General features: G+C 37.1%; 3 protein-coding genes across 4 annotated transcripts; 1 reads left to right on the top strand and 2 right to left on the bottom strand.

Annotated features, from left to right (window-relative positions):
- Positions 1–1,557: 1,557 nt before the first annotated feature.
- LOC115928827 lies at positions 1,558–7,413 on the bottom strand. The gene is made up of 6 exons (XM_030996797.1): positions 7,243–7,413; positions 5,338–6,326; positions 4,700–4,823; positions 3,509–3,624; positions 2,556–2,676; positions 1,558–1,963 (listed from the first exon to the last, which is right to left on the bottom strand). The coding sequence occupies exons 1-6, from the start codon at positions 7,329–7,331 to the stop codon at positions 1,876–1,878; spliced, it is 1,527 nt and encodes a 508-aa protein (XP_030852657.1). The 5' UTR covers positions 7,332–7,413; the 3' UTR covers positions 1,558–1,875.
- Positions 7,414–7,931: 518 nt separating this feature from the next.
- On the top strand, positions 7,932–67,033 carry LOC591734 (proteasome adapter and scaffold protein ECM29). The gene is given in 48 exon segments (XM_030995928.1): positions 7,932–7,953; positions 9,563–9,637; positions 9,640–9,692; positions 10,247–10,363; positions 11,314–11,432; positions 12,071–12,226; positions 13,484–13,664; positions 14,901–14,998; positions 15,846–15,887; positions 16,557–16,635; positions 17,593–17,709; positions 18,424–18,588; positions 19,233–19,282; positions 19,802–19,868; positions 20,855–20,977; positions 22,009–22,112; positions 22,422–22,563; positions 23,093–23,173; positions 24,548–24,877; positions 25,535–25,666; positions 26,339–26,510; positions 27,717–27,970; positions 28,519–28,620; positions 30,009–30,233; positions 30,736–30,850; positions 31,346–31,460; positions 38,498–38,569; positions 40,191–40,308; positions 40,804–40,974; positions 41,459–41,538; positions 42,541–42,646; positions 43,561–43,608; positions 44,247–44,365; positions 45,155–45,317; positions 51,774–51,833; positions 52,539–52,628; positions 53,519–53,585; positions 54,796–54,887; positions 55,464–55,530; positions 56,550–56,726; positions 57,304–57,515; positions 59,949–59,992; positions 60,593–60,785; positions 61,742–61,871; positions 64,103–64,208; positions 64,892–64,989; positions 65,339–65,410; positions 66,702–67,033. Coding segments are annotated over 48 exon segments (5,763 nt in total). The 3' UTR covers positions 66,944–67,033.
- Positions 67,034–72,969: 5,936 nt separating this feature from the next.
- Positions 72,970–96,810, bottom strand: LOC100888232 (CD209 antigen-like protein 2). Of its 2 annotated transcripts, XM_003724899.3 has the most exons (4): positions 96,632–96,810; positions 86,354–86,635; positions 78,575–78,688; positions 72,970–73,296 (listed from the first exon to the last, which is right to left on the bottom strand). In XM_003724899.3, the coding sequence occupies exons 1-4, from the start codon at positions 96,711–96,713 to the stop codon at positions 73,025–73,027; spliced, it is 750 nt and encodes a 249-aa protein (XP_003724947.2). In that variant the 5' UTR covers positions 96,714–96,810; the 3' UTR covers positions 72,970–73,024. The 2 variants fall into 2 exon arrangements, with proteins under 2 accessions (XP_003724947.2, XP_030852642.1); XM_030996782.1 differs by lacking the exon at positions 72,970–73,296 and having other exon boundaries at positions 78,480–78,688.
- Positions 96,811–115,332: the final 18,522 nt, after the last annotated feature.

Genomic DNA, 115,332 nt, shown 5'->3' with positions numbered 1-115,332 from the left:
GAAAAAAATTGTGCGTATGCCACTGTGTCCCTGTACTAGTATGGAAACAATGAAAGCAAAGAATCTGTCTGTTTCAGTTTATGTAACTTTAATACAAATTGAACTTTACTTTGTATGATGACAATCTAAACAGGAAAGGAGAATAATTACATGATAAATAGGTACCCTGTTCAACCGTAATACACATTTTCTTCGCTGGCACTTATTTAATAAGTGTATTTGAGATTATTTCAATACATGTATACACAATACAATAAATAGATGAACTGTATTGGGTTCATAACGAGTTCAGAATTCATAACAATGTTCCAAAATTATCATTTGAATAGGCACGATGGTGCCTTGGAATACATTGTTATGCACTTTTGGTCAAAAGGTTATAACAGGTTTTTAAATGATAGCACTTCAAATAACTGTCATACCCATATAAAAATGTAATGGTTGATTGCCCTTTTATCCAATGCCCTGTGAGTTAGCCTGCTAATCAGTTCATCTTTTTACAGTTTTCCAGCCCTGTCCATTAGACCAAATGGTGTGAATTAGACCAAGTGAATAATAGAACTCAAAGGTTTGAGACACCTGGGACCTGTTTCACAAAGCCTTTTTTCAACGACAATTTTGCTGATGACCAATCAGAAGCAAGGATTTCACTAGCTTATAACAAAAACTGTCATTTGTCACTGATGTCAAGTTTTGTGAAAGAGGCCCTGGAAATAAGTCAATGGATTGATTCTGGACAAGTGAAATAAAACCCAACATGGATGATGGAAAGGAGATGAAATGTAATCAGAAGAGATGACATACGGTAATGGCAGGGCACCAAATGGCTAATTTACCCATGTAACTACAGTGAAACCTGTCTATACAGACCACCCAAGGGAGACAAGAAAAGTGGTCTTTATAGGCAGGTGGTCTTTGTAGACAGGTGCCTATAGTACATGTTTCAATGAAAAACAATTTTCAAGGGAAACAAAAAATGTGGTCTTTGTCGACAGGTGGTCACTAAAGCAGGTTTAAATATACATGTACATGTATACACAAGTCATACACAAGCATGGCCAGTCTAAAATTTAGGAGTTTTTGTGTCTTTAAAATGTAACTTACTGTAGTGCACTCATAATTAGTATGACATCTAAAATTCCTTATAGTGACGATGATGCATCATCCACTACTGCTGGAATTCATGGATTAATATCATATCCCGCTACTTTGAAACATCAAGAACCAAGGAAAATGTTTTCCTTTCAAATTATACTGAACTAAATGCTTTGTTTGAAGAGGAGGGGCTAAAATGGATTTATGCACCTCTATCTATTATAGAATGCATTATTTTTTCAGAACTAATATTTTGTGAACATTTTGTATGTACATGTATGTATACTGGTCATATGACAATAAATAACATTGCAAATGTATAAAGTTGTTCTTTTCTTTTGTAATATTTTATATATATATATATATATATATATATATTGAAATATTGTATGTTTCTCAATTCATAAAGTAGTGCTTCTGGGATGTTCAAACACATGATAATAATAATAATAATAATAATAATAATCTTTTAAAGTCTACTCCAAATTTTATTAAGTTAAACCGAAAATGGAAACTCTTTTTGCCCAAATGATCGTGAGCCCTGCAGCCACTGAGCAGCGCCAGATCGACGTTGCTCTATCCCTTATTGTTGAACGCCAAACAAGGTAGCAGCAACTCCCGTCTTTTAACGTCTTTTGGTATGACGCGACCGGGGTTCGAACCCAGGACCTCCCGGTTGTGAGGCGGACGCTCTACTGACTGAGCCGACACAACGTTAATCTGGTATACTGGTATTTGTTGGATCAAATTGTCTGCAGAGTGTTATTACTCAATTTTTGTCTAATAGATGAGTGTAAAGTAGGAAGAAAGTAACTCCTCTCCACATTGAATCTCCCTTACGGACACCAGGGCAACAGTTCGCATGTTCCTGTCATGATAAAGACAAAACAAAACAGGAGGAGTTAACAAAACTTTCTCTAGATTTTTCACATTGCCATGTAAAATTACTACTTGTTTTTTATCTTTTTTTTTTGTAATGAGGAGGAAGTGGTTCTATGCTAATACATGTACCGTATTTTATATTTTTTTTAGACAGATTGGCAATTAGGGGGAGCACCCTTGGGTACACAAATGAAAAATATGGCCCACAGAAATTGTGTTTATTTGCCAAACCACCTTGAAAATATTAGACCCAAAGGCATCTGTCATCCACCCCCTCCCCCCTCCCCCTCCCCCCTCCCCCTCCCCCCTCCCCCTCCCCCTCCCCCTTCCAGAATCGTGGATCTCCCCCTGGTAGACGAACAAATGCTAAGAGGACACTTCCATTTTTACCTTCTTTTTCTTCTTGTGCAATTGTATTTGTCCATTAGAGGCTCCATACAAACTGAAAGCTGTACTGATAATATAATGTACTCCCTATTGTATGCAAGGGGAGACTTAAGAACCAGATGTAAACAGAGGTATTGAAAGAAAAAATTAGATGACGGGTTCAAAAGATCATAAAACATTTGCATACAGACCTGCCAGCATTGCCTACATCTGGAAGGGTACCGAAGAAAGCATTGGGGATATATTTCCTCAGTTTTATTGGAAAATCCAAAGGCACATCAAACTCTTGGTAGCACACATTTGCAGGAGCTCCTAAAAACATAATTATATGAGCAAATTAAATGTGTACAAAGAGTCATCATTCATATTTTATTCTTATACTCAGCATTTGAAATAATAGACAATCATTGCATAAAGATCCAAACATACCAGTAAGAATAATGGTATTTAAAATAATTTCAAGCTATATAAAGAGTAGACTATACTAAAACAAAAGTGATAATACTCTTCAGTCTTATGCTAGAATATATAACTGTACCACTCACTTTTTTAACAATCATGACTATTATATCAGGGGTACTGATTCTCATTGGAGGTGGGGGCATTGGTGCAGGGAGGAATACTGGCTGTTATACTTCAAACATCTTGCATATTAACTTTTAAAGGTAAAGACCAGTTTTGGAAATGCCCCCCTCTCAAAAAAATGAAATGGAAGCTCTTATTACCAATCATGTGAAAGAATATGTTTTGACTAATACGTGATGATACAAATTTGCCGGGAAACCACCTACTAATTGATATATTTGGTAAATTATTATATCTATGTGGACCCGATAGATATCGCGCACGTGTCGCGTAGCCCCATATACATCTTTCTGTGTACAGTGCTTGTAACTTTACCCAGACTGGGCCAAATTTCTTATCATTTTGATGATTCCAGAACCTTGCAGTACACACCAATACTTATATGCTAGATGATCAACCCTTTCTGATCTATTCCACGTTTCTTTCACAATGCAATCACATGACCAGAACTGGTCTTTAACTTTAACAACTGGAAGAAAAAAGAGCGTGTTTTTACCATCAAATTACACACACAGTAATACCAAATTGGTGAAATGGATCAAGAGCTATATAGACATACCTTTGTGTTGATTGTTGACATATTGCCCCACAGCCATTGGGTTCAAAGGGCAAGAGGTCAGCCATGAAAGGTCACTAAACATGTACGGCCCAAGTCTGTCTCTCCGAGCACATGATCTGGGAATAGAATTTTATTTGAAGTTTAGTTTGTTAGTTTGTTTAGGAAGAATAATCATGTGTGTACATATGCACATGTATTAGCATAGTCTCTCATAGTTCTCAGACATGCTAATAAGTTCTGGAAGTGTAAAGGTGCATAAGCGTAGTTTTAAAATCATTGTTAGTTATTTAATTTCAATAGTATTTTGTTTCACTGAGCTACATGAAAACTAAGGCTGTGCACAACATTGTAATGAGGTACCCGAGTACACTCCCAGGCTTACAAACGAATACTCAAATATTCGGACGCCATGTTTTTTTATAATTTTTTTCTTTTTTTGCCACCACCATACCACTAGTGCACTATCCCAGCCAAAAACGCATGCAATTTTACTTCGAGTTGCAGTTGAAGGCGCCAATTTAATAATAATAATAACAGTAAATAATGCTGTTTTAAAAACCAAAGATGGCAGAATAATCCATTGTCCTCCGAGTCCAAACAGAAATCCGGACATTTTGTCCCAGTTTCTGAGTGGTGAGTTTGACAGTGCTTGAGTTGGGAAACATTTTTACTGACAGTACCATGCCAGCAGCCGCCGCTCTCCCTGGCACGGGTAAGCGTCGGACAGTTTTTTTTTTGCTGCCGAATATTCAGGTACGAGAAATCATACCCGAGTAGTTGTCAACCGTGCGAGTACTCGAGCATTCGACTACCCGTCGCAGCCTTAATGAAAACCTACCGGTATGTGTACAAAAAAGGCCAAGACACCAACCTGTGATTCCCCCCCCCCCCTCACACCTCTTCACCAAGATGAGAAACATCTTAAAAAATTTTTTTAAACATATGTATTTGCATGTATATGCATGAGGCAATATATAAAGTAGTTATCAAAAGGAGAAGGCCTGGGGTATTGTTGGCGAGTGGTACTTGTCTCTGTGAATTTTTTTTTTTTTTTTTAAGGGGGGGGGGGGGGGGGGGACTTTTTCAGTATCTAATCGTTGGGAGTGTGTATGATTAAATGTATTGTCTCCGACTGTTCAAAATCATCAAACATGGATTTACCAGGCGATATACTAGGTTAACCATACGCACCTGTAGATCATCTTGGACAGTCTCTTGTCATTGCCATCAATGTGTATACCATCAAGGCAACGGAAGATGAAAGGATTGGCGATGGACTGAAGGAGAATGGGCTCACCTGGGTAGTAGACGGTACCTGGAAAGTATCATGGAAAGCAGTATGCAAATGACATAATGGATATTCAGTGGTCATCACTTTAAACTAAAGAAGTCACTGACACAGATCTTTAATTCAAAAACTGAGATGTCACAGAGATACATTTCTACCTCTAGAAAATTGGATTGTATTATTCCACAATTAAAATGAAACCGGTATATAGAAAGAGTATATCTTTAATTGGATAAATGTTACGGGTAGGCATATGTATATAGATTATAAATGGAAGTGGTTCTATCAATATCATCCCCTCAAGTATTTTTTATTTTTGTATAACCTTTGAGGTTGCTTAATAGGAAGCCTAGTATCTAAGTACCATGAGAGTCATTTTGTGCAATGTTCCCAAGAACCATATTTCATATAAATGATGATCACTTGCTGTTAATTGACGTGTAAACAGGGCAAATCACACAATGTGGTTAATAAATGAGTTAAGGCGCAATGTGTGAAATAATTAAGTTCAAACAATTTTCATTTTGAAAGGAACAATCACCTGGGTACATTGCTACAACCACTCCTTTTGGAACCACTCCTTTCTTGACGAAGACACCGTCTCCACCACCCTCGATCCGGCTTGGGCGACGCCCAATGGCATATCCAAGAGTCTGGTGCATTATGGTTGCCCCAGGGTCTAAATCTTCACTCATTTGTCCGTCCAATGTGTTTTCCTTGTTCTGTTCAAAATTGGTACTTATACTTAGTTGATGGCTGAGTTGAGCAGATTGTGCGTTAGTTTTCTGTTTCAGTAACTTCTTGGTGCTCTGATAACTATGGTGGCATAAAGAATGATGATGATGATGATGATGATGATGATGATGATGATGATGGTGAGGAGGAGAAGGAGGAGGAAGATGAGGAGAAAATGAGGAAGGTGGAGCAGAATGACAGTAGTGCTGGTGGCCACAACCGTCATTCACTATGCTGTTGCTTGTCCGTGCACTTCCATCCACCTGATTTCTCAGTAATAATGCATTCATTGCCGAAATTTCTCTGCAATCTCCTTCCATATAGGCAGCTTCAAACAGTTCATTTGTGCCAATGTTCCAATATTGTAACAGTCTTTTTGCTAAGTGTTGTTGATGCTTGTCCAGGTAGTCATTAAGATTGCAAAGTTCTCCACTTTCTCTACAAGTCAATCTTGATGTTCTTTTCTCCTCACAGAACAGCTTAAAGATGTTTTGAAAGAGTGACCTCACAGCTGAACTTTGTTTATCATGGGATTCAGAAGTCGCAGTGTCATCATGGTGATAGCATCTAATGCTCCCATTTTCATCTTGGAGATCTGATCTTCTGCCTACTACGCTGACCTTTGACCTTTCCAGTCTATTGCTCTCTGTCTCTAATTCATGCATTTTGTTGCCTCTTCCCTCTTGATTGGGGAGGTTGTCATCCAAAGCAGAGAATAATTTCCTGTAGGTTTCCTCCACCAGATGGTCTTCAATGATCCTGTCTTGGCTTGCATCGTCAACTGATCGCACTGTCCTGGAAAGGAGATCAAGAAAGATTATCTACAAGGAAATTAAAAGATGCAATGGTAGGGATAACTTAAATACTGAAGATCGAGAAGGTATGATGATCAGTAACTGATCTTCACAGCAAATGAAACCCATTTATGGTAAAGATCTCATGCAATTCAAGGCTGCTTCAAAGATCATTAAAAACACAGAATAAATACAATTATTAAGGCTTAATTTTAAGGACAATCTTTTAGGTTCCAAACCAAGTTCTACCCAGACACTATCCGACTGCACGGAACTCCTTACAATCTGCTCTCGTCAATTGCACCTCTTCGGAACTTTTCAAGCAGAAGGTGCAACACATTAAGCTCTGTTGAGCTTCAGACTGTTTTTAGCTCCACATAAAATTCTTATAGATCAAGACTAGGCCTAGAGCCTTATTACTTGCACACTTCGCACTTGACAAGCACAAGGTACAAAAAGCCCCCTTCTCTCTCCTTCTCCGGCTAACACACGCACACAATCTCTCTCTCTTTATCTCACTCTCTCACCTACCTTACTCTCTCTGAGACCCAAAGACTTGAGATCTTACACTTATGACTTAGATCTTCATGCAGTTGTTTCCATCATAACAAAAATACAAGCGCATTGAGTGATTCTTGTTGAAAATCATAATTACATGTTCAACTCTTATAAGGTACATTATTTATACATAGACCTCTATCCACCAATTATCATTATAATATGTATTTGCACTTATTTTTCCCTTCAATTTTTCATTTGCTGACTTTACTTGACTTGAAGAAAAAAAATGGGAAAAAACTAATCTTTGTTCATACAAACATCGCACAGATCTCTATATACGGGACTTTACTCACATTTCTGTACAAATATGTTTTCACACTATGCGTTTCTAAATGAGAAATAATCTGTACACATACCTCTCTCTTAGATTCAGTGCAACCCAAGGCACAAACCTGTACCGATAACTCTGCCACTTTGATGAAATTTTCTTCACAATATTCGACATATTCTACAGACCCTTTTCCCGTATATTTTACCAAGTACTCCAAGTGAAAAAGGTAGCAGACGATATTTTGTAAGTAGTCTCTGTACCAGCAGTTCTCAGAACCCATTAAAGACAATGTCATGCCTCAAATGAATATTTTCTCAATTTCAAGGTACATATCAAGTCCCTAAGGATTTTTTATATTCGATTTCCGGTTTTAAAAGAAGAAACACCCTCCAATGGAAAATATAAACCACTGATTTCTCATTTCATTGACATTTCATAATTAGAAACTTACTAAATACGTTGCTGAAAACATCCCCTTACCAATTTGACAAATTACTAGATTAACGCTTAGAAATCATATAATGACTATTTTTATCTTTTTGATATTATCAATTCATAATATAATAATTATTATTAACTCAATATAGGGTTTTAAAAAATATAAAAAATCTTTTATTTCCAATATCAAGACAAAACAGTATTGTTAGACATTAAAATCAGTGCATAAATATGAAGTTTTTAGAACGGCTATGCGATTAATGCTCGAGCACGACGTTAGTATTTCTTGTCTACTAGTTTCTCTCGCCTCAACGCAAATCACGTTTGTGTATAATGATGGCTGCGCAAGACGAACTGGGTAAGTTAATCGACAATAAAATATCAATAAATGTATAATTCCTATATGCTATAATACAATTAGATAGGACAGCGGAGATTAATTTCGATAACGATGTATCACTCCATCTAAACCGATTATTAGATTTGGGGGTTTGGAGAAAATAATGAGATGAGTGAGTCGGTGAGAATTCGCGTTTGCGACAAACCGAAATGAATGGGTGTCGTATGCATTGAGGGAGGGCCCTGGCCCTGTCGTGATCGTGCGGTGAAATGAGCTGATTCACGGTGCACGGCACATTGTTGACAGTCGCTGTGTTTATCATGCCTTTGCATTGTGTAACGAATTACGAAATGGGTGGAAAGATATGTAACCATTGACTATTCATTGTGCTCTGTATCGTCATCATGATCATGAGGTCAAATGATTGAAAGTCTTATGGACAAGGAAGCCTGTGGCCGTCATCAAGAAGAGGAAATTAATTAAAAAGTTGAATTATTGATGTGAAAAATAGGAGGAAACATCTGACTTTATCTTTGAGTTTGATCATGTTGATGACTGATTTTGAGATTGAGATGGACAAAAATGAAAACAAAAATCAAGGCAGCTGAAAAAGGCAAAATCAAAAACATTCAAAATAACAGTCTGATTTGAAAAATGTAAGAATCAAGTCATATTCAGCAGTAGGGGGGCTGGTCTGAAAATATATAAAGATCGTCCGCGTAAACGAGAATATCTTCGTAAACGAGGACAAATCACGTCCCTCAAAAATAAGGATAGTCCGTCTTTTTATCTTTGGCGCTCTGCGGATGTAGGGTTACTGATCCGCACGCTTGCAATTAAAATGAAAAAAAACGAATTTCACCTAATAAAATACCCCCAGTTCATACCGTCAACCAGGTTTATGAGTTGATTGTTTTTTTAGGACGCAATTTTTTCGCTTTTACAAAGATATCCTCGTTTATGTGGACGATCCTTATTCTCGGACCAGCGCACCTACTGTTCAGCAGAGGTGCATATCATGTTTGGGAGACTCCCATTTGAGATACCATCTCCCATCCATAGGAGACTTAGCTCACAAAAGAAACAACTTCAGCAACAAAGCAATTTTTTGTCTCTTTGAGGTCAGAAGCCCAATGGCATTGGTTCCGTTTGTGGATCGTAACAAAAGTAGAAGGTGAAGTTTTAAAGTTGATGGTCAAAATGGGCATGATGAATCTGTTCATCATATTTTTATTTTGAGCTGAGGTAATACCTTAGCAGCAAATGTAGATAAAGGAAATTGGTTTCCCAAATGGGAGACTGTCTCCCAAATACATGTAGGCTACCAAAAATCTTGACAAAATTCTCCAAAATTATAGATGATATCCAAAATAGGAGATATGCCCTGTTCACATGCTTTGCCCCCCATCAAACACCCAAATTGGATAAGCTTAGCCACCAACAAAGAAGATCTCCAAAATTGGTGACCATATGGGGGAAATAAAATTAATTGCAGTACACTTTTGCATCAGCAACTTACCAGGAATAAAATGACAGTTTAGAAAACTCACAGCATCCAGGATGTGCCCTTCATGTTCTCTAAATGATTGTAATTGCAAAAATCATTTCTTCCTTTACTACTTTTCAGAATTACTCGACAGAGTATTCCTGCGGATTGGTTCAGCTGAGAGCGATGACCAGCTTGAGAATGTTGTCTGCCGTTTCCTCCCCCTGTGCTTCTTAAGCTCTCCAGTAGTCAAGAAGGAGTCAGGAAGAAGGTAATAGCAAAAAACTATTGCATCTGGGATAACTTGGCTCTTGGGCCAACTTGGACTCCACAGATAAATCAAAGCAAAGTTGGCCAAAAGAGCTTGAATTTATCTTTGATACAAAAGACCATCTAATCAATTAACAATAATCTTTTGTGTATTAGAGATTTAGCTATTTGGGGTAGGCGTCCATCGAATGATTAAATTTAGACTCCTGTGCATCCCTCCCATAGTTCAAAAGTCCCCATTTTGGGGACGACAATTTTGATTTGCCAGCACTGTTTGGAGGTTCAAATACTGTTTTGGAACTAGTTGGTAGTTGTAACTTCCTTGTACATGAGGATTTTTTTTAAAGAACCGTTATTAGAAGAAGAAAAATTCTAGAAGTAAACTTTTTAGAATTTTTTTAAAAGCTTTTTTAGAGCTTCCCAAAGCTACTTTGCTGCCTGCTTGAAACATTTTGCTACTACTAAAATATGTGGTTATTTTTGTTGTGTGTTAAACGAGCAAGCTTTTATTGTTCTTTTTGTTGGTTTTCTGCTTTTTCTCCTGTTTTGATTTAGGTCCTGGAACTGCTGGTTCATGTCAATAAACGGCTGAAGAGTAGACCCCAGGTTCAAATCCCTGTGGAATCTTTACTGTTACAATACCAGGACCCATCTAGTATTACGTTTGTCACCGTAAGTATTGAAATGATTTTGAGATTTGATCGCAGCCTACTGGATGCATGGAACTTGGAAGCATTATTAGTAGACATTTATGCTACTTTTACAACTGTCTTAAACTCTTTATACATGTAGCTACTGAGATCATGTAGCTACCAATGGAGACTATCACCATCAAAAATATTTTGGTCATTTCCGTGATGCATACATTGTCAAAGTGTTGCCCACTATCAGTTATGGTGGACTAAGTCTTGATATGTATTGTAACATGTGTAATATCCAAGTACCAAAACTACTGAGCTACATCTAGTGGTACTTTTTAAGTGACACTTTGTTTCTCCCATCTGTTCATAAGAATCATATCCATGACAATGAACTTTCAATGGTGTGAGATCTTTAGTTATTAATGTCTGTCAGAATTAAAATATCATGTACCTGAAAATGAACTTTCCTAGGTTTACAACTCGTTGTTAACCCAATACTTGATGAATAATAATAATCTGGATTTATACAGTGAAATATCATCTCTAAGCACTTTACATATATTATTACCCCCCGTCACCAGATTCGTTTATGCACAATGTGTACCGTCTCCATTCCCTGGGGAGTATCCCTACCATATGGTCACCGTAAGGGCATATGTCAATTTCTATCCCAAAGGCTTTGGTCATCCTACCAGGTCCCCATTTCTCTCATGGTTAAGGAGTGGTAGAAATAGATTAATGCCTTGCCAAAAAACTTGAATGACATGCTCTCCCTTTTTCTAGTCCTTCAGAATTTCACCATCTTGTACCTGAAAATGGGCTTTCCTGGACTTTAAATCCATTGTAAATATAGTTTCATTTTTATCCCCTCCTGACAAAGTCGGAGGGGATACAGTAACGCTGCAGTCCGTCCTTCTGTCCGTAACAAATTTGGTTTCCAATCGATAACTTTTGAGTTTTAATCTTTTTTCCTGTCGGCAGAATTTCACGATCTTGTACCTGAAAATGGGTTTCCCGAGGCTTGAGATCGATAAGCAGGCTGAGCTGGCTCACTCACTCATCAAGTGTTTAGAAGGGAAACCCCCTCTACAGCAAGATAGGTATGTCATGCTACAGTACATGTGCCTCCCTAGCAAGATCCTCGAAAAAATGTGTATACTTGATTTAACTTTAAATTTCCCTTTAAGTATTTTTAAGGAAAGACTAGATATTGCAAAAAATAATCAAACAACAATATGTAAATAGAAATTTTATTTCATTATGGCTTACTGTGTTCTGTTCTCTACCTGATTTTTTTTTAACATCATTGTATAGTAGTATGTAAAAACAATTTTCCACTGTTGTCACATGATAATCAAATCTTTTACTGAAGGCTTTTCACTTAAAAAAAAGATATTGATGGTTTTGTTATTCCATATTTTTATTGAGCAAATTTTAGTGCTAAGAAATATTATTTTGTCCTTTCATATTGCTTCCTTCACAGCCTCAGGGTAAACTGCATCAGTAAATATAAAAATAATTTTACATGTATGTATATAAAAGTGGGTGGGGGGCGGGGGAACTGAACACTACAAACACTGATATGCACTTGCATAGATGTCATTTTATTTTGCTTTAGCAGTTCTTTATAGAAGGTTCAATGTGTGTGAACATTGTGGCATTGCATGATTTATGTCCTATCTCTTGAAACTATATATCAACATATCCTTTAAATATCTCTCTGTCTTTTCCCCTTCAGTATACTTCAGATGTTAGTACCTACCCTGCCTCATCTCAAGCTTCCAGACGACCATACCAAGAGGAGAGCTATCTTTGGTCTGAGTGAGAAAGTAGAAACCATTCACCTTCTCACCACTTTCCTAATGGACTATCTCCTCTTACCCTACACCTTCAGGTGAGAATTGTTATCCTTTTGGTAGTAGTAATAATATAAATGATGATGATGATAGTGATATTACATAATCATGCTGATTTATGATGATGTAATAAACATAACGTCCACAAAAGGTCTGGGTGAGAAAGTGGAAACCATTCATCTTCTCACTACTTTACTCATGCACTATCTCCTCTTACCCTACACTTTCAGGTGACAAGTTATTTTTACACATTACAAATATGATGTAAATTGATATTAGTTTTTTGCCGTCAGCAAAATATCCCTCATGTAATGGAGACAACTGTATGTAGATTAACTTGTCTAAGTTCATACACAACGTTGATTGTTACAATACAGGGCTTGATATTGACATGTCTATTGCACAAGGACCTTAACAATTTTATTACAGACTCAATTGAAAAAGGGTTCTAAAGATGGGAGACCTGTGTTAAAGATTCTAGCTTGAAGTATAATGTGGGCTCTTTGAGTAAGGGGTATATATCAACTGTTGCTCCCCCCAGCTCCCCCCCCCCCCAACACCCGAACCAGGTGTAGCTCATGAATACTTGGTTAGAAGAATTCCCTTGAATGCCTTGAGCACTAGATACTGCATAGACTACAGCTACATGTACCCGGGTTCGAAACCAAGAGGATGCGCTATAGTGCCCTTTGGTAAGGCATTAATTCTCATTACCAAGTCTCTCGAAGAGGACCTAAAGCCGTCAGTCCTCTGGTTGCTTACTAACAAGCATTTATGCTTTCTTAGCAGTCGGATAAAATAACCACCACTACTATAAAAAATAATGATGCAAATACATTAAATCCCTGACCTGTTAACAGAGCTGCCAACTAGTACGGATTTCCCATAATTGGTAGGGAAATTAACGACCGTTACGGAATGTTGTCTCAAATTTTGTTTGAAAATATGATTTATCGTAGCGAGTGCTGTGAAGTATGACCGCCATCCGACACTCGCTGAGAAAGACAGAAAAGTATCAAGTATTCTCTTAAAAGAAGCCATTTTACATGATGACCTGAAAATCAATATTTAACAACTTTGTGTGAGTAAAATCACCCAAAATTTCAGATAATCATTATCATGGTGTTGGTGTGCCGTTTTTTTTAGATTCATAGCGCTGCATAGGAAATTACTGATTTATACCCAAAATTACTGATTTTGAGCCTTGTGATTACTGATTTTCTGTTCTGGAGGTTGGCAGCTCTGTGTTAATGTGTTATGATTGATATCATCTTTGTACTCTGTCACCCTATCAGTGAAGAGAGACCCAACACAGCACCAGCTGGGGGTCAGACTGGTACAGCCAGCTCTAGTACAACCCGACCTAGCTCCGCCTCTCAGCAGCCCACCTACCAGACCCCGCCCGGTCTCAGTCCAAACGCCCTCAAGAGGTTGATAGGGGAACATGGACTACCTGATGCAAATACTATTGAGGAGGTAAAATTAATAATAATAATAATAATGAACGTTACTTGTATAGCGCATATCACTAACACAAAGAAAGTCCTTATGCGCTTAGAAAAGAAGGAAATAGAGATACATGTAGGGCGGAACAGAAATGAACATTTATGCCTGATACATGAAAATAATTAATGACAAACAACAATGATAGGTAATTCCTATATAGCTTACATGTAATAGATTGTACATTCAGGTACTACAAATTAAAAAATTGAAATTAAATGAAAGTTAAATTAAATATTAAATTAAAATTGTTTTGTCTGATTGCTTTAAACAAAATTGTTGACCTCTTCTGTGTTTCCATGTTCTTGATCAGCTGTCATAGTTGAAGTCTGAAGAATTGAATTTTAGTAGTAGTAGTAGTAGTAGTAGAAGTACTAGAAGTAGACTTAGTGGCCCGAATTCACAAAGGAGGTTTAAATTTAACCCATGGTTTAAACCTTCATTTACATAACCCATGGTTTAAAATGAGCACAAAATAAGCGCAACACAGTCCAGAGGTCCAATATTAGACGGGCGCAAGGCAAGGTACGCTTATTTTGCACTTATTTTTAAACCATGGGTTATGTAAATGAAGGTTTAAACCATGGGTTAAATTTAAACCTCCTTTGTGAATTTGGGCCAATTGGTATAACCTGTGTAGCACAAGGCTAATCTGTTGTTTTGTTTTATTGATAAATTGGGCAGGACATATCTTCCTTAGGAATAAACTACACAATGAACCTGTAAAGGGTTCTGCATCAAAGAAGAATAAAAGCCTTATTTAACCACATGATGCGGAAAAAAATTAAATACAAAAGAAAGCTGCTCTTTTTCTGATTTTCAGTTAGTTATTATTAGCTTACAACAAGTTTTCTTTAGTTATATTTTCATCTGGGTAGCCCAGCTTGTGTGTTCATTTAGCTGCATTTGTCAGTATGTCAACAGGGTTCGTTCTAATAATGTTATTTTATATTTTTAAAGCGGTAGATCTATACACATACGTAGGTAATAAATAAACTGTGTAAAGAGAAAAGTGAATTGACCAGTAATCCGAAGTATTACCAAATATGACCCAGAAGAAACACAGAGAAAAATCTGTAAATCTAAATATAAGGCTCTTTCAATAGTTCTAAAGATATGCTTCTGGAAAAATATATTTTCTTTATAACGCCGAAGTATCCAAAGTACATTCTTTAAGATATCTTTTCATTTTGCCTTTATTTGATGTAGTGTAAAGTTGGTATTGTGCGTTTCCTGAGTGCCGACGTGTTGAGCGAAACAGACGTGGTTTGTCATCTCATCGTTGCAAGTTCTGATACCAGATATACGTGAGTTCCGCACCTCTTTCAATCATGAGGCATCCAAAAACTGCCCCCAAACACCCCTCAGACTCGCTTTAAAAAGCTACCTTACCTGTTGTCCCTATCCATTTACACAGCCGTAACTATATACCTGCCAAAAAAAGAGTTTAGAGGGTAGCTTTTAATACAGTTTCAGGATATTTTAGTGTTGTGATGATGTCGAGTTGTGCTCTTTTAGCCCTCTGCGGGCAGAGAGTAGGAAGTACTTAACAATTATTGCGAATCCTGAATGGCTTGAAATCACTATGAAAATAGCTCTTAGTTCCTCACCTAAAGTTAAGTTGCTCAAGTTTCTCAAAGAAAAAAAAAACTGTTCACATCATTGACTGGGACCTAAAACTAGTTCAGGGGGGTGTTTCACAAAGACTAAGATCAACTTGAGTTTGACTTGAACTATGGCAGGCGATTTATGCCCTTACAAAGTCTTGAACTTGATGTTAAATAAGAGGGGGAAAACCTTAGAAATTATGATCTTTAGATAACGTTTTTTCCTTCAATAATAAAGTATCAAAAATGTGGATTCTGTAGGTTTGAGACGTCCCTTGAGAGACCAATGGTTCGAGCAACCAATGACATGAATAGCCGGCCATAGTTTAAGCCCAACTTAAGTCGATCTTAGTCTTGGTGAAACATCCCCCTTTGCATATCTAATATATTGCACTGCCTAATCTTTCAGTATTCCAATGGTTTAAAAAGCTAAATTCATGGAGGCTTTGAATTGACATGAATATGTACACGTAATAAATGAAATTGAAACTGTCTTTAAATGGTTACTTCTTGTTTCCTTTGTTTCTATTTCCTTTACCATGACCAGTGTGGCAACTGCAGCGGATGTCTTTCTGAAGAAAATTCATAGGTGAGTAAATTCAGGATATATCATTTGTCGTCATTTTGAAAAGTAAACAGATAATGAGAAGAAAAAATATTAGAGTGGTATTGTGAAAAATTGAGAAAACAACAAAAAGATAAAAGCGTAGCCCTTGAAAATCACTAGTTCATTTTACCATTGATAGAATGTCAGGAGTGCAAATAAGTTCACCCCTTCCCTCCCCTCCCCCACACTTTGAGAAAACAGTGGAATAAAAGGAGGGATTGAAGTTGTATAATAGCAAACTGATATTTGTGAGATTATAAGTATATGGTTAATTTAATTACACAGTTTTACGAATTCATCTTTGATATATGGGCTTATTTTCATGTAAGTGTCCAAATGAATCATTTTCTTACTTGTGCATTACAGGATTGGATTGGAAAGATCATGACATAAAACCATTTTTCAAACTAATGTTTCCCTAAATTAAATGGAGAAACAAGAATATTTGTCCTTGTTTTCCTGTACATTTGTCTAGCTAGATTTCTTTAAAAAAAGAGAAATGCATATCTGTTTTAAACAGATTGTATGAGATTTAAGAAGAAAAGAAACAGACAGAGTCCTAAGAAAATATTATTGTGAAGTCATGAGAGAGCTATACTTTGTTTCATGTAAATTTTCTTCATGTGTATTTTCCTCTTTCTCTGATCGCAGTGTCGTTGACTGGAATGACATGACCGTTGTGAGAAGACTCTACACCCTCTTCCAAGGCAGTGTAGCGGTTAAAGGACAGGTAAATATTGTATTGTTTTATTGTATTATTTATTTCGACACTTTCAAGAAATATAACAATAAAACAATATAATCATGGTGATTACAAAATTAGAATGACTAAAATTATACAAATACAAATTTTGTAGCAATATTCTGAGTGCAAAAGATGGCGGCCAGGGAAGAAGAGAGCAAACTGTCATAATCACTGTAACCGTAAGGTCTCTCCGCCCAACCAACTGATACACTCAAAAGACAGGTAAAAATATAGCATAAGGACAAATAAAGAGAGTAACAAATCAAGGATAAACAACAAGAAAATAAAGAAAGGAGAGGCACAAGCAAATATAACGCCAAAATTGAAATTAAGTGCACATTATATATATATACATATTAGAAAATTCACAATTTCAATAACATAGGAAAATGGGGGTTTTCACTCAGTCATGGGACTTTCAATGAATGTTTCAACAATCAAGAGTGAACCTTTATTCCTTCTGGCAGCATGAGGGTCAGGAGGTTGGGGGAGGTGTCCCCCGTGTGATTTAAAACGTGTGAAAATGAATTAGTTTCTTGTGTGTGGTGTGGGAGAAACGCAACAGATGTGAAGTTAACATGAACTGTACCATTGTGTAAAAGAGATGGGAGGGGGGACGGGGGAGGGGGAGGGTCTCAGGTTGGATGGTCAGATACAGGTTTAATTAACTGGATATTGAGATAATATGATTGCTCTTAGACACAGCGACTTATATTTGTAGTATAGTTCATCATTGTCATGATTTAATAGCTTATTGGTAAATTGTACCCATATTTTGACCTTGTTTATGACCTTGTACGTGACATAGCTTTGTATTCACTGTGAAATACAGTTGTTATTCATGATAGATAAACTCATGTGAAGATGCACACAGACATGATTAAAGGATGATAAAGCAAGGGAACTTGATTAATTAAACTATGCTCTTGTGATTTGTTTCAGCCCACACCAAAGCAAGAGGACAAGCGATCTCCGGTCGGCACAAGAACTCGACTAAAACTCTTCCCATACCTTCTAAGATCAAGACTAGCCGCAGATCAGTTTCCAGCATGTGTTCAGGTAAAAGTGAGGGATAATGCAGAAGCACAGATAGTTGTCAATATTACCCATGAATTCTTTTGAAGAATTCCTTGAAGCTTGCTAATATTCGTTTTTAACATTACTGAAAGGATACCTGTGTTAACATTCAGATGAGTGTAAGATTTTATTTAATAATTTTTTTTTTTACAGACATAGCTGGGATTTCCATTAGGTTAAGACCCAAGATTTATCTGAAGTGTAGAATATAACTAGGTGCTCTTTTGTTTTGTTTGCAAACGTCCTACTCTCATAGCACAGCAGCATCATAATTTTATGTGTAAACACATAGAGATTTCCATTTGTTATTTTTGAAGAAGGCATACCGGTAAAGCTTTGGCAGATACGTGAAGTAAAATATAATCATAGTCTTTTACAAAATTTTATTTGAAAGAAAATGTGCACTTTGCATTTTTTTTTCCTTGGATAACTAGCAACAATTTAGATTAGCTTTGGATCATAGAAAAGGAGGTATTTTATCATCAGGGACCCGTTTCACAAAGCCTTTTTTCAATGTCAAATGACAAAAATCAGTGACAAATCTGCAGATAACCAATCAGAAGCAAGGATTTCAGTGGCTTATAACAAAAACTATCATTTGTCACTGATGACAAGTTTGGTGAAACGGCCCCCAGATGGCAGTTTCTTCTTGCCTCTGTAAAAACCCATTTTGTTTTCCTTGCATCTCTAATCCAGGTCATCTTTGACTGCCTATACGGCGCAAACTCCAACAACAAGCTCAAGTCTATGGCCGTTCAGTTTGTGCACCATCTCTGCGCGGCCTGTAGCGATGCCCGCATGCAACCCATGGGACCAATCCTCCTCTCGGGCATGGTCAAACTTATCGCTGAAGCCAAAGATGTAAGCTCATGTAGATTGATTTTTATCTTTAAAGGGACTTGTTAACATTGTTCAGATGAGAAAAAATGGTGCTAAGGTAGTTCAATGCAAGATGTACAATCAAAGATAATTTGAAAGTTTGAGTGAAAACAGACCATTAGTAATGATAGAAATTGGGAAAAACTGATCTGATCGATTCTTTAATTCTCCTAACCATATCATTACGACTTAATTACATTTACGGTGAATGCCAATCATCACAAAGCAATGAATTGGCTCAACATACCATTCCAGAAATTTAAGTGTTGAAAGATTTTTTAAAGCCTGTCTAATGTATTATTTTCATGCAAAAACAGTTGGGAGAATTTACTGTTAGAGGGTGTTGCACAGTGATGCCTTCAAAGAAAAGCATATTATATCTTTGTGGTTTGAGAATTTGTTCAGGATTTTTGCATGTTAGAGGGTTAGTACAGTAGAAGGAATATAATAAGTAACATTTCATACAAAAATTATATTTTTTTCATCAACCTTCAACAATGTTACAGAGTCACTTTAAACTAATCTTTTTATGAGTCGGACATTTATTGACATTTTGGTAGAGTCCGGGCACTGACCAATTGATGATTGATGATGGATTTTTATATACCAATGTTAATTTTTTTCAGAATGTGAAACTAAGGAGCCTTGCTTATGTTGCTGTAGGAAGATTATCCAAGTGAGTATGATGTCTCGTCATTAGAACTTAAGTAATTTGGGGGGGGGGGAGGATAGGCCAAGTAAAGTCGTATTGCTCTGCCCTTTCTGCTTGAATATTGAAACCCCCTCTGCTTTATTAGTAACCTGTTACAGACTGTCTCGTGTTTTTCCATACTTATTTTGGGGTCAGGGACTTAGTTTTTAACCAGTATTTTTGTGTGCTCTTGAAATGTTCTTGTATTTGATGTACTTGTTAACAAGAAAAGGGAGGAAGAAGATGTATGTTAGACCTTGAAGTCTAATTTTTCTCTCTCTGTCTCTTCATTGAAATACTTTGTATGCCAAGTAATGATTGAAAACTGGTGAAGTTAAATCCATGCCTTCCATGATCTGAGGGATACTAAAAAAATACTTAAATGCCCTAAGATAGAAAATAACTATTGTCAGATGAGCTGCAAATAGAATTTCACTTTTTGTTTGTCTCATTCTTTTGCCATTACAATTATTGCCCTTTATTTCTCCATGATTACTCACCCAGGAGACTACCACAGCTATTCACCAAAGATATGGGTCTTCTACAACAGTTCTTTGATGCCGTCTGCAAGGTAAATCCATCCCCTCATGCTTTAAAGCCCCTCTAAAGTGTTGGGAGCCTAGAAATCGCTGAAAATTTGATTGCAAAATTTCACTTTAATTGTATCATAATTTGATTTTATTTAATTTTATTTATTTTTCTACTCAAATATCAAAAGTTTAAATGACATATATAAACAATACAGTATTACAATATATAATAGAACAAATGAATTATACAATGTGAAAGAGGATGTCATTTAACACTTCTGCAAAGATTCTCTCCCCCCTCCCAATAAAAAAAAAGAAATGCGTCTGAAGACAATTATTGATAAAGGAATACATAATTTGGGTTTTTTATTGTACGCAGAAAATCTAAAGTTTGTATTCTTTCATCAATATTCGACTTTAAACACATTTGTTTTGAAATTCCTTGCAGAAATGTGTCTTAAATGACATCCTCTTGCCCTTAATGATATAATTTTTAGTAACATTTTGCGATCAAATCTTTTGAGCTCCCAACACTTTGGGGCTTTGACTACCGTCTTTCCAATGTCAAATTTTCTTGAGATATTTTATAGTTGTGAAGAATTAAGTCAATCAATGAACAAGTAGTGAATCATCCTAACGTCTTGATTTCCTTCATACGGATCAGACTTTCACATCTTTTTGAATACATTCCTTTCAAATTATACATTAATGAAAGAATAATACAGTGTCTGCTTTTCCTATTGGGTTTATACACCCTTACCAAAAATATAATTTAAACTGTATTCCGACATGACTCTAGTTAGGTCCTGTGGAGACTGCATCATTGCAGCTTTAAGCAAGGTTTCGACATTTTTGTTTACAATTTCTTGGTTTCAACAAATTCACACTTCACAATCAGTTGTTCGATATACAGTAAAAGGAGTTTCTATATCTAAAAATCGTCCAGAAGTCCATTAAAAAAAAAGAAGAGTATAATCACAAGATTACCAAAGGTTTTTAAGTGCGATTTTTGCCCTTTACTTCCCAGGAAGAGGACGACACCCGATTGCATGTCCAGGAGGCGTTGACTCTGATGGCTGTAGCCTACAAAGGGATCCAGGAACCCCTTATACAGATCATGGAGGTCCTCATCATGGCTAATATTGAAAAGGTATAGTCCTTATAATAATACTAAATTACATTTATAAAGCGCTTAATGCAATGTTTCTAAGGGCTTAACATACAAGTAAGATACAAAGTAAAATAAACATAGAGCAATAATAATACATAATTCTAATAATAACATTACAGATAATTGAAACTGCCCTATAAATTACTATTAATAAAAAAATACTTCAAACTTGCCTTAAAAGACTGTACAGATGGGGATTGACAAATAATAATTGGTAAACTGTTCCATAATTATCTGTTCTCTTAGATAGCGTTTGGTCTACATTATGAATGCGATGCTGACAGAGCTGACATGTGAAAAGTGAAATTACTGTGGTGAAACCTTCTTTTGCAACCAACTGTATAGAAAGACCACCTGTCTATTAAAGACCAGATTTTCTGTTTTCCTTGAATAGTGTTTATTCATTGAATTGTGTGCTAAAGGAACCTGTAAATTAGGACCACCTGCCTATAAAGACCGCTTTTCTGGTCTCTCTTGAGTGGTCTTTATATACAGGTTTAGCATTTGTGTAGTGCACCTATCAGTGGTGCAGTGGCAGGCATTGTTTTCAAATATCACCCTGGCTTTAGCTTGGCTTCCAGAGTATAAAGCAAGCACAAGAATTTTAAACATAAGGAAATTATTTCAAAAAGGTATCCATTTATTCACCTGGGTCAAGATAGACAACTGTAGATGCATTGTCTATTAAAGCACACCGATTAAAAGTACAGTGTAAGAATCATCATACTACAGTACCCTCACGTTACATAGACTCTAACAGTGAATATGGGAGCCATCATTGAGTGAAGAAGAAAGTAATGAACTGGCAGATATTTGGAATAGAGATGGTATTGAACATTGTGGGATTATCAAGTTCAAATAGCTCAAAGTTGTCTTCAAGGAGGATGAGAGCAACCATGTTAAAGAGTAGAACAAGATTGCCAATAACCAGTCAGAGGATTAGAAGTTGCTTGTTTTATGTATTGCATCTATCATCCTCTTTTCTCAACTTCCGTCATTCGTCTCCACAGTCTGAGTCTCAAGCCAGGAAGACAGCGGTCCACTACGCAGCGACGGTGTTTCCCAGCTATCACGTAGCATCCAGATACGCCTTACTCTTAGCTACAGGAGACAGGTAAGCTATAGCTTGTCCGAGGTAGTTCTCCTTTTAAACAGCTATCATCGAGACTGGTTAATGATCTGGGCAGATATTCTATTCAATATTTATGTTAAAAATATGAGTTTTTTAAAAATTAGATTAGCCAACTTTGGTATTCAGTTGAAGCTTTTGGCAAAGTATTTTACCCAAATTTAAGACAGCTCACAATCACTGAGACTTAAATCACATGTTATGATTAGCCCAACTGAAAACATTGTTTTGTACCACCTAAGATTAGCTTGAATCATTTAAACCACAATACTTGTCCTGTTTTGATGCTGATAGCAAAGAGGATATTCACCAAGAGGCTGTGCGATCCCTGAAGCTTAGGAGGCAGTATGACGACTATGAGAGGGTAGAAGGTGAAGCTTCGGACGTCAGACCGGTACCGACCTTTGCAGAGATGGTGCCTTTCATCAGCGAGAAGGTAGGAGAATGACCCTTCAACCCTGTGCCTTTGGTCAGCAGGGAGCAATTGTTGTCAGGCTCCCAATTTTACTAAGGACCCCTGTCCTACAAAAACCCTAAAAAATAGAAGATGGCAAGAAATTTGTGCTAACATTATATATTTTTTTTAAAGTATTAATCAAAGAAAAGTTTAGCCATGAGAAGGAAATAATTGAAACCTTGTTGTCATGCTCTTGGATAGGGGGATTTTTCTCATTTATATATGTGTTTAAAGAAGAAACAAAAACAACAGGCAAATCTTATTGGTGAGAAAAAAAGTTTCTTTTGCACAATAAGTATTTTACCCCTTTGCTTGAGAAAGTAACAGTTTACTTATAGTGAAAAAAAGTGTTTATGTTTACATATTCTGTTAGATGAAGCTGTTAAATGAATAGGCAAATCTGCTTTTTCTTTTTTTTTTACTTGCCATAATTGTGATTCACAATTTGGCACAAGAGTTTGTTGTCCTCTTATGAAGTTTATCTTTTGTTTTTCTTTTTATCTTTCAGGCTTCACAGAGGGTGAAGAGCTCCTCAAGATACGTGACTGGGACCACACATCTAGCCTTCAGACCAGAGACCTTTAGACATGTAAGGGCGATCAAAGTTAACCCACTGAATACCAATTGTAGACCCCCTTTTATTGTAGTCAATTTACATGCTTTATATTCTTTGTGTTCATGGTCAGAGAGTTTGCGTGATATTTAGATGTTCAAAGAATGTTTTTGAGTTACATGAATATGGAAAAATTTGAGTTGCACTACTGGGAATATAATGCAAGAAATTGGAAACCAGACAATGTAGATAATATAGTATTAATGACTGCTTTGAGATTTATTAAAGCAGTCATTAATACTTTTATATGCCAAAAAAATTATGACACCACCTTGGCCTTTCTCTAGTTTATCTGCACAGTTGTTTTTTATGAGTGTTTCTTTGAGAGTAGACTAGATCTAGATTCTAGTCTAAGCAAGATATTTTTACAATTTTAGGGGTGAGCCTGCGCTTTCATATGTACCTCACTTATTGAGTATCACCTTCAGGATCACGAGCAATATTATTTTGAATCCTCTGTTAATTAAAACATCGACCAATCTAGCATGATCGAGTGCGCAATGGCCAATGGAAATGCGTAGGGATGTGTGTAATCTCTACGGGAAGGATCTGCATCTGTCCGTGACGTACAAATCACTACAATCACCAGCATCTGGTTGTCGCGTAGACTCTACTAGAATCTAGATCTAGGCCTACTGAAAACAAATTAGGGAAGATTTCACGTACCCTTTTCGGTGTTCTTGCTGTCAGCATGTCTCGCATTTGATCCTCATCCAGAAGTTGAAATCTTGGGAGAGTTTCTACAGCCATTTTTGCCTTGTTTGAATCAAGATATATTGCTGTACTAAAAATGCCGACCAATTGTTCGCACACGTACGGTATCCGCGATCGCTCAAACCATTTTTTAACATGTAAACCTATGGGTAACCATGGTTACTGGGATTTTAGAACTATTTTTTAGAACTATTTTTCCTGTAACCATGGTAACTGGGATTTTAGAACTATTTTTTTGAACTATTACATGGGTTTGGAATTTTACCGGGAATTTTACAGGAATAGTTAAAGTTTATAAAAAATTCCGACCAATCAGATGGCTGGATTTCATAAGTGAGGTATATAATCTTATTTATTCAACCTCTCTGAGCATTAGTCATGCTGATAGGCTCATTCACTGTGTCAGAAACAAATTGAATTTAAGCCACACTGTCCTACTTGTAGCTACATTGTACTTGCTCCCTCTATATAGAAAACTTCCCCAATCGGCGCCTGTTGGTCCCCCATGATCCTCTTTTTCTTATGTTAGTTGAGAGCTGAGTTAATGAGATAGCCACCTGTCAGTGACCTTGCTGTGTGGTCTAATCCCTTCTGGCCCAGTAGTATTGACGGTCTTTGATGAAAAAATCATTACAGGTCATCTTCTACCTGCGCTCCTGCTTGCTCCACGACGCGGGCACCGACCTTCCCCCAGAGATGCGAGAGCCCCTCCCCCTCGAGAACAAAGCACCCATGGTCAGTCGCTACCTCCAGCAAACCCTCTCCAACCCCACCCTGCAGGCACCCAGGGGCAAGGGGAACTCCTCAGGCATGGAACGGAACCCCGCTCTCTCATACATGGCTCTGATTGGTCAGCTGCTGAATGGGGCGGGGACTCCAGATGTGATGTACTGCCTGCTGGAGCTGGTCGCCATGGCGCCCAACAAACTGGCGGGGCATTATATCAACAAGCTAGATTGGATCAAGGTACGTGCAAAGTTGTCTCTGCCCTTGTACGTTTTTGTTTATGTCTATTTTTTCCCGAGATGTTAAGAACATACATGTACATGTATGCTTGTATATCATAGCTATATGACCTATGGCTTTAAACCATTCACCAGGAAATAATTTTGTTTCTTGTGACACACTTCTCTATTGGCTTCTGTCACATGTAATGTAGTGGTCGTATTTTCAGGAGTTAAATCTTTCTTTGTCTCTAATTGTTCTTTATGCATGTTTCGTAAATATATGAAAACATGAGACCAGTCATTAATTATGGTTTCATTTTCATTGTTTATCTTGGTACAAACATTGTTGAATTGGATGGACCATCATAAGTCATTAACCCTTTCTGAATTTCAAGAATAACAGAATGTCTTCTTTTTCATCCAAATATGTTGTGTGCGAGATAGACTTTTTAGTAGGGTTTGTTGCCTTTAATAGCAGTGAATACAACACTAACTGTCAAATATAAAGATGACTGAGGGTCATTGTCTTCATCCAACAGAGGATGCTTTTTAAATAGTACATTTTTTGCTGTGTCCCATTAAATTAATATTTGCCAGTGTTGTAATAACATGTATTTTGAATACTTGGACATACATTCAATTACAATGCTCTTAATTGTTCATCATTCTTTTTCAGAACTTTGTGTTTGGTCTATCTGAGCCTATGAGAGAATGGGCTGCTCAGCTGTATGCTGTAGTAGCATGTACGACCAACATAGACAAACTTAATGCTATTCTACAAAGTCTTATCAAGACTACAAAAGATCAGGTGAGCTTCTGATTTTATATAATTCTTTAGATTTCTCTCTCGTTTCTCTTTTGCTAACATTCCCCTTGTTCTCATCTTTTGTTTTATAAAAAGAGCTCTTTTTTTTTGTTAATGTGGCTTGTAGCGTAAAAAGAAAAATAATGTGTAAAATTCACTTGAGACTGACTTGTGTTCCATACAAGCCTGATTCTATGCCACTGTATAGGGTTGTGTCAAGTAGTCTGCTTACAAAGTCACCAGTTTTGTGTTAAATGAGAGTTCATTTTAACTTGCAGTATGATAAAGAAGTACTATTTGAAGCTCATATTTTGAACGTAGTGGAGCGATATTAAACCCCGTAACATACAGAACAAAATGTTTTTGGTGATTTTTACTCTTTAAGTATAAATGTACATGTATACCTGCCATTAGAAATATCCTTTGAAATGCAATGTGTGCCGATGACTGTTGCTTGAAGTTTAGTCCGGGTATTATAAATTTGCTACAGCACTTTGTACATGTATTGAGACTTTGTATCATAGTGTGGTATGCACAAGATACAATTTGAACATTATAGTTTTGTTATGATATAGTGAATACCAACTAAACCACCGTTGCCTATAAAAATGCATGATGTATTATTATCTGCAGTTCTGACAGATTTAGTTCTGTTTGATCCTTAACCCTTATTAGTCTGTAGAAGGCCAACACGGCTCAATGCTTGCACTCGGCTACACCATCGGACACCACCTCAACAAAACCAAGACGCCCACCCGAGACCTGGTCGTGGAAGACATGGAGGTCGATAAGACGTCTTCCCAGGAAGCACTTCAGGCTACGATCACCAAGGCAACAAACCTTTTGGGTAAGGAGGAGTCATGTTTTTCCTTACATGTGTGTGAGGTTGGAGAAAAGTGACTTTATTATTGTTCTTGTTTTTTAATTCATTCAATATTGATTGATTTGTTTTATCTTATAAGATGGAAGCAAGTTCTAGCTTCAAATTACATCATGCTGTCAGATTTTGTTAATGGTATTCTGACAATCATTTTAACATTGTATTATTTTGTAGATGGCAACATTAAAGAGAAGGTTGAGTTCTGGGAAAAGGTGAAAAAAAATTGTGAGCATTATCATTGTATAATGCAAGTGTGGAAGAACATCAGATAGAAAATGTTCCCTGAAAAGCATGGCTCTTCAAATGCCTAAATATTCTAAATATGGCATGTAACATCATACAAATTGGGACAGATTTTTATGCCACATGTTTGTGTAGTCCCATATACATCTTTCTGTGTACAGTGCTTGTAACTTTACCAAGACTGGGCCAAATTTCTTATCATTTTGATGATTCCAGAACCTTGCAGTACACACTAATACTTATATGCTAGATGATCAACCTTTTCTGATCGATTCCACAACATTTCTTTCACAATGCAATCGCATGACCAGAACTCAACTTCATCCTTAAGATTGGTCCCTGATGTAAAATATCAGATCTACATGAAACATGTCGGTGAAACTTCCTGAAATACACATTGCACAAAATATGGAACTTAGGGCGCGTTCATGCTTGATTTTGAAGGCAGAATGAGCGATTTGTAACGCTCATCGTAAACGCTCATCGTAATCGCAGTTCCACGGTGCACTGTTCATGCTCGCTACCCCTGGTAATTCTCCTTGGGTGGCCTTCAGCTGGATTCGCAAACCTGTGTGCGCATGCTACGTAGACCCACTAGAGGTCAGTGCGTTGACCCCATTTAAACGCGTTTACAAATTGTTAACACATCTTTTTGTGAGTTTACGATCGGCAATCGTGATCGCCGTTTTTCGGTGATTCTACAAAAGTGAGCATGAACGCAATCGTGTTTTAAACTAAACGCGTAACAGATGCCTGATTCTGGCCGTCAAAATCAAGCATGAACGCACCCTTACATGCATCAACTTTTCGTCCCCTGCATTGCATAGATCCCAGTTCCAAACTTCTATCCGTATTGATAATTATGACAGGTGTGGCCTTGACAACTTGAGGAAGAGCTACTAAATTCCTTCTTGTCTCACTCTATTTCAGTCTCATACATCGATGACAGCAACATGCTCTTCAGTCATGGAGCATGCCTGGCCCTGGGTGAGATCGCCCGCAACGGTCCCCTCCCCATCCCTCACGGTGAACTAACCCAGTCCCATGCAGAGGACGGTAAGGTGGAGGAGTCCAAGAACAGCAAGAGGGGGAAATCGTCAGGCGGAGGGACAGCGGAAGCAACTAAAGCCTCTCTCGTGAAGAAGTTGATTGCGAAATTGGATTCCATTAAATTTTCTCAGAAGGTAAGATCCATGTTGTAGTCAGATTGGCGGATCTTACTCATGTGGATTTATTAAGTGAAAATGACCAATTAATGACCAGTTCAAGCATGTAACATAAACATTTTTCAAGTTTTATTGTATAGGTTTCATAATGTGCATAAGGTTTGAAATCTGATTGTACAAGATTTGAAAATCCGCAACATTCTCACAATTTAAAAAAAAAAAAAGACTTATTAGTTCTTAAAATGTTTGCAAATGCTATTAAGCAGGTCAAGCAACAAGGACTTCATTCTTTGCTTACATCAGTACATCCTTCTGCCATGTTCCAATTTCATATGTTTGAATTTTTGTTTGTGGACCAGCCTGCATGTTCTTCTTTGATACCATGAATATACAATGAGCTCCTCTCTGTCTCTTCCCCTCTCCCTGGTGTAGCTGAAGGAGCAAGCCTGCATCACCCTTGGATACCTCCCTGTAGGTGATCCAAACTTCAAGTTCACCCAAGCAGTTCTAGATACTATAACTATACAATGAACTCCTCTCTTTCTCTTCCCCTCTCCCTGGTGCAGCTGAAGGAGCAAGCCTGTATCACCCTTGGATACCTCCCTGTAGGTGATCCAAACTTCAAGTTCACCCAAGCAGTTCTAGAAGGCCTCATCAAGGCAGCCAATGTAAGTACAGTGTTACTTCTAAGTCAATAAAAAAAGTTGAACAGACTGTTGAACTTATTTTGGCCATGACACAAAATATCTAGAAATACTTCTAGATGGAAATTTAAATAACCATTTCAATATTTGGGGCTAAGACATAGAAGCATCCAATTCAGTTTTTTTTTCAATCACAAACAACAAAAATTAGTGACAAATCTGCTGATAACCAATCAGAAGCAAGGATTTCACTAGCTTATAACAAAAACTTCATTTGTCACAGATGACAAGTTTTGTAAAATGGGGCCCAGGTATTTTATCTTCGTAAAAACATTATCTCTAAGAAAATGTGTGACTGATCACTTAGCTTGAGAATGTCCACAGGAGTAAACAAAAGCTTGCGCAACAAAATTCAAGGTTGGTAGAAGCTTCAAAAACTACATTTTATTATGCCTCCGTTACGAAGTAGCCGGAGGCATTATGTTTTCGGGTTGTCCGTCCATCCGTACGTACGTACATCCCGTTCTTGTGATCGCGTTATCTGAAGTACCAATTGATGGATTCCTGCCAAACTTTGGTCATGTATGTATCTTGCAGAGCCGATGAAGTGATTAGATTTTGGGGTCACGAGGTCATAGGTAAAAGGTCACAGGGCTCATTATGTATGCAAAAACAGCTTGTGATCACGTTATCTGAAGAACCGATTGATGGATGCCTGCCAAACTTTGGTCATGTATGTATCTTGCAGGGCCGATGAACTGATTAGATTTTGGGGTCACGAGGTCAAAGGTCAAAGGTCACAGGGCTCATTATGTGTGCAAAAACAGCTTGTGATCGCGTTATCTGAAGAACCGATTGATGGATGCCTGCCAAACTTTGGTCATGTATGTATCTTGCAGGGCCGATGAACTGATTAGATTTTGGGGTCACGAGGTCAAAGGTCAAAGGTCACAGGGCTCATTATGTATGCAAAAACAGCTCTTGATTGCGTTATCTGAAGAACCGATTGATGGATGCCTGCCAAACTTAGGTCATGTATGTTACTTGCAGAGCCGATGAACTGATTAGATTTTGGGGTCATGAGGTCAAAGGTCATGGGCTCATTATGTATGCAAAAATAGCTTGTGAACACATTCTCATTAGAACTGACAGATGGATTACTATTTAACTCAGGACATCTTGTAGAGCCAATGAACTGAGTAGATTTTAGGGTCATGAGGTCAAAGATCAAAGGGTCATATATGTATATGAAAAATTGCTTGTAATCACGATATTCTGAGAATCTGTTAATGGATTACAATTGAACTTAGTAAATAGTAAAATTGCTCTATGTCGGAGGCATCATTTTCGACTGCGCGCAGTTGAAGTTCCATCTAGTTATCTCCTTTGTATGGTTTGATTATTTCATACAGAGCCAGAACAACAAGCAGATGGAGCTTCACTTCAGCGTGGGTGATGCCATCTCCCAGGCGTCCCTGGGCGCCCTCTCCCGGTCAAGCAGGGATGTCTGGACCGAGGAGGAGGGGGATCTGGCCATCGGTAAGCCCCTCAAGAAGGGCCAGAAGGACTGGGTGGAGTGGACGGTCAACAGGATACTCAATGAAGAAATCAAGAGTCAGAACCCACACAAGAGACAGGTATGGAAGGTCCTTAGGATAGTATGGGAAAACAGTGTACAATGAATTTGAGTTCTTGCTGTGCCATCAAATGAACAAACATGTGCCATGGATAAGATTTAATTGCTCTTTGGGATCCACACAATTTGCTCCATTGTCCAACAGACAACAATAGACGCGAGCAAGGGACGCCAAGGGACAGCCAGCATACCATACGCGTCCGGGAATGGGGGATTAAGAGATAAGTAGAGTCCCAAACCCGGACGAAGGCGAGTTGGAATAAATTTGCCTTCCTTAAAGCTTGTGTAAGATATGAGGGCTGTTCGTGAATAAATATCGAGTCTGTAGGTGACTTTTAGTGTGGGAAACCAGGCCTCCTACATAACTTGGTCTTCTGTCACCTCCACCAAAGAAGTTTTTTGACAGTGCTAGTATTTGTCTTTAGTTACTTTTGGTTTATATTCTCCTTTATGCCTAGAAATATAATTTATGAATTCTTTATTTATGCTTGATTTACCGACAGGCTTCTTGTTTCTGGCTGCTCTCGGTGGCCAAGAAGTGTGGTAGCCATCCCTCCCTGCAGAAACGTCTTGTAGACGTCCAGGGGGCTTTCATCGACATGCTCTCAGAAAGTAGTGGTAAGTGAACGTTTTGTTGTGTTTGTTGTTGATACATGTAAGGAGGGCCTCTCACTAATGTTTTGTATAAGGGATCTGGATTAAGATTGTTTTATTTTGGGAGTCTGGGCATAGAATGTTTAATTATGTATGATACACTTTTTTTACTCTAGAAAACAGATATCAATTTATTCATCGGAAACCAGTTTTCGTGTTTTGTTCACACTTAGTGTGAGGTTCCAAATAATAGACCTCTTCACTATTTGTTTAGGTTTGCAAGAGGGACTAACCATCTGTAAATGTAGTATTCTAAACTACATCTCTCAAAGCAGTTATATTTGAGGAGACCCACCAATTAGGAGTAGTGTTTTCTTTTTCTCATGAACTGTTAAAACATATCCATAAAATATGCAACGATAATGATTCTCATTGTAATTTCATGGTTACTTCAGGGATTTCTCAAAATAAGATGATGTTTTCTGTTAAGTGATTTTGAGTTTCATTAAACTTTTGCAGAGTTTACCCAAGATGTAGCTTCTAAGGGTCTCAGCATAGTGTACGAACAAAGCAACGAGGAAGAGAAGAAGGCCATGGTGAACACATTAGTGGATACACTAGCAACGGGCAAAAGGTAAGATCATCTAAAGTTAAATAATATATAGTGCACATTAAACCACTGCTTTGTAGTAAAGACAAATATCTAGGCCCTGTGTTTCATCAAACTTGTTATCAATAACAAGTTATAATGAATGACTCTTAAAGGTACTATGTCCCATTTGCAGGCCAAAAAAATGAAAAAGTTAAATTCCAGCTGCATTTCAAAGATAATACTAATTTAGGACTTCTCTAAAAAAGGTGGGGCTTGAAAATGTCTTCAAGTGGGAAAATAACGACTATTAGTTGTCAAATCGACTTTATAGTCCGGCAGCCAAATCCAGATTATTGGCCTAACCTTGTTTTAGGGTCTATAGTTTTTTTTTCAATGGATTATGATTGCCTTAACCTTCTATTTGAAGAATCCGATTGCTGACACTCTGTCAGCCTTGAGCAATTTGAGATATGTGACGTCATACAAAATGGCCGCCAAAGTACATGATTTTTCTCTAAAAATGTATAATAAATATATAATAGGGCTTTTTCTAAAATTTTGGGCAGCCAAATGTCTGTATCTCTCTAGGACCATCACTAAAAATTGTTTCGTGATGTTGCACGGCCATAGATGACAAGCTAATTTGCATATTTTGAAATAGCGCCCTCTATAAATATATTTACTTTGCATAAAAATAGGTGTGCCAGCCAAATGCCAATTTCTTATTTCTCAATGGATTATGACTGCCTAAACCTTCTATTTGAAGAATCCGATTGCTTACACTTTGTCAGCCTTGAGCAATTTAAGATATGTGACGTCATACAAAATGGCCGCCAAAGTACATGAATTTTCTCTAAAAATGTATAATAAATATAAAACAAGGATTTTTCTACAATTTTGGGCTGCCAAATGTCTGTATCTCTCTAGGACCATCACTAAAAATTGTTTCGTGATGTTGCACGGCCATAGATGACAAGCTAATTTGCATATTTTGAAATAGCGCCCTCTATACATATATTAATTTTGCATAAAAATAGGTGTGCCAGCCAAATGCCAATTTCTTAGATCTACGTCACGTTAAACACATATTATATGCTTCGTATACATGAAACAATTACGATTGTTCTGCATTTATCTTATATATTTTTGGTTTAAATTAAGATACATGTAAAGAAACCAAGATCTACAAGAGAATCAGTGAGAAGTGATTTTACGGTACATTATTGTTCCATTCATAGGCTTTATTTAGACCAGCATTGATCCAGCGTCAGTGAATGATGATAAAGCATTTGGCATCGGTACCAGACAGATGCATGAGTTCTAACAGAAGTTACCTGGTGGATTCTATGACACAATTTCCAAGAAAGTCTACAACGGGTACCTGACAGAAATTGTCAGCCCACACACCAACTGTAAACCAAAGTGTTTCTGGAGTTTCATAAACGGCAAGCGATGCGATGCTTCAGGGTTGGCTCCATTGAAATAATATAATGGAATAACTTACTCAGATAGCCTCTCAAAGGCGAACATTCTAAGTAATCAGTTTTCATCCATCTTCAACTGCAATGAAGATATGACTAGTCTGAGAGACAAAGGACGAAGCCCCTACCCAATCATGGATCACATTACTATCTCGCCACCAGGTGTTCTGAAGATCCTGTCTGAGCTTGATGTTCATAAAGCCACTGGTCCTGACCAAATCCCAGCCAGACTTCTGACCACCAAACTGACACCTGTGTTCCCTCTATTCTTCCAAGCTTCCCTTAACCAGAGCGTGCATACCTGATAAATGGAAGATGGCTATATATATTGATCCCATCTTCAAGAAAGGTGACCGTAGCAAGCCAGAGAACTACAAAGCTGTCTCTCGGACATCAGTAACCTGTGAAGTACTGGAGCACATCGTTCTTAGCAGCAACATGAACCACCGTGAAAGCCACAACATCTTGTCTGATGCACAACATGGCTTTCGAAAGAAGCGATCCTGCGTCTCACAGTAATGTCCTTGCTGTCCTGGACCTTGCCAAAGGCATCGATGCCAGAGACCAATTGGACATGACACTCCTTGGTTTCTCCAAAGCATTTGACAAGGTTCCCCATGGAAGGCTAGCTGTTACACAAGCTCCAATTCTATGGAATCTGGGAACCCACACATGCTTGGTTTTCTGGCTTCCTGAGTTACAGGACCCAGCAGGTGTTACTGGAAGGACCCATCTCCAACACCAGCCAAGTAACATCTGGCATCCCGCAAGGCAGCGTTATCGGCCAGATGCTGTTTCTCCTCTTCCTCAATGATCTGCCACCGTACCTCTCCCCAAACCCAACAGTCAGGCTCTTTGCTGACGATGGCATGCTATACAGCAACATCAAGACATAGGAAGACGCCTAACGTTTCCAAGAGGATCTTGACTCACTGCAACGCTGGGAGCGTGATTGGCTGATGGAATTCATCCCACATAAATGTCAGGTTCTACATGTCACCAATAAACGCAAATCCATCATCAAATTCACGGACAGACCCTAGATGACAAAAATATAGCAAAGTATCGAGGTGTTGAGTCACAGAAAAACCTCAGCTGGAACCCACATATCAACATTATCAGCAAATACTCCAACTCCACCCGTGCCTTTCTTCAAAGAAATATCCAACCATGTCCTAGAAAAGTTAAATAATTGTGCTACGATACTCGCCTTCAACCAATCATGGAGTATGCCATCATCATAATTATATGGGACCCTAACACTCAAACAATTAGCAATCATCAAGAAGCTTGAAATGGGTCAACGGCGCTATGTCCGCTCCTTCTGCAATGTCTACTGTAGGACAAGCAAAGTAGAAGCCATCATGAACCAGCTCAAGTGGCCAACATTACAAGAACGCAGGGTACAGGCTCAGGTGGTGATGATCTTTCGCATCAACAACCCGCTGAAAGACTTTCCACATACTTTCCTCACTCCATTAACATCCCTGCACAGAGGGCATTCCATGAAGATAATTGTTCATTTTGCCTGAATGCTTGTCTAAAAGAGGAGCTTCTTCCCGGATACAATAAGACTCTGGAACTCCCCCCCCCCCCTTTGAACACCGTTAATTGTACCTCTGTTTAACAGCTTCAAGCAAGAGTTTCTTGCTGTGCAGCTCCTGCTATGACTAAACAGTCAAATCATAGAGAGGCAGGTCCTGTTGCAGTTGCTGCAGACAAATTTCATGTGTGGCTGTGCTGTTGAAGCCGTGGCTAGCTGCCGTCTTTGTTGTCTTTTCTCCTTCCACTGTTCTATTCTCTTCTGATCACTCCTCTGTATACAAGTCTTCACAGCGCATCTCCATTTGAGGGCAGTCTGAAGCATAGGCTTCCCATTTTGTAGGGTTGATTTCACTGGCCTCCATATCCCTCTTGCACACATCCATAACAGTCCTGGTTCTGGTCGCTAACTTTCCGTACAAGATGTCTTTTGAAATGCGGCCGTCTTCCATTCGACTGACATGACCAAGCCACCTCAGCCGTCGTTGTGATAGAAGAGCGTAGATGGTCTTCATCCTTCCTTTTTGAGGACATCCTTTTTGGAATGTGGTCCTGCCATTTGATGCCTAGGATTCGCCTCAACTGTAGCGGAAATGGAAAACATTCAAACGGCGCTCCTGACTTGCATACAGGGTTCACGACTCACTGCCATACAGGAGATTGCTGAGCACATAGGCCTGGTAGATCTTCATTTTCGTGTTGGTGGTTTATAGTAATTAAAGTGTTCTTCCAGGCCTGCTTTGAGTGTCTAGCCGTCTTGGTTGCTGCCTTGCCAATGTGAACGTTGAGCTCGAGATCAAGGGAGAGGTTGCTTAATACATGGAGCCGAGGTAGGTGAAGTTTTCAACCACTTGGAGGGTGTAGTTTAATTAACATTGGAGGATTCAAAAGTCTATGACACCAAGTTGATCTACTCTATTGTAATAGGACTGCAGGCAAGTTGAAGATATGTCAATATCAAGAATATTTTGTCATGGAAGCTTTCACCAGGTCAAAGGCGAACTTGAAGAATTTGACAAAGGTTGACGTGTCACTTGAACAACCTTGTGCAGCCCGTTTGATGGTTGTGCTCTACTCTGGATTAAAATCTGATGATCTTTGGTTGGTGTGCAACCAGGGTTTCTAGAAGTCATGACGAATCGAGAGTCATCCGAAAGAGTCTTCCCACCTCACTGCTTCCCTCCCAGAAACTACTGACAACAAACTACAGTTGACATCATATACCGGTATGCGTGATTCTGCAGAATGATAAGGTGTTCAGAAATAGGCAAAAGCACAAGCTGGTCATTACCGGTCAAGATGATGTATATGTTGAAGTGATACCAGGCAGCGATGTCATGCCAAGGGAAGATCTTTCCATAACACATGCAGAAGCAGACGACATCATAGTACAGCAAGCGATTCAAATTGCTGCTAATGAGAAAAGGTATGTTAGGGTCCTGGCTGTTAGGGTTAGGGTCCATCATTATCTACATGAATAACTTAGAACGCCAATGATCATGGCGTCATCAAAGAGCGAACTGTTATTGACATTCCTGCCACTGTACACAAGTTAGAAGATATCATTCCATCGATGTTGGCAGGACATGCGTTGAGGGGATGCGACACTATTGGGGCATACTTTGGGATTGAAAAGGGTACATGCATTGCTGAAAGTGATGAAGCAGAAGATTTGACTCCCTTTGGACTCAGTTGGCAAGAGAGCTCATCTGCAAACATGTGTGTGGAAGCACGCCTTGCAGTCACGACCCACATCATTGGATCCTACAAAGTATGGCTATGCACAAGAAGAGGAAACCAAATCCCTGATCCCTGTCACAGTACTTACAAATGTACAATTCGCACCGGACAACATATTAAGGTTAATACGGTGCACTTGTGCGAGTGGCAGCCTATGTAAATCATCACGGTGCCAATGCAACAAAGCAAAACTAGCATGCACAATTTTCTGTGGTTTTCGCGCCTCTGTAGAGTGTTATAACGATCAAACTAAAGCAGCAAATGATAGCCATTGGAAGGTAACCATGTTTGGTCATTTTGGGTGGATATTTCGCTTTATTAAACTCATAAATTCCCTTGTAAGAGAGGAACCTTTTCATGATAGGTTCATATAAAAGAATGTATTACCTCAAAATACAAAACAAATGACCAGTTATAGTCATGCGATTGCATTGTGAAAGAAACGTTGTGGAATCGATCAGAAAAGGTTGATCATCTAGCTTATAAGTATTGGTGTGTACTGCAAGGTTCTGGAATCATCAAAACGATTAGAAATTTGGCCCAGTCTTGGTAAAGTTACAAGCACTGTACACAGTAGGATGTATATGGGACTACGCGACGCGTGCGCGATATCTATCAGGTCTAAATAGATATAATAATTTACCAAATATATCAATAAGTAGGCGGTTTCTCGGCAAAATTTGTATCATCACGTATTAGTCAAAACATATTCTTTCACATGATTGGTGATAAGAGCTTCCATTTCATTTTTTTGAGAGGGGGGCGTTTCCAAAACTGATCTTTACCTTTAAAGTAAAAAATAACAAAAAAATCACACCAAAATGTGGTGCACAATTTTTACTTATTGTATTCAGTGCGTCTGACTTATAAAAAATGTTAATTTCATGTTAGAAATTGGCATTTGGCCATCATTTAAAATTTGCAAGTTAACGTGTCTATAGAGGGCGCCAATCTGAATTATGCAAATTTACATGCCATTTTTTATCATACAACATCGTCAATTTTTATTTAGTGATGATCCTAGAAAAAAATCAAGATATTTGACTGACATTTAATGTAGCAAAATACTGTAAACAATTTTTTATCAATAATTTTGGTAAAACAGGGTATTTTGGCGCCCATTTTGTGTGACGTCACATATCTCAAATTGCTCAAGGCTGACAGAGTGTCAGCAATCGGATTCTTCAAATTGATGGTCTAAGGAACTATAATCCAAAACAAAAAAAACTATAGACCCTAAAACAAGGTATATCGTGATGGCTGCCGGACTATTAGGGCTGTAGAGCCCAAAAGTAATAGTCTTGATTTTCAGACAATAGTACCGAATGGTCATACGTTTTTTTCTGCACAAAGATTCAATCAGTTAATCTTGGCCATCACAAGAAGTGGGTTATTGATGTAGACAAATGCTCATGTACCCTTTACAACTCTTTTCATGTATATTATTACCAAAGAAGAAAAAAGCCAGTCAGTCACTCAATAGTGTCTGACAGTAAAGTCTAGCAAGTAAACAGGTTTCCTTGCATAATTTGAATATGAGGACACTGCTAACGTTTAAATTTCACAGATAGGACATACATGACATATTCATAATTCCTGCAAAGTTCTACAGAATTTGAGGTTGGCTGCAAAAGGGACATAGTACCTTTAAAGACATCGTTTAACAATGTTAAATCTGAGCTGTGATATGGTGTAATATTGAAGCCCTAAAAAAGTTGCCCTTCAAAATGATTATGAAGGGCCTCAAAAAAGTAAAAATCTTTGAGTGGTCGGTTTTTACCATACTCATTTTCCCCAATAGACTGTAGTGTTATAAAAACCGTTAGGAAAACGAAAAATGAAATTTTGATTTCCAATCATAAATATCTTGATAATCAGAGAGGCGATCGTGAATTATCTTTATTACAGGATGAATTACAAGGCCCAAAAATGGATATTATGTTTCAGTTTTCTATTTTGACAGTATTTGCCATGGAATCACCTAGGATCAAAACATAAGACAAATTTTGTAAAGCTGGGTACACTTATTCATTAGCCTGATTTGGAAGGCTAGGTCATGATTTTTTAAAGCCTATCTGCAGGCCAGGAGGGATTAGACCTCTCGCAAGGTCACTGACAGGTGGTTATCTCATCAAATCAGCTCTCAATTAACATAAGAAAAGGGGATCATGGTCGATCAACGGTCACCAATAAGGCTTTGTTTGCTATGTAGAGGGCGCAATTAGCTATAAGTGGTGCAGTAGGGCTTTAAATAAACATTGGTTTGAGATGAGATGAGATGTCTTCACTAAAAATGTTTTGCTCTCTTTCATGAAGAACAAGCAAGAAGAACGTGACAGGAGACACCAAGGTTTTTGAAGAGGGTGCTCTTGGAAACAATCCAGATGGGTAAGTCATGAAGTGAATGTTTCGAGTGAATGAAATCATTTTGAGTCCCAATTTGATTGCTCAATGAGTTTTGAACCTTAAAAATAAGTTTCAGAATTCGCTTTAAGAAATCTGTCATTTTCCTATCCTTACACATCATTTGAATGATAAGTGAACGTGAGAATATTTTTATGATTTCTAAAATTGAAAAGCATAGCTAATGATTGAATTATTAGCTCCCGCTTTGAATGCAAAATGTAGATATATTCAGCATAACATAGTACTTCTTCACAATCAGTGGGAAAGTTTCCTGTTTTGGTATTACCTTTCACTTGCCATGGCTTCTTCATCGTCGTACTTCATCAGCAACAATGCCAGCTATGGCGCAGACCTGCCAACCAGTACGATTTAGTCATATTTTTGTACGATTTTTAGAAGCAAATACGATAGTACGATTTTCCTCAATAAAATAGGATTTCCCAATAGAATGGCCATTTTCAATAGCAAAATGTCCATTCTGTCCTGTAAAGTATCCTACAAGCATCTCACATCGGCAATTGGGGGATGTTCATTGGTTCATCAAACACAACAGTCGTGACAAAATCATGCATATTCAATCAATGATCCATTAAAAAATATTCTTCCTGTATGAAGGAACTGTAAGAGGCATTGATCCATGTAACAGTCCATGTTTATTTTTAAGAATACGACTTTTGTCAGTAAAATACAACTTTTGGGATTAAAGAATACAGTTAATGAACTCCAGAGGTTGGCAGGTCTGGTGACGTACGTCTGCATTAGCTTGCAGCATGGCAAGTGAAAGCTTACACAAACAGGTGATTTTTGCACTGATTGTGAAGAAAGAACAAATTTTCAAGTTACATCACAAATCAGAACTAAACCTCTTCAGTGATCCATTCAGTCACAGGCCTTAAATTTCGATATGTTTAGGGCAAGGCCACTTTTCTGTAGGGCACATTCCTATATTACAACACAAATAGGAAAAATTGGAAAGGGCACAAAAAATCTCCAAGGCCAATGAGAAGGGCATCGAGGCCAATCAAAGGGGCATCCAAGGTCATGGCCTTGGTGGCCTTGGATTAATTTAAGCCCTGCAGTCAGTGTACTTGTGTTTTTCTTGCTGCTCTTCTCCTTACAGCCTTTCACATAAACACTGATGAGTTGATAGTTGTACTATTGTAAGAAAACCAAAAACATCCCCCAAAAAATACATCTGGTTGAAACAGCTTGAACATTATGAAAATATTGAACATTGTGAAAATAGAAGATGTAAAGGGGAAAATGGAAGATTGAAAAGAAATCATCTTCTTTTGCAGATGAGAAGGTATAAAGTTTGAGAAAAATTCACTTAATTAACACCGCCATTGTATGATCACATATTTCACATACATCCCACTATTAAAGCCCGTCTGTACTAGTTTGGCCAGGATGGATAAGACCTCCCTGCAAGGTTGCTGACGGGTGTTTATCTCATCAAATCAGCTCTCAATTAACACAAGAAAAAGAGGATCATGGGGGACCAAGGGGCACACGTAGGCATTGTTTGCTATATAGAGGGCGTAAGTAGCCATAAATAGTACAGTGGGGCTTTAATGCATTGCTCATTTATATGCTTTTACAGGGGAGGCATGTCCACATACAGGGAGTTATGTTCACTAGCATCCGATCTCAATCAGCCTGATCTCATCTACAAGTTCATGCATCTGGCCAATCACAATGCTATGTGGACCTCCAGAAAGGTGAGTTGATTGGCCTGTCCTTAGGAAAGAATGTAGAAAGCTGTCTTATAGTAATAAGTAAATGCATCTCGCAAATCACAGTGCAGGTGAATTCATTAGTATGTTATGATGAAGGAACACCAATTTGTTCTCATATTGTTCAAACTTCTATTGAAGGACTGTAAGTCGCGTATTTCTATTTTCAGAGTACTGGATTTTTTTTCTGCCATGTCCAGGAAAAGATTTGGTGCTCCAGTTATTAATTTTTTTCTTTTATGGACAAAGCCATTTAATTCATTTTTTATGTTATCTGCTTCACTGTTTGATAATTCTATATAGTCCTATAAAATGATAATGCTTCCTTTGTAGAGTACAATTATTGATATGAAATGATAATGAATCAACCAAAAATCACCCATTGCTTACTGGAACATGGTGGTTCCCGTGTTAAGCCTATGGGACCCTATACAATTCAGTAGTCAACAGGTTAAATATTGACCTTTTTCTGATCACTAGGGGGCAGCCTTTGGGTTTGGCACCATAGCATCGCAGGCTGGAGAGCAGCTGAAGCCATATCTGGCGCAGATCGTCCCCAAACTCTTCCGCTACCTCTACGACCCCAACGGCTCCGTCAGGGCAGCCATGACAGGCATCTGGGCCGCAGTGCTCAAGGACAACAAGACAGTGGTGAGTTTGGCATGGGGATTGTTATTTCTTTTTTTATCCTTTCCTAGTTTAGATTATCATCTGTGGAGTATATTCCTATATAAGGTACAATGTACACGTTAGTAGAAGCTTTTGTTGTGCACAGCTGTTTTATCCTCTAAGCCCCACCCCCTATAAAAATGGTAATAACTAATAATATTATTAATAATAATAATGATAATAACAACAACAACAACATCAATAGTAATGATAATAATAATAATAATAATAATAATTAACAAATGTATAAAGAAAGAAAGAAAGAATTAAAATGAATTATAAACAATAAAAATCTATTTCCATTCATTTATCCGCAACTTTTTTTCTGGTGTGTTTCTGCATAAACAGGGCATTGTTTAATTGTGAGATTTTCCTTGTGACATATTTCTCAATAGAATTGAATGTACATGCATTTTAAGCTCTAACTGTTGTCATCATTTTTCGCCTTTCTTTGTTGACCCTCTAGATGGACACCTACTTGAAGGAGATTGTGGATGATCTCTTAACCAACATTACAAGCAGTATGTGGAGGAACAGGGAGTCTAGGTAAGAATAACAATATCTGATATTATATCCCGCATACTAAGAATCTTGCAATCTGATTGGTCTAAATGAGGTCACATGATTAATGATAGATAAGTACTATCTCCCTACGATAGTACTTTTGTATAGTTTGTGGAGGAACAGGGAGTCTAGGTATGTAAGAGTAACAATATATCTCATAATAAATGATCGCCAGATGCATCCATTTAGCTCAGTCGTTAGAGCAGTGGTCACGTAATCCGGTGAACTGGGTTCGAAACCAAGTTGATGCGCTAGTGCCCTTTGGTAAGGCCTTAATATTCATTACCAGGTCCCTCGGAGAGGACCTAAAGCCGCGGCCGTCTGGTTGCTTACTTTCTTACATTTATGCTTTCTTAGCAGTCACGTGAAATAACAAACCACCAATGTACATGAATATTTTGGAGACACTTGTGATTTCGTTTTACCACGTTTTCTGTCATCATTTTGGAAGTAATTTGTCAAGAAATACTTTGATTTAATTTGACCAAGGCAAGAGGCATCATTAGCCATATCACTTCTTTCGTGTCCATCATCTGAGCTCAAATGTTCTGCCGGGCTCTTGCACACTGAAGAGCCTTCTCATTTGCTGCCACTAGGTCTTCCAGGAAGCATTCATTGGTCATCTAGGAGTGGGCATCTTAATAGCCATAGAGGTGTTGTGGTCGAGTGGATATGTCACCGGACTGTCGATCACAAGGTCCGCGGTTTGAGTCCCACGGCAGCAATAATGTCCTTTGGCAAGACAGTGATCTACATTTGCCACACTCAACCCAGGTGATGTAAATGGGTACCTGGCAGGAATTAATTCCTTGTAATGCTAGAGCGCCGTAATGGCAGCCATACTAAAGCCAGGTTAATAATCGGGAGCGTCAGGAGTGTCAAGTCTGACAGACATGAGCGCTATACAAGAATCCACTGTTATTATTATATATCAGTGTAATCGTGTATCACTTATCCTTGTTATCTTTTTCTTCTTCTGTGTAGTTGTTTAGCACTGAGTGATCTTCTCAGAGGAAGGAACGTAGATGACATCGTGGAGCATCTTCCAGAGCTCTGGGAGAAGTGCTTCATGGTACTAGATGACATCAAGGTAAGCGGAATGTGATTGGGTGTTGTGCACTTGATGACATCAAGGTAAGCAAAATGTGATTGGGTGTTGTGCACTTGATGACATCAAGGTAAGCGGAATGTGATTGGGTAATGTGCACTTGATGACATCAAGGTAAGCGGAATGTGATTGGGTGTTGTGCACTTGATGACATCAAGGTAAGTGGAATGTGATTGGGTGTTGTGCACTTGATGACATCAAGGTAAGCAAAATGTGATTGGGTGTTGTGCACTTGATGACATCAAGGTAAGCGGAATGTGATTGGGTAATGTGCACTTGATGACATCAAGGTAAGCGGAATGTGATTGGGTGTTGTGCACTTGATGACATCAAGGTAAGTGGAATGTGATTGGGTGTTGTGCACTTGATGACATCAAGGTAAGCGGAATGTGATTGGGTGTTGTGCACTTGATGACATCAAGGTAATCGGAATGTGATTGCGTGTTCTGCACTGTTATCTGATATAGATTTTATTTCCTTGTTTTTTTTTCCTAGTCATCTGTTCAATTTTTTTATGCAACAAGGATCCCTGTATTTGGGAAACAGATTTGGATATTCGGCACTCAGCGCTAACAGGGATCAGGTGCACATGAGCCAGTGTCTTGTATTATGATTCCGTTTGAATTTATTTGACCATATGAAAATCTTGGCCCTGTCTTATAAAGAGTTGCGATTGATCAACATTAATCACAAGCTCAGTAATCAATCGTAAGTATGCATTCCCCTATCTCTTATGTACATCATACTGATTGATATCAATCGCAAATAAGTTGCCGATTGATATCAACTCTTTATAAGAGGGGACCCTAGTCTTAGTTATTCCATCTTGTTACATGGAGTTTTTGAAATGTGACTCATTCATGAATTAGTCATGAAATTTGTTGTTTGTTTTTTAGGAATCTGTAAGGAAAGCAGCAGAAGCGGCATGTAGATCACTCAGTAAGGTAAGCATTTCATTATCCGAAAGGGAACCCTTAACTTTGAGAAGAAAGGTGAGCCTTTCAAAGTCCCAAATTTTAGATCCCAATGTGAATTCCAAATCTCTGCAGTGTTCGAAGAACTCTTCAAGTGTGAAAGTGGGGCGTTATTTTACCATTTTAAAATTAAAAATAATCTTGACTTTGAATGTTTCCAAGAGGGGAAGGGGGGGGGGGATTTTGATAAACTTGTTTGATATAAGCAGTGTTTTTATTATTATCATTATTATTATTATTTACCCTTCTATATGCAATGATACAAATTACATCAACATTTAAAAAAATCATCAAATTTAAGGTTTGTTTGTTTGTTGTTGTTTTTTCTGTATAAAAAGACAACATGCATTCAGTAAAACAATAACAAATAGAATAATGAATTACAAAATATGATAATTGGCTGGATAGCCCATATTCGGTGGTATGTGACCTGTACTACATGTATGGTTAAAATCAATCTGCAAGCAATCTCTGTGGTTCTACAACGCCTCTTCAAAGTTCTTCCAAGCAAGTCATAAGTATCCTAGGGTAACAAAGTCCAATTACTTAAAGTTTATTGTTTTATTTTTTCTTACCCTGTCTCTACACTTCACCATACCATTGACCAGGTGTGCGTTAAGATGTGTGACCTGAACTATGGTAAGATCGGTCAGCGAGCAATCACTCTGGTTCTACCGTGTCTCTTCAAAGGTCTCCCAAGCAGGGTCAAAGAGGTCAGAACATTCAGGTCAGTAATATAATCTTTAGACTACGTGACTCATCTTAGGAGAAAACAATGCAGATATCTATTTATCTATCAGGCTATAGTTCATCCAGACATTGGACAAAGCCCTCCTCATAACATTTCTATTCTCTTCTGTCTCTAGCTGTCCTAGTCCAAGCGGCCATTCCCATGTATGATGTTAGGTCATCTCTCCATCTTCTCTTCTGCCTTCCTCTTCTTCTCTTTCCCATCCTTGGTTGCCATTCTGTTAATCGATTTGTCCATCTATTGTCCCGAAGTTTTGCTACATGCCCAGCCCATCTCCATTTTGATTCTCTGACTTTCTCCATGATATCTTTAACCTTTGTTTTCTGGCATATGACTTTGTGATTGATTTTGTCCCGCAGAGATAAATGCGACATCTTTCTCTCCATAGCTCCATGCCGATATACTCTACTCTAAATCTGTTGATATCTAAGAAATTTGATTTATGAGATTTCACAGAAAATTATGAGGTAGTATAGTGATCCTTTGTCGTCCCTTGATTTGAAGCTCTGTGTGTTGACTATCGAATTTGTACAAGTACAAGTTTGTTAATGACATTGTACAGAACATAGATCCCATATTTTTTTGCAAGATTATTATTATAACTTGCTGTAAGGGTTTTGTTCTCAGCTATACTTTAACAAATGTTAAGTGCATTTCTCTCCCTGTTTTCTTTAATTAATCCTCTCTCTGTCATATATACTTTCTGTCTTTCTCCTTCCTTCCCTCTTTCCTCCTTTTATCTCTATCAATCCATCCCAAATACAGTCTTTCAACGTTGGTAGCAATGAGTAAGAATGCCGGTGACTCGATCAAGCCTCACATACCCCAGCTTGTTACGGCTCTCCTAGAGGCTCTGAGTGGGTTAGAGCCCCAGGTCATGAATTACATCAGCCTACATGTAGGCAATGATAAAGATGCTCAAGAAAAGGTCAGTATTATACAGTGTGAGTTCAAAAAAAGTTTACATCTAGAAAATTGCTAATCATTTTAAAAATCATCTATTAATAGTATATTATTATACATCTTATGAAAGAGTGTTTCACCCCAAATCATTTGGTATCATTTTTGTGTGGTATGTGTTCACGCTTGGATGAACATGAGGCATTGTATGCGTGATGTTTGATTAAAACAATTGGGATTTGGGTATTAATTCGGTCTTTGTCGATCCAAATAACATCCCTAACAAAATTAATCATGCCACACATATCAAATATTGAATATCAAATATCAACGAACATTTGTGCGTGTGTGTGTGTGACTTTGCCCTTTGCAAAAAGCATATGCAATGCATTCCATTTGATACCTTCAATTCATTCTCTCACTCCACTAATCCCAACATAATACATACTGTAGGTATCACTTTGGCGCAAGTCGATTTTTGCCCTCTCGCAAAGAATGCCTCCTGTTCATCCAAGCGTGAACACATACCACACAAAAATGATACCAAATGATTTGGGATGAAACACTCTTTCATAAGATGTATAATAAGTTACTGTTCATAGATGATTTTTTATATAATTAGCAATTTTCTAGGTGTAAACTTTTTTTTGACTCACACTAGAGTGGTGACAGTTATAGAGTTCATAGTTAACATATTTGATTGGTTTTCAACATTTGGACATTATTTTTTACGCTCTTTCGGAAAATGAAGTTCAATATGAGAAATTCTAGAAATAGATTTTATGATGTCACAGCTTCGGTACTCCATTTACATCGTTTGAAATATTGTATGTAGGAGAAAGAAAGAAATACAGACAGACAGAAATACGTCATGGAGAAGAATGCAGGTGACTTCTTAGACCTCACAGTGGCACAATAATCGCTCCTACGGCAATCGCTCAGGACTTTATTTCATCAAAGAGTTAGGAAGAATTGTGTTAGTGTAGGAAATTGACCAGGGTGGTGTTTCACAAAGGCTAAGATCGACTTTAAGTTGGACTTAACTATGGCAGGCTGTTCATGCCATTGTTTGCTCTCACCATTATGATCTTTAGATAATCTTTTTTCCTTCAATAATGAATTATCAAAAAATTTAAATTCTGTAGATTGTGACGATTTTTACGTTCCTTGAGAGACCAATGCCAGTAAATGGTGAGAGCAAACAGTGGTATGAATGGCCTGACATAGTTAAGTCCAACTTAAAGTCAATCTTAGTCTTTGTAAAACACCACCCTAGAGCTATTGACAGATGGTGTGGCTATAGCATAGTTTTGGAAACCACTTGTTCTTTTTGTATTGTATTGGTTTATTGAGATAAAAATCATTGGACATGCAGCTAAAAGCTGAAATTGTTCAATTTACAGAGTAAAAAGTACATGGCATAACATTGCATTGATAACACATTAAAATATATAGAACACTTAACAAATATTGTGTATATTTAAATACGATTTACAGTTTCATTGATGATATAAAATTGTCATTCGTTTTACATGAGATAGAAAGTTGATAATTAACAATTTACAGGTTTATTGCAACAGTGATACGTAGGTGGGATAATATTTAGATGTTTATACAGATAAAATACGATAAAAGATAAGATATTAAAGCTAAGTTTCAATATTGGTTAAAAAAGGTGATGTTCCTGAATTAAGCGAAAATTGGCAAAATAATATTACATCAGAGAGTATAAAGTGAAGAAACCTTAAATGAATTAAATATAGTGATGATAAAGATGTAATGTTGACATCGACAAAGATAAATATTAACAAGTAAATAGGCTACTTCACATTGATTGACAAATTCTCAAGTTCTGTTATTAATTGATATTGCACATAGAAGAAGAGATACGAAAGTAGCAATCAGTAGATGAAAATGCATGTGGGAATATAATTAAATACATTTTTTTGTTGACTCAATCTTTTTTAGTTTTAGTTCAAAGATTCAAGGTGAATTAAGCAGTCTAACAATAGTGGGTATCGTTGAGGAATAATACCGGTAGTCCGACAGAGGGGGGTGTTGAGAAGATGTGAAGAGCGTAGGCGACGAGAGGACATATCACTACGTAAGGGAGGGAGAAGATCACGATGCCGGGGAGATTTCAACAGACTACAAGCAAAGGAATCCAGTAGTTGTTCATGACGCTCCAACATACGACAGATGGAGAGGTGCTCTAGAGCATGGTCGTAAGAGACATACTGGTCCTTCATAACGATGCGGCAGACACGTTTCTGGATTTTCTCAATATCATTGCACTGATTTGCAGTGATGCTTGGGGACCAAAGGGGAGATGAATACTCCAAAAGAGGACGTATGTAGGATGAGTAGATGTTGACTAGGTCACAACTTGGGATGGATGCCTTTCGAAGACGACTTATCATAAATACTCGCTTTCCCGCTCTTGATACCATATCACCAACTTGTTTGTCCCACTTGAGATTGGATTGTAAGTGCACGCCCAGTATTTTCTGGGATTCCGTTGTTTTCAGAGGCTCATCATTGAGACGCAAACAAGGAGTGTTGATGGTACGTTTCGTGAAGTTGACAGACATGGCATTGCTCTTGGTGGTATTGAATTTCATGTCATTGTCTTTACTCCAATTTTCTAAATCGTCAAGATGGTCCTGTAGTTTCGGTGGTGCCGATATCGTGCAAATCTCGAGAAGGCTTAGGTCGTCAACATATTTCCAATGATGCTCAATATCGTGTGCGGCATCATTCACCAGAGCTAGGAACATCAACGGGCCTAGTTTTGTTCCCTGCGGAACTCCGCACGTCAAATGCCTTTCCTTAGAGATACAAGAGCCAACTCTAACAGCCTGGGTGCGATCAGTTAAGAAGCTGGTCGCGGTCTGAAGAACTGCTTCATTGACACCATACGTGAAGAGTTTGCGAATCACTATATTGTGGTTGACACGATTAGAAAATTCTATCGTGCAAAGGGACGCACAGTGGCCAGGCCTATCTAAGCCCTTGAGGATTGTATCCACTAAGCTCACCAAGTAGTGGGTTGTTGAACTGCCTTTAATCTTGACAATCTGAGATGGGGTGTGAGGTTTCTCATCAGGTACAGTGAAATGAAACCTTCAAACACTCGTGAAAATATCGGAGTTATCGATATGGGTCTCAAATCGGAACAGCTTCTAACTGGGAAGGTTTTAGGTACCGGTGTTACAAAGGAACATTTCCAACGCGATGGGAAAGAACCCGACTTTAGAATGGAATTGAAGATGGCAGATAACGGAGCAGAGATCTCTAGGGCGAATTCTCTGATCAGTCGAACAGGAGTATCTTCAGGATGGATAGCTTTAGATGGATTTAGCTTCTTCAGCGCTTGAAAGACCCTGAAGCGTTGAATGTCGGGTGGTGGTCTTCGGGCAGGTAGGTAGGCCGGGCTAGTCGTGGTATCAAGGGCAGGTAGTTCAGAGCATATACCTGCAAAGAAGTCGTTGATATGATTTGCCTGCTGAGAATGGCTCATGCCGAAGTCATCTGGAAAACTGTAGGAAGTACGTTTACTCAAACCAGCAAGAGAGCGTATTTGACGGTGCCAGGAGCCAGGATTTGAGTTCTTCATCGCTGCGATCTTTGAGCGATAAAACGTAGACTTCAGTTTCACAATTGCGCGCTGAATCTGGTTGCGAATACTCCTAAAAGAAGCCAAGTCACCCCTTTCAAAGGCTCGTTGTCTCTTCTGGATGTCAGTTTTTATCTTGTCATTGATCCCTTGTTTGTCGTTCGCTGAACGCTTACGAACAACAAGAGGGAAATGTTGACGATATGCCTGATCTAGAACATTCTGAAGAGATCGGACCATATTGTCACGTGACTCCATATCATTCAGGTAGCTGAAGTCATAAGAAGTGATCCAACGGCCAAAGGATCTGATGCCTGAGTCGCGCATGGGACGATTGCTAAATCTGGTCGTAAGTGTAGGACGGGAAATCTCTGGAAACAACAAAACTGTAGAGTGATCTGAACGTCCGATGGGGGCCGTTATCCGAGGTTCCTTGTAAAAATCTGCCCTGTCAGTGAAGATCATATCAAGTATCCGGTTTTGTCTAGTAGGCTGCTTGACAAGTTGATCGACATTGAGATGTCGCACAAACGGGGTTGTATCTAGATCATTGAAATCACTAAGGATCACAATCGCAGCATCAGAGAAAGAGTTGCGAATATAGTCGCTCATATATATATATGACGTGGTCGATGATCTCTTCCTTCATAGGTGTGTTAGGTGGTGCATAAACAACACAAATGAAGAGGTTTATAGAGTTCGGGACGTAACTGCGAAGACTTGCTTTAGCCCAGAGGATTTCAAGGTGTTTGGGTGTAAGCTCTGCTCCAAAAGGTGTTGCATGGAGATCATTTCTAGCATACAGAGCTACACCTCCACCACGTTTATCAGCTCGGTCCTTATGAAGAAGGTTGTATCCTTTCATTTCGTTGGCTTCCGCAGGGTTACTATCCCAAAACCATGTCTTAGTCACGGCTACTAAGTCAGCTTGATTGACCTGCACCGTTGCATAAAGTTCATCAAGTTTATTATTCATCGATCTAATGTTTGTTAGGAGGATCGATGGAAAGTGTTCTTTGCGTCTATCACTTCAAACCAACTGTATAACATTGCCTTTCCTTGAAGGAATTGGAAGATGTTTTTGTCTTGGTATTGTTTTAACGACAGTAATGTGTCTTCTCATGTGCGAACCGCCTCTCCTACCCCTCATGCGGCGGTGTTGATCATTACGTGCTATTCCTAATCGATCAATGTTTATCAACACGTCTTGGGGTAATTGAACTCTAGACGTAGACACATTATTACGTAATAACATCAATTCACTTGTACTGTAGCGTATCTCTTTGTGTTCTGTGGGTATTGTTGTTGTCAACACAAAAGATACTAGAAGTAGTCCACAAACTATGGCTAGAGATCCAGCTCGGCGTACGTAGTACGTGTACTTGGTATAGGCGTTCATATATGAACGCCGGTGCATGATGAACAAGAAAGTTGAAAACAGTCAGAACACTCAGCAAAACAAAACATAAAACTACTCACAATGGTCACTGACGACAGTACACCTGGACATACACGTTGGTTGTACTGAAAATCCAAAATGTTATTATAAATAACAACAAAAGTGTATGTTTAAGAGGAGCAGATAAAAAAAGTATGGGCCAGCAGCATGACAGCGCCCTCCTTGTTCATCTGCACACATTCACTTGTGTGTAGAGTCTATGGGTGTAGAAAATAGGAGACCAACACATGTGACGCAATGAAGCCCTACTGTGCGGAGTGATTGGTAGTTTCCTTTCGTATTCGGTTTATCTAGCTTCAGAGTTTGCAGCCTATAGGCAAACCAATACATTCATCGTCTCAAAAATCTGTCCTTTTCAATTGGTGATCAGAACATTCCCATTTCCTCAACAATTAGGGACCTGGGGTCGTGTTTGATGGGGAAATGAAAATGTCTGACCATGTCACCAACTTATGTCGCACCCTGAACTGGCAAATATATAACTTAAATCGCATCAGAAAGTACTTAAAAAGTACGAGAAACATGTCATAATGTTGTTAGAGCACTTGTGCTCTCCAGGCTTGACTATGGTGGATGCTTACTTGGGCAGACTTCAACGTCTGCAAAACAAATGTGCCCGTCTAATCTATCAAAAACCAAAATGGTCTCACGTCACCCCATTGTTGCAGGAACTACACTGGCTCCCAGTTGCTGATAGAATACAATACTTGTTCAAACTTTCAAATCTATGTCGACCACCCTTCCTGTATACATTTCCTCACTCTTTCAGCAACAGAGAACATCCTATTCCCTTAGGTCTTCATCAGCTCCTACCTTTGTCATTCCCAAATCCCGTAAACAGGCTGGTTTCAAATCCTTTCAGTCCTTAGCCCCACGACTCTGGAACAAACTCCCCTCTTTCTTGAGAAACAGTACTTCACTAGATTTCTTCAAGAAACATCTGAAAACTTACCTGTACAACTCCTCTTAAATTGTTGAAAGTCTAGGAGAGCAGCGCCTTGTAACCTTTGGAAAAGGCGCTATATAAATCCAATTATTATTATTATTTATGTTGATGGCCGTTATGTTAGGAGAATGACCGGTGTTTCTAATGGGATTCAATGGAAGAAAGACAGAGCTCATCTGAGTAATTGACACACTTGGACTTGAGCTCTCGCCCAATGTATAATGTCATAACATAAACATGTACTGTACTCCAATAATAACAAATACAAGCCCTGTACGCTCTACGACTACTTACAAGAAGAAGCCAGTGCATTTCATGTAGGTTTCCTCTTTCAGCACCAGAGGGCAGCACAAAGCCAACCAACGATATAACCAGGTCGATCATATCTAAGGCGATAATCAAGACAGAAGAGTGATTGCTCATTAACCAGAAGTATCCATTTTGTTTTCTTTCTTCATTGTAGCTGGATGTTGCGCGGATTGATGCAAGCAAATCCTCTCCCATGATGGAAACGATTAGAATGGTGAGTTGTGATTCAAATTGGCAGTTCTTACCTGTAAGTCTCTTTCAGATATAAAGCATGCAAAAGCGCAGTATTTTTGTTTGCAATGACATAAACTGTAATACCTTCACTTTTCTCTTTTTTATAACACAGACCTAAGAGAGTGAAGAAACATTTTGACAATGTCATGAAAAGATATGTGGTTGAATTGTTTAGTCTTAAAGGCATCGTTTAACAATGTTAAATCTGAGATGCATGGCCCTATGTGTTATCAGTGTCTGTGATATGATGTAATATTGAAACCCTTTTAAAAAACATGCTTCAAAATGATCAAGAAGTGCCTCAATAAAGTAAAAATCTTTGAGTGACCGGTTTTACCATACTCGTTTTCCCCAATAGACTGTAGTGTTATGAAAACCGTTAGGCAAACGCAAAATTTGGTTTCGATTTCCAATCCTAAATATCTTGATGATGAGACAGGCGATCGGCTTGTAAAAGTCATGGGGTTCCTGACTGACCTAAAGATTTATAATTATCATTGCAGCATGAGCTAAATCCAGGATTTTGTTTCAGAATCTGAGACAAGTTATGTTGATTTTCAATTAAAATGTTGATGGAACTTCACTACAGATACTGTAACTTGATGCATTTCACAACACAATAGCTCAAGATTTAATTGTTAAGTCTGGTTTTTATTTGTTTATTTCTCTCTTTCTCTCATTTCAGTGTGTGCAATATGTAGATTCCAATGTCCTCAGTGAACTAGCTCCGAGGGTCAACGACCTTATACGTAGTGGGATTGGTGTAGGAACCAAGGTAAGGATATAACTTTTGTCATGGCTAGCATTAACGTTTTCATCTTCTTCCTTTTTTGTTTCTTTGTTGTTGTTGTTCTGTGTTTTTTTGTTGTTGCTTGCAAGATAATTGGATATTTATTTTCTGTCCACAAAAAGTGGAAATAGATTATCCACCAGCATTACATAAGGGTAATTCAATACAATTCATGGCACAAAAATACAACAGACACACATTCATGTGTTCATCCTTATTGTTAATGCTTGATCTAGGGATGTTATACATTATTATAATATGAATATAGATATAGTCACATATTATAAACAGGAAGGATTTGCCGAAACTCATTGGTCAGATCAGTGTACATGTATTTTGGGAGTTGGAATACACATGGTAGTGTATTAGACACCAACTTCTCCGTCCCTGTGATAAGACCTAACTATTATATGTTGTTTACCAGTTGCCTACTGACACACTACACTCCTCCATTTTGTTGCTCTCCAGATGCATGTGTTTCATACAACATATGACATTTATCCTTTTATTTCATCCAAAAAATGAAAATCTCTGGATATGCCCATCGACTTACAATTCTTTCTGACTTTACTTACACAGTTAAATGGTCTATCATTCAGTCAATCAAACAACAGTTATTATAAACTTTCCTGACAATGGATAGTCGACCTGTTTGAAACGTTGAGCCACTCCTACTACCCATCCTTTCCAACCGACGCTATGGTTCTCTTTACTATAAGCTCAAAAAAGATTACCAACAGTCTTTTTCAGGACTACACACACACACTCCAGAAAGAAAGAATCTCCAATCCTCCCCCCCCCCCCCTCTCTCTCACATGGTGCAACCGTAAGCCTATTGTACATAAAAAACACTTTCTGTTTTATTTTACTTTCAGGCTGGTTGCGCCAACTTCTTGATTCTGCTGAGCCAGCAATGCCCTCAGGATCTAGCACCACATGCAGGTCAGTACACTTTGGTGAACAAAGGTTTTTGCAAACACCCTAGTTATTATTTGAGATATATATGCCCCCTGTTTAATTTTACTTTCAGGCTGGTTGAAAGTATTTATTTTCTGGTTGAAAGTTATTAATTTGTCACATTGAAAGTTATTAATTTGCCATATTTTTACTGCTTGAGAAAGTCGATTTACCTACATGTACTGGTAATTATATTGGTCGATTAGATTTCTTTAATTTCTTATATGGTCAATAAAGAATAATCTTTAAGAATATACTGAGTTATAATAATTACCATAATGACTATACTCAATTCAATATTTGTATGAGCTATCACTTAGTATTCACAAAGATATGAATTTCTTTGCATTTTCACCAGTGCTATAACAGTGCTATGAACAATTGAAGGATTTTTTTCTTCAAATAAATTTAAAAAAAGAAGATTTTCCTTTTAAGCTTGCACATATGATGTGAAAGGGTTACACTCTACTAGATGCACATTTGCATGTCTTAAATCATTTTCAAATGTAATTACACCAGGGACCCATTTCACAAAGCTTTTTTTCAATGACAAATGACAAAAATCAGTGACAAATCTGCTGATAACCAATCAGAAGCAAGATTTCACTAGCTTATAACAAAAACTGTCATTTGTCACTGATGACAAGTTTTGTAAAGTGGAGCGCAGATTTCAATTTTTGAATTTTGGGCCCCGTCTTTACTATAAACGTATGCGATTTTTCCAAACTAAGGAGCCTCATACTCCTTGTCTAAACCAACTTTATTTTGAATATCTTGAAATCAATTCACAGCTCTGTTTATGTGGGTTATATATAATTGATAATTATAATAATATTAAAGATTAGGATATTACTGCTTCAAGGGGATATGAAATAATAATATTCAGTTCTTGTATAGCTCATATCACATTATATAACGTCCTTAAGCGCTTCCAAAAAACTTTTGAAATGATTACCCTAGCTTTAGCTCTGCTAGCCGTTATCAGCACACAGTGCATTTCAAGGAATAATCCTACCAGGTACCCATTCACCTCGCCTGGGTCGAGTGTGGCAAATGTAGATTAATGTCTTGCCAAAGGACATTAGTGCCGTGGCGGGACTTGAACCGCTGACCTTGTGATCTTTGCAGTACGATGACATATCCACTGGACCACGACACCTCTAATAACCATTTTTTTGTCCTCCCCACCTTCTAGGTAAGCTGCTGGCATCTCTGCTCTCTGGACTCAATGATAAGAGTATGGCTGTGAGGAAGCTCAATGCCTCTGCAATAGGAAACCTTATTAAGGTATGTTGATCATGTATTGAGTAGAAGTCAAAAGACTTAACTCCGTTTCGTTGACAATCAACCATGCATCAAGTCTTTCGTCTTCTTTGTGCATGGCTGATCATCAACGAAACAGAGTTAAGTCTATTGTCAACTCTGTTTGTTGCTACGGCAGGCAGCCAGTAAAAGCGAATTGGTTTAATCAAATTATGGAAATGCAAGCATTACTTTAAAAAACACAACTTTGTTATTCCTGGCTCATTTTTCCTGATTGAGGTGTCATATTTTTTCTTTGAAATTCAGATACCGTCCGCCAAATGAATTTTTGGTATTATTTCTTCAAATTGATTTTAATCATTCAAGTTGGAAATATGCATTATGCAAGTTGCATCAAATGAAATAGGAAGATCTAAGCTTTACAAATATGTGTCATTTATTAATTATAATTGTTATTAAGTTATGATAAAACATCAATAATTCTTGGTTTCGTTTTTTTTTGGACGCACTGTATATGTATACATAAATATTTTTCCAATTTCTGGATTATTGTAATCCACCTGGACATATTTGTGCCTCCCTTTTTTTGTTAAAATACAGGTAGCCAAAGACAGCAGTACAGAGAAGTTGATTTTGCGACTGAAGACATGGTTCTTGGAGAAAGATGGTAATTACATTCTTTAAGTTCTGTGAACAGTTAAGATATATGGATATCATTTTTAATTTGATTTGTCTGTCAATTATAGGTTGATGTGTTGCATTCTAGCTTTCACCATTGACCATAAATGCAGTAGACCTTTTTGTATGCATTCTATGATTGTAAAATCATCCCAATTCAGCTGTGCTGCAATTAAGTTTGTTTTTAATCAATAAACCATTAATTTATCTATCTATCGATCTAATAGATTGATTAATGGTATACCAATACTTTTTTGATTTTACTCCTTTGGACTACACATACATGTATAGACTTACATGTACATGAAGTGACAGGAACAACCCTTCCTTGCCTTTGCATGCAACCATAGCCTTAGACCCATTATCAGACTCTGAGGGCACCTCGTGTCTTGTTTACACATCACAATAAATGATGTCTTTAATTCCTTTGTGCTACAGATGGGGACCTCAAAAAGGCACTAGAACAACCCTAACGGCCATGGCATGGACAACCCTGAAATCCTCAAGAAACATGCTGCCATAGCCTTAGAACCAAAATTAGACATTGAGGATATCCCTTGTTCAGCTGTGTATGAGCTGATGATGAAATCCAATGTTATTAAATGTACTCTCTCTGGGTTCCAGATGAGGAAATGTCATGAAGCAATTGGAACAACCCTACTGTCACGCCTTGTACAGCCCTGGCATCCTCAAGAAACATACAGTCGTGACCCTAGACTCGTATTAAACCTTGGAAGATAAGCCTGTACATGTACCTCTTGCATTGTTTACACATCACTGTCTGGATTATTTTCCCGTTTGCTGTAGATGGGGATCTCCATGAAGCGATGGGAACGACTCTCCTGGCCACGCCTTTTACAACCCTGATATCCTGAAGAAACATAGAATCATGACCCTAGACTCACATTAGCCCTTGAAGATACATGTACCTCTTGTGTTGTTTAGATAGTACAACCGGTATCTGGATTCAAGATTAAATCTTAATTCTTATTTTCCCTTTTGCTGTAGATGGGGACCTCCATGAAGCCATGGGAACGACTCTCCTGGCCATGGCCTGGTACAACCCTGACATCCTGAAGAGGCATGCTGCCGTAGCCCTACCATTGGCCTTCCTAGCCATGCATCAGAAGAAGGAACCTGGCAAGGACTGCATGTGGGAAGGAGTCTGGCTCGATACAACACCAGGTAATGATGATGATCATGGGCGGTCCAACATTTGCCTGGGCGATATTTGCTCCGAGCTTTATGTTGTCATAGATGCAGGGTTGGGATTGATATTTAGTTTTATGCTAGGTTTAAGGTTAGGGTTAGGGAAAGTGTTGTGTCCAAGGTTTGAACTTTAGTACAATACTGGCAACAAAGTCAAAAGATAGTCTTCCCTGATATGTATAATAATGCTTGCTTAAAGATAAACAGAATCCAACAAAACTTACACTGTATGTTCAAGATTACAAATAAATGACTTGTGCCGAACAATTTTGGTATAAGGAAATCTGGGTAAGTAGGCTCGGCATCATGTGCTTAAGAGAGGTCCTATGTCAACGGGAGTTGTGGTTTTTTCTTGAAGATGATGCCCAATAAGTTTTTGTGAATTTGTTTTTATTTCACTGGTTCAAACAACCAATCTACTGCAGGATAAACAATCCAAATAAATCATAGCTTTTTTCTCTCAAAATATGATTCCCATACCAGAGATCAAGATTAGCTGTGATATTCATTGATGCACCAAACTAACAAACACAATAACCTGTCTAATTCTCAGGCACAGAGGGCGGCATCCGTCTGTACCTCCCGGAGATCGTGACCATCACTCAAGAAGGTCTGGCCTCTACATCGTGGCCCCGCAAGGCCCAGGCTGCCCGGTCCATGGGCACCGTAGCCACCAAGCTAGGTGCTAAGCTCCAACCCCCTCAGCTGGGTCTGCTCCTAGGGGCTCTCCTGGAGGGACTGCAGGGGAGGACATGGGACGGAAAGGTAAGAAATGGGATGGAAAGGAGTTGGTTTGGTTTGAGAACCTTGATAGGAATGTGTAATTGCTCCAACCCCCTCGGCTTGGTCTGCTCCAAGGGGCTCTCCTGGAGGGACTACAGGGGGAGGACATGGGACGGAAAGGTAGGAACTTGAGTTTTGGATTCAGAAACTTTGGATTCAAGTGCAATTGTGGGAAGAGGATCCCATGGAAATTTTTATCCCCCTCATTTTTTCCCATGACACCAGTCAAAAGACTGCTTTGAAGAGGTCCAATGGGGATCAAATGTAGTTGAAATGCCTTTTCCAAGGATTCATGGATCTGACTTCTCATGTGACAATCTAGAACCTTCAACAGTATACCAATGTGCTCCCAAACATAGATATATAATAATAATAATAATAATGTTTTATTTACCCAGGGTAGTCACTTCAGTTATGAAACTGCTCTTCCAGCATAACATAATGTTATTACTACCCTTTTCCAATCTAATATGCTGAGCGCCTAGCTAGAAGGCAGAGGGTCCCATTGTTATAAGTCTTTGGTATGATTTGGCCGGGGTTCGAACCCACAACCTCCCGTTCATGAGGCGGGCGCTCTAACCACTGAACCACCGTGCCCGGTGGTTGCTAATATATATACAGGGTTTGTACGGGTCAGGAAATTTCTGGAAAGTCAGGGAATTTAAAAATGTTTTTTCCAGAAGCAAAAAGTCAGGGAAAGTCAAGGAATTCATCCATTTCTTCTGGAAAGTCAGGGAAAATCTTTTTTTCTTCAAGATATTTGTTAAAATGGCATTAAATTTGTCTTGTGAACAAAGGAAAAACATTTTGTAAAATCTGTGGTTCACACGACCTTTTTCGTAATAAATTACACGCAATATCTTTAGGACCTACTAGTATCGTGTCTATTGTGTCTTTCATACTGTATGCAAGATGTTTGTGTGCGTAAATGACTTGCAGTTACAGGTGCGGCGCATGATGCCGGTGTGTGTACATACAGGAATGCTGCATGCACGCTCTACGATTACTTTTTGATCGAGCTTGTGCTTTGATTTTTATTAAAAGTTTGAATGAAGGTGTTTTACCCCAGGGTTTTACCACAGAATATTGATAAAACAATAATTTAAATGTAAATAACTATGCATCATGAGCCACTCGTGTTTTCTTAAGAACTGCTTTAAAAATCGTGTTGCTCTTTACTCGAATATCGCAACCCTGAATCGCATTTGATTCCACATTTGGCGTCCATTGTGCGAGCGCGAGCATACAGCCAGTAGTTAGTTAGCTAGCCTAGCCTCGTGGTTGCTGATTTCCCCAAGGTCCGCAATTAAGGCACACTTTTTTCCATCAGCAAAATATCGAAAGTCGGGGGTGCGCCTTATATAGTCAGGTACAGGATATTTGAGTCCTCAAATGCTACTTTTTAGTGGTTTTCAAAATCTCTGTGTCTCAAGATGAATTACATAATGCAAATAAAGAATAGGATCTACTATTTGAAGTTAAACTACGTTCCTAATTTGAAAGGAAGAGAGTTTTTTTTTTCAGTTTTTTTTTTCAGTCTTGATAAATTATGCCCTGTCACAAAGCACTTTGCGGCCGAAGCTCTCCCGTGTCTTCAGCTCACCTGTATGATGCAGCTCACTTACACAGGGGATAACGAATCACCACACGAAAACTAGCCTGTCCACATTTCTCTTTGAACTCGGAGGAAAATTCTGTCATCTTTAGTTTTAAAAACAACATTGTTACTGATGGGTCTAACTTAGTTCACAAACACTTCAACTGTGCCTTGTAATAAAATGAAAGTATTTTCAAACACTGTCACTGAAATAAGAGCCGATCTTATATCTCCATGATCTGATGTTAACAAAAAGACCAATGTTGGCTTTTTTTTGGTGGCTTTTTGTTAACCAGATCAGATCGCGTTTTATTTCAGTGTTCGAAAAATACTTTCACTTTTCATTATACGAGGCACAGTTGAAGTGCTTGTTAACTAAGTTAGACCTACATGTAGGTCTAGTTACAATGTTGTTTTTAAACTAAAGATGACAGATTGATTTTTTTCCAGATTTTTTTTTCAGATTTTTTTTTTCTTTTTCAGATTTTTATTTTTATTTTTTTATTTTTTTTTTTTGGGGGGGGATCTTCGAAATAGGGGTGCGCCTTATAGTTTTGTGATTTGCTTCCTAGTATTGCGATGATGTATAGTTGTACGCTTTAAATTAAGACATGTTCATCATTGAAAATGGTCATGGAAATTTACATTATCCTGCTCTGGAAAGTCATTGAAAGTCATGGTATTTTTAAAATGTGTAAGTGTACGAACCCTGTATATAGTTGCTAATATATTGGGTATAGTGGTTGGAGGATGCATATTCACATTGTTTTTCCTATAGTGATATTTTTTCCCTTTATTTTGTCCCCCTTTTCTTTCAGGATGAATTGTTGAAGGCCATCTCCACAGTTTGTATATCATGCAAGTAAGTCCACTTTCAGTGTCCATGAAATTGTTGTACAATATCTGTGACACTTATGTTATAAGTTTAGTAAGCAGAGAGAGAGAGACAGAGAAGAAAAAAAAGGTTCATTTGAGTTTACTGTCAAAGGAGAAATTTTCTCAAATTATGTATTCCATATTTAAGGCTTTGAGTAAGGGTTTATTTGAGATGCCTTTTGACGTGTCTGTTTTGTGGAAATGCTGACAAAAAGAATTGTTTAAACCTTAATTCACTACATAATTTTTTGAAGGATTTGGCCTTCGAGGTAGGATATCCGTTTGTCATTTTAAAGTACCCGGTAAGCAGAAGTTATTGGTTGAAGTATAATAATAAATAATTATAATAGGTTTTTATATAGCGCCGTCTATCTAGAAATTCTATTCTGAGGCGCACAAATTAATTATTACCCCTGCTTTAGCCTAGCTGCCATTACAGCGCTCTGGCATTTCAAGGAATTAATTCCTGCCAGGTACCCATTTACCTCACCTGGGTTGAGTGTGGCAAATATAGATTAATGCCTTGCCAAAGTGCCATGTGTGTGTGTATATATATTACATGTTCATATGTTTTGATCAATGACAGGACTGCTTTACAGATGGAGATAGAAAAGCAGCCAACCATGGATACAGTCCTGAACGCACTCTTCAAGGAGAGCCGCAAGGAACGGGTCGATTACAAGATGGCTGCCTTGGACTGCCTAGCCTCGGTACTCCAGGCTCATGAAGCAGATAGATTCAAGGAACTGACAGACATCTTGTATCCCATCATCAGCAAAGTGAGTGAACTTCCTCTCTGCATTTTATTCATAGTTGTTCTAGTACAGATTGTGGGAGTGTCATGGTCGAGTGGTTTAAGGTGCTTGACTGGAGATGCGAAGGTCGAGGGTTTGAATCCCGACACGGCACTAATATCCTTCCTTTGGCAAGATATTAACCTGCACTTTCTACTCTCCACCCAGGTGTCAAATGGGTACCCGGTAGGATGCGGCCGTCATTGTTGGTCAAACAGCTTGTGAGCGTCAAGTAACGCCCGGCTGGAATGCTCCCCAGGGAGTGGAGATTGTGCTCACAGTGTGTGCGGGCAAGCACTGAATCTAATGACCGGGGTAATAGTATATTTGTAAAGCGCTTAAAGACATTTGTATTAAGCGCTTTATACAAATTAAATATTATTATTGTAAAGACCACCCAAGGGAGACAAGAAAGTGGTCTTTAATCGCAGGTGGTCTTTATGTACAGGTTCAGGTTTCAAAGAGAACCATTTTTCAAGGGATGACGAATGTGGTCTTTATAGACAGGTGATTGCTAAAGCAGGTTTGAATGTAGTCCTCATTTTTCTCAGGACCGTATTTCATCAAAGATGTATGGTCAGCGTTGGGGTTTGATAAGTATCTGGTCGAGGGATGTTGTAAAAAATCTGTTCAGCTTATCATTCAAACTTTGACGAACGTCAATTTTACGTTAGTCATTCAACTGTCTTTGCATCATGAATTCTTTCATCAGACTCTTCTGTAACATGCATGACAATGTCAGCATGTTGTGCATTTATGGACTTACAAATGCTTATTTTCCTTTGGAAATTGCCTGTTGTAAAACTGCCACATGTTATAACACCTGAAAAGTAATAAACTACACATTTGCTCTTTACATGAATTTGGTGCTTTGATGTTAAGGCGAAACCACAAAATGTGACCATTTGTCATAAATAATTTTTTTTCCCTCTTTGTTTCAGGAGAAGTCTGAAGATGACAGTGACGAGGAGGATGTAACCGACAGAGCTCGGCAGGATGAGAAGTTGAAACTCAAAGAATGTACTTTCATGAACCTTGGCCTTGCATGGCCATTGCAAAGGGAAACACAAGGTAAAGAAATTATCAATTAAAAACAAATGTACTCCCTTTTTTACTACTAGGTTTAAAGGCCCACTGTAATTGTAGCTACTTGCTCTCTCTATGTACAAAAAAACAATGCCTAATCGGTGACCATTGGTCCCCCATGACCTCTTTTTCCTATGTTAATTGAGAGCTGAGTTGATGAGATAGCCACCTGTCAGTGACCTTCCTGGGTGGTCTAATCTCCCTAGCTAAACTGGAACAGATGGGCTATAAGAATGAAGATTCAAGAGTCTAATCTAGGGTTTTGATTCCTTGGTTCATTCTTAAATTTTGCTTTAGATATCTTTAACAAATCCTGTTTCAAGAAGAAGAAGAAATTAAAAATTACTCCCTTTTTATGCCTCCGTTACGAAGTAGCCGGAGGCATTATGTTTTCGGGTTGTCCGTCCGTCCGTACGTCCGTACGTCCGTACGTACGTACGTACGTACGTCTGTACGTACGTACGTCCCGTTCTCGTGATCGCGTTATCTGAAGAACTGGTTGATGGATTCCTGCCAAACTTTGGTCATGTATGTATCTTGTAGAGCCGATGAACTGATTAGATTTTGGGGTTACGAGGTCAAAGGTCAAAGGTCACAGGGCTCATTATGTATGCAAAACGAGCTCGTGATCGCGTTATCTGAAGAACTGGTTGATGGATTCCTGCCAAACTTTGGTCATGTATGTATCTTGTAGAGCCGATGAACTGATTAGATTTTGGGGTCACGAGGTCAAAGGTCAAAGGTCACAGGGCTCATTATGTATGCAAAACGAGCTCGTGATCGCATTATCTGAAGAACCGATTGATGGATTGCTGCCAAACTTAGGTCATGTATGTTACTTGCAAAGCCAAAAAACTGATTAGATTTTGAGGTCACGAGGTCAAAGGTCAAAGGCCACAGGGCTCATTATGTATGCAAAACGAGCTTGTGATCGCGTTATCTGAAGAACCGATTGATGGATTGCTGCCAAACTTAGGTCATGTATGTTACTTGCAGAGCCGATGAACTGATTAGATGTAGGGGTCACAAGGTCAAAGTTCAAAGATCACAGGGCACATTATGTATGCAAAAACAGCTCGTGATCGCGTTATCTCAAGAACCGATTGATGGATTCCTGCCAACTTAGGTCATGTATGTTTCTTGCAGAGCCAATGAACTGAGTAGATTCTTGGTTCATAAGGTCAAAGGTCATGGGCTCATTATGTATGCAAAAATAGCTTGTAATCACAATATTCTGAAAACCTGTTAATGGATTACAATTGAACTTGAATTTGAAAAATTTCTTCTGTTTTGGTTTGTAAAATTGCTCTATGACGGAGGCATCATTTTCGACTGCGCGCAGTCGAAGTTCCATCTAGTTTACTACTAGGTTTAAGAAAGAAGATTCAAGAGTCTAATCTAGGGTTCTGATTCCTTGGTTCATTCTTAAATTTGGCTTTAGATATTTATCTTTAGGTGTCCTGTTTCAAGAAGAAAATGGTAGCTATTTTTTAGGCCAAACCTCTTGCAGAACTCCTACTTTCTTATCTACTGTTTTTTTATGTAAAAGTTACCTCAGAGAAAAATGGGCAGAGAAGTGGAACCCTGTATGTTTCCCAAAAAAATTCATACAAATTATAAGAAATACTAACATTTCTGAAATCGAGACAATTGGATACTAGAATTACCAGCCATTTTGATTGATTATGATGGTGTTGTCCAAAGACAGGGTTTAGTGACCCTATCATCATCTCTAGGAACCGTCTCTCCTTATTAAACTATGTTGTAATCTTGACTCCACCGAGTTTGTTCCACCATATCCTGCTCTTTCACAATTTGCCGCTGTATCATCCGGTATAATTTCATATTCAAGCTTCTGAATAGTTATTGCTATCTTTAAAAATAAAATGATAAATAACTTATTACATTTATATAGTGTATGAGGAGGCCTGATGGCTCAGTGGTAGAGCAGTGGTCTTGATGCACTAGTGCCCTTTGGTAAGGCATCAGTCCTCATTCCCAAGTCCCTTGGAGAGGACTTAAAGCCATCAGTCCCCTGTTTGCTTTAATACTTCAAGCATACTCATGCTTTCTTAGTAGTCCGGTGAAACAAGCAAACAACAAACAAGTTATTAGAATACAGGGTGCGTTACAATGTTCATATCATCACAAGAGCTGGAGAACTACTTCAATCCCTGTAATGATGTCATGTGTATTCTTACCTACTCTTATAACAGAAGTAGAAGCTTCCAAGCTGTGTGAAGTTCTATGTGAGGGTCTAGATGGCAGCACTTTCAAGATTCAGCTAGCTATTGTCAAGTCCCTTCATATCTTCTTGCAGAGGTGAGTATTGAAAGTCGTCCATGAAAGCTAATTTTGACTTCTTGCATTGAAGTTGCATTTGGATGTGGGGAAAATATTGTTGTGTATTTATTAACGGTTGTCCAGAAAAATAGTGAAGTTGTAATTTGTCCTGTCTTCTCAAATCGCAACCACGAAGTGCTGAAAAATCGATATCATTCGATATTGAGTAAGCCCAAGAAATTTCATATTGATTTCCTCTAGTAGAATTATCATGAATTGAATGTTCGTACACATCATGAATAAATATTTTGCATTGATTGCAAGACAGTGCAGCAATTTGTTTTCCTTCTGCATGGTATTATGGTTGAACTGTTATGAATATAGAATACCGAAGCTCTAACATCATATTCGCTCATCATCCAGGTTATTTGGTCTAAACAATAGAGCCTGTACATGAGGTTCACCATGAAGTGGAGCACTGTGGAGCAGGGAAAACCAAGCGTTTGGGGCTGGTGTGATAACTATGCGATTGTTTAGCATTAAACTGTTTTGAACCAGCAACCTTGTCAACTTGGCCAGTATGATGTCACACTTCGGTACTCTATACAGTCCAATATACAGTTATAAATGTTTGCAGTCCATCTTTATTTTGTTCTTTTGGGGAGGGGGCTGACTGAACTCATATCATACTGTGAATATTGTGTGTTTTCTCTGTTGTCTAGGATCTATCTGCTGCAGCTGGATAGCCTTACAGAAGATGAACTAGCCCGACTTTCATCAATTCTAGAAACATTTGTACCTGCCATTTATAAGATGTTAGGTATGTATTGTGTGTAGTTGCACTTCTTTCTTTTTAAAAGACTTTAAGTGAATTACTAGGAATGGAAATTGAAGTGAACTTTTTCTGTCTCTGTCTCTGTCTCTCTCTCTCTACCCTTCCGCATACATAGCTACATCACTCACTGTCTTGTGTCTTGTATTGTGATATGTACAGTTATGTTTTTTTTATATAATTTGCCTTTGCTTTGTTGAGGTTTTGTTTATATTTATCATACTTCTTGTCTTGCATCATTTTATATATGTTTCTTTTTTCATGTATAAATCTAGAATGTCAGGATGTGAATTCAATAACTTATTTGGATTTGAATTTATTTACTTTTGATGTGCAGGTATTGTGAAGTATGCAGCCATTAGGAAAGAATCACTGGCTATCCTGGAGTTCCTCATGCCCAAATTGGCAGGTATGTTCCCATTATTTTACTGGTTCAGAGTTTTATATGTTTATGTTATGACTGGGTAGGTACTGGGTATTATCATTTCATAGAAGACAGTGATAACACTTGAACAATATCATTAAGATCATATAAGAATTGCCTAGAAATGCTACTTGTCAGAAAGTTCTTGTATTTAGAGTGAGAGATATTTATAGTTTTTGATTTGTCATTCACTAGAGCAGCATAACCAGATACGTATACTGACTACTAAGGAAACCCTGTAACAGGAACTACTGTAATATACTTCTGTCTATCCTGTGGCACAAATCCTATTTGTTCTATTTTGTGTTTTGAAGACAGACATTCATTCATGCTTTCATTTTTGGATTGTTTTCTTACATAAATGTACACGATTCCTTGTTCATGATGTAATGTGTTCCCTTTATATTTTGAAGCGCCTTGAGCATTTCATTAGAATGGATAATGGCCCTTTATAAAACTCATGTATTATTATTATTAGTCAGGGGAATTTCTTACTTCCCTTGACTCCCTATTTTTCCCCTCTCTTTTGGTGTAAATAAGATAATTAAATGTATACTGTAAGTCTTGAGACCGATTCAATGTGGATTCAGTCCATGACTTCTGTTTGGAGCCAGAAGGGTGTTAACTCAAACACTCTTAAAGGCACTATGTCCCTTTTGCAGCCAACCTCAAATTCTGTAGAACTTTGCAGGAATTATGAATATGTCATGTATGTCCTATCTGTGAAATTTAAACGTAAGCAGTGTCCTCATATTCAAATTATGCATGGAAACCAGTTTACTTGCTAGACTTCACTGTCAGACACTATTGAGTGACTGACTGGCTTTTTTTTTCTTTGGTAATAACATACATGAAAAGAGTTGTAAAGGGTACATGAGCATTTGTCTACATCAATAACCCACTTCTTGTGATGGCCAAGATTAAACTGATTGAATCTTTGCGCTGCATAAAACGTATGACCATTCGGTACAATTGTCTGAAAATCAAAACTATTACTTTTGGGCTCTATAGCCCTAAAGTCGATTTGACAACTAATAGTCATTATTTTCCCACTTGAAGACATTTTCAAACCCCACCTTTTTTAGGGAAGTTCTAAATAAGTATTATCTTTCAAATGCAGTTGGAATTTAACTTTTTCATTTTTTTGGCCTGCAAATGGGACATAGTACCTTTAACACAGAGTTAATACCTTCTAGCCCTGAACAGACTATGTAATGAAGGTATGCAATCAAGTTTATGTTGTAATGCTATTCACATTGTTTTTTACAATTCCCAGAATCCACTCGACTATCAGTACTAACTTCCCAGCAGTCCAAGCAACTCCAGGAAGGTCTGTCAAAGGTTACTTCTGACGCAGACCCAGCAGTCCGAGAGAGGGCAGCAAACCTCAAGAAACTCATCAAGGAGAACTTTGTCTTTGAAGAGGAGGAGGAGGAGGAGGAGGAGGATGATGATGATGATGATGAGGGAGAGAGTGGAGAAGAAGGAGGGGAGGATGATGGGATGACCGCTGAGTGAGAGTTGCTCAAGATTTCTTCTCGAGGATGGAAAGCGCTGTACCACTGACAAGAAAATGGATGATCAGCGGATGTAGAATGTGAGATGGGAGAACGTGAAGTGATGCAAAGTACCTCCAGATGATAGGCAAGTGTGGAAGTCTAGACGGGTTTGAACTTGAGTTCGACTTTCAGGTTAGACTTTTAAGTGGAGGCAGAGAGAATGCAAAGGAGGCAAAGAAGTTGCCAGGGACGGAAACTTCTGACATGATAGATGCGATAGGAGATAAAGGTTGATTAATCTTTACAAGAGATAGAAGGATTAGAGAGTGGATGGGGAAGGCAGAAGCAGAGGGAACAAAAGAGAGATGGCCGAGAGAAAAGATAGAGAAAGGCCCTTCACAACAAGAGAGAGAGAGAGACAAAAATAGCTATGAGAAAGAAAACTATCGTCGGGCCAAATTGGGGTAGTATGTTGAGTGAAGTATATGATGTTGCCAATAATGGCATTATTTTAAGAACAAGCAAAACCTTAGTGGTCTCCTTAGCTATTTCAAATATTTGGTTTGGAATGTTCTTGTTATATTATTTATCTTATTCAAGTATTTACCATCTTGAAAGTCTGTATCAAAATATCTAATATTACTTCTAAGAGAAATCCAAATGGTGAAATGTTTTTTTTTTTAGTTTAAATGCCCCAAATCAGTAGTTATTCATGATCACAACCAAAGCCAATTATACACATAGATTGGCCACCTTGGTCGCAGTTGGACCATTCTTTGTTGTGTGCTTATGTAACAGAGCACCTAGCACCTTATGGTGTCCAACCTACAGCAAACTATGTTTAACATGTCTGTGATCTCTGATAAGCATCAAAGTCTTACAAAGATACCCTCTGATGAAAGAACGTTATTATTATAGGAGGGAAATTGAGCATGGAAGAGTAGGGCTTTTACTAAATGGTCGGGTAAGTGTATTGTTAGCGCCAGATTTTGCGTAAGATGTCTTCAAGTGTGTTTTTTTTAGGGCAAAACTTGAAAATGTGTCATCTCTGGGTAAATTTTCAAATATTATGGTTTTAGTTTAATATTCAGGTTGAGATTCGAAGCATGAAGTCTCCTTCAAACACGAAGGTAAACATTTGCCTTTTTTTTTTTAAACATGCAATGAATGGCAACTCGCTGTGAATATGAAGGACAAAGAAAGAGGACAAAATATACAGTTCCTCATTCTGTCCTCAACAATTGCTGTGGTAGACAAAGGAACATCCCTTCACTGCTATTATGTAAAAATGTGTAGAACAGGTGTCACATGCATATTCACCTGTTCTACACATTTTTACATAATAGAAGGGATGTTCCTTTGTCTACCACAGCAATTGTTGAGGATAGAATGAGGAACTATATGTTGTTCGCTTTCTTTGTCCGTCATGTTCATAGTGACTGACTGCATGGAAGAAATCCACAACAAAAAACTGCTGCAGTTCACCACATCATAACAAGGCTCGATAATGGCAGAGTGAAGGCAAGAGTTGTTGATTTATACCTCACATTTAACTTTAGGAACAGAATAGACCAATTTTTGTGATGTAATCAAATGTAATGCGTACATCTTTGTGAAGTGCCCCATTACGAATACTTGTATCTAAATAGTCAGAATGGCCTGCCCTACAACAAGTAATTACATTATGACAATGGTCTAGTAAAATAAATTCAAACTTCATGTAGGTCTAGATTCTAGGACAATTACTCCAAGGAAATATTTGGAAGGGGCACTTTTGGTGTTAAATGAAGATGTGGGGGGGGGGGGGCTGAGCCCTAATCTCCTGGGAGAGGCTATTCTGATAAATTGTTGTCAAGGGCACCCTCAAGCTCTCCCATGTTAAGAAGGACAGAGGCAGTGCTACTTGTGGCTCAGTACACCCCACATTTTCATGTACCCTTAAAAATGTGAAAATGTGGAGGGCACTCATTCTAGAATCAAGGCCTACATGAATTTGGTGTGAGGTGTAAATTGATAACTTTTAGACTTCAAACCAGTTGAGGAACGGAAACCCTGAAATGTAGGAAATTTACCTGGAGATGTTTTACAAGTTTTGCCCTGAAATAACCCACTCGAAGACACATACACAACATTTGTCGCCAATTTCATGTACCTCCCGACTGCTTAGTAGAAAATAAATGTAGTTTGCTGCAAGTTTGACATAATAGGATGGGGGATGTTAAGCACACAAAAAAGAATGCGATCACAGTACTGATAAGGAGTATATGTATATACGATATGTTGAATTTATTAAAAATCTCCTCCTCAAATCTAGTACGGTCTGTTAAATTCATGTTGCATTAACCTCCAATCAGTTCCATGGTGTCCAACGTGCTATTTCAGGGCAAACTTGAGATATCTCCCTTCCAAGATAACTTCCCAATAGGGACTTTAAGATTTGCGTGGACTGATACGTGTGACGTCCATTCAAGGCAATGCATTACAAGGACGTTGATCGTAGCATAGACCTATTGTCTTCGTGCAAATCTAAAAGTCCCTAATGTCGGGGTCTCCGTTCCTCAAGTACAAATTTCAAGCATGAGAATGAAAACTAAAACTTGAAAAGTTGTTAATTTACACCCCACACAAAGCTCTAAAACAGTTATTGTTCTTCTGGCACTGAACAGGACGGACAAAATATACAGTTCCTCATTCTGCCCTCAACAATTGCTGTGGTAGACCAAGGAACATCCCTTCACTGCTGTATGTAAACATGTGTAGAACAGGTGAATATGCATGTGACACCTGTTCTACACATTTGTACACAATAGCAGTGAAGGGATGTTCCTTTGTCTACCACAGCAATTGTTGAGGTTAGAATAAGGAACTGTATATTTTGTCCTCTTTCTTTGTCCATCATGTTCACAGTGTGAGCTTCATACTTTCAAATTAATTCATGTAGGCCTAGATTATACCACAACTTCCCCCTAACAAATTAGCTTCGGGTATCCCTAGAACAGCCTCCCCAACAAGGGACACTTGGAATTGTGAAGGGCAGAGGCAATGCCATGTTTCATTTATCCTCAAAAAGTGTTAAAATAGCCTTTTCTTCATAGAAGGTGTCCTTCTTAAATTGCGGACCAATGTCCCATGGCTGATTATCAGGGGGTAGTTGTCGGAGAATTCAGAATTTATTTGAAAATGTGGAGCCTGTGAGAACAATAGATTTGAGAAACAAACAACTTACCAATTTTTAAACTTCATTCTCTTGTTCTTGTGCTTCAAAACTGTACTTGAGTAACTCATACCTTGAAATGGACATGTTTTCAATTTTTCCTCTGAAATAACACACCTGTAGACACCATACAAAAACAAAAATTGTGTTTAATTTGGACAACACAAAACTTACCTGACCGTTGGGTGCAAACAAAATAGATGCAATTCAAAATCTAGATGCAATTCAAAATCTAGATATTAAACCTGAAATAATGGAACTAAATTCTTCTAAAGAATTAAATCACAAAGGTGTATACTTGACGTTTCCTCTGAGCACTACATCAATTATTTTATATAACCCTTTGACTTTTTGTTAGTGCCTAATTCATGAAGATTATATTTCATGTATGTTATCCAATAAATATATTGAAATCATTTTCAATAAAATTTTACTGACATTGCATTTTATAGTCTGTGTCTTTTCTTTGTGTTCTTCCTATCGTGTAACTAATAATTACCATATTAAAAGAAGACAGGGATTAATTACATTCAGGAATAATATAGTCTTGGTCGTTATACCCTAAAATAAGTGCACAATTGTGTTAACATAACATTCTATAACATTGGAAAACTTTAAAGGTAAAGTTTCCTTCATAAAATGGGTTAAAACTTAAAAAAATTACAGTCCACTTTTCATTACCGATAAGTATAAATCGTTTTATTTAATTCAACGCACATTATTAATGCAGAACTAAATCATTTCCATTTTTGAGCCATAATAAATATACCAACTACAAAATAGCAGGCTTCGCAATTGGGGCATGAAATTATCAATAATATCCAAGCAACAGCAAATTAATCAACATTTGTTTAATGATATATCTGACAAGGACACAACATGATATATAAGGGTATGGGGTAACTAGAGCATGCAAAATCATGGACTACAGTGCCGGAAAGAACATTTAGGACACAATATAGATAGATTTCTTTCCTGAACCCCAGGGCCCATATTCATGAAAGCTTACCAAGCTAGTTGTTAACTTCAGTTCAATTTAATGAGATTAGAGACAATAATAGCAAACAATTTGAAATTGATTCATAGGGTATTGCCCTCTAAAGATGGACAATCGTACAGTCTAACGAATGTGAAATTTGTCGTAAACAAGAAACTATTGAGCATTTTATATGTCCTTGCAAGATATTTTTAAAACAGAAATTGAAATCGATTTGAAAATGTCATTGATTGGATATGAAATAAATTACAGATAAATATGCACAACTTGTTTTATACAAAGATTGAAATCTTATTTGAAATACAAAAAAAATATAAAATACTTAGATAATGAAGAAGTTAAGAAAATGATAGAAATGTTATAATGATCCTTTTAAGAAATTATGTTGATCTTGTATATTATTCATATATTTCGTTTTACTCGTTTTGTAAAAAGTCTATACGTATTTTGAAACGAAATAATAAAGTCCCTCTGAAGAGGTAAAGAAGAAAATATAAACTTGGCTAAGAATATGGGCCCTGGTTTCTAACTATTCATCACCTACTATAATTGTGACTTGCTATGGCAAAACCCAACACTTAATGGTAAATATGAAAATTGAGTTCTTGGTTATCACTGGAAAGAGTAAGAAATTAATTTTAATATGGTACCTCATTCAAAGGGATTGATTGAAATTTGACGTACTTATTGCTATTTTTGTGACTTCAATAGTAATTTTGAGAGTTTAAAGTTACGCATTCGGTTCCATTTTCACACCTAACAACTTTGATATGAATGGACATATATATCTCACCATGAATCTAAGTATCAGGTACAAATTCAACTTTTTAAAATTCTAGTAAAAAATTTGGTGAATGTTATGACGGGAAAGTCGAATGGACGTGTATTTTGTTGAAAGACAAAGTTGAGATTTGGGCCTTGTTTCATAAAACTTCTTATCAATAATAAATGCTGAAATTCAATGACAAATTTGCTCTCAGCCAATCAAATGCCAGGATTTCAGTAGTTTTATAACAGCTATCGTAATTTGTTATTGATACAAGTTTTATGAAACAGGGCCCTGGTCACGTGATTGCATCTGGTAAGAGACTGTCTGGAAGCGATAAGAAAAATAAGGTTGATATATTGAGAGGTTTTGGAAAGATATAATTTTTTAGGAACTACACAAACTTGTGGCATGAAAGTTTGGTCCAAAATTCCCTTTAAGCTATTTCTTGTCATATAAAGGAGTATACTTGAAGAGTGCATCCTTTTCAGAGGACAGAGGACAATATTCTTCCACAGTAACATAAAATCATAAAAAGAATGAAATTGTATTTATTTTCCCAGACCCCAACGCTTCTTTAACTCAAAACCACGTAAGGTAGCTTTATAGATATCTATCGATACCTCATCTGAGGTTATATGATAATAAAAAACAATAAACGCCTGAATTGTTTTATTATTTGATCATTTTTGTTCTAAAATTAAGTGCAGTACATGTCAAAAATAAATTTGAATTTTAACTGTACCTCCCAAACAAACAAAAAAGGCCAAATGACAATAATTTGTAGAGTCTCGTCCCCTACTTTTCTTTTATCCGTCTGCCTCAATTTGTTTTATAATTTCATAACTTTTGTTCTAAAGTGCATGTGCAAATTAAATTTGAATTTGCAGCACTGCCACTACTATATTGAAAATGACCCGATTTGTATGTACAGATCAGAAGAAAGATTAAATAACATGAAACCCACTGCTTCTTAGTTTCTTAAACGCCATGTGAGAAACTAAGATTCATTTTCACTTGGCATTCATACTCAAGCATTAGCCCCCCCCCCCCCCCACCCCACTTCCTCATATTACTTCGGGATGAGCGCATGCATATACACCCTCAGGATTCGGGAAATCAATCACACCATAATTCGATAATATTTGCAATTTTCTGTTTCCTGAAAATCCCCCGGCGCGGTGACATCGTTGGCGCCGTTCAGTTGACATACCCTTGTCCCTTCCAAGTAATTTAAAGACAAACAGCTTTCTCCCGTCGCTAGGCAACGGCTGACACATTGCACGAGCGATGTTGATTGGATGGTCTGTATCACGTGATTCTGGAGGCATCGTGGAGGCCAGGAGATATCTCTCTTCATGTAGATGCTTCTCGTGCTTTTCGGCAATGAGGATTCTTGAAGAAGGAGTGAAAAAATAACTATGAAACTAACCAACTACATAATGATAGTGATGATAGGTGGACATTATAAGTTATTACTTTCGTAACGGCTTTATACACATCAATACATGCAGCATTAAACTGGTACAACAAAATAATGGTAAGAGTAGTAACATAGATAGGCCTAGAAAGAGCGAATGTGAATTATACATCTACGTGCAAACTGGGCGATTCAATGATTTCTAATCTTACCAATGAAATATGCAAGTCTTGCATGGAATCTGCATTTTATTAGGCTGAATCAATAACGTCACAGTGATGAAGTGCCGGACAAATTACTTTCAATTAACAAAACAAATATGCCTGTCAATCAAAGTATCAATTTTTCAAAAATGAAGGCATAAGATTATATTTTAGGGACGATTTTTTGTTCTTCTTTACAGGGATTCTATTATTACATGCCATACATGATTTATTTTTAGTTGTGCCCCAAGGGAACAGACACTCCGGAGAGAAACAGACATTAATTAATAATTGTTGGTACACGACAAACAGGAGAGTTGTCCCTGACTACGTCACAATCCTCTTGCCAAATTGCCTAATTTGATATTTGCATAGATTTATTGATCTCAAAGTTTAAACATTGATAACTCTTTTTAATGATTCGATATATTTCAAAATGTCGACAGTCTGTTTTTCTTGTTTCTCCGTTTTCATACAAATGAACGTAATACAAAGGTTGGATTGTCTAAGTTTTAGTACTGTAACATATTTACATGGAATTCGTCGCTCTTTGATATTCACGTAAAACACACAACTGCAAAGTGTATCGTTTATCATGAAATTCCTATCTCAAAGAAGTTACTGTTTCGCATACAATGCAATGTAGAAAAATACGGCTAATTATATTACTAAGAAAAGTAAATATTATAGAGGGACCGGCAGAAAGCGAGAGATAAAGACAGAGGGGGTAACTGGCATATGATTAAGGACAGAGGAAAGACAAACGGTAGAAACGAACGAGGGAAAGAATGAAAATAATTGAAAGCAAACACTTAGAGGGAATGGTTATTTTGAACTTCATCGGATATGAGCGTTTGCAATCAATCAATAAACTTTCATTAGTACCGTTTCTGTCAAATCGAATTCCTTTACGTGTAACATTTCTACCGTGCACACACACTAATTATTTATGCCTTTCACCTGCTCTTTTCAGTAGTACTTCTTTATAACTCATCTTATCTGATTTTTAACGACCATCTGCTTGGGGAAGAGGGGAAAGGGGAAGAGGGGGAAGGGGGAAGGGGGAAGAGGGGGAAGGGGAAGAGGGGAAAGAGGGGAAAGAGGGGGAAGAGGGGGAAGAGGGGGAAGAGGGGGAAGGGGAAGAGGGGAAAGAGGGGGAAGGGGGGGAAGAGGGGGAAGAGGGGGAAGAGAGAAGAGGGGAAGGGGAAGAAGGGGAAGGGGGAAGAAGGGGAAGGGGAAAGGGGAAAGAGGGGGAAAGAGCGATTGGTCCCACGAACTGCCGACACAGAACCAAGAACTTCTTTTTCACTTGCCATCGATTTTGACACATAGAAGAAAATGCAATGTTTTGTTTTAGATTTGGGGATGAAATAACTGTGTAGTGTGGTAATATCTTTCCTTTATGACTTGTGATTGTGATATATTTTAGTCCTATACGTTGCAAAATTATGAACATTGAATTATGTTGCAGTTTTGTATAAACTATGTTATGTACGAAAAAGAATTGGAGTTTTGAGAAATAAAATCAATGAACACAATTATTTTTGTTTTTCGGTTACAAAACCATTGTTAAGCAGGGCTCCCACTTAGCCGAGTTGGAACCTCAAGTTGTGGCGAGCTGGCGCGATCTTATGGCAAGCCGTTTTATTATTAATTGATATCAAGAAATCAATTCTTCATTGGGCAAAAAGAATTTCCGTTTCGGTTTAATAAAATTTGGAGTGGACTATTAGGCTATTATTATTATTATTATTTTATTATATCAGAAATAATTTTACGTTGTAAAGCAATGGTAATTCTGGATATCAAGAATTCGATTTCGTGATATCAGGAATTCGATTTCGAGATATCAAGAATTGAATTCTTAATATCAAGAAATATGTTTTAATGATAAAACTGCTCGCCACAACTCGAGGCTCCAACTCGGCTAAGTGGGAGCCCTGCTTTAGCACCCTTGTCCGAAAGTACATTTTTTTTTGTGAACGAATACGAATTCATGCCCAAACAAAAATATTTTAAAAACGTAAACAAAAATGGGGAACCTCCTCGAGCATACCAACAGTGGCTGTAATTCTCTGGTCGGGTTGAGAGGGAGAGGGTTGAGAGGGAGAGGGGTGCTACAGAGTTCGAAACATTGTGACAGAAAAAAAGTGAAGGTTTTGTGACGGTGGGATTGGAAATGCGGTGGAATGTGTGGGTGTGGGGTAAGTGCGTGTGTGTGTGTGTGTGTGCGTGTGTGTGCTCGTGTGTATAAGGAAAGTAGTGAAGTTTGTCAGGATTTAAAGGTTTTGTGAGGGTATGTGCAAGTCGTCACATGTTTTAGGATGCATTTCTTAATTTCTGGCCACAAATTGTGGCGAAACTTCGTTGGGCTTATTTTTTTTTTATTTTTTTATATTTGTTTTCTCTTAATCTCTATACCGCTAGAAGGATAGACGTGACGTTAATTGGTTAAAAATGGATATCAGGGCAAATTTCATGAAAATTGGACAATCAGACTAACGTTTGGACATTGTGAAGTTAAAGGTGTCAAATTTTTGTATCGAGATCCTGAAATAATGCTCTGAATATTTAATTAGATTGTAACTTTTTGAAGAAAAAAAAACAAGGCTCTGAATATTTGATTAGATTGTAACTTCTTGAGAAAAAAAACAAGGCCACACAAGTAATTAAATTTACAAAAAACAAAATGTATGCTCTTCAGCAATTCTATAGGTAACTTACCACATAATGTTAAACTAGATAATACTGACATAGAAGCCGTCACTTCAATGAAATTTTTGGGTCTGATAATAGACGATAAACTCTCATGGAAATGTCATATTGATAGTATTTGCCGAACAATCTCTCGCAATATAGGGATTGTAAATAAGGTTAAGTTTTTTCTGCCAACCTCCTCCCTACTAATGCTTTACTCGACATTAGTTTTGCCCTACTTAAGTTATAGTATTATTGTTTGGGGTAATACATACGATTCTTATCTTCATAGAATACTACTTCTACAAAAAAAAGCTATGCGTGTTATTTGTAACACTTCCTGGAGATCTCATACTGACGTTTTATTTGTTGAAAATAATGTGTTGAAAATAAATGATTTATATCGTTATAACCTCGGACAGTTTATGTACCAGTTAAATAACAATACGCTACCCTCAGCCTTCAATTTAATGTTCATCAAAAATAAAAAATATATACACAAATACCCTACGCGCCAATCTGACGAATTTCATCTGCCATTAAAGGTACTATGTCCCTTTTGCAGCTAACCTCAAATTCTGTAGAACTTTGCAGGAATTATGAATATGTCATGTATGTCCTATCTGTGAAATTTAAACGTTAGCAGTGTCCTAATATTCAAATCATGCAAGGAAACCCGTTTACTTGCTAGACTTCACTGTCAGACACTATTGAGTGACTGACTGGCCTTTTTTCTTCTTTGGTAATAACATACATGAAAAGAGTTGTAAAGGGTACATGAGCATTTGTCTACATCAATAACCCACTTCTTGTGATGGCCAAGATTAAACTGATTGAATCTTTGCGCAGCATAAAACGTATGACCATTCGGTACAATTGTCTGAAAATCAAGACTATTACGTTTGGGCTCTATAGCCCTAAAGTCAGTTTGACAACTAATAGTCGTTATTTTCCCACTTGAAGACATTTTCAAGCCCCACCTTTTTTAGGGAAGTTCTAAATTAGTATTATCTTTCAAATGCAGTTGGAATTTAACTTTTTCATTTTTTTGGCCTGCAAATGGGACATAGTACCTTTAACTAGAACTTTACTTGCTAAATCCATATTCACTTACGCAGGCCCGAAGCTATGGACCTTTCTTGATGTTAGCATCAAGAATGCCCCCAGTTTAAATTCTTTTAAATTCAAAATAAAAAAATGTTGTTTGCGTAATTATCAAGCGTTGGCTCTCCCTCTTTAAATTTATTTAACTCAATAAAATACATTTGAATATTTTGATTCATTTTGTACTGGCCATCCGTATTCCAGTCGGCCCGTGTTGTGATGTGTGTGTAGGTAAGAGCCCTGCCCTCCCTCGTTCCTTGTCTCCCTTCTTTCCCTGTCCATTTCACTCCTTCTATGTTATGTCTATTTGGTTTATGTATTTGTGCGTTCTTTTATTATTGATGTACTATTTTTGCAACTGTAAGTTATAGGGTGCTGCGATCTACAAGCCCAGCTTTTCAGCAGTCCCCTCCATGACCAACCTGTGTTATATGCCTGTTGTACACTGTGGACCAATTACAAATATATTGTTAAGTTTCATTGTTTTACTATGTACAATGCAATCCCATGTACTTTATTTATTTTGTTGGAAATGGAAATAAACGAAAAAAAAAAAAAAAAATTCAGAACACAGTAGGGATATTCCAGCGTAACGGCCATGACAGTCAGAACTATTTAGAGTGGCTTCCAATATCGTTATACCGCGCACTACAGTGCACATTCTCAGACTCCTGGGGAGAATTTCAGCTCGTCGACGTTTTTACGGGCGTGCACATGCTAATCAAATCACGATGACCTTCGCATCCTAGATAGATAGTCGTTGTGTTGAGAAATGTCCATCATAATTGCTGTGCCGGGGCTCGAATCCACGACTTTGCTTTCCCAGATTGTGATAAAACCGCTTGACCACGACATAGTCTCTTTTTGATAGAATGTTGTGTCTTAGGCCAAATTAAAAAAAAACATGTTTAGCGTCCTTTTTTTGGAAAAATAGGAAGGAGGAGGCCCTTTTTTTTCTTTTTTTTTTTCTTTCAAAATGGCCGCTCAAAATGGCCGCTCGGTACATTTTTCCTTTCAGTCGGGCTATTTTTCAAGATGGCCGCCGACTTTTTTTTTTTTTTTTTTTAAATCAGAAATAGATATTAGCAGTGCTTTTCATGTTTTGTTTTTCTTTAAAAAAAAAAAAAAAATCAAAAAAAAATTCAACAATTCAAAAAAAAAAAAAATAGGAGGCGGCCCCCAAAAAGGAAGCGGGCGGGGACGCTAAACATGTATATATTTTCCATGGCCTTAGTTGTTCTTTACTTACTCTCACAGATAGCCAAATTTTGTGCTTCACATGATTTATCATTCCAGATCCCAGTGCCGTACATTTCCATGCAGTGTTCACCGCCAGCGTTGTTAGGTTCATTAGGTTTCCAGTCTTGAAAGAAAAAACAAATTCAGTTTGTTTATTTCATTTCCAGAGACATACAAACGATTGATAGTATACAATTTTTTCTATACAGAATGATGATGATGATGATGATGGTAATTATGATGGTAGCAATTATGACAATACTAATAACGATAATAATGATAAACAAAAAATTATTTTAAAAAACAAACATCAATGCCATGCAGGGAGTTAATGATAACAAATCTGAATTTAAATAAAAAGCAAATTACCCCCCCCCCCCCCAACAACAAAAAAATGATAATAATAATAAGAAGAAGAAGAATTATAAAAAAAAATAATACACGTATACAAACTATACATACAGACAGAATCTTAGCTAAAAGTAATAACACTTTAGTAAGACGCTTTATAGTTTGTAAGCGAAAGGAATAATGTAATGCTGCTAAAGTATATCTCTCCCTTTCAGTACATGAGGCAGGCGCGGATCTACGGGCGGCCCAGAAAAAAAAGAAGAAAAAAAAGGGGAAAAAAAAGAAAAAAAGAAAGAAAAAAAGAAAGAAAAAAGAACGCACGCTGGAGAGAAACCCTTTCAAGTGCAAATATTGTGAGAAGATATTCAACTCATCTGGTAACTTAACCAAACACATGATAACTCTGGATATAACTGTGTATTAAACTGTTACTTGATTTAAAAAGACGTTATCATGCACTGCTTTTTATGGTCTCCATTGTGTTAATAGATGCCAGGAAAACATCACTTACGGGGTTCAAATAAACACCCCCACAAAAAATCGGCTCGCCGCTTCGCGGCTCGTGGACGATGCTCTGCATCGTCATTATTTTCGTCAAACCCCCCCCCCCCCTTAGCAAAAAGCTAGATCCGCCCCTGTGAGGAACTCTAGCGTAACGGACATGCGATTCAGAACATGTGTTAAAGCTATTTAAGACAGTTCTAAGCTTAAACATACTTATTTTAATCAGGGATTCAGATACATCTGCCTTTCAGTGATACATAAAGCAAATTTCACAGTATTCCTCTAGTGGCTGATGTAAAAAGTATTCTTTTTTCAGTGACACAAAGTGAACGAGGCCATTTTTAACTCATTGTTAACATTTCGACAAGTCTGATTTGGGGATTCAATGAATCTAGTTTAGGTATTTACATAAGCTTATAATCACATTTTAAATACAGATACATGGTTATCTATGTATCTATATTTAAAATGTGGTTATAAGCTTCTGCCCTTTGCCTGCTTTCTATCACTTCACTAACCTTGATTTAGCATGTTCAAGGTGTCACAAAAAGCTCTTATTAAGAGTAATCTTTGATCCCTCCAACATTACTTGCTAAGAAATGAAATCTGAAGGGCTTGTGGTGTGAAATAATGAGTCCTTGAGATTTGATGTATTGACTTATGAAATGTTGCCACATTTCGCCCCCAAAATCAGTTATTTGAAGAAAATAATGAGTAAAATATGTGCTTCGCTCCTACTGATATACCACTCAATGGAACCTGCTTGTTGCGCTATGTTTGATCCCATTAGTTATTGCCTATTTCTATGATTTTTGGCTAGTGAACCTTTTTCGTTGATTTGCCCACATGATTCACATGAAGTTTGAGACTGTGGTTCATCAAGACCATTTTTCATTAGCTAAACATTGATTAATCTTTTGAAGACGCATGTATGTGAAGTATGTGCATGTGCCTATAACTGCTAAAAGACATGACACACCTCACTCCCCGTGCATACGTTGTCTGCTCAAGACCGAAAGGGCATTAACTCTGTTTTAAAGGTAAAGACCAGTTATGGTCATGCGATTGCATTGTGAAAGAAACGTTGTGGAATCGATCAGAAAAGGTTGATCATCTAGCATATAGCATATAGCATCTGCAAGGTTCTGGAATCATCAAAATGATAAGAAATTTGGCCCATTCTTCGTAAAGTTACAAGCACTATACACAGAAAGATGTATATGGGACTACCCTATATCTCTCACAGACCATGAGAGAAACAAATTTACTAAATATATGAATTTGTAGGCGGTTTCCCGGCAATTTTTTTATCATCATGTATTAGTCAAAACATATTCTTTCACATGATTGGTAATGAGAGCTTCCATTTCATTTTTTGAAATTGGGGCGTTTCCAATACTGGTCTTTACCTTTCAGACCTTCTGGCTCTAAACAGATATTCAAATGCATAACATGTCATCATAAATTGAGGCTTTCCAATAAATCATTACTTGATCAGTTGTATTCGTCACACGAGTTTAAACGACCATTTTGCTTAGATCGACTTTTCTATAGTTTAGATAACCCTGCATAAAACACTTGCCTCCTCAGTTGTGCTCTTTACCATCTGTTATTTTTGTAACAAATTAAAGTCCACAATGTAACACGGTCGCTAATGTCTTGCAAGAAATGAACATAAGTTTAGGTCCAAACATTTCTATGCAGTCTGATATACCCATGGGCGTAGATCTGTAATTGACACCTATTATTCAGGGGGGGGGGGGTGATCTATTCATTCATCACCCCCCTGAACAATAGGTGTTGCGTAAGGATTGACGCCCATGGATATGCCGTTTCAAGATAATAATAATACTCAGTTTTTATATAGCGCGTATTACAATCACTAAGCGCTTCCAAACTTGGAGATTATTACCCCGGCTTTAGCTGTGCTGCCATTACGGCGCTCTAGCATTTCAAGGAATTAAATCCTGCCAGGTACCCATTTACATCACCTGGGTCGAGTGTGGCAAGATGCAGTGCTTGTGATCTTCAGCAAGGCCGAGTCCTATTTCTTCTCCTTTATAGATCGTTCAAAAACTTCACAGAAAGAATCAATTCTAATTTTGTACCACATAATCCCTTTGTTGCAAATTGCTTCCAGATACCTGTAGTTTAATGCACAATGTAGTTCTGTGGCTAATACTCTACTTTTTAAATTTTTACTTTAATAATACACTAAAGAAATTGGTTGTAGAATTCATTATACCTGCATAATACATAGCTGGCAAGGTGTAACTTTCTTCTTTGTGGTGTTTTCAATTTCTTAACTATCCTGCATACATCTGACTCTCACAAGATGTAAGTGCGATATGACAATCTTTGCCCATGAACTCATACTCCACCAAAAATGTCTTTCAATCACTCCAAATAATTTAAAGAACTCTGGTTATGTGCCTATTACTGTCTAGATTGATAGTCAAGCAAACATATTCTCATTTCAGTCTTAGAAAAGTACTTGTTTAATCAACTAACCGGGCTTACAATGAAAAGAGATCAATCATGTTGTGACATCGGTGTGCTGTTCGGCTTCATCTAATAATCGGTTGCTAGTCTACCTTGCTATTTTTAATCAATACACGACCGATGAACATGAAAGATTTATGGGGCTGAATAAAATTGTAATGTATAATGTTCTAACACGCAGTCATGAAAGTGCGTGTGCGACCGTTATTCATTACAACATTGTTTCATGGAAGTTTTAGAATCATATTTAAAAAAGGGGATTTGACTCGGCCTTGCTAAAAGTAGCATGCGCTGTACACAGAAATGTGTATATGCGAACGAAATAAACATTTGTCATGAAATTTGGTCCAAACATGTTCATGTGTTTCTTGGCATATTTTGAATATGAGGAAATTTTAATGACTTAAATTTTATGAGAATTTTTTCTATAATATTCTTTCACACTAGCGTAAAAAAAGTAACATTAAAGCTCACAAATCAATTTCCTATTTTCTCGCCTCGGAACCCAATCTTCTCTTCATGAAAGCCGTATTGCTGATAGTAACAACAATTATGCTTTCTTAGCAGTCAGGTAAAATAACCATCACTATTTATCCCTCTTTGAAACTGGCTATAGAAATACAGGCAATTACCTTAATTTTCTGTATCTGATTCAGCGCTTCATCATTTCATTAAATCTACATCTACCTTCTAGATGAGTTTAAGTTGTTGTCGGGATTGATTTCAATGTCCCCATTTCATGGAACATGCATTTCGTGCCCTGAAGTTAATTAGAGCGCTTGTCGATCAACCCGATTTTACTTCAAAAGGGTGTTTGAAATTTTCATTTGGATTCTTTCAACTCATGCAGATACACCACTTCCGAATACAAAGGGAAACAGTAGTTTACTGGCGACCATTCACACAATGTCAATTTAGTGCTAAATTGGATCACGATGCAAATATTCATTTTTTTTTCTTCGGGGGGGGGGGGGGACCATTCACACACAGAAAGGAGAATTCTCGCTCGACTTTAAGAACGGCCGAACTGCGCATGTGTAAATCTTGACCGGTACTGCGTATTTGATCGCGATGCGAATCGCGAAGATAAGTGAAATTATTCTGTCCACACACGCACAAAAAAAAAATTGGATCGCGATGCAAAAATCAACTTTTAAATCTCTCTGTTTTTCTTCTGTAGGTATGAACGCCCCTATTGGCATTGAATTCATATTTGTCCCCTTTTCAACGCGTCTAGTCTGCTTCATAATTCTTTGTGGTTGCCTGGCTATGTGTAAGCAATTGGCAAACATTCATCACTGTTTCTAATCAACTGCCCTTATTTCACTTACCAGCCTGTTTTTAAAGAATCTATTCATCCCAAAGAGGTTCTGAAAACATTTCCTATTGGTCATGTGATTATACTGTGAAAGAAACTATCTGGATTAAACTGGAAAATGTCGATTATAATTATGAAGCACATAATTTGATGCACAAGCATACTGAGCGGTTTCGAAATGATTAAAAATGAGAACAAATTCAATCTTGGTAAAAAAAATTACTTGCACTTCTCAAAGAAATGGTTGAGCTAGACACAATTCTATTTCTCATATTTGGGATATGAGGGCATTTCTAAAGCAAACCCTTTTTAAGGAGACACTTGTATTATTTTGTTTGTTTCTTTTTAGAAACTGACACAGGTAGAATGAGAAAGCTTGCAAATTATGGTCGTCTTTACCAGACCCTATTTTCTCTTTAAGCACCGCGACAGCAATGCTGTTAAAGCCACAGTGGTATCCTCGACAAACCCCACTTGATGCGCCCTGTGCTGGAATCAATCCACCTCGATGCGAATTTATCAGGCCAAAGGATAATAATGTATAGTTTCTCGTCACCTCCTCTTTCCTCTTTTTTCGGCCAGCCTAGACATATTATATTGTCATTTATATTTTTGTCCTGAAATTGATAAATAATAAAATATGCGTTGAAATTGACCGAATAAGTTTTAAATGTAAAGAACCCCCATATAATAATAATAATAATAATAATAATAATAATAATAATAATAATAATAATAATAATAATAATAATAATAATAATAATAATAATAATAATAATAATAATAATAATAATAATAAATAATAATAATAATAATAATAATAATAATAATAATAATAATAACAATGATAATAACAATAATAATAATAATAATAATAATTATTATTATTATTATTATCAAAAAAATATATATTCACAAAATAAATAAATGAATAAAAAACATGGAACCTTCTCCTTATTTTCAAAAAACCCGGACGAGAAACCAGAAATCAATTTCATATAGCCTTAGGTTTCGCAATTTAGCTATCGGTGCGACAACGTGGGTTATTCATAATCACCTGCCAAATTAAACTAATTGAATGAAATTCTCGCACTGATCTCCTTGACGTCACAATCGGACTTATTGATTTATTGATTTGACTAGCTCCGAAACAGCCATCTAATTAAATAGTCCATTCTATGAACTACATGCTACTAATGTTTTCATAAGTTGATATTTGCGGGGAGTCAGATGTTTACGTGTGTAAAATTTCTTAAATGCCAATATACAGTGTGTCCCTAATAGGAACCAAGGATTTATCAGCCTAATTATTACTCAATGAACATCATTGTAAAGCTCATTGTCACTTCTTCCTTATTAGACCATGCTCAATAAATCACGCATGAACTAATTCCAGAGAGTATAAAGTGGCACTGTCGCAAACCCAGTTATCCTAGAATCGTAAGTGCATGGCTGCTTTTCGGTTCATAATTGTTTTCACAGACCAAAATTAAATGATTCTGATTTGCTGACAGACGAAATTAAAGAAATAAAGAAAGAAAATTAAAATTGTATAACCTCAAAATGGGAGGGGAGTGTTTTTTTTAAAGTGCCGGGGTTGAACAGATTTGGTCTAGATGCTCAGCTCTGGAATTAAAAACTTCGGGATGGGGGGGGGGGGGGGGGGGGGGTGTGAGTTGGGCTTCTGTTGCAAATTCAAATTCAAATTCAAATTCAAACTTTATTGATTTTAATCCAACCAGATAGGATCATTCTCAATTTGTTATACATGGGATAACAAATTCCAAAGTTATAGTGTAACATAGATAATTGAGTGTAAGAGTAAAGATAACAATAACCAGGAATGACACAAATTAAAGGGATAGTTGAGTTCTGTTTTCAGACCGCAAATGCCTTCAAAGTGCATGGTTATTGCTCTTATTCTTATCTATGACATTTCTAGTACCCTTTTAGAACCTAAAATTGCTATGAAGGTCATTTTAGACCCCAAAATGTGTGAAATTTAGCCAATACGATCATACCAATTCAGCTCCACTTTAAAAAAAAATCATGGTGACCTTCAATCAATTATTTAATTAAAAATAACAATACATGGGCCGGCTGGTTGTGCGTAATATAAGCAACACAAAAATGCTAACAAAAAAAAAACAACATCGGCATTTGCTGAAATACAACGTAAAAGGCGTTATTTCGTTTTTTTCAACGGTTTTTTCAAATTTTTCAAAATATCGAATATTTTGTGGTGGTACGCAAGTATTAAAAATCGTTATATTTTCAGCCGTCTCTGAACCGATTATAATCAAACAAAGATGATTTTGTCATTTAAATATTATGTTCTTTCAAATTTGACACTCAGTTTTTCATTATCTCACAAAAAAATATTTTGTGTAGCGCCCTCTGCAACAGAACTCAACTATCCCTTTAACATACTACTGCATGTCCCACATTGCATGCAATGGAGCGTTTTATGCTTCCCGGTGGGGCGGAGGGAGGGGGGGGGGGGATAAGACCCGGGAAGCGCAAAATTCAATTGAACTTAGCCACTGAAACAGGGAAGATCAAATTTTCTACCGACGCACTTTGAAAAATTACTTTTTGCGAGCGAGCGCAGAGGCCAAGAAAAGGAAAAAAAACAAGAAAATTTGTATTCTGTTGTTTGAACACTTTTGACCACAGTAGCAAATTTAATTCCCTCCGTACTTTCAAGGGGTTAAGAAGCTTAAAATTGTTAATTAAGATACTTGCTGGGAATTTTCAAAATTTGAAGGGGAGAGAGATAACGGCTATAGACATCCCTCGATCATTCCTAATTAAATAATCACCGACCCTTGAACTTGGCTCGAAGACGCACGAATTCACACAGCCTGCGCCTGTGTATTGATTATTCATCAACAATCAAAAGACCAATTAATACTGCAATGGTTTACAGGTTGTTGTATTGAGAGCGAGAAGCGACCGAACAAGAAGATTTTGAATTTTGGAATACTGAAACTATCCATTCTAGAGCAAGGCCTATAGCCAAATTATCGTACAAAATGTGGTATATGTTGATCTACAAAAAGTGTTGCTACTGCGTCGGAGAAAATTGTATTCATTAACTTAATTGTAGCTTACTTGTATATGTATATGACAGTTCATGATCATCCGGGCCGCAAACCCAGTCCTTCAGTGACCTCCCAATGTTAGTACAGTCCAGCCACGCCTTATCCTCGGATGTAAACGTGACGCCATCCACCAGTTCCACCATGAAGTCGTTTTCGTCCGCTGTGGTGATTTCGATGACCCTTGCACCGAGGCCTTGACATACGTCCCGAGCCCCCTGCCACGTGTACAGGCTCTGCATCACGAAGTAGCATCTCGAGGAGAAGGATGTCCAGCCGACGGGGCAAGCTACATCTTAATCATCATGATAATAGTAAGGATAATAGCAATACTAATAATATCAATAACAATAGTAATGATGGTATTGATAATAATAATAATAAAAGTGTAAAAATGTAAAATTTCTCGGTGTTACAATTAATAAGTCATTGAATTGGAATATGCATATATTAGACATTTCTAAGAAACTTTCAAAATATGTTGGTATCCTTTCTAAACTAAATTTTATATTGCATAGTAATGTTTTATATATTCAAAACAATAGCACTATTTTACCACATCTAAACTACTGCAACTATATTTGAAAATACTTGTAAATCACATCTGAAAATATAATAGGTTTTACAGAAAAAATCTCTAAGAATTATGACAAATTCACAAATGCAAAGTCCAAGTATACCACTCTTTAAACAGGTGCAATTCGTGCCTTTATACGATTTGACTACATTCAATACTCTAATTTGTATGTACTCCGTAAGACATAAATAACATGTTTATTCAAAATTCCATATGCCACTCGTCAAAAAGACCATTTCATCACCCAAAGTAAAACTTACTTATTCCCTTAATTCTTCAAATGATGCAGGCGTGAATTACTCGAATTTATTAACCATATATATATATATATATATATACACATGTAAAAGCAAAACATACAATAAAATTAAGTTCAACTTTATCCTGTTTTAAAAAGCTTTGTCGAAAATTCCTATTTGAAAGTTTGTAACGACAATATTTATGTAGGTATGTGTGTATGTAGTATGTGTGCATGTTTGGGTATGATGACTGAATTACATTTAATATAATTTGCTTTTTGTGGGGGTGGGGGCGGGCCTATTTATAAGCAATTTGCTTCTATGTGGTCCTGATTACATATTTGCTTTGTATGTTGTATGTATTCTATTTCTATTGTATGTTTTGCTTTTACATGTATATATATATATATATATATATATGGTTAATAAATTCGATTCAATTAAAAAAAGTACTAATAATATTTTATTGACCAGAGGATGCCTCATCAGTATCAATGCTATTATCCCCGAAGGCCCTGCGAATATTACCCCAACAATTGCAAAGTATCAACCTGCCCCTGGATGGAGAGTGGCGAATTTATGCAAAGGGACGTTAGTACAGGACTGGGATTCGAACCCTCAACGCTTGGATTGTGAGTCAAGTAAATGAACTATGAACTACTTTACCACGACACCTCCACACATATTCAATATTCAATGATCTATTAGTGTTTAATGCTAAATTAGATCGAATTTTTTTTTTTACAAGAAATCAACTCCAAGTCAATTTCAATACCCTATCGCATTGTCAGGAGGAAGGCGTAATACAGATAAAGGTAAAAGGGACAACAAGTATGAACCTCAAAGAAACATGGTTACATTGTTCAGATGAGAGAAAATGGTGCTAAGGAAGTGACTTCAATGCTAGATGTACAATTAATGATAACCTGAAAGTTTGAGTGAAAACAGACCATTATTAATGATAACATTTTTGGGAAAAACTGATCTGATCGCTTCCTTAATTCTCCCAACTATATTATTATGATTGAATCAAATTTTAGGTGAATGTCAATCATCACAAAGCAACGAATTTGCTCTTTATACGAATTCCCAACATTTAAGTGTTGAAAGATTTCTTAAAGTCTGTTTTATGTATTATTTTCATGGGAAAACGGTTGGAAATTTTGTTGGCAAAGTTACATGCCACTTTCTCAACAGATGATGTCACAAGGGGAATGAGACCTGGAGGTTTTGGGGGTGGAGCTTAGCAAGTTTGAAAAACAAATATTTCAAAAAATATTTAGAAATCTATGAAACAAATTCAGAAGCTTACATATCAAAATATGAGATGTATGCAGGACTGCACACCCAGAGGAATACACTTGTATTTCGATGTCATGGGCCCTTTAAGGATTATTATACAGGGTGAGCCGAAAAAACCCGGACTAGACTGCTTCCGATAACAGTGGCGGATCCAGGGGGGGCCGAAACGGCCGCGGCCCCCCCCCCCTATTGGCGGCACAAAAAAAAGAGAAAAAAAAAAAGAAAGGAGAAGAGAAGAAAAAAAGGAGAAGAGAAAAGAAAGAAGAAGAGAAAAGAAAAGAGAAGAGAAAAGAAAGAAGAGAGAGAGAGAGAGAGAGAGAAAGAAAAAAAAAGAAGAAGATACCCCCCCCCCCCCCCACCTCACTCCCACTCCGGGGTCGGAGGGACCGATTTTGTGTTTCCAAAATTTCTGATAAAGAGTTACTTTTCACGCAACAAAGTCCGGCCCGTAATACACACAAATCCGGCCCGCACTGCCTTTACACACCGAAGATAAAGGGGTGCTTTCAAACTAAGAGAGGGAACATACATGCGCGTACCCTAGATAACACTGAGTGGGTGGGGGGGGGGGGGGGGGGGGGAGAGAGAAAAGTCGGGTGAGAAAGGGGGAAAGACAAGGAAATGGCGCTAAGTGACAGTAACGACGAATAAGGGAAAAACTGTAATCGGGAGATTTGGGGTCATTCCAGAAGGCTTGGGAAACGTTATTGAATAAAGGGGGCCGGGCCGGCCGCATAAAATCTCGAGCCACGGATTCAAAGTTAAACGTTACAAACAGCCCCTGCTTTTGAAAAAAATTGAAAAGGGCACATTATTTTGGATGTCTTTCAAATAGAAGCTATATACTAAGCAGCCAAATTTTAAATTAACGGTAGGGCCGCTTCACAACTCTTATTTTGCCCTTCATTTGGATTCAGCTCCGCTACGCCCATCGAGCTACATTAATCCTCCATACCCACCAAAACCTCATCCGAACGCCTACGCACCATCGCATTATCTTTCACCCCCGAGCCACCCCCAGCCACCACGCCCCACATTTCAACCATCAATGTTCACGCCAAGACAACGATCAACTACCGCGACGCGTTTTGGTCCCTATGGAAACAGAGCATATGCATCAGTAGTCGGCGAATCATCTACAATGTACGGAACATGTTGCGAATACTGCGGTGAACCCAATCATAGAGCTAACACTTGTCGACATGGAATCCAACTCCAATGTCGCCGATGTAACCAGCTTGGTCACAAAGAGAAGTTTTGCACTTATTAAAAGACTGGCCAAGAAGAGAGTGCCAATGTTGATCACTCGCCTGTGCACCTCGACGAGCCTAATATTAAAACATGTACTCCATATTTTGAACATGACAATAAAAATAATCCAAACAATCTAAAATGTATATCCTTAAATGCAAGAAGCGTTGTGAATAAGATCGACGAAATAAGAACAATTATTGAACATGATAAACCTGATGTTTTTTGTATTACGGAGACTCATTTATGTCCGGAAATTTTATCTTCTGAGATATTTCCCCAAAATTTTAAGGTAGTACGAAAAGATAGGAATAGACATGGTGGAGGAATTCTTATAGCATATCATAATATTTTGTCAGTACTCCATAGAGAAGACCTTGAGACAAACTGCGAAATTATTTGGTGCGAATTATTTTTTAAAGAAACAAAATCTATTTTTCTTGGAGTTTTTTATAGACCTCCAAACAGTAAAATAGAAAGTATTTATGAATTTGAAAAATCTATGTCATTAATAACTCATAATGGTAAAAAAATATGCAATGTTATTCTGACAGGAGATTTTAATTTACCAAGTTTGAAATGGGTAAACGGATATAATGTCACATCCGAAAACTCTGAGTTAACAAAATATTTTATGTCGGTTATTGACAACAATTTTCTATATCAACATGTAAGTCAACCAACAAGAATTACTGATAAGACTTGTAACATACTAGATTTATTATTTACGTCTCATCCATCAGATGTGTCTAAAGTTAATATAATTCCTGGTATAAGTGACCATGAGGCTATAAGTTTCATTATTTGTTGTATGAATAACAGTGAATTAAAAAAGAAACATATATATTTTTATTCTAAAGCTAACTTTGAACAATTCCGAAAAGATTTGAAAGAAGCACCTTTATCTGAAGAAAACAGAGATGTTAATGTGAAAGAATATTGGCAGTTGATTAAATCTACAATAATAAAGATTTGTGATGCAAATGTTCCGCATGGTAATTTAAGAAAAGGATCAAATGTTCCGTGGGTAGATAAGGATTTAAGGAAATTGATGAGAAAAGAAATAGAGCGTTTAAGAAAGCTAAAAGAACAACTAAGAGAACCCATTGGGAAAAATACAAACAGTTGAGAAAAGAAGTAAAAAAGAAAGTTAAATTGAATTATGTGAATTATTTACGCAATGATATATGCAATAGTCTTAAACGTAATCCTAAACTTTTTGGAATTTTATTAAGTCCAGAAAGTGTGACCGTGGTATGATAGATTGCTTAAATGTCAGTGGTAGAATTATTACTGAAGATCAACAAAAAGCTGATGTTTTTAATGAACAATTTAATCAAATTTTTAGTAATTGTGAAACCCTTTCCCAGCCCGAATCAAATAGTAATGCTCCTATTATGGAGGATATTCAATGTACCGAAGCTGAAGTCTTAAAGTTGTTAAAGAATGTAGACATTTCAAAAGCGCAAGGCCCCGATGAATTAGCCCCATGTTTGTTGAAAGAAGGTGCAGAACAATTGGCACCTGCTCTTTGTAAACTTTATAAGCCCGAATCAAATAGTAATGCTCCTATTATGGAGGATATTCAATGTACCGAAGCTGAAGTCTTAAAGTTGTTAAAGAATGTAGACATTTCAAAAGCGCAAGGCCCCGATGAATTAGCCCCATGTTTGTTGAAAGAAGGTGCAGAACAATTGGCACCTGCTCTTTGTAAACTTTTTAATCTGTCTTTGTCATCAGGTGTATTGCCAGCCGATTGGCAAAAAGCTAATATATGTCCATTGTATAAAAAGGGTAACAAACAGGATCCGGGTAATTATCGCCCTATATCTCTTACGTCCATTACATGCAAGATCTTAGAACGCATAATTTGTAAACGTCTTATTGAACATTTTAATGAAAATAATATACTATGTGACAATCAACATGGTTTTCGGGAAAAAAGAAGTTGTGAAACACAACTTATAGAAGCAATTAATGATTGGAGTTATAATATGGAGTCTGGTTCAAGCGTACACATTGCTTTCCTTGATTTTGCAAAGGCGTTTGATAGTGTACCTCACGACCTTTTAAGAACAAAACTTGAAATGTATGGTGTAAGATCTCAAAATTTAGAATGGATAATGAATTTTTTACAGAATAGATATCAAAGGGTGGTTATAAATGGCGAATGTTCTTCATGGATCAAAGTTAAATCAGGCGTTCCGCAAGGAACAATTTTAGGCCCGATATTGTTTTTATGTTTCATTAATGATATTAATTTATTATTATTATTATTTCATCAACTATTCGATTATATGCGGACGATTGTATATTGTACCGTCCAATTTTCAATGTAGATGATTGCAAGATATTACAAAATGATTTAGAAGTTTTAAGTAAATGGTCTGAAACATGGATGCTCGACTTTAATGTATCAAAGTGTAAAACTATGAAAATGTCTCGAAAGCTTCACGATATAACATATAATTATTCTCTCAATGGACAGGAGTTAACAAATGTAAAGTCTGAAAAATACTTAGGTCTTGTAATAAATGATTCTTTAAACTGGAACGACCATTGCACTGACTTATATACAAAATGTAACAGGATCATGGGAATTATAAGACGGAATTTTGTTAATTGTCCAAAGTCTATTTTAAAAAGTCTTTTTGAATCACTAATTCGCTCACGTTTAGAATATTGTTGTACAGCATGGGATCCCTATAGAAACACACACAAAGAGAGGATTGAACGTATTCAAAAACGTTACGTAAGGATGATGTGTAAGGATTGGTCTACGAGTTATAACGTGTTATTACAAAATGTCAAAATTAATTTATTAGAAAATAGACGAAAGTACCATAGACTTGTTTTTTACTATAAGATTGTAAATAACTTGATTAATGTAGGAGAAGTAAATAGGTGCACACGAGCGAACAGAATAGGAAGAAATGATAATACTTTTAAGATGCACGTTCCATATGCCAGAACAGACTATTATATGAAATCCTTTTATCCCCAAACAATCAATGAATGGAATCAACTCCCACAAACAGTAGTAAACAGTCAATCGCTAAATACCTTTAAATCGGCTCTGGTAAAACATCTCAATCTAGATTTTTAAAATAGAAGTGTCTTGCAATTTCTAACTTGTATTTCTGTTGTTGTATTTATATTGCACTATAACCTATGTAATACTTCGATATTTTATGTATTAGTATTTACTGTGTAATTATGTATGCCATTTTACTGTCCATATCTGGGATGCAAACTTGTATGGGTTTTTCTAAACCTTGTTTTGTAACCCAAGACATGTATATATTTTTATATTGTCTGAATAAAATAAAATCAAAAATCAAATCATAACAACTCGCTTGTGCTTATATTTAAACTCATGTTGGTAGTGATAATGGACAGCGGCGGCGATCCAGGGCCAGATAGAGGGACACGTCCCCCCGGAAATTTAGATATATAGCTAGAAAGAAATATACATGTAGCGGAAAGAACGTACATATTGGACTAAAGGATTTTCTAGAATGCATAATTATAGCATTCTACATTGCAAAATCTCGCTTGGTCGCTACGCCCCGGCCCTCGCCCGATAACACAAAACTAAGATATGACGCTCCCGGTCGCGATTATTTCATGGTTGGTATATAAAAAGATTTTTTTTCCCCTTTCATTTCTACTGACCTAATTGTATGCTATCACAATCATGATTGTTTCATTTTCCCTTTAAAGCATGCGTAGCTAGGGGCGGTAGGGGCAGTAAGGGGACATAGGACGAAAAAAGGAGCAGACAAAGAAACATTTTTGACAAGTCTATAACGGTACAACAAATCATCTTCTTTCTCTATTAACTTCATGAAACGTTAAGCTTCTGCGCTTTGCGTTGGAGGGGGAAACTGAATTCAGAGAAGGATTAAGAGTCCTTAGAACAACGAATTATATTCTTTCTCTAATAATTTCATTAAACTATGAAAGGGGGGAAATGAATTCAAACAAGGATTAAGAATCGAGAATGGGACAACGAATCATCTTCTTTCTCTCATAATTTAATGAAGCGTCAGAAGCTTACGCGCTACGCGCGGGAGGAGGAAAACTGAATTAAGACAAGGATTTAGAGTCGAGAATGGAACAACGAATCATCTTCTTTCTCTAATAATTCAATGAAACGTCAAAGCTTCCGCGCTTCGCGCGGGAGGGGGTATAGAAACTGAATTCAGACAATGATTAAGAATCGAGAACGGTACAACGAATCGTCTTCTTTCTCTAATAATTTAATGAAACGTTAAGCTTCTGCGCTTTGCGCTGAAGGGGGTAATCTGAATTCAGAGAAGGATTGAGGGTCGAGAATGGAACAACGAATTATCTTCTTTCTCTAATAATTTCAATAAACTATGAAACGTCAGAGCTTCCGCGCTTTGCGCGGAGGGGAGAAACTGAATTCAGACAATGATTAAGAACCGAGAACGGAACAACGAATCGTCTTCTTTCTCTAATAATTTAATGAAACGTCAAAACTTCTGCGCTTCGCGCGAGAGAGGGGGGGGGGAGGAAACTCAATTCAGACAAGAATTAAGAGTCGAGTACGGTACAACGAATCGTCTTCTTTCTCTAATAATTTAATGAAACGTCAAAGCTTCCGCGCTTCGCGCGGGAGGGGGTATGGAAACTGAATTCAGACAATTATTAAGAATCGTGAACGGTACAACGAATCGTCTTCTTTCTCTAATAATTTAATGAAACGTTAAGCTTCTGCGCTTTGCGCTGGAGGGGGGAATCTGAATTCAGAGAAGGATTGAGGGTCGAGAATGGAACAACGAATTATCTTCTTTCTCTAATAATTTCATTAAACTATGAAAGGTCAATGCTTCAGCGCTTTGCGCGGGAGGGGAAAAACTGAATTCAGACAAGGATTAAGAGTCGAGAACGGTACTCTTTCTCTAATGATTTAATGAAACGTCAAAACTTCCGCGCTTCGCGCGGGAGGGGGGGGGGGGGGAGCAGGGGGAGAGCAGGGGAGGGGAGAGCAGGGGGGAGGAACTAAATTCAGACAAGGGTAGGAGTCGAGAATGTTACAACGAATCCTCTTCTTTCTCTAATAATTTCATGAAACATTAAAGCTTCTGCGCTTCGCGCGTAATGGGGGGGGGGGGGGGGGGGGGAGAGGGGAACAGCGAGCTGCCCGAATATGAATTTGTTATATCTTTTCTCGTATATTTTGGTGATAAATAACACTTTCACAAAATACATTATTATCCTCAAATTTTTGCTCGCTCGCTTCGCTCACTAACCGAATTGTGAAACCAGAAAATACTCTTTCGGGCAAGAGGCTTCAGCCCCCCCCCCCCTGATGAAAATGTCAAAAAAATTACGGGTGTGGTGCTTCTAATATGACCTCGTCAGTATTGGTATGTTGAGTTGAAAAACTGTCTGCGCAATTTTCAAATTTCCGGCCCCCCCCCTATTGGAAAATCCTGGATCCGCGCCTGGATAAGGCCTAAAAAACAGAGCTGTTGTATTGCCCTTTAGGTGCCAAAACATGAGTCGGTTGGTCGGAAATTAAAAAAAAAAACTCCCTCTTTGGGCCGATATTTCTCAGTTTTGAATGCTTTAATACATTTTTTTCTTCTAAAAAACGGTAAAAAAAAAAACTTTTTTAAAAAGCCGACCGTAGATTTCAAGATTTTTGGGTCGGTCGTAAAGGGCAGTACAACATTTTTTTTTTGTAGGCCAAATGTAGGGTCAAATTCACTGGTACCAGCGGAAGGAGAATCTTTTCACATGAAAAACTAAACCAAGATTTACACAATTTTGTGAGGTTTTTGTTTGTTTTAGGTAGCATATTTTCACGGTACTAGGCAGGAGTTCAAATCGGTCCAGTCCCAATAAAACTGCGTTTTAAATAATTCACATAACTTTTCATGTCCGTGTTTAAAGAGTCATTCAAAAAACGCCTGATAAAAAAATGAAGAAAAACATTTATACGGAATGTTACGCAATTTAGGCAAATTGTGTATCATTGTTGTTCTAAAAAGATTTCCGTGTACTCGGCGGTATCAGTCAATAACCTCGCATTATTGAAAGTTTGCAATATTTTTACGGTGAAGAAAATTCCATAGTTAACTAAATTTAACTAGGCCTCTCTGTTGCCGTGCTGCTGTAACTGTAACGTGCCGATCAAGGGCGGATCCAGGAGGGGGCACAATATGCGTAAAATATTCTGACAAGCAGATACAAAAACAGTTCATCATGTTTTGGGGGTGCTGTTTTACTTCTCCCAAAAAGGTGGTCATCACCTCATAAAGGCGACCCATTCTTTGATACTTAGATTTCTTTATTTAGAAATTTAAAAAAAAAAAAGGGGGGGGGGGGGCTAAATCCAAACCGGGTCTTCGGATACTCCTACTTCTAAAATCACCTATTATCATATCAAGAAGATGAATCCGGGATTCATCGCGTTTTTGTTACTGTTTTTTGTGACTATATATATATATATATATATATATATATATTAACGTTCTGTTGCTTAAAATTTGATCCGATGCCAGAAATAGACTAGTTCATAATTTTTCATTATTCCCATATTTACCTCCCACTTTCACGTAAAAAATAGAGGCTCCGCTATCCATTTGTAAACGAAAAGAAACGACATAAAAGAAATTGGTCTTACCCCTCATTAAAGTGAAAAGTAAATCATTTAAAGAAATATTCAAGCTGTTAGAAATGGCGGAGGAAGAGAAAATCACATTCTTTTAAACAATCGCAAAGATCGCAACGCCTCGTGCACCGTCTAATGAAATGCGCTAACTTTACAATGACATAATGCAGTCCGAACCTGATTTCTACGAAGATTACAAAAGGGTAGTGGAATTGCAGTTGAGTTAATTTCTCGAAAGTCTATGCAATCGTCTGGATATGGCAGAATTTGACTTACCCGATTCCGTCGACAAACAACTACGACCGAGAAAAAGAATGCTAAATGCAATTAATCCTTCTAAAATGTGAATTGGAAACATGATGGCCAAATTGGCTCCGTCACAGGATAAGTTCTGGTATGTGTCCACACTTTTGTGACCATGCTTTCTGCCGCGATCTTCGGTATATTTTTGAGGTTGATTTTACACCAACCGATCGATCGCCTGCAAATAGGCGCGCGCACTTTTTGTTTTACCAATCATTCCGTAAGTATACCAATGCTCTTGGGAAAACGATGGAAAGCTAATTTAATTTCGTGTTATTACCACAGGTTAGAGAAACTGTCATGGAAACCCTGGAATACTAATATTTGTACTAATTACTCAAATAACTCGATAATTTCAGCAGACATTAAAGCGTGACTCCACTAGTATCTACTTGCCTCCTCTATATAGCCAATGATAATAATCATTGCTATCATCATAATAATCATTGCTATCATCATAATAATCATTGCTATCATCATAATAATCATTGTTATCATCATAATAATCATTGTTATCATCATAATAATCATTGTTATCATCATAATCATCAATATTATTTTCATTATCACCATCATCATCATCATTATTATTATCACTTTCATTATTATTATTATCAATATTATTATGAAAATGATTATAGATTTTCGGAGAAGTCCACAAGCAAGACCACCGCTTACTATTCAGGGGTCGGCTGTGGAAAGAGTTGACAGTTATAAGTACTTGGGAACAACGGTATCTGATTCACTCGACTGGTCATCAAATGTTACCTTGCTTAGAAAAAAGTGCAATCAGAGAATGTACTTCTTGAAAATGATGAGAAAGATGCATGTAGACAAAACAATTCTGACTCTATTCTACAGATCATTGATAGAGAGTGTAGCTACATACAACATAATAATTATGCTATTTTGGGAATGCAACTCAAAAAGATAAGATGAAGTAGACAGTACGAGGAGAGTAGCACAACGGATAATTGGCAGTAGCCTACACGCAGTATCCACACTGTATGAAGAAAGAGTAGTTGCTAAAGTCAAACGAATCATGAACGACCCCACCCACCCGCTTCACACTAATTACAATTACAATAGGTCAGGCTTTCGTTTGTGTGTGCCCAGGTCTGCACGAGTGAGAACTCGGCAATCATTCATAGCAAACTCCATCCATATGTACAACGGAATGTCTCAAAGACCCAGTGTTGTACTTTAATATCATATTTAATCTAATTAATAATTCCCAAATTGGTTTACGACGAAAATACATGTATGGGTAGATTGGATACCAAACCTCCTCAGAATATCAGTATATTTATATTTACCTCACCTGTTAAATCGTTTGATCACCTGACACCTCCTCTTGCTCTGCTTCATTTACTATGTTAACTATTGTTCTGAATTAGTGTTTATAAACATTCGATCCTCTGTTAATCTGTGCTTAATCATATGTTAAACCTTGTGTATTCACTGTTAATGTCTACATTTTTGTATATACATTAGTAATTGTTAATCTGTATATGTTACACCAGTGAAAATCAAATATCCAGAAATGGACAATAAATACTAAATTGAATTGAAATTGAATTGAATTGAATTGAAGGTCGCCAATGCGCGTCACGCAATGAAGCAATGGCAGTCAGATCTACTATGATAATTACACCAGATGACAACGGAAAGATAATAGTACTGGATGTAAGTTAGGTTACGGATAGGGTGCTCAGACAATGTGGAAAATGTAATTCAGCTGAGTACCAAATCATCCATGATAATTACAAATTTACAACTAATATGCAGGTAGATTCCGTGGAATTAGTCCCGCATGACATAAGTTCGATTGATCTACCAGTCTGACGCCTACGTAGATGGCGTCGGGTAGATCTCGTATACAATCTTCATTTATAAATGAAAAATATGTTACACTTGATTGCAGTGCTTTCTGCTATCACTACTATTAATTAGTCATAGTCATATCAACAGATTTTTCATTCATGGATGAATAATGAAAATGCTGTAAATCTATTTATTAAAAAGGTTAAGTACTAATAACAAAAAATGATTAAAATGGATAAGCTGTTGAACAATATCTACCTTATTTAAAACTGGTATTCGCCTCACCAGCAACACGAAGTGGTCAAGATGTTCGGGACAGGGTGTTCGGGACAACGGATCATGTCTTCGGGATTTGGCGAGGCCCGATGCTCTGAAGTTCTGCAAGTTCTACAAGAAGGACACCCCCCCCCCCCCCCCCCCCCCTGCGTACGCGCCTGGATCCAGGGGAACAGGGGCACGTGGCCCTCCCCGCCCCAAAAAGAGGAAGGAAAAAGAGGAAGAAGGGGACTGATGACTTTTTGGTTTGTTTTGTTTGCTACAAAATTTCCTGACCCCCTCCCGATCTGTCACTGCGTGTGCGCGCTCTCTCTCTCGCTCTATCTCCCCCATTTTTTTCTCTCTCTCTCTGTCTCCCTAAACACACACCCACCCACCCTCATGTATTTACAAACACATAAGTAACAGATGCACACACTAGCTGTCAAGAATACACAGTAGACACACACAATGAGTAAGAATTATCTTATCAGGATTAATCAAATTATCTTAATTAAAAGTGGTTGCCATAACCTTGAAATTTCCCCCAAACCCATGGATAAGAAGTTTTTAAAGGTTTGTTACCGAAACGGCAGCCATATTTTGAATGTTCATGGTCAAGGTAAGCATTTTTATTTTTTAAAGTAGTAAAGCTGAATTTGCCAGATCAGAAAACATATTATTAGACACTAAAATCATTAGAATGGGACGTGTTGGTGAATTTGACCACCAGTCTCAAGTGCATTGACCTTTTTGACCATAGCGCCCTCATTTAAGGTAGGAGGTATAACAAACTATACATTTTTGGAATCCTCATGACCAGACGAGTAATTTGATATGCAATTTGATAAGAGTTACTGTGTTAGTGAATTTGACCACCGGTCAAAAGTGCATTGACTTTTCAACGTTTACTTACCATAGCGCCCTCATTTTAGGTCGGAGGTATAACAAACTATACATTTTTGGAATCCTCATGATCAGACGAGTAATTTGATATGCAATTTGATAAGAGTTACTGTGTTGGTGAATTTGACCACCAGTCTCAAGTGCATTGACCTTTTTGACCATAGCGCCCTCATTTAAGGTAGGAGGTATAACAAACTATACATTTTTGGAATCCTCATGACCAGACGAGTAATTTGATATGCAATTTGATAAGAGTAACTGTGTTAGTGAATTTGACCACCAACGTTTATTTACCATAGCGCCCTCATTTTAGGTCGGACGTATAACAAACTATACATTTTTGGAATCCTCTTGATCAGACGAGTAATTTGATATGCATATCGACACGATTTGAATGTATTTGAATTTCGACCCCTGTTTGACCTTTGTTGGCCCCTCACGAAAATGCTCGGGATTTTCAAGGGGGCAGCCCAAGTCAAAATTGTTCGGTATTCATCAGGGAACACAAAAATACTTTCAAACCTTGTTTCCAGAGATTAGTCACGGATCCTACACGCTGGTCTCCTACTACAGGAACCAATAAGGGAGTTTACAGATAGCACATGGTACAAATGACTCCAAATATCCACAGATCTTTTACGCATGGAAAAGTTCCACTTTGAGCATCTTAGAATGATAACTGCCAAAGTCCTGGATGTGCTTCATGAATACCTTTTGTTTGCCCTCTTGAAAAGAATACTTCCACCTGCGTATCTTAGAATGTACCGTTGGTGCATAAATGAATAATGTTACATAACTTTCATGAGCGCATATCCAGTATTCATGTCTGTGGGTTTTACCTTTTTGGTACAAATGACCTTTATCTGCTCATGCGCAGATTGTATCTGTAAACTCTCTTATTGCTAGGGCTCACAAGGCATCAAGATTCGCTTACCTTGGCGTCCTGACCAGTTCTGTTTGTAAGTTTATATTTCTCCATATATTACTGATTTTCTGTGTGTATTCAGAACTGAAGAATAAATGAAATGAAATCATTATTCTCATTATTATTATTATTATTGATATTATCATCACTATCATCATCATCATCATCATCATCATCATCATCATTATTTTCATTTTTCTAAACATCCTTAATTATTGTATGAATAGCATGCCTACAGGCCTCTTCTTTATCAAATCTCAACTCTGCTGCACAATAATGATGATAAGGTCACGCTAAATTATTACTATGTAGCTGACATGTGGTTGGGATCAAAGCACATTGCACAAAAATTGTAAGCAAACTTTGTACAAAAATAATTAGCATTCATGTTATCTACTCTGTTGATATTTTGTGGTTCTTAATTGTATTTTATCCGAACATTCATGATATTGGTTCTGGCGTTACGTATTAGTTTTTTCTCACTTGCTATTAGATTCTTTCTCTATTTGTTTTTGTTCATTATGTTCCTTTTCCGATATGATATTATATTTTCTGTAATGAGCTGTTCGGTTTTCTGTTCATGCATCTTTTAACTGTTCATCTTACTTTTACTCCATTGAACGAAGCATGCAATGTCTTTTATTTCATTTCTATCGAATAGCTCCGGGTACTGTAAAAATAAATCATCTTACCTGATTTAATTCCGTATAAGAGTATGAAATCCATTGGTTTATATTAGATTTGATATATCTCTCAACTCAATATTTGTAACCTAAGCTAGCTTAACAAAGCATTAAATTTGCTACTTTTTAATGGCCTACATACGAGCTATATAAACTTATAATGATTCAATCCAATTCAATCAAGGTTTATTAAAGACGTGAATGGCAGTCATAGACAATCAGATAGTGACATGTAGACATATTCTTTCTATCTCCAAATTGATTTGGATCAATTTTTGCTGACATATCTTCCCACAGCCATTTCGATGCTGATGAAGACGATGATGGTATTGGTAATAATAGATCCAAAATAGATTTCATACAGTTTAGAAGCGAACAAAACAAACTCCCAGACCTACCAGTAAAATAATGTTTACAAATTTTGCAATTCTAATACCCAAATATTAATTAAATAGATACAGCTGTCAGTAATTACATCTAGGTGTTCCAATACCCTACGGTGAAAAAACGTTTGATGCCTTCCGAACATTAATAATGCAATAATTGTTGTTCTGTGAATGTACAATTTAGTTGTTGACATCTGTTATTACAATCTGTTATACTAAACCTTTATATTCAAAGACAAAGGACAAAGAGCAATTGATATTACCTTGGAATTCTATGAATTTCAAAAGGGCATGAGATTTATAGAATGGTGGGTAGGAAAATGCGTGTTTTAGCAGTTGTATAGAATTGCCAAGGTAGTTTAACAATGTTAATTCTGTGATGCATGGCCCCACGTGTTATCAGTGTCTGTGATATGGTGTAATATTGGATCCCTAAAAGTGGCGCTTCAAAATGATCAAGAAGTGCCTCAAAAAAGTAAAAAACTTTGAGTGACCTGTTTTTTACCATACTCGTTTCCCCCCATAGACTGTAGTGTTATGAAAACCAATTAGCAAACGGTTTTCAAAATGTGTAATTCCAATCATTTATTTATTTATTTATTTATTTATTTCTGATCTTTTGACAGGGTAGCCCATTCACCAGCAAGTAGTGGTCTTCCATGGGGCCCTGAATGAACATATTTACATCGTTTATAACATTTATACAGAACAGTTACAAAAATAATACTCGTTTGCAAAATTAACATATATCATTAACCTAGTAAGCAGTAATGTCAATAGGAAAATATTAATTAAGTCGCAATTATGTGAAAAAGACATGTAAATATTACAGAACATCCACGTAGTGTATGTACGGCTGAGCCATTCACAAATTACAACTTTGTTTAAACAATCTCTTAAATGAATTGACAGAGGAAGCCGTTCTCAACGAATTATCTAGCTTATTCCATTCAAATATGGAAGAAACAATTGGGCTACACTTATAACAATCAGTGTGAAATCTAGGCACACGTAAACATCCACTGTCTATTTGCCTTGTATGATGCTCATGTACATCATTAGGATTGATTAAGCCTACCTGAAGGTAAGAGGGTGCTAAGTTATGAACGCATTTATATATCATCATAACGCGACTTAACTCAAACCGCTTGTCTAGTGTCATCCATTTAAGACTTGTGAACAAATCAGCCGACGGTGTGTCATATGTCTTGTTCAATATTATTCTTGCGGCCCTCTTTTGAATTTTTTGCAGCTTAGTTGTATGAGAATGAAATCGGTTCGACCATACAACAGAGCAGTAATCTAATCGTGGCAACACTAGACTGTTATAAAGTAACTTTAAGGATTTTTGAGGCAAAAAAACTCTTTGCTCTCTTTATCATGCTAATGTTTTTCTGGGTAAGTTTACTTACGTTTTCGATTTGTTTCGACCATTTCAATTCTTCATCTATCAAAAGTCCTAAGCATTTGGTGACTTGAACTCTTTTGATCAAATTGCCGTTTAATGAAATGGTGAAAGATTCAATTTTCTTGAGATTAGCAGGAGAGCCTATTAACATGACACAAGTTTTTTCAGTGTTAAGAACAAGACGATTTTCCTTAATCCATGCCATGACTCTGTTTAACGCAACAGTTAATTTTTCTTCCACAACAGTTGCATCATTTGCACTGACGGTAAGTGTCGTATCGTCAGCATACATATCTATGATACCTTCAGGAGTACATTCAGGTAGACTATTAACATATATTGAAAATAAAAGGGGACCAAGAATTGAACCTTGTGGCACACCTAATTTGATGGTTGATGGATGCGACTTGGCTCCTTTGAATTGGGTCACTTGTTGTCGATCCCCTAAATATGATTTGAACCAATAAATAGTCCTATTACTACAACCTATACAAGCTAGTTTATGTAGAAGTAGCTCATGGTCAACAGTATCAAAAGCCTTACGAAGATCTATGAAGGCAACTCCAGAAATTTCTTTGTTATCAATATTCAACGACCATTGATTTACAAGTTTTGCAAGGGCAGTAGCTGTTGAATGTTTAGGTCTAAAACCAGACTGATTAGGGTGTAATAATTTATTCACGTCCAAGAATTCACTGAGTTGTTGGTGGACGGCCCTTTCTATAATTTTACTCACGATAGGTAATATCGAAATGGGACGGTAATTATTCAAAGAAGAAATATCTCCAGATTTGAATATTGGTACTACCCGAGCCTTTTTCCATTCACGTGGAACAACTCCTGTAGACAGGGATTTGTTAATGATATCACAAAGAGACTCTGCGATAACATTCTTCGTCATCTTTAAAAGTTTACAGCTGATGTGATCTTCACCAGTTGCTTTATCTATACTCAGATTATCAATCTGTTTCAATACAAAATCCTCAGTAATCAAATTCAAATTAAATTGCGAATGAGTTGGACCAATATTATTGTCCTCGTCTACTCTCAGTTGAGACTTATTCCTTCGCAGGTCCTTTGTAATCTTAGTAGCATTAGAAATGAAAAAGTCATTAAAAGCTTCAGCAATATTTGCATTGTCTGACACATTAGCACCATCAACATTTATGCTATTGGGAGATATAGGTAATGACTTAGGCACAAGGTTTCTCAAACATCTCCACATTTGCTTACTATTGTTATGATTTTGCGAGATCTGGTCTGCATTATATTCTCTTTTTCTTTTCCTCATGAGATGAATAACTGTATTCTTTAGATATTTGTAGGTGTCCCAAAGATCATCACTTTTGTTAGCTTTAGCAGCTTTGAGAACTTTATCACGTTCCGTCATAAGCTTAACAATCTCGTCAGATATCCATGGACATGCCTTTTTTCTTATCCGCTTTTTACATACTGGTATGTGCTTGTTGATTATATTATTGAATAGAGTCAACCACATATCCCACGCAACATCAACATTATCTATATCTTTTATGACCTGCCAAGGAGTACTTCTCAATTCACTGTAAAATTTCTCCTCGTCAAGATTTTTAAACGAGCGAAATTCTGCGTATTCGGATTTGTTATGGATCTTTGCACTAAAATCTTTGCACTAATATCTTGATAATCAGACAGGCGATCGGCTTGTAAAAGTCATGGGATTCCTGACCCCAAAGGTTTATAATTATCATTGCAGCATGATCTAAATCCAGAATTTTGTTTAAGAATCTGAGACAAAGTTACCGGATCCCTTTAAAGGGGGAAAGGTTTTAGTGTGGAAAGGACCTTACTGTAGCTGTGAAAACGAGCACGATTATGTTTCTAAAAGGGGCACAGTTCGTTCATATTATATTTGGGCATTGTACCCCCTGCCCCCTCGGCTACAACCTTTTATTGTGGTTTTCGAAGAGTACCTGTTACTACAAAAAGCTGCTTCGATTCTTTGAAACTAGTTATGGCTCTTTGGATGACCGCAAAGGGGCACAATAAATAATATTTGTAAACTATAATGGGGTATATAGATAAAAAGGGGGTACTTATCAAAGGGAAATTACATCAAAAGTAACACGGGGAACTTATATTTTATATAATTATACTTATATTTAAAAGGGCACTTATCAGAGCTTAAAATGGGTATTTCTCATACGTAAAAAGGGGCACTCATGTAAGGGGACACTTCTTTGAAGGGAAAATGCAATTATTACAAGCTAAGGAAAAGAGGCACTTTTCAGAGGTAAACAGGAGCACTTTTGCACCTGAAAAGGCGCACTTATAAGATGTGAAATGGGTGCATTTATTACAATTTATTACAACAGTGCACTTGTCAAAGTAAAAAGGGAACATATTAGATAAGAATAGGGAAATTTATCAGAAGTGAAATGGGGCACTTGTTAGAAAGGAAAAGGGGCACTCACCTGTACAAAGTACAAAGTACAAAGATACAATCTTCCTATTTAAAAAGGGGCACTCATCAGAGGTGAAAAAAGGCACTTTTGAAAAGGGGGTGGGACACTTATCTCAAGTAAAGGGGCATTTTCCAGAAAGAAATAAAGAGGTACTTTTGGGGTGCTCGAGAATGTGGGGCGCACTGTGTATAAAGTGATATAATGTGTCTAAGCTTTCAAAGGACATAGTTTCAATCGACAGGATAACCTAAAATTATTTGAAACCGCCTACCAACAACTTGTCTTATTATCTAAGATCTACCTGTTCACTTGTCCATTGCATCATTTCAAATTGCATAAGATGTGTATTAAAGGTGCATGAAAGTTTTTGTCACAAACAGCACATGAAAACTCATAGGTGTACTTACTTCAAAGATTTAGTAATTACAAGAAAGAAAACTTGTTGATAAAGTACCAAAGAAATTGACAATATACTTTCATGAAAATGATACTCAAGATTGTGTGATCATTGCAAAGAGAATATCATGAGTTGTGCTTGTAAATGAGCATTTTCTTAAAGGACAATCCAACCCTTGTAATAAGTTCATTAGTACTAAAGCAGAAAAATAAGATAAACATAATGGCGAAAGTTTAAAACAAATCGGACCAATGATAAGAAAGTTATGGATGTTTGAAATATGAGATCACTTATTATATGCGAATCTCAAATTGGTAGTTTGGTCAGTGGATTGTGACGTAGTCGCGGGTAACTCTGCCGTTTGTCATGTGCCAAAATATCATTAATTGCTGTTTTTCTCCTAAAGGCCTTCACTCTTTGGGCACTTTAAAATAAAATCGATGGATTGCAAATTATTATAGGTCCTCTAAACAGCACAGACCCTCCTAGGTCATAGATTTCTGACAAAAGTGAATGTTGGTAATTTTGTGTGTTGGAATAAAAGTTGTCCGCCACAACATCACAGATACGTGACCGATTCAGCCAATTTGAAGAGCCCATACCTAAAGCGATTACATTTTTCAAAAGTTCATAATTTTCTTATTTCTTGTCCGATTTCATTCAAACTTTCACCAGTCTACATCTCCTAATATTTCTGCTTTCTTGAGTGGTTTGTTATCAACGTTGGATTTTCCTTTAGGTCCGACATTTTCGCCTTTTATTTTTAAAATCACAAAATCGATGCGAATAGGTTAGCAAATGTTTTGAGACTCAAATAACAGTGCATAAGGGCTTTTAAACTTCAACTGAACTTAAATTTTATCCAATAATAAACACATAACAACATGTATAAACAGTTTTATACATTAACATAAAAGGATAAAAGGAACCGGAGAAAAGCATGAATAAAAATCGAGCCTTCGATTCTATGAAAAACACAGTGCTCTTAGTAACACGCTGTCCGTACCGATTGAGCCAACGATGGGTTGATGAAAAGTGATTCTGCATGATTTATATAACCCTATCACTCACCCTAACTGTTACGTCATTGCTAATGACGTAACATATCAGCAAATCAGATGACCGGATATATTAGCATTGGCAAGCCTGTTTGGGGAAAAAAATTCACCCACCCACCCTCATGTATTTACAAACACATAAGCAACAAATGCACACACTAGCTGTCAAGAATACACAATACGTCGCTGTTTTCACGAAGTGACGGTAGTGAAAAAAAAATTGCATTCACTTTGCGTGACGATTTTCCTCACTACCGTCACTTCGTGAAAACAGTTATAGACACACACAAGTATGAATTATCTTACCAGGATGGTCCTTGAAGACAGGAGATGGTTGGATGTGGGTCAAAGCCACTGTGTTGCTCTGGGCTTGAGGGGGCTTGATATCCTGACATATCAGTGGTTCTGGTTCCTTTGTGACAGATGAACCTGGCCAAAGAAAACAAAGGACATAAAGTAATACATACAGGCTCTACACATGTCAAAGACAAGCTTTTATTATTAATATGCATACCTAGTGCACATTATACTAATTTATCTCTTAACATAAGTATCTGACTAAGTCCCTTTTCAATCTTTTATATATCTTCAAACTTCTTTTCTTAAGATCATCCAACTTAAATCAGAATCAAAACAATATTAATAGGACTTCCATTTCTTTGCATTAATTTGAGCTTTCAACAAAAAATACAAACAGCAGGTTCATAACCTTTGAACTACTTTCATGAATTTAAACTTGATTGACATGCACAGGATATGATTGTACATTTTATGTTATTAAGATACAATCCTCATACACATTTATTTCACTGCTTCTGTCAACTAAATTTGAGACTCCATATAATTATATTGCATGCATGTGTCACCGCTTTTGAGACTAATTCAGAATACATGATAACATAACCTGAAACTTCTTTGCCACTTGCATGTACTGACACTATATATTGACAATTTCTAAGCATTAAAACAAAACAAAAAAAAATCAAAATTTTAATTAAAACCTGAAATCTCACTATTTATTCTCAGATTCAGACGCCGCCATAATTACTGATGTAAAAAGTTACAACTTTGAACCAATCACTGCGCATGCATGCTGTGTACGTACGTACATACACAGCTAGCTAGCATCAAAGAGATTCGATCATACACAGTATGTCCTCCGTAGGCTAGCATAGGCTAGCATATATAGCTGCATGCTATGAGCAGCTTCGATTTGTGTCACGCGCATGCGTAATACTACTAGTATCTTTGCAGCTCAGTCATGAATATTCATGATGCATATACCTCTGAACCAATCAGGAGGCAGGATTTTACGCTCAGAGGTAAACCTGTTTGGGAAGAAAAAATGCGCGCCCCGGCTGTGACGCCAGCGTTAACTACACTGATGCCGTCATGCGGGACGTCCTCACTCGGAGAATCAGCGACCCTGAAATCCAGCTTGACTTATCACTTATCAGAGGTGAAAATAGAAGGAGCACTTTAACAAAGTAATAGGGGCACAAATGAAAGTAAAAGCAGCACTTTTACTATGAAAAAGGGGCCCTTCTGGGGAAATTGAAAAAGTGGGGGAGCGCCGCCTCCGCTAAGGGGCGGATCCATTCTTTGATAAAAGAGGCATATTTGATTTTAAAGAATAATTGGCATGATCAATTTTTAAGCTAGATGTAACGATAAATAGTTTGAAATGGGGTATTCGTAGAAATGTAAAGTTCGTTGAGATTATTAAATACGCAAGCACATATAGTAGTCTGACGTGGAGTCGATTTTTTTGTCTGGTCGAGTAAGATCAGACCTAGGAATTGTGTTGAATTGCGCATGCGTGCAACTGTAATGGATAACATATTTAATAGCCGATTTGGATGATCGAGATTACAATTTTCGTTGTCGTCATCTAAAGTGTTTGGGCTCTGGTGTCGTTAATGCCAGCTGTGATTACGAAACTTATCAATTGACGTATCAGTTTGAGAAACGTGGACATTAGAGAAACACCTCCACCAATTTCTACTTTCACAGGTAAGAACATTCAATTTTATGTATTATTTGAATATTTATTTGTGTATTTCTGTTTTCTCTTCGTTTCCTTGTTTGTAAAAAAAAAGGTTTGGAACTCTGTTTTTTTCGCGGATCCCTTTGAGCACCACATCATGTTAAAAGAGCACATCTACCCCATTTGCAGGAAATTGAAAGAAGTAAATAGATTAACACAAAAGAAGCATATTCAAATCTTTTCTAATTCGCATGTCGATCTCTCAAATTTCTATTCATATTATTATAAACTATAACTTTGAGAGAAGCGAGTGCAGGCGTGTCAGTCTTTTTTTTTTAAATTTACCTTCATCCGAAAGCATTCGATTTACTGGTTCTTAATTTTGTACATTTTCAATGTAGGCCTAAATTACTATAAAACGATCGCAAATACTTTCAAGAAATCAACATCAATGCCATTCATAATGCCTTTAGAATTCATGTTTAGATTTTGTTATAATGTCACTTTACTGTTCGCACATCTTAAAAGGCTACTGAAATTGCTTAATTCAAGATTGTCTTTTCGAAAGTTTTTGCGATCAACGGTAGATGAAGACCTTCTTTATAACTCTTGAAAAGGTATATTGGAAAAATCTTGAAGGGGATGAACAGCAAAGGATTGTGGTTTTCTTTGAAATTACTTATCTAATAACATGATATCAAAGGACGCTTGGTCTGAGTTCGATGTCACAAAGAGAAACATTTGTCTAACTTCCTCTATTAGACCTAGCTTAAATCTAGCATCAGTTTATTTTTAAATAGGTGTGACAAGATACATATGCCTATAGGTCTAGGGTGATTCGTACAGCGCTCCAAAATTCATTCTTACCAAAAAGGAACAGTGATCTTCATTTACTTAACGCTTGTAGCATTTCTTAATATCTTAAGGTTTTTTTGCTCTTATTTTTTGCTACGGCAAATTGATAATCATTTCAACTACTTTCACGCCTTTGTCAAAATACTGAGCTGAACCTTTATTATTTTTGCTTGTTATGATGTTCAAATCAAAGAATAAAAGAATGCAATACAAATAGTATTGCGGCAGTTCAAAGGAAAAAAAAGGAAAATCATGAGCGAAATGTTTATCCAAATAATATTCTGCCTTAGTAAAAGGCACTGTTTTTTTTTTAACTTATACCAAATGTGTCCACAAATGGGTAAAAAATGAAATTATGTTTACTCACTTCAAACTTATTTTTTTAGGATCAGGACTAATCATATTTTTGAGAAATGCAAATTCTGGACCTTAATCTATCTCCTTATTTATTCACCAGATATGAATACTTTGAGTTTTTACAATTTTATTGTAAACTATAGCATATCTAATAACTGTGATATAAAACTCTTTTGCTATTAACTTCACCTTTAAATATGTTGGGTCTTTAAGAATATGTTTCAGAGATTATTCATGCAAATTGTTGAGTTTCTATCTTGAAAAATACAGATTTTGTATCCCTTGAAAGTGAAAAATAGCTCTAAATTAGGGTTTTGACAATAACAAGTTTTTATTTCAATAGGTAAAATGCTTTTTTCTTAGGTCAAACTTATTTTATTATAAAACTGATGATATAAGGTAAAATACATGCAAAAAAATTGGGAACCAGTGCATTGCCTAATAATTTTCATATGGCACACCACTGATGTTTCGGACGTTACACACTGTTAACATTATAACTTTATTCAAGTTAATTGCTTTTCTTTAGGTATTATTGACCTCAGTTACATTAATTGTTTGCAGAAAAATACTTCTGTAACATTTATGGAAAAAAAATGTGCAGTTTTAATTAGTTTAGCCCATACATGTATACCAAGTTTGTCTTCATCGACCACTCAATTTATGTAAGGTATATTGTTCATTTCAAGAACGTGTACCGCTAGTTAAAAATACTTATGTGATCTAACAGAGTGAAATATGAAGCTAATAGCAATTGTAGTCATCAAAACTCCTTAGAAAATTCACTTAGAAACATACTCTTTATTGCATGTTATGAACAACAGTGTGAAATGTATACTATGGTTTGTTTCGGATGTGACACGATGTTAACATTGAAATGAGATCATCAATTTCTACAAACTCTACAATATAGATGTTTAATCAGCTTGCTAATGTTCTTTGCCTTCAACTTTATAGTGTGTTATTCAATAATATCACTAACACATACATGTATGTAAGCACTGAAACATTGACAAATCTTTAAAAAAATAAAACTATAAAAAAGTACTCCCAGTCATGTATGTACGGTAATAAGAAATAAGTGAATCCTAATGTATGTACATCTCGAGAATGAGACATTTTCGATGTATTTTAAAATTGTGTATGTTTTAGGTTATAATACTACTGTAGTAACAATTATCCTTTACCACTATTTGTATTAGGAGGCTGTTTCAAACGACAATATGTTTTAATGCTCTTAAATAAGTATTTATTTATTTATTTAATTGATGACCGATTGATGAATGGATGAATTGATTGGTTGGTCGGTTGGTTGGTTGATAGATCTTAACTCTTGTTGTGCCTATATTACAGGTGACAATCAATATATATATTACAGGTGACAAACAATATACAGTGTAGGTCAAACATGTACCTACCTAAGGAATTCCATTTCTTTTTGAAAATAATGATAAATCGAGGCTTAGGTAATTATCAGTATGTTATATGTCATGTATTTCAGCAATATAATTATGTGCAATATTAACTGCCATGATGATTGGCATAGCGGGTTCTTCCATTCATTCGTATTTTGATATTGCATGTACTTTTATCTTCCCCTCACTCCCTCATTCCTTTTTTCTATTCGAACTTGCTTCTTTTCAAATTTCCTTTTCTCTTCTTCAGTTCTGGTCTTTCCTCTTTATTCTTTATTTCACTCCCATTCCCTCTCTCTCAGCTCTATGTCTGTCTCTCTGTCTCTCTGTCTCTCTCTGCCTCTTCCTCTTACTCCCTTCATCTCTTCTTCCTCCTCTCTGTTTCTCTCTCTCACTTTCTGTCTCTCCCTCCTCCTCTCCACCTCATTTTCTTCTGATGATGTTTTACAGTATAACATTCTTTAATTATCTGCTATTCTTACTGTAACCAATAATACCTAAGGAATTCCATTGTTCTCATGTGCAATATGTTTATACATTATATTGTACTCATATCACGCTTGTGATTAGCACACTGCCAAGACTCCAATTGTAATACTTTTTAATACTTTTTAATACTTTTTAATACTCAATACTCAATACTCAATACTCAATACTCAATACTCAATACTCAATACTTAATTACAATTTTTCCAATGTTATAGTTAATTGAATTCAAGTATCTGTATACATTTTATTTGTTTATATGTCAACATTTATTCATTTTTGCTAGCAATATTTCATATCTTGTATTTTTTTCTAAATCTTTTTTTGTTGCTTTGTTTTTTTGTTACTACTTTAATGTTTTAACTTAAAAATGTATTCATTGTTATATATTTGTCCTCATTTGCTATGTTATCTTTATGTTTTTGAATGCTTTTTATATTGATGTAAACTTGCATTTTTAGTCTTCGGACTTGTTGACAAGTAATGAATAAAACCTTATTTGAACTTGAACTTGATTTGCCGGCGATAAGGCCGCAGCGCCGCACCCCCAACTTTGACATTTCGTAGAGGAAAAAAAAAACGGACATCCCATTTATATTTCACACTAGTGTAGGGTTGCAGTTCTAACAGATAATTCCTAGCACTCTTAACACAGAGGCAGCCCAGCAGACATGTTGTAGGATTGATAACTACCGGCTAACTGACCAGGTTTTAATGTGTAAAAGCATTACAGCATTCTATGTAGCATTCCACATACATTCCATGTAAAGTAGAATAAATTAATAAATATTCATATAGTCCCATACAAGTATAAATCAACATCACAAAGTATTCTTGAATATTCAAACATAAACAAAGGGTATATATTGAATATCCATAGTATATGTAAATTATACTACATAAGCTTGACTGCATCAGGTGAACATTGACACCAATGAGAGAGAGAGATAGACAGATGAAAGGATGGTGGATGAAAAGGGTGAATGTGAATGAGGGATGACCTATTAATATGAAAGGGATGAATCATGGATATGAAGGGGAGTTTCAGAAGTTCAAAATAAATCCCTACACTAGCTTATACATTTTGTATGTATGCATGCATTTGAGGAAGATACTACATGTATATGTTTAGGATCATTAAATAAGGTATTTCTGGTAATGCCCTTTTCTTTTATATATGTATGTACTTTCTACACAGATTAGTTACGTGTACTGAGTGCCCTTTTTAAAAGGTATTTTTAAATGAAAATCCATATTTCCCATAAATGTTTAGAAAAACATTTGAATTTGCTTGATTTTATCAACTTTATATACCTGTATCATACCCGTGTCATGTACATGTACACTGGGTATTGCTTAAGTGGGTGATTTTTAGCTTTTGTAACCTACCAAATAGTTTAGATTGACCATACAATCTTTGGTTATATGACATAATTTGGAACAACCTCTGTAAAAATGAAAACGTGATGATTTGCAAACACACAGCAATGTAAATAGCAAGAGGAGAGGTTGAAAAATTGAAATGTGCTATTCTCACATCTATCTTTGCCCCTCATTTGAACTAGTTAAAGTATGACAATGTCTGTTAACAGTTTAATGTAACATCCGAAACGTGCTAAAGCATAACAGAAAGTGCTGTTAAAATGGCTGAATAATTTTTATGAGTCATTTTTATTGATTGTTTCTGATAAATTACAATTAAGGATATACTAAAGCAGCCAGGAATGCCTTGCACCACTAAGTGTGGCTTCAATATTTATGTTTTATAAGTCAATTTTGCAGAAAATTTAGATATTTTACGGAAAATTTGAGTTTTTGCATCATATTTCTTCATATTTTTATATTTATATCTAAATGAAATTATCAAAATAGTGTTTTTAACAGGAGTGTGCATTGTGAAATCGTAACTTGCACATATGATAGAAAATTAGTTGAAATTTGCAAACTATGTGTTAACAATCAAATAGTGTAACGTCCGAAACACCCTTCTTGAGTTTACACAAAATTATTGGAATTGAAAGACCTGATTTGTGTTTTGACTTGTGTTAAGACTTATAATAACTTATTTCATAATGATTTATTCACTCCAGATACCCTCAAATATGGATTATCATAACTTATTTGGTATTTTTTGTTTCGGACGTTACATTTTGTTTCGGACGTTACAACTGTTAACGGAAAATTGGTTTTAACTATAAAATAGTATTGTAATGATGTATTGCAAATTTCTTTTTTTTTGGTGGGTAGCCGCCATGAAATGTTTAAAAAATGTTACGAAAGATAGGTCCTGCAGTTCATATATTTTCTGCTACTTCAAATTGAAAGTTGTTTCGGACGTTACAAAATTGTTTACGGAAAATGAGACAACTTTTTCAAATTTTGAATATATTTATAATATAAGCGCTACTACAATTAAATTATATTTTCTTTTAATTTAATGACTTGGAGTAACTAATAAGCTTTTTCAAACCATAAACAATCTCATTAAATGACTGTTCTAGTGGGTTAAATGAGGGCCTACATTGTTTACGGAAAATGTAACGTCCGAAACACCATTTTCAATTGCACTGTTCTATCAAAATAGAGGAGGTAATTCAGATTACTGTTAACTTTCTTTAAGATCCACCCATGCTCATTAATCATCAATAGAACAAAAAAACATATTGCTTGTGGGTATATATTTTTTTAGGCTCCAACCAAAAAGGTATATCAATTTTGTTACAAAATTCCGTAAACAATTGGCTGTTCAGGGATACCTCATGCACATAAAGCAACGCTGAAATTTTTTCGTTAAGCTATGGGAGGTCAACCTAGGTCCATGCTACAAGAAAAAGTTGTAACTGATTTTTAATTCTTTATCTTGTAAAGTTTCAGGCTGTCAAAGGGTCATTAAGCTATTTGGTCATAGTTAAAAAAACCAGTGCCAAAAACGAATAGCCTTTCAGTTCCCAACATCTGGAAATTTCTTGCTGATGACAGTTTAAATTATGCAAGAGTGCAAGTAAAGAAAAAATAATAATTTCCGCGCTCTTTTCCCCATATGATCATTCTTTTTCAATATTTATCTTTCTAATGCAGTGGTAGGAAATTGGGGCATAACCATTTCTTGTCTCCCTTTCCTATCCGATCTGCATTTTCTTTTTTTCACATTTATTTTCATATCTTATGACGTGAGAAAATGTGGGACATAGAATCTCAACCTGTGATACAGATGGAACGAATCACTTAGTTGTTTTTACCCCATCCAAGAGAACATCAGTTTAAGTAATACTGCCTGTATATTGCAGT

The sequence above is a fragment of the Strongylocentrotus purpuratus genome, unplaced genomic scaffold (assembly GCF_000002235.5).
Source record: "Strongylocentrotus purpuratus isolate Spur 01 unplaced genomic scaffold, Spur_5.0 spur5_scaffold_3, whole genome shotgun sequence".
Classification (NCBI taxonomy): Eukaryota; Metazoa; Echinodermata; class Echinoidea; order Camarodonta; family Strongylocentrotidae; genus Strongylocentrotus; species Strongylocentrotus purpuratus.
This window is presented reverse-complemented; position numbering and strand designations above follow the sequence as displayed.

Excerpts from the sequence above, each read along its gene's own strand:
- LOC115928827 (XM_030996797.1), bottom strand. The coding sequence starts at position 7,331 with ATGTCGAATATTGTGAAGAAAATTTCATCAAAGTGGCAGAGTTATCGG. Across the intron at positions 4,824-5,337 it reads GGTTGTAGCAATGTACCCAG|GTACCGTCTACTACCCAGGT; the intron begins GTGATTGTTCCT and ends GATACTTTCCAG. Across the intron at positions 1,964-2,555 it reads GATGTAGGCAATGCTGGCAG|GAACATGCGAACTGTTGCCC; the intron begins GTCTGTATGCAA and ends TTATCATGACAG.
- LOC100888232 (XM_003724899.3), bottom strand. The coding sequence starts at position 96,713 with ATGTTTCCAATTCACATTTTAGAAGGATTAATTGCATTTAGCATTCTT. Across the intron at positions 78,689-86,353 it reads ACTGTCATATACATATACAA|ACTGGAAACCTAATGAACCT; the intron begins GTAAGCTACAAT and ends TTTTCTTTCAAG. Across the intron at positions 73,297-78,574 it reads AAATTTGGCTATCTGTGAGA|AATCCTCATTGCCGAAAAGC; the intron begins GTAAGTAAAGAA and ends TCCTTCTTCAAG.